Below are 144,179 nucleotides of genomic sequence, written 5' to 3'. Positions count from 1 at the left end.
TTAAAGTTTCAGTAGAAACTGTGGCCATTCATGCTGGTAAATTCTTACTTTTTTCTTATTTCCACCGTTGCAAATCCAAAACAAGGAAATTATCTCAATTATCTTACTGAAGAAGCTCAGTAGAGGGGGATTAAATAAAACACAAGCTCTTTTTTTTTTTTTTTTAAAAATCAGCATTTGTCCCAGCTGATACATAATGTAATGAGATTCCTACACTTGAAGTTTCATGGGTGTGTGTGTTTCTATTCAGTGTGTGTGTGAGTTGACCGTGAACATGAGCGGTCACTGCAACACAAAACTCCCCCCTGACCTTCAGTAAGTTTCTCACTGAGCCAACAAACTCCACGACTCAGAACAAAAACGTTCTCGTGTCAACACATTTTCTAAAATAAACCTTTTAAAAAAATGCTGAAAAATAAAGTTTTCAAAAAACAAAGAACAAATGAGCGTTTATTAATGAAAAGATTAATCAAGCAAACGTCTTCAACTTGTTGTTTGTTTATTTCGAACAGTAATTAGATTATAACTCAAACATGAATATAAAATGACAAAGCAAACAAAATTAAGAAGAAATTAAGATGCAAAACAAATATAATATACAACGTCTTCAACTGGATCAGTCCATGTTGGTTATTAATCGCTAAATAAAACATTTTTATAATATATTACAATATATTAATCAGAAGATAATTTTCTAATTTAAAGCTAACTAAAACATTTATTTGGTATTCTATTGAGGTTTTGTCACATCATGGATTAATCACATTTACAATGACAATCTGAGTTTGAGGCAATAATAAAATATGTATTTGTCCTTCCAAAATACAAATTCTAATAAATATTTCTATTTGTTTGATAAAAAAAATTAAATTATATAAAGTTGAGAGAGTAACTTTTTTTAAACATGTAAAAACACCAAGAGATCCAACAATTTAGGCTGAAAATGGAGTCTGATTCGGTGTGTTTTCCATTTTTTAAAAAATCAAGTTCAAGATAAAATATTTTTAAAATTCTATTTTACAAAAAGAAAAATTAACAATTTTTAAAAGAAATTAAATATTTAAACAGATGAGTTTTATATGTAACCTTTAGCTGCTCCGTTTAAATAAAATGAAATTTTAAAAAACATCTTTGTACTTTAAACACACTCTCCTGGAAGCAGACACGCACCTTTCAGACATCTTTCTGCACACCTGTGCGTGAATTGCCCTCAAACACACCAGCCTGAAAGCACCGCGACATGCTTCCACTAATTTACCATCGCACCTCCATCCATACAGGAATGTGACAGATGGGATACGGTATAATCCCTCCTCAGGAGGGGGAGAAAGTCAGGAAATTATCACCAAATAATTCTGTGAATTGAAACTACTCTATTGCGGTGTGTATCCGCTGTGAACGGCGTGTTGCAGCTGCGACAACTCCTCAGCGTGGAGATAGAGAGAGGAGGCTCTTTCTTCTCGCTCCCACTGAAGGATATTCAGATAAAAAGGTGGAGCAGATGAGAGGATGGTTGCTGAGAGGTGATACAGCCAACGGAGAAATTTCATTTCCTGCCTTGTGTGGAGAAAATAGCATCATCTGGGAAAACCTGGCCAAGAGATGGGACATTTCCCCTCCCAGCATTGATAACCATTTGTTCATTTCCTGACAACAACAGGCAAAAAAAAAAAGAAAAAAAGACGAGTCTGCTGAAATGAAATGGAGTGAATTTTCCTTCTTGTTTTGTTCTGCGGGAAGACGGGAGTCTAGTTCATCGGCAACATGTAGCACTGCCTCTAATCACAGGATCAGTTATTACTGGGGGGGGAGCGGGGGGGAGGTTGCTGCATCGGCAGCATAGCTGACAGACGAAAAAGAAGGTCTGCGGTCAAATTCTCCCACTTTTGTGTCGCTTAGCTTCTCTCCGCCAGGTCGGATTTGCATTTTAATGGAAAGCTTTTATAGACTTCTCGGTGGCGTTCGTGGCACCACAAGTGGCATCATTAAGTGAACTAAGCCGGATTAGAGGCGATGCTGAGGTCAGATATCCGTACGCCGAAACAGAACCAAGGTTTCTCCTCTGGGATTAGAAAGAGATGGAGAGAGGACAGTTGAAGGGAGGGGTTGGTGTTGAAGGGGGGGGGGGGTGCACAAGATTTTTTTATATATACATTTAAGTGGGAGTAGTGGAAAGGGAGTGGGAGAGAGAGACATGCCGGGGGAAAAGGAAGGACAAGCTGCAGTGAGGTGATGAATTGCTTGTAAAGTGGCTCCTCTTCAGCTCGAGGGCCTCTCGGATCTTTGCTTTGGTTCCAGCTCGCGTTTCTCACATTCTAATAGAAAAATACAAACCGAACCAGAAATAAGCAAACAGTTCTGGTCCTGCATGGCGGAGATAAGGCCAACGGTGGAACAAACAGTGCCTCTCATGTTAAAGTTTCAATCCTTTCTGAATCATCCTGCACATGGACAAACACACATTGTTTATATGCAACACATGCATGTTTATCTATAGTTTCCCTTCATTTCTATGCTTATTTTTCTTTTTATAAATGCTTGTTTTTTTTCTTCTGAAAAGCCTCGAATCATCCTGTAATCTCTTAAACTTCTTCATCTACCAAGAACAAAGGATAATAACCCATCCGAAGGCATAAACTACCAGTTTTCATCACCAGTGACTGGATTTACCTCCATTGTCATCGAACTCTTCCTCTGATTAATATTTTGCATCAGTTATGTTAAAGTTGATGTAGCATTTGCAGAAGTTATGCTTTCTATGCCAGAGAAAAGTGTTTTTTAACATAAATACATGTTTTTCTGAACCAAAACAAGTTCTTGTTGCCTGAAAACGATATTCAGGCATTGTTTGCCTCTTAAATCATTTAACGTGTCAGTGACAAAGAGATAAGACTTTATTAAACTCATTCTGCACAACCTGACAAGCAGTGAAGCTGGAAAATTTGCATTGCAGCTTACGTTTTGATCACAGCATTTATTCAAGATAATCCAACTGGTTCACCTTCATTGTCCAGCAGAGCGCCAGCAGGAAACCCACTTAATTTCCAAACTTTTCCTCCACTCAGCTGCTGTCTTGTTTTCCAATTAACCTTTCCAGCTTCCAACCTTTGCATGGAAAGACACGGATCAATGCTGTTAGCGATAAACATCTGCAGAGCACCTATAACTGACTGGAAAAGTGGCTTTGTAAATACTGTGCAAATATTAACTAATGGGTGTTTGCCGTCGGTCCACAGGTCTGATGCGTGCCAGGTGCAGATACGAAGGGGAAAGTTGCTGAACCGTTTAAAAGGTGAACTGCTGGAAACAGAGAGGGCTCCATAGATCCCAGTTTATGTCTATGTTGTGTCATTTTGCTTAAACGCCTCAGACTGACGTTCTGGACATTTCTCTTTGTCACTTCTGATTTCTAGAAGACCGGACCAATACTGCAAGAAGCTGACGAGGAAAATGCATTTCAAAACGTACAATAACCTTTACAGTTGAACTTTGACTTTCTCTTAAGTATTAAATGTAAGAGTACAGCTTGTATTCAGAATCAACATCATCAGGCAAAGACAACAAACACCACAAGTTATTAAAACATTGATATAACAAAATGTACAATGGGGAACAACAACTGCATTACTTCAAGTTACATGACTGTAGGACATTAAAGTGTTTGCATTTCATGTTCATCGTCCCTAAAAGTTGGACATTCTTAACTTTGTTCAGACACTTCTGAAAAGGGCTCATGTGGAAACATCTGCTTTTGTTTGCATGTTTACAGGTATTAGTTGTCTACTGAGGGGTTGTGGTTGGAATGAAGAAGTCAAGAATTGCATTTTGTTTAAGCTTTTGATATTTTTTGCCTTGTTTGGACCGGTTACAGGTAACAACCTCCATTATCTATGGATCTATGGGTGACAGAAATATAACTACACAGAGGTATATCATACATGGGAAGTTCATGTAATTGAAAAGTTTGCATTTGGAAGTTTAGAGGTCGGGGTCTGGGATGACAAATCTGCACTTTCTACTAAATCTAAGAGCATACATGCTTTTTTAATTTGGTTCTCGGAGACATTTTATCTTTCATCCAAAATGTTTCTTTAGGTCCAAAGTCCAGGTGTTCCTACTCAACCTCTTAGCATAACCCGGTGTTGTGCAGGAAAAGCATACCCAAGACAGAAAGAAATAAAAGTAATCATTCCATTTTCATATTAGTTTACATATTTTTTTTCTCTCTTTTTAATCTTAATCTTTCATATAATCTGATGATAATTTCCTGCCTGTAGTAGCAATCGATCTAAAACTGATGGCATTTAGTGATTTTCATGGCTCAATAAAATTACTCAACAGCACCTCCTCCTGGTCAGGCACAGAAGCTGCACAACTCAGATTTGCGCATGCGCAGTCCGTTCCCACATATAAAATCATTAACATAAAAAGGCAGATCGTTACGCTGGGTTTTTTTGGTTTTTTTTTAAATCATGCAGCAACCTCCGGCAGAAAAAGTGAAGCCTACGCAGAAGAACCAAATATTGTAGTTCCCTGCTCATCCACTAGGGGCTGCAAAACAGAGCGAATCCCCATAGACTCCTATGTTAAAAAGACCAACTCCACAGCAGAAATAAACATGTTTACAGCCTGGTACAAAAATCCATTTTAGGTTTAATAGGTCAGGTTTACCTTCATGACAACTGTGGGGGGGAGTGAATTTTTTCTAACTCGCCCGTTTAGATGTAATTTCATTTCATAGTCAGCATATTTAGGAACGTCCTTTTAATTGATAGATACCTGATCTCCCGCTTTAAGGAGGAGGAATGTAGAACAACCACAGTTTTTAGTCAGTTTCCAGCGTGACTTAGCTGATTAGCTCCTGTTTGCCCTGGATTAGCTTGGTTGGCTCTTAGCAACAGGCAGATCAGACATTGCTCGATGTCAATCATCCATCCCAATGCTCATAGCCCCCTCTCAGCTCCACCTCTTTGCCCACTTTTGTATTTTCCGGGAGTGATGACACGCATGACGCTGCAAAGATGGCAATGGTAGGAACCGCCCAATGAACATCAGTTCAGGTCTTCAGAAACCTACGGGTGACGTCACAGAGGCTCCGCCCATCTTTTACACACAGTCTATGGTTTTTACGCGACTTCACTATCCCAACGTTCTACGTAAGTTCAGAGCTTTAGTTAATCGATGCTTCGCTCTCAGAGCTGTTTGATGTTTTCACCAGAGGGATCACCCTGTTAAAGAGGCTTAAACAATTTTCACGTCTTGCATTTGAGGAAAAACGTCAACATACGCTATTGGTATCACGACAAAGTGAAATAGCCTGGGGATTGCTTTTGAATATTTTTGCTAGCTTTGCAAGTTTTTATTGGTGTCTTTTGATCTTGACTGTGTGAGATTAAGCAGGAATTTACCTGCTTGCACATTTAAATCATCATTTGTGTGTCTTGCGCAGTTTGCGACAGTCTGCTTACTGAACCCAAGAGCTCATGGCATGTGCCTGGCATCACCATGACCTGGATTACTGAAAACTGGCATCAATGTAATGCCTTCTTCCAGGGCTTTAAATTAACACCAAAAAAAAAGTTAGTGGCCATTGGCTACGGTTACACAACCTTTTTTATTTGGAAACAATCATTCAGAATTAAATTATTCTGATTTACAGTACTTTCCTTTGTGTTTACATTGAAAAAATTCTGAATTAAGGTCTATATGGTAACCACGTTTATTGGCCTTTACTTAATTCCGCTTCAGATCGGTGGGTTGGACAGGAGGCGAATGTGACGTACTTACTGGAAAAAAACAAAAACAAAAAAAACCTGCTTCCTTCTTCTCGTCTTTTTTAATATAACATGAATAACCACATAACAGGAACTTTTATTATAATTTTGATGTACCAGCTCAACATGAGCATACTGCTTCACTTGTTTCAGCATCTGAGGAGGATAAGGAAGATAAAGTACCAGAGACGGGAGGCAGAAGGCTGTACGTCATCAAGATGAGGTAAAGAGCATGCGCAGAATGATCAGGATGAATGTATACATGATAGAGGAATTAATCAGTTCGGACAATAATTGTCATTTCCATTCAGAATCAGGTGTTTCCATGGCCATTTGCAATCTGTTTAAATTGGATTTAACTTTTACTTGGAATTAAAACTCATGTAAACGTGGCCAATGTGGAACGTGTCAGAGATCAGTGATGCATCGCTGGTAATAAACCAGATTAACTGAGTCCCTTTCTCAACCACTCCTGGGTGGGGCTAAAGTTTGATAGGCAAACCATGCAGCCAATCACATGCAAAACTCAACTAGGATTAAACCATTTTGTGTAAAACAGGAGAAAGCATGGACAGCAAATGTGGTGGTACATACAAGAGATATCTCAGAGGTCAGAGTACAAAAATGTAGATTCAGACATAAAATATTGGTTAATGCATAGCAATATGTGCTATTTGGTTGAAGGTGATAAAGTACTTGGTAAGCAGTTCACTTACAAGATAATACTTTCTTCATCCCCGAGGGGAAATTCAAGGTTCAAATACTACCCGTCCAAGATTTTACAAATGAAAAAACTTCACCTATTACTTGTCCTAAGTTTATCATTACATTATTAAATGTAATAAAGCAGGAATTTAAAAAAAAAAAAAAAAAAAAAAACACTTTAAATTTAGGCATTACAAAAATACTTTGTTAAAGCATTATGTTGTTCTGATACAACAAATCTGGTTAGGTTTAGGCATAAACAACTGGTTAAGACAAAAACAATGTGCTAGTTTGTGTAATGATTTAAACTCAATATACCTGGTTAATCCAAGGCATTACAAGCTCAGTGCTGAAAGGTCCTGCATGTTTTCAGCGTACACCACACAAACACCTGGTGCAAATTAAATGGCATACAAAGTTCTGTAATTGAATCATTCATTAGGTGTGTTGGAGCAGGAAGACATGGAAATCCTCCAGGACCAGAGCTGGACACCGGTAGTTTGGACATTACAAAAAACACTGTCAGGGTTGGGCATTAAAAATATTTTGATCATGTTTAGGTATCAAACAGTACCTGGTTAGGTTTAGGCATAAACCTTTAGGGTTTGTAGAGATGAGCTGCTAAATTAAGATGAATACATGAACACATTGACTACAGTTACATGGTGTTTTTTTTTTATTCAAAATTAATAATTAACTTATTCTCTTACGAGTTTACATGAAGACAATAATTCCGAATAAACGATTACATGAAACACATCCTCACTTAATTCCTCTTTAGAGCGGCAGGTTGGGAAGGGTTCTGATTGGACAGAGTGTGTGTGTGACATATGACGTATACCGGAAATAAACAAAGCTGGCTCCCTGCTTCTCGTCTTTTCAGTCGTAACTTGTAAAAACTACATAATAAGAACCAGTTTTGCCGCTATTTTTATTATAAATATGAAGTAGTAGCTCAACACGAGCATACTACTTCACTTTTTACAGCAACTGAGAAGGAAAGATAGACCAACGAACACGGGAGGCTAAACAACACGCGTCATCGGGACAGGACAAGGTAACAAGCATGCTCAGAACGACTGGAATGAAGGTTTACATGACAGAGGAATTAAATAGTTCGGAATTAAAATGCGAATAAACCAGACACTTACATCGGAATTAAGTTTAATTCCGAATAGAAATTAGCATTAGGAATGAAGTGTTTACATGGTCGTTTTTCATTGGTTTAAAGCGGAATTACCTTTTATTCGGAATTAAACAGGAATTAAAACCCCATGTAAACACACAGATTGTGTCCTAACACTGGGTTAAGGTTACTATTGACCATAAGCACAGAGTCCTTTTACTAGAGTTAGCACATGTTTAGGTACAAAGTACATACATGTGGACGTGCAAACGGCTGCTTCATACAGCAATTAATCAAGTTATTTATCATTATACTTGAGGTGTCATTACTGAAGGGACTCCCATGACTTAAGATGTAAAACCAGGCAACGCCACGATGGGATATACTCAGTCTACCCTAGAATATAGACATAAAGTCTCTTTCCTGCAAGACAGATGGCGAGAACAGCATGAAAAAAAACAGTCTGTCTGAGGGTTGGTGAAACACAGCAGAGGCTCCAGCATGGTGAGAGGAAGGGTCACTTTAGATCACTAACCTGTGAAAAACAAATCTAACAGGCAAGTTCACAGAAGGAAAAAACGATCATGTCGAGCGTTTTTTGTTGTAGATCTAGAAAATAAATAAATCCACCAGCTCACAATGTAAGTAGATGTTCCTGATGCATGTGCAGAAGCAGGCTTGTGTGTTGTGCATGAGCCTAACACGGCGTGCTGTGCAGAGATGAGCGGCCCGTCACTCAGCAGGCATCAGGCCGTGGAGGTCACACCCCAACAGTTGCGAGAAGAAGAGATTATGTCCGTGTGTATTTGTGTGTGTGTGTGTGTGTGTTTTAAAAAGCAAAGATTATGCATTGTGATATCAAACTGGGTTAACGTAGCGGACTGTGTTTGCATACAGGCCCGCCGTGGACTCGCGGGTTTAAGCTTTAATCCTCACACACGCTGAATCTTCACCGGCTGATTTGGCACTTTTTCAGAGTATTAGGCCACCATGCGAGAAGCTTTGTTTACCTGACAGAAAAGTCATCATGTTTATTAAAATTCCTACTATGGCTCCATTTTTCCCAGGTTTTTCTAAAGCCGCCTGGATGGAAACTCCACCTTCGTTTGGACCCACCTCTGCGAAACATTTAGAAAGATCTCGGTGGCCTCAGATTGCAGCTACATCCAGACAAATAAGCATCGAGACACAACATTTGATTGTTTGTTGCTTAACAAGGTTTACAAACCAACTTTATTTTTAGACCCATTACATTTATTAGTAACATTTGAGATGCTCTGGGAATAATCATCGGGCCAATTTCTCACCAGAAATAAAACACAGTAGTTTGTGGGTAAATTAACTACAAGATTAAAATCAATGGGACAAACAACACTTCACAGTTGCTTTGATTAATAGTCCGTCTCTGAATGATAAATTAAAGTTGAAAACTTTCTGTACACATTATTAACCCCCCATTTTCTAACTCATTTAAAAAGCTGCAGGCTTAGTGCCCATTATGTTGATAATATGGGTACGGTTTGCCAAAACTCTTTGTGTTAATTGTGTGTTGGTCCAAAAAGCCATTTTCTGTTAGAGTGCACAAATCCATTACAGCCTCCTCCTTAGCCTGGATAATAGGGATTGAATTAATGCTGGAGCTAAAACATGCAGGCCCGGGACTCCTGGAGATATGATTGATCATCGTATTGTGGAGTATTCAGCCTGTTTAGCTGATTTAATCAATACCATTACCTCTGCTGGATTAAATAGCCAGACTTAAAAGATGCGAGGATGAGCTCAGGTAGGTGGTTGAGACACGTTTCGCTCTTTCTGGCTGTTTTATTACAACAGCGAAATGGAAAACGTGTATTGATAGATTCCCATAAGGAAGCAGGTGAGGAATTTCTGGAGACTGATCGTACATCACAGCTCATTAGCGCTTTTGCTTTTATCATGTCATCACATTTTCTTTATTTTTATATTTCAATGCCATTTGTTGGCTGGAATTTATTTATTCTACTCAACTATATGTTAAACATGTAATCTATAATTAATTTCTAAGTTCTTTACGTTGGACGTCCATGAAGACATCCCAGAAAACTCGTCCAGGAGACCACAGGAAAACAAACTGATTTTTGTTGGTCACAATAACTTCTTGTAGTCTAACAAAAGTTTGTAAAACTGTTGCAGAAGTTTTATGTTGATCTGGGTTTTAGGATTCTCTCATCTGTTTCCATCGCCTCAAGAAGTACGAAAAACCGAAATATTGCAATAAAATCTGATTATAGAAACACCTAAATATAGAACAGTAAAGTACAGAAAAATAAAGAAAAAATATTGCGTTTTTAAGCTCAGATGAGGTGGATTTTCAAAAAGCACCTCAGCAGATAATATATATCCATCTCACAGAAACACCAGCTGTAATGTAGGTCACATGACCAGCTAATGCAAAGTAAAGATGGCGCAGTATGGATGGATGGATGGAGACGGAAATCCTCTTACAGTTAGAAGAAACTAGAATCCTTAATAGCAAACAGCAAAATGCAGAGTTTTACAAGAAATTAGAGAAGTGAGGGAGAAGGAAATGCTTCCTATTAGCATTAATAATCAAGTTATTTATCACGCAATCATTACCGAGGGAACTCCCTTCACTGCTGAGATGTAAAACCAGGCGTGGAAATCCTCCACAGCAGGTGGAAAACGCCAAAACAACACTACCTTTTTACCTGTAATTCTTGAAAAATCTTATGCGATAAACACCTTTCAGTGCTAGCATCGACAAATCGCAACTGTACTTTATCAAAATAAGTATAAATAAATATATAAGTATAACTTATTTTGCTAAAACATCATGAAGGGCAGCGATAGAGGAGTAAAATTGTTATGAAAAGAACAGACAGACAAAGGGAAAACAATCATTTCTACTCTGCAAGGTTTCCTTTTGGTTGCCGGCGTCCCTATTTCAGGAACTCATGAATACTAAATGTGACACCAGCTGATAGAAGGTTAGTAACAAGCGCAGGGTTGACACTGATAAACATTAAGGCTGTGACGATATGCTTTTGTCCCAACTGGTTCGATTCCAGTTTTTTGGGTGCCGATTTGATTTAAATAGTCACGATTCCTAGATATTACTGATTTTTGTAGACTAAAAGCAGAAAAAAAAAAGGTAAACTTTTGCTAGTCATTTTTCTTGATTTAAATTAGGAAAAAACACAGCAAGTAAAAAGAACAATAAAAACAATTAAAAAAAATAAATAAAAAAAAAAGAAAATTTTCATTGGATTATTTTTTTAAAAAATGGATTTTTTAACCAAACATTCGATCATAAAATTGTGAAGCCAAAAATCCTTACTGATTTTCCCACCCCAGTCATGAACATGACTTCACTTGCATTGATGTATGGGCGGTAGCTTTCCAGCTGCTGATCAGGAGTTGTGTCTGCTTTGCAACACTCTGCATAAAGATGTAAAACATGGCGAGTGTTTGTGCTTTTAGGGTAATTTTTCTCTGTTTGACCAACAGAAATGTCTTTAAAAAGCAAACCTGCGTCTAATGAACAGTCTAGAACTACTTCAGGAAATGGTGAGAGCTAATTCTCACAGGTTGAATCGCTCAAATATCTGAGCTTTGCGTTTCAAATGTTGAGATATTTTTTTCTAAATGATAGAAATTACATTGTTTGCATTGAGATATTTGACAAATATTTACTAAAAACAATAAATTAAATGAACTTTCACAAGTTAGTTGTTGTTCAGGATACAAAAACATGCTTTAAAACTGATCTTAACATTTACGGCTTGTTACAAAGTCCTGCAAACATAAAATAAATCCTCATGCTGCAAAAAAACACTTTGAAAGATGTCCAGTAAGCATTTACATAATTTATATAAATAAAAATAAATTTAAAAAATGTTTTGTTTTGTTTTTTTAATCAGATGCACGTGTCTATTTTTCTTTGAGTCCAGGTTTGTATGTCTAAAACACTGGTGGTTTTAAAATTATCACCTTTGACACATAGGGACACGTCGGCGTTATCACTTGGAGGCTATAAATCACTTCCATAAGAAGAAAAACATTTGTTTTGACAAAGTATTAATGTTTTTATTTAGTTTCTCCAGACTTAGGTTGATGATTATCTGGTCTAATTTCACCACAATTACCAGTATTGTGGTTTAAATAAGGGGTTGTAAAGGTATTCTCAGCTCAGGGGGAGCCCTAAGCACTCCACTTTCAGGTAATATTTTATTTTCCACGAGGTTTTTGATTTTATAAATGGTTCATATTAATGTTTTACATGTTAATTCCAAGTGTAAAAATTGCTGTTTTCTTTGTTACAGTCGTAATTTAGACGATTGTATGATTAGTTCTGAAAAAAAGACAGCGCTCTTACTTTGAAACTTTTATTTTGAAGTGACAGGAAGTGCATGAGCGGAAGTAATGACACCAATGTACTGAGATGACAAGATGTCGGCCGAGAACGGCGCATTAACTCTTTGTATAGTTGCGATCTGTTAAACGTTAAAATTTGATATTGATTTGATTTGAAAAAGACATCTGTCTTCTTGGCTTCATTTATGAAGCTTGTTTTACATTTCTGATGCGTCTTGAATGAAGAATATCATTAATCTGTTAGCATTAAGTTGAAAACCCACCAGTACAACTTATTTTATCGATACGTTGCCATGGGAAACAAACTGGAAAGTGTTTTATGGCCCAGGCTGCTGTGGCCGCTACACAGTGGAGTCTCCAGCTAATCAGAACTGGCCTTACTGGAAAATTTCCTTAAGATGAAGGCAAGAGCAGGATAGTTTACGTTACCGCAGGACCGCCTGAGCTGCTTGCTTTGTGTTTTAAATTACAATTAATTTAAAACAACGGTACAGTTCCGTTATTTAACTTATTACCATCTGAGGATAAAAATTAAATGTCAGGAAAATAAAAAGATAAAGACATTAAACAGCATTTTGATACAATGGCCAGTTTAAATATCAAAGTTGATACTTGTGTTAATATCACAAAAAAAGCGCAAACTGCTATTTCTCCCACTTCTATGTTTTAAACAATAAAGTCCCTTTAACCCAGGGAATAAACATATGTTCTGTGTCACATGATTATGGTAGCCAATCAGATGTCATGCCAGTGTTAATGAGTGTCTTCAGCGTTTCACTGATTCAACGCTGGTTCTTAAGCATGTTAACGTTCAAGATATATCTATATGTAGTCTTATTTCATTTGAAAGATTTTCACCCCATTTTCATGTAACTTATAAACAAGTTTCTCAACAGGTTTTTTTAGACATTTTCATTCATAATTTTGCTTTTTTTTTTTTTTTTTTACAGGAAAAATATTAAAACTAAATTACAATTTCCCTTTAAGTTGGGGGCATCATATTGAAATGATAAATAATGATGATCGTCCATTCCTTCTGCAAACCACATCAGTTTTATATAATATATAAATGCATGTGATGTAACTTTAGAGTTTGTTGTGCACATACAAATCTAAGGTTCCCAGAAGGCCAATGTGACCAGAGTCGTGTCCACTACTAAAGCTCTCAACTTAACTTTCATCACACTGCATAAAAAAATAAAGTTTTTCCTTATAAAACTGCAGTTTTTCACCAAAAAAAAAAAAAAATCGTGCCCACTGGTTTTAAAAGCACAAATCTTTGTTGTTTATTGTTGTTCCAGCCTGGTATATTGTATATGATTATAAACATATTTTTTCATTCTTTATTTAGTGTCTTTTTCACCATCTTTTGCATATATTTCTTGAAAGAAAAAAAAAACCAAACAAATTTATTTCCAGTTTTTCTTTGGAACTTTTTACTGGTGAAGATCACGGCTGCATTTTACCAAAACGACTCGATTGTCCTGCTCTGTCCCCCTTTGCATCTTTTACTTGGTCCAATTAGTCTCACGGACAAACAGAGCGATGATCTCTTCGTTGAATAGCAGCTCAAACATTTCTTCTTCAGACACATTGTCCTCCAGATGTGGCCCTGCAGGTTCACCAACAGTGAACTGTGTTACTGTGTCTCGGGGAATTCATGCGCCAGCAGCTGTCAAACACTTGCAAAAATCGGGCACATGAATGCGCCGGTAGTGTGTTGGAGGTTAAAATCTACATTTTTAATACATTTAAGTTGCTCATTTAACTATGTTTTCAGAAGCTTCTAGTAATAAAAATTAAAAAAAAAAAAAAAAAAAGCTTTATTGCTGCACAGAAACAATCAAATTAAGATGCATTTCCAACATCTTAAAGAAAAACTAAATGGATGGTATGAAAGAATAAACTCCTTTGCACCAGTATGTAAACGCTGCAACCAAGCTGGACAGTTTAAACATTGTGTGCATTCAGCATGACTGGGTATTTTTGTCTTATTGCAGTTTGTGTTTATGAGTCCGATGGTCAACAGGAAGAATCCGTTTGCCATCCTGGCTTTGTCTGACCTGCATCTCCTGCCACAGTGGAGCAGGTCAGGAGGCTTATCTCCAAACATGGGTGTTTGTTTCTGTTGTAAACAGGTGGCTTTAGAAATGATCTTTTAACACGTACCTCAGCTATAATAACAGAAATCCAGCCTATCTGCATCTGATAAGTCCTGAATAAGCCGAGCATTCGTGTGTGCAGCAGATTACAGTGCAGGTGCCACCATCTCTGCTGCCAACGCGTCCAAATGAACAGCAGCCGCCTGAATGAGGCACTCTCTCGCAGTCTTGTTTATTCTTAAACACCGTGTTGAGGAATGAGGGATTGAAATGTTGGAGAATGTGTGTTGGGGTTTGACAGCAGGACAGGTCATGGCTGGAGGGGTGAGAGGTGTCTGTGATGATGCAGATTAGCAGAAATGCCTCCAACGGTTCGGTCGTCATACCCAGACGGCTGCAGGGCAGCAGGAGAGATTACAACGATAGCAAACGCTGCAAAAAATATCTTGTAATCTTCTTTTTCCACTTATTCTTTGCAATTAAAATGTCATTTTTCAGATTATTTAAAATCCTCTCTGTGAAGACGCGGCATCTTTAGAGAATAATAAGAGTTTTTGCAGTGAAGGGGATCAGATCGTCTGTCCCGGACTCCTCGGATGTGTCATCTCACACTAATAACCCTCGCCTGATCTGAATCCCACTCTTTTTTTTTTCCATCCCCCTCCTCTGCTGTCCCATCTGCTTCTCATTAGACCTTATCTCGCTTCCTACATTCAGCGTTGCTTTTTTATCTGTCTAATTATGTTGCTACTCACCTATGGAAGCAGTAAGAGGAGCCCTGTGGCATGTCGAGAGCCTGACTCCTCTCCAAAGCTCTCCGGCTGCCTAACCCCTTGACTTTGACACACACGTATAAAGACCTGCAGAATTTCCTTCTCCTCTTTACAATTCAGTCACCTTTTCAGCATCATGGGGGCCCTTTGAGCAGGGCTCCCGGCCCCCGAGCCCCACCAACATCCAGGCTTGGTGATAAAACTCCCCAGACACTCTTCCATTCTGAAGCAATGATAGGAAGTGCTGCTGGGAGCAATGCAGAGAAATACACCCCACCATCCTGCATGTGCATGCACATAAAGGAGTTTATCCTTATCAAGTCTCTTCAGTACCTGCAGCGTGAGCTGAATGTGCTTTTCGTAGACTTAATCCCTCTGAATTCAGCTGTTATTAACAGAATATTTCTAACACTGACTGACTAGCCTGTATCAGAAAATGGAAAAGCTAACAATCACGCTGGTTTTAGTGGTTTTTTTCCCTCTTAAAAACCATAAACAGACTAGATTTTATTTATTCTTACTTTTATGTAACCTTTAACATGGAACAAGTTGTTGGTTTTACTTTAAATTAAGCATCAAAGTTCATTAAAATTGTTTTAAATATATTAGAAAAGTGTATGTAATACAAATAAAAGTGTAAAAAGTATATTCTATGAATTAATCTCCATTATACTGTATGAAGAATAAAGGATGTGATGTCTCAGCAGGAGTACCATTGATCTTTAGTATTGATGACTAACATGGTTTTTACAGGTCTACCTAAAATAAATAAATCACACACCTGCAGCTCATTCAGAACTCTGCTGATCCAGTCCTGACTAAGACTGAGAAAATGGACCACATCAGTCCAGTTCTGGGTCTTTACACTGGTTGTGTTTCAGTCAGAGGACAGACTGAGTTCTGCTGCTGGTCTGTAGACCTCTGAAGGGTTCAGGACCCAGTATGAAGCTACCAGACCTCTCAGATCATCTGGTTCTGGTCTTATCAGTTCCGGAGTCCGAAGCAGACCTGGAAAAGCTGCGTTCAGCTTCTTCGTTCCACATGTCTGGAAGGAACGCCCAGAAAGCCTCAATCAGCTGAAACATCCAGTTAAAGACCCTCCTGTTCTCAACTTTTAAACTACTTGTATGCAGGTAAGTTTATTTTAAGTCCAGATCTGCATTTTTCTTTAAACTGGAATTGATAATTTTAATTATTTCCTTTGTTTTAGTTTTAAATGAAGCTTCTTAGCTTCTAATGTTTTGTTTCTGTAAATCTGAGTCACCCTGTTGTTGTTCTGTACAAACAAACCTGCTTTTAGATGTTTCCCGCTCCAACTTGCCCAGTTCAGATCTAAAGGATCCAACATCGGATGTCGTTCTGCTCAGTTCCTTCGTTTCAATCTGGTTTGAATCAACTTGGAGGGATCTGACTCTCGAGGCTCCAACTTGCCGACTGCTGATCTAGTTCATCAGGGTCAGAGTTTCCTGTGGATCACCCACCTGTGGTAAATCTCACTGGGAACCAGTTCAAACCAGCAAGCTTGCAAACATGTCAATATTTCAAACAATTACAATGTATAGATTGTTTTGTTTAGATCTCTGCTTGAGAGGCTTCATACAAAAACAGCCTGTTGACTTTTTTTTTTCTCTTAAATAAACCTTATCGTGAATCTAAAAAGGGAAAATAAGTGTATAAAATTTAAAAAGGGAGTAAAATAATGTTTAAAAGGAAAAATGTTTTCTAATTACGTCTAAAATGCCTCTGATTATCTTTTGGGGTCTGCATTATCTAAAGAAACGCAGAAGTTTAGTTACAGTAAAACTCGCATCAAACTGGCAGAAAAACTTTATATCTGAAGAAAATTTGCAGAAATTAATAATCAAGCCTCTTCAGTACCTGCAGCGTGAGCTGAATGTGCTTTTCGTAGACTTAATCCCTCTGAATTTAGCTGTTAGTAACAGAATATTTCTAACACTGACTGACTAGCCTGTATCAGAAAATGGAAAAGCTAACAATCACGCTGGTTTTAGTGGTTTTTTTCCCTCTTAAAAACCATAAACAGACTAGATTTTATTTATTCTTACTTTTATGTTACCTTTAACATGGAACAATTTGTTGGTTTTACTTTAAATTAAGCATCAAAATTCATTAAAATGGTTTAAATATATTAGAAAAGTATGTAAAACAAAGAACAGCGTGAGAAAGTATATTCTATAAATTAATCTCCATTAACTTTACATTATACTGTATGAAGAATAAAGGATCTGATGTCTCAGCAGGAGCATCTGCTCATCTGCTTTATCTTAAACAAGTTTAGTTACGGTAAAATCTCGCATCAAACTGGTCAGAAAACTTTCTGCAAATTTTCTTCAGATGTTTTTTGTTTCCTAGTGATTTTTAGAGATGAAACAATCCAGTTAAGACACTAAAACACCGATTACGGTATTCTGACCACAAATAAAAACTAGTTCCCGCCCATTATTTTCTGAATATTTTCAAGGCAGATTCTTTTTTATTTAGACTTTATATAAATGGTGTTGCTTTACATTCGTCAGATCATCAATCTTCTATACAGCTGGACGGGAAACTGAGAATCAGCCGTTTTACTGCGATGAACTTTTAATCCATCCATGAAGCCGTTTCCTTACAGCTCGTACGCAGAACAGAAACACACTCGTGTCGGTCAAACTTAAACCTTTTCTAAATTCTCTGCAGCAACCAGATCCGAGCAGGTCAGCATCAGGAAAACCTGAAGCCAGATGTAGATGGGAGGCGGGGAAAGGGGGGGGGTTATGGTCTTTGTATTCGTGTGTGGTGGGATCTACAAGGGCAATAACCCCGACAACAGCGGCCCTTTTCCTATCTACACACTTCATCTACACACATGCAACAGCACACACACACAGAAACACACAAAACCAGTGCGTACAATATGTGATTTTAATGAAGCTAATCTCCAGGATCACCAGGTCTCTGAGCCGGGAAATTAACGAGAGCAGGTTAAACACACACAGTAGGTTCAGTGAAACCCCTTTCAAACCACACACACGCATGTGTGCGTGTGTGTGTGTGTGTGTGTGTGTAGGGGTGAAATTGGTTTTCCTCAGGATTAAAGGATTAAAAAGGCCGTTAGTTCCTCAAAGTGCTCCAAATACACCCCCCTCAATATTCATTACGGCGCATACAAAAGGCAGAGAGGAGCTCATAATGGTCCTAACCTTCTAATCATTTCAAGCAGGGACGCTCATGATCAGGCACACTGCCACACACACACACACACACACACCCTTTTTATTACCATTATCCACACTATTAGCATGATATAAGAACTGTCTGGAAATCATAACGTGCTGAATCTGATGCAGGAGAGAGATTATTGAGGAAACGGCGGCTGAAATTCTTTTAATATTTGTACACACTGCAGAGCCGTCCAGCCGGGATAATGACTACCTGATGCCAACAGGTCGGGTGTGAGGTCCTCCAGCCATACATATATATCTATATATCTATATATATATATATATATATCTATATATCTATATATCTATATATCTATATATATATCTATATATCTATATATATATATCTATATATCTATATATATATATATATATATATATATATAGCTGAAGAGGATAATAAATCAATATCTCCACACACCTCATGGAAAAACTGTCCTTTTTAAGTCATTTCAGGAGGAGCGGGGGGGAATTAATTTGAGGAGATTGAGAGCGTTTCTCACCGTGCCCTTTTTTCCACCCAGCGGGTAGCCACTTGTTAGCTGACAGCAACAGAGGGATTGGTTTACATTGTGTGCTGCAGGCCCACCACTGTGTGTATGCATGTGAGCACATAAAAGCGTGGAGGCCTAACAAGGCTGAAATTGATGCCGTTTTGGGTGGGGAGTCACTTTTGATGGTTGCTGACATTCAAGCTCCTGAAAATATTGCAGTGGATGCAGAAAAGGTCAACAGAGAGCAGGAAAGGGAAGAAATGGAAAAAGAAAAAGAGGAAAAAATACAATAACAAATAAATGCACGTTCAAGATTTTAGAATGGAAGTCAAATGATGATATTTAATCTGCAAATTATTCATGCACACTGATCCTAAATAGTCATCCTTCAGTGATAACAGTTTGTACCACATAGAAAGTATTTTTAAGTGATTGAAACTAAGCTGCTTGCAAAACAATTCATTCTACTTGACATTTTTACTTTACAAATGTATGTTAAATATTGGCTTTTTCTTTTAAACCAAAATACAGATTGTTTTTTTACTCTTAATTTCCAATACCGATATCTACAAATACAAATATTTTTGGAGCGAGTTGTGCCAAACAAAAGTATCTATAAAACTATACATACCATCTCTTGTAGTTTGTTATATTGAGGTTGAGGAGACGTAGCTGAAGTGTTTGATACATAATATGTGAATACTGTCTAAAGTTTCTCATTAAAAAAGGAAAAATAAATGCCAGTATTTTCCAAAATTGTATTTTTAATGCAAATATCGCCAAATAATAGACTGCTGTAGTAATAAATGTAATCAAAATAGTCCCAAATGAATAAGTGAAATAAAAAGTATTTATATTGAGGCTGGAATATCTTACAGGATTCTTGATAACCACACACACACTTGATAAGAAACCACACAATCTGATTCTATACTGTGTGATGTGCACCATGAGCACACACAGGCTGGATATCAGATTCTTTACACGCAATATTCCAAAGCTCACAAAGTCAAACGTGATTTCAATGTAAACAAACATGGTGGACGAACAGGAAGAAGCAATGGTGGATTTTAGCTTCTTCCCATACAACAGGCAAAGTCATGGAGATGGCAGAAATGTGGACTATATGTATGACAATAAGTTAAAATTATGACAAAAGTTACAGATAGCTTAGAGAGCAGGACTACAGTACCACAATTGTAGCAAACTACCTGTTATTACTACATTACACACTGTACGTGCATGTGTGACGCTGCCAGGATGGCGCCAGTGGGAACCACCCACTAAACTTCAATTCAGCTCTTCAGAAACCTCCAGGGGGCCGAATTTTTTTTTTTTTTTTTTTTTTTTTTTTTTTACAGTCCTAACCTTCTGGAGTTGACTGATATATCAGATTTTAGATGACGCAGCAGAGTCTGTAGTTCTGCTTACATTAAGCAACAATGCAGCATTTTGATTTAAAATAGATGTTTATAAACAATTTCAACATGAGTTTAATAGACCATTTACATTTCATTATAAGTAAAAATGAAATGTTTAAATGTTTCCCCCAAAAATTTTACTTGCGTTTGTGTTGTTTTAGGTCTGCTACTTTATTACACATCAAAAAGCAAAAAGGAAAAACACAAATAAGGTTACAGAACTGCTGTGAAGATAAAAACAAAAGTCAAAAATGGTTAATTACACCCCAAAGGATCAAAGGAAATAAAATAGTACTTTTAAAAGGATTTTTAACCCACATTTAACTTTATTAAAGTGAGTTTCCGCCTCACTTTAAAGACAAAAAAGCAGAATAAATGTGTATGAACTTGAAATGACCTACTAACAGGTTACTGAAACACACATTTAACAACTCAGTGGTTTTACAGTCCAAAGGGAAATAAAAACCCTCCAAGCTACAGTTTGTGTTTTCAGTCCCTCCCCAGACATACAGCCCCCCCCCAAAACTATTATACACACCATTTTTCTCCACCGATGCTTCCCTTTCCCTCCCTTCGTCCTCTACAAGAATAATGTTCTAAAAGTACGGTGTGGTGGGAAAACTTCAACGCAGCTTTCCTTCATCTCCAAATCACCATTTGAGACAAATTCCAGCTATGCCTTTGGTCTGAGAGGGGGAGGCTCTTTGGTTTATACAGACAACTTTCACAAATGTTTCATGAAATTCAAGCAAGTGCTCAGGACAACAGCTGAGCCATGAAAACAGGTTTAGCTTCTTTCCCGTTCGCTTCATTAACTTCTACATATTGGGAATTTATTCAACATCGAAGGTGGTCAACTTACGGTGGATTCACATCAGGACAGTCCGCTAGACTCGGTCCGATTGGGGACTTGGCTCAGTTGTAGGGGGGTGCATCCGTGCCGACCGAGATTGCATTCACAGTGCACTTTGGTCAAACACGGCAAATCATTAGAATAGCATATCCCCATTCCCACCAAAGGGGGCGCTGCACTACTATCTAGCAAAAGAGGACAAGACCCGCATGAAGAAGAAAACTCGGCGTTGAGCAGTGCTTTAAGCTGGCCGGTATGCAGCGGTACGCAATACCGGCACTTTTAAATTCTATCTAGTTTTTGACAATTATTTCTAGATTAAAGATAATATTGCTGAGTGTTATGGACCAGGCCTAATGCTGTGAAAACATATTTTACAGAGGAAAAGTGTAAAAGTAATACACTGTTAAATCAGACTGGTAATAAGCTAAACAAGTCTAAATGTTGAAATTTTTATGTTTTTAACCCTTTCATGCTGAGTGTCCCTGTAGTGGGGACCTATTTACAAGCTTTTTCTTGCATATTCATGAATGAGGAGGGTATTTTTGTAAATTAACCACTTCGGTGGGTTTTTATTTTTTACAAAAACGTGACAAATGTTGCATTGTTTTATTAATTCATGCATAAAAGGGTTAATGAACTTTAAGTTTATGCATTTACTTTTCAGTGTTTTTATTTTTAATGTCCATGCAATGAGGTTTGAAGTTCATAAAAGTGTCTCCATGGCTCTTTGCATTCATCAAATGTGGATTTGATTTAGAACTTGCTGTGTTAATTTTTTGTCATTTCTGTGCTATAAAACTATTAACTATTAAACTATCTATAGATCAATTTATAGATCTACATACAAGTATCAGCCATGTTTTTGTCCCATATTTGCATGACAAACTGACAGCAAGTCATGAAGGGAGTACCAGCACTTATTTGGTTCCACTTAAAGCCCTGGCTGTGAGCTAAACATGACGAGACGAAACTATGGCTGTTTTGGGTTTTTATTGTGTCTTATGCAAGTATACAGCAGAAATACGCTGCAACAATGGACGCAGTATGAACACCAGACTAGCAGAGGAACCTTTACGCCATCGCTACGTATGTACCCACAATGCAATGCTACGCAAAATGCAGGTTCTGGCTTTTTTTTTTTTTTTTTTTTTTTTTTTTTAATAGTCCACTTGTTTGATCTGAACCAGATTCGTTTGGTGTGTTCACATTTCCCAAAATGAAGCGGACTTCCCGAGCAAACAGACTGGTTTAGATGAAAAAGGCTGATGTGAATGTGCCCTAAAAGTTTCAAAGATCTGGAAGATCATAATGTCCAACTATTTGATTTTAAACCATATAAGTAGCCTTACAGTTGAATCAATCTCTGCATGTATTCAGTATCTGACTCCCAAACCAGATTCCTTCAATAAAATTGACATTTCTTTGCGCAAAATACAAGTTGTATTTAGTTTAGTTTACATTTAGTTTACATATTAAAAATCTGGCAGTATTTTACATAAAATGTGAATATTGTGCTGTTCAAGTTAAACAAAAAAAAAAAACCCTCAAAATTCCTCTTTTCTGTTTCATATCTCGACTTCATCTCAATTTTACAGATAAATCTCAACAAAAGCTGTTTAAGCAGCTGATTTTCTTCCCCTCTTTCATAAATCCCCCTGATGAGTGAGAGAGCTGAGCTTCAGCTCATCCTTCCAGGACTGAAACCTGGACTTGAATGCGGCCAGTACCGTCCTCATATTGATTCTGATGTGTTGGCTCCTGCACTTTCACCAAAAATCTAAACATTTGACGATAACGTTGTTGGGTCGTCTTTGGATTAGGATCCTTGTGAACTGGTCAAATTGGGCTCAGATCGTTAGATTTTTGGGGGATGTTTTCAGATCAGTTTTGTCTAAATGCGTTTCACACGGTCACTTATTATAAGTTACTGAAATATTCAGCACACAATGCAGTTCTACATTTAAAGAAATGAGTCCATCCAGGGCTGCACGGTGGTGCAGTGGTTAGCACTGTGGCCTCGCAGCAAGAAGGTCGCTGGTTCGATCCTTGGCTGGTTTGGTCAGTGGCCTTTCTGTGTGGAGTTTGCATGTTCTCCCCGTGTATGCATGGGTTCTCTCCGGGTACTCCGGCTTCCTCCCACCATCCAAAGACATGCATGATAGGTTAATTGGTTACTCTAAATTGCCCCTAGGAGTGAGTGTGGGCATGAGTGTGGTTGTTCGTCTCTCTGTGTGGCCCTGCGATGGACTGGCAAGCTGTCCAGGGTGTACCCTGCCTGTCGCCCAAAGCCAGCTGGGATAGGCTCCAGCTTCCCCGCGACCCTGAATTGGAATAAGCGGTTCGGAAAATGAATGAATGAGTCCATCCAGATAAACGCAGAGTGCCGTTAAGTCCTCGTTTTTTCTTCCCTTTCTCCATCTCACCTGACTTTTTATTAACTTCTCTCTGGCAGGATCATACATTTCTTTCCGTAGATTTACTTTTAACTTTTTTGTGTGTAACTTGCCTCAAACTTTGGCATCAATCTGCACTGAGGGGTCACAGCGTTCACCAGCTGCAGTGTACAGTCCTGATTGGCTTATTGGTGTCACTTGGGATGGTTTATATCACATGCAACTGGTCGGTGTGTTTCCTCGTCCAAAAAGGCTGCAGCTGTGAGGCTATAAATGCTCCATCAGGATGTAAAACATAACCATCATTGCTGGAGGTCCAGCTTTGTATGGACACCTTCTGGGTCCAGATCCATGTCCAGACGGCACTCTGCCAATCAGCAATCCTTCCTCCCCACTGTCTGTAACTTAAGGCAAAATTACACATTTGTAAGGAGTCAGGTCCTGCCTTAAATGGAGGAGTTTAAATATCTCAGGGTTTTGTTCACAAGTGAGGGAAGGATGGAGCGTGAGATCGACAGATGGATCGGTGCGGCGTCTGCAGTAATGCGGACTCTGCGCTGGTCTGTCGTGGTGAAGAAGGAGCTGAGCCAGAAGGCGAAGCTCTCGATTTACCAGTCAATCTACGTTCCTACCCTCACCTATGGTCATGAGCTGTGGGTTGTGACCGAAAGAACGAGATCTCGTATACAGGCGGCTGAAATGAGTTTCCTCCGCAGGGTGGCCGGGCTCTCCCTTAGAGATAGGGTGAGGAGCTCGGTCATCCGGGAGGAGATCAGAGTAGAGCCGCTGCTCCTCCATATCAAGAGGAACCAGTTGAGGTGGCTCGGGCATCTGGTCAGGATGCCTCCTGGACCTCCCTGGTGAGGGGTTCTGAGTACGTCCCTCTGGGAGGAGACCCCGGACACGCTGGAGGGATTATATCTCTTGGCTGGCCTGGGAACACCTTGGGATTCCCCCGCCGAGTTGGCAAATGTGTCTGGGGAGAGGGAAGTCTGGGCTTCCCTGCTTAGGCTGCTGCCCCCACGATCCAACACCGGATAAGCGGCATAAAAATAAGAGGATGGATGGACATTTATCAAGAAAAAAAAAATAAAAACACGTCTCTGCTGCTTAAACAACTTTGAGCTAACAAGCTATATGCTAATTAACCAAAATGAAGGAAAAGGCTTTTTGACCATGATTTGAAGGTTTTCCATTTACATTTGCTGACTTCATTTGTAGCAGTTTCCCTCTGGAGTTTATTGTTTTGATTCATTAATTTGACAAAAAAAGAAAAAAAAAAAAAAAAAACCTAACTAAAGAGATTAACCAGAAGCTGTACTTGTTCATCCACTAGGGGGCAGTGCTGAGTTCAGAGTTCACCAGTTGGTAGCGATAATCCGCTGCTATAAAGCCATTTACAACCGTCCAAAAACACAAGAACAAGTTTAAGAATAAAAGTTGTTTTGCCTTTTAATTTCATCATCATCCTTGGGTGATTTTCTTTGGTGGTTTCTGCTTCGTTTTCTTCTCTGGCTAGTTCCTTTTACATGTTGTGTCAGGGATACAACTCAACACTGCCCCTTGTGATAAATACTGGTATTACACTATATTCCAGGTCAAATGACAGACAGCTGAGCTCCTTAAAAATGGACAAAATTGTGTGCATACCCTGACGCAGGAGACGGACGGAACTGGTCATTCGTCTGTATCTTCTTCTGCATCGAGCATAAACAGGCCTTTAGCAAGCAGATTCTCATGTATATCTTAACAATTTGTCATCTTCATAGTTAAAGTTAAACTAAATAAGCAAATATCTTTAAAATAAAACACTGAACAAAACCCATCACATCCATATTCTGATCAAATGACAAGTGGCTCAAAACTTTTGCCTTCCCAGAACTCATCTTTGAACATAAAACTAGATTTAATCATAAAGTTTGTCACTTTAAAACACTTGTTCTGTTCATAAACTTACTTGGTTATCAATCAGAGTGAATACTGTTTTTATCTCCAGTTCTCCAACCCCGTCCACCTTATTCCATCCAAACTCGGCTTCATTAAAACCTTAATGAGGCTCATTAATTGATCCGGAGATCAATTCTTCAGCCGCCATCTTCAGCTCCAGCTAATAAGGTGTGCTTAGTGTTGGTTCTACTCACTGAACCCGTATGTGTGTGTGTTTGTGTGTTTTTCCGTTAACTCTGACAGTTATGGATTTGCCGTTTGCCCGACAGACGACCAGGTGAGCCGACCAGGAGGATTTCTGCTTTCAGAGTCGCAGCAGGTCGAGCTGAAAGCAGCTAAACGGATAAACACGTTAACGTACAACTAAAAACAAATAAAACTAATATTTAACCCTCTTTATTTAATTTTGTCATAGTTTCCTTCCTGTTTTGCATTATCCCCACCAGCCCGTCTGCGGTTTTGAAGTGTCAGAGTCGTCATGGCAGCCTGGACCTCCATGCCTGAAGCATCCCAGAGGTTACGAGGATGTCGACACAGCAAATCAGAGTTTGATGGCATTCCCACATGCTCACAGCTGACTGGGACAGCTTATCCCAGACAAGAGATAGCTGTTCCCGAATAACTGTCGATTCGTCTTTAACCCCTCAAAGGACGCCCAGATGGAGCTCCACGCTGATGGCTCAGGAATTTTACAGCTAGCTGCTAAATTTAGCTTTTAATCTGCAATTTTATATAAATTTCTAAAATGATTTACAGTTTTGTGGGACGATAAACTTTATTTTTAATCTTAAACTGGATTAGTAAAAAAGTGTATCAAAGCTATTAAGAGTTTCTGGATTCGGAGCAGGAGTTCCTACTTTCTTTGTCTGATCTCATGCGCGCGTCTCCTCTGAGCATTCCCCTCTGAGGTTTGCGGATGATATTGTTCGCTGCAGTTTGCATCTGCTGGTTTGATAATCCAGTGATTTCGCTGTCAGAGGGGGATTCTGGGAGAGCAAGTGCGCAACTACACACAAACTCCTGGACTGTGACGGCAGCCATTGTTCCTCACAAACAATGTCTTCACTTTGATGTCTGTGATGCTTGGCCGGCGGAGGGAAGTTTCTCCAATCTGTCCGTTAGCATCAAGTCCCCCCCACTCTTTTTTTTTTCCAGTCCCTTTCTTTGCAGCCCGACTTCAGAAAATCCAGTAAACTACAGAAACCTGAAACATGATCTTTATTTCTACACAAATTGTGTTTAATATTGTATTTTTTACAGTATATTTCAAACATCAGCAGTCATGTTAAAGTTGTCTTAAATTTATCAGGCCTGTAAACTAACTTTTTTGTGCAATCCAAGTTGTTTATTTTGTAAACAAGTGTTTTTTTATTTGTAATATTTTGCTTCTCTATTTCAGATGGAAATTAGCTTTTTTGCAGTAATTTGTTTACATAATGCATTTTTACTAAACTACAAAAACATTTTACAAGCATGATTTCCTAAACTCCATAAATCTGGAGATTTTATAGTATTTTTTAAACATTTTAAACATGAATTGTTCACTTTTAAAGCTTTTTTCTGGAGGAAATGTTCAATTTGTCTGTTGCTCTCATTTTGCTCTTTAACATGACATGTCATGTGTTTTTCTTACATGGAGAGCCTCCTTTTTGTTTCACTAAAATGCCATTAAAAGCCTCTTCAAAGGGCTTCGTCCCAGCTCGTATTGTCTCGCAGCGGCAGCATCACGCTGGTTCGAGTCCTGACTGACGGGTTCAGTCCTCCAATGTTCTCCAGCACAAAAGGTGACAAGCAGAAAGGAAATTGGCTTTTTGTTCCCGCCTCTGAGCTGCTTAACCTGTGCCTGACTTGTCATTTATTAAAACCTGCTGTGTGTTTTATATCATGTCCAAGTAGCGATTATTTTAAAAATTGTACTTTACAAATAAGTTTTTTCTCCTGAAATTTATGCCAAAAAAATTTTTAAAATTACAATTAAAATACCAATTTTCTTCCATTTTGACTGAATAGTCCTGAAATTATTTTAATAATGGGAATATTATTAATTATTAGCATAATTATATATTTGTATAATTTTAAATCTTTTCTATGTATCTATTTTTTAATATAAAAAAATAAATAAGTAAAAAGAATTACACAAAATTTGCTGGTTTTTCCAGTTTGGCTCCATTTTAAACAAATTTTTATTTCTTTAAGAATAAATTATAGATTTTTTCCATTAAAAAAAAAAAACAAACAAAAAAAAAACAAACATGCATGCAACATCCAGCCAGGCAGAAGAGGAGGCCCGCCGCTGTTCTGTTTGGCCTGTAATGACTTCAGTCCAGGAGTTTTGTGCCCCCTTCTGGCAGCTCAGCACACACTGACCAACTGATGTAAAATAATAATAGACAGAAATGAAAAGCTTGAAAATATATTTTCTCCCACCCAAAACCCCAACAGCTCCATTTCCTCATTAGATTTGCTCGAACACGTCAGGATTGAGGCACAATAGTAGATCCATTGTTGGCTAAAACAGGAATTTTCTCTAAATACAATGGAGATACATGTAAAATAAAGCGGATTGTTTAATTGCCAAAGATAAAACAAACTTTACATAAATAAGTCCAACTTTAACCTGTAAAATCTAACTAAAATCTCAGATATGCATGTTGAGGAGGAAAAGAAAAAACATTGATAAAGCAACATAATCTGAATCAGCCGTTTCCCTCCTCGTGCACTCGGAGAACCAACAAGGCGGCACAGTTTCCATCTCGCATTCGCTGCCTCCCTCCTGCGCTTCTCATGACTCCATAACTTGTCACATTCGCCATTAATTTCCATGACAGATGCTGACTTCACCTCTCCACCTTTCCTTTCCCCTCACTCTTCATTTCCTCCACCCAACTTTCCCATTTCTGCCTCATCTTCCTCAGGTTCCCCCCCACATGCTCAGTGTCTTACCGTGCTCCACAGCTTCTCCTTTCCTTTCCTATTCTCACCGTTTCTATGTTCATTACCTCCATCTTGAATCCTGGTTATTTCCATGAGAGATGCTGACTTTGCAGCCGTTCTTTTATTGCCGAGGGCGGAGTGTGTTTTCAACATGTGTGTGTCTATTGTACATAAATTGTAGCTTTTAATCTCCAATTTTTCTGAGTGGAAAGAGCTAAATTATAACGAACCAGTTTATTTCTGTGACTGGCGGGTTTTTAAAAGAGGCTGCAGCAGTTTTCTGATGGAAAAGAAGGTCAAGAGGGAAGCAAAGCGCCCAAACAAAGAAATCAAAATGGAGAAAATAAAAAGAAATGGCTGAAAAAATTAGAGAAAATTATTGTCAACATAAAAAGGCAATTTGTGCCTTTTATTTACAAATTAATGCATTAAGAAATGAGCAAAAATACATTAATAAGAAAAATCTAAATATCACAAATCTGATCCCAGAAAGGAAAAACACAAAACACCAGTTAACTCATCTGAAGCTCAGAAACTATGACAGATAATATTATATAGTTTATCTCAGAAATATTTATGATTTTTGTTTAAATGGTTGACAAACACACCAACAGACGACATTTACCACCTTTAAGAACAACCTATATTAACCCATTAAAAAGTTAAATACAGCTTGCAAATTGACCAACATCTAAAACGTCACAATTTATCTGTTCAGGTTAATTTATATATATATATATATATATATATATATATATATATATACACACACACATACATACACATATTATATGATCTGTTAATTTATATACAGTAAACTGATGCATACAAGGGCTGAACGATGAAACAATGTTTCCATATTGATAAAACTCATGTTGATCTTGGTGACAGGATTTGTCCATTTTTTCCGTCTTTAGCCAACAGCTGTACAGATAAGCTACACCAATGATTGTTGAGTCATATCTAAGCCTTTTCTCAAGAAAGCACCTGGAAAAGTATAAAACTGGCTGATCTTGCTGCACTGGAGAGCCTGCACGCGTATCATTTTAACAGGGGCGTATCCAGGAAATTTTTAATGGGGTGCCCAAAATAATAACAGTATGGGGTGGGCAGTCTAAAGAATTACTTGCTGCAGTGTTCAGTGGGATCACTTTTAACTCTGGTTAGAATGAGTGTGTGAAATGCAGGGATTCACACATCATGCACAGCTGAGCGAGCTTAATCTGCTGCCGTAGTAATTTCTCAGTCGTATTACAGCTTCAAATATTACTTAGGTTTATTCTCACTTCTGAGAACTAAACTAACATTTACAGCAACTACCAAGTAATGTGATTTTATCTTAAACCTTAAAAAGTTAAACTTTGTTCAACTGAATGTGATTCTGAGCAAAAAAACTCAGCCATACACAAGGATATTTCAGAAGTGTCAGATCAGATTCTACAGTCATTTAGCAGAAGTTTTTATTCAAAGCGACTTGCATGCACACTTGTAGCCCGATAGGCAGGTCGGGGGCAACGTGGGGTTCAGTGTTCTGCACTTTGGCACATAGTCAGGGGAAGTCGGGAATTGATCTCCCAACTTTCCAGTTGCAAGCCGACTGCTCTTCCTCCTAAGCTACGGCCGCATAGATAAATTATAGTAATCTGATTACTCCAAGACATCTAAATACGATGGTCATGTAAGCTGCTTTAGTGTTTTATTAAAAAATTAACTTTAAAAATGTTTTTAATATTGAAGGAAAAAAATGGTGTTATGTAAATATCTGCCAATTACCTGATGTTGAATATAATTGAATCTAATTAGGATTTTTTAATCGTTTCAGGTAAATAATGGCAACATCCATACCCTTTACAAAACCGGCGATATCACATTCTGTTTCCTGGATTTACTCCTGTTGTCCCAAACACTTGTCAGCATGTCCTTCAGTTGTCTTGGTGTCAACCGGTGCGTTTTCATTACACCTAGAAATGTGCAAAAACTAAGTATTGCAAAAATGCTCATGGAAACGCCCACATTTTGAAAAAAGACAAATATCGCTAAAAAGGCTTTACTCTCATGATTTTTTTTTTTTCCAGAGAGAAATATATTGCTAAAGTGTCATGGAAACAATCGCATTTATGTGTCCCTGGACGTGACGTGGGAGTTCACGTGACTAGTTCATTTCTAGTAAAGATGGCACAATGTGGAACAAACAGCAAATTTCAGAGTTTTATGTGAGAACATGAGGGAGAAAAGCACAGAAAAGCCGTAAATTCTCTGCATCTAGTAGGAAACTCCAAAATAACGCCAAGTGGCTACTTTCAATAAGCCGCCATTCTCAAGAAACCTTGATTCTCTTCTAAATATACTAACATTTGTTATGATTATATATATTTTCTGGTTTAAATGAATGGAATTACTCCAACTAGAGAAACCAAGATGAAAGGATTGAAAATTTTAATCTAAATCCAAATTTTTCTGGTTAGAAAACACTATAAATGATAAAACAAGTTCAAATATTTGATCCCAAAATCTAATTTTGGGAAATTTAATCTAAATAAATGCTACCACTACTTCTACTGGTGGGTAATCGAACAATGAGCTGCAGTTCATCCTTGCAGCATGACGAAAGCTCCCTTTGACAGCAATCGCATCGAAGCGCCACATTGGTCACCATGATAAGAGAAATAAGTCATTTTTTACAGCTCTAAGTAGGGATGTGTGACACTGCAAGGCTTGGTATCAATACCAGACAGCTAATAAAAGGTACTAGTATCCTTGATACAGAAGCTTATCATTTTAACCACCATTTTTAAAAAAAAAAAAAAGTAAAGGGTTAATGCAAAGAGATTATTTATAAATGCATGGATTTAGATTAAACTATTAAAACCATAAAAATCTAAACTTGGCATTATGTTGGTCAGAGCTGATGATTTGTGCGCCATATCACAGCAGGATACCAGATCCAACTACATACCGCCTTAAACTATGAGGTCAGACAGATTTTAGATTCTCCCAGAAACAAAGATATTACTGTAGATGTTTTTAAAAACTCCAAATTTAACATCATCTTGATGGAGAAGATGACTTTCTCTGAAAGAACTCTGGTGATGGACTGGAAAATCTTCCTTTCTAAAGCGCATCAAATCACCACAATTATGTGTTTACTCCCAGTTATCAGATTTCGATGGTCATGTAAAGAGGCTCAAGGTATATTTTGATGTCTGAACTTCTTTCTTTACCATTTAAAGTCCTTCTGTTATTGCTTTGGGATCAATGTCATGTTGCATAGCCATCAGTCTGACTCATGTATGAATGAATATACAGGAGTTCACATCCTGTAGCTGCAACATAAGCCCATATCATCGGCCCTCCACTACCATGCTTCACTGTTTTTACAGGGTTTTTTGCACCAGTATGAGTTTCTTTTCCTCCAAACACGCTGCTTTGCATCATGATTAATTTCTCTACATAGGTATTGTCTGTCTGAAGTACACAACTCCATTTATTTTTGTTTGTTCAGATGTAGTTTTGCAAAGTTGAGCTCCTTTTAGCTTCTTTATGGTTTGGTTTTTAAATGAAGAGGCTTTTTCTGCAGCCCTTCCAAGCAAACCACACCTTTCCCAACTTGACTGTCGCTAACTTTAACAGGTCGAGATGAAGCCTCTGGCTTCGTTTAATTTCATAGTTTAAACGTGCAATGTGTCCCCTCCTGGGAAGATTATCACACGTAGAATGATGGACTTTAAAGAGTTTAGAGATGACCATATACTTCATCCCATATTCATTTTGTAGAAGCATCCAAGGTCATTAATGATGCCTTTCCTGGCTGCTACTTGCATCTTAATTCCCTTGAAATCAGAAAAGGTGGGCTTTCTGCACCCTTTTGGCTTTTTTTCTTCCTTATTTTCTGATAAACCAGTTTCTGCTCGTTCATCTGAGGTTGTATTAATGCTTCATGTCCTACAGTAACAATTAGATTAATCATCATGTACCAGAGCCTAAAAACTCAGAACCAAGAGGAGCTGCTTTCTTAGGACCTAATGATTTCCTTGAAAATAGAATAAAAATAAATAAATAAATAAAAATTTTAAAAAAAAAAGGATAAGAATCTCTTAAGACACTGAAAAGACGATGTTTAAGAAATGATAACAGCTGACACTAAGCTCCTCTAGAAAAAACAAAAAATGAAGGTTATGCCTGTTTTGGTTGCATTTTAACTAAAACAATACAGTTTGTGGCTCTGCGATGGACCGGCGAGCTGTCCAGGGTGTACCCTGCCTTTCACCCAAAGACTGCTGGGATAGGTTCCAGCTCCCCCGCAACCCTGAATTGGATTAAGCGGTTAGGAAAATGAATGAATGAATGAATGAATGAATGAATGCAGTTTGTTGTGCAGCAGAGCAGAGTGGGAAAAGTGTCCTAAATATTGATGTGAGAAACCGAAGCATATGGATAAAAAAAATGGGATATTAACGAAAGGAGAATGGATTTCATGAAGCTCTGCTTTGTTTTTCACCAATCTGTTTAAATAATAAACATGTTTAACATGTTAAAGTACTGATATAAAGGACGTTACTGAGAGAAACCAGTGCTTTTGACTGATTGGTCCCTGCAAAGTGTATATAAGATCAGATGGTTTCGGTTATTGGTGGGAATAAAATTGCATCAATTCATGCCTTGATTGGACATTTTTACATTAGAGATTTTAGAGAGTTCAGGACTTTTTTTTTTAATCACATAAAAACACTTCATTGCACTCAAACTAATGTTTAAATTTTTCTTAATGAATTTCCGTATTTGCGGAACACATTAGTGGATTTTCTTACGGACCTCAGCGAGATGGAACGGACGTAGCATCGCAGCAGCGTGAGGGTAAACAAATCCAGTTTTAATAAGAGCTTGTAGCTCCTAATCCTCACCCATCAGCAGGTGAGGACCAACATATGGGGCGAGACGACGACGGGGCAACATGAACACACACACACCGAGCAGCTGTCACTTGTTTTCCGAGGCAAAACCGATCCAACAAGAACACTGTTGGTGTTTGGGAGACGGGCCAAGCGAGCGGGGAATGGAAAAGGTGGGAGGTGGAGATACATTAAAGCAAAACGACAGAAGGTCTGGAAAAGACCACGTGTTTGCCTGTTTCTCCTCAGTTTAAGGCCTCTTGCTGCCTTCCTCCATCCCATTCCAAGTTGACGAACAGCCCAACGCTAAGCACTGCGTGGTTATTAGGCGACATGAAGCCACGTAATGGCAGAATACTTCACCCTGCTGAAGTGTTACAGCTCAACTAATTTCCCACTTTGCTGTTTTGTAAACATAATATGTTTGACTAGTGGGACTTGTTCATGGTTACTTTGCCCTTGTGTGCTTTATAGCGATAAAGTTCTTTCAGTGTGTGTTTGGAGAGGGGGTGAGGGTTTGGCGGGAATCAATTTCTCCCCTGACTGATTTACTTACACACAGTACAGACACTAATGCTCGCTGTTGTCTTCCTGGATGCTCTTTTTGTTGTGGTTTCAGCTTATTTCAGACACTTCAGAGGTTTTAATGAATTAGAAAGAACAATCTTTCAAGAGGAGTTAAAGTTGGGACATTTTCCCAGTTGATGCAATTGGTTCAGAGTTTTTCCATCAATAATGTTTGTCCCTTAAAGGGGAAATCAGATTATCGGTGTATCAATATTTTTCTTTCAAGGGCAAACTGATATTGATTATTTAAAAACTAGGTTGTGTGAAGGGTTGCTGCTGGGAGGGAATTTAGCCAGCAGTGATATTTGGTTTTTGAGAATTTTGAAATTGATTATATTACAATGCAAATAATGTCCAAAGCAAAATACAACCCTGACATGTCCAGAACCTGTTCAGAATGGAGTTTAGTTATAACAAAGGAGCAAAAACAAAAACTCAAATAGTAAAACATCACAAAACATCACAAACACCACGTTTACATGGGAGTTTTACTTCCTCTTTATTTCCAAATAAAAGTTAAATCTGCTGTAAACTGATGGAAACTGACCATAAACACCTAAATCTGAATGTAAAAGTCAATTTGGAATCAAACTACCAGCCGGCATCTGCGTCACTTAAGGATCCGCCGTTTTCATTTGTCGAGGGAGAAAGAGGGAGCGCTTGTTTTTATGTAGGCAACATCCCAGTTCAAAATGCGGTACATTCGTGGTCTTTTTGTGTTTTTTTAAAATCGTCAATATTTGATAATGAGATCGTAGACGAGTATGAAGCGAGATTGCGATTTTTTAACGATAAATTGTGCAGCTCTACTTGCAACTCTGTCCCGATTCAAGCTGCGCTACATCAATATGTCTGCAGACGGTCTGTAGCGCGTCTAATTCCAAAACACGCACCATTCCTCAGATTGTTCGACCAAAGAAAAAGCTCTTTGGATCGATACGGATCGTATGGATCCACGTTTAGATTCCAAATTACTGATTATCACTAAAAAACTAAAAGACAAGTTTGTAGGTATGTTTAAAGGGAAATCACAGGGTTGTACAATGTCCAATCGGCACTGCAATAGGAATATAAATATGAATAAAATATGAAGAAATGATCGTAAAATGATAAATATTAATGGGATTAAAGTGCTGAAGAACCTGCATCAAACCAGAAGAACATTATAACCATCATGGCATCTGATAGGCTACTTTAACCATGTGACATGGACACAGAACAAACAGCATTTTATGGATTTGTGTTTTGTTTTTTGCCTAAAACTCTCGAAGTAGAAAAAAATTGCACATTTTGCATCAACATAGTGGAATCGTGATATTTTGTCTGGCAGATATTAAAGTATTGAATCCTGAGTATCAACGAGTCCTTCCAGTTCAGATGTAAACATGAAACTTCAGCCTTGTCCACACGTAGCAGATGTCTCACAAAACAAAGATACTTTTCTCCGATTCGGCCCGTCATCCACATGAAAACGCAGATTTACGCATCAAAAACGATCCTCTAAAAAAAATAAATAAATACTCCGTCTGCATGTAGACATATATAGCTCGGTTTTAGGTTTTAAAACGTCACCGTCTGCTTAAAAAAATACCATGACGTCAGGTGTGCGACCTTCGTTTCCAACAGCGTGGACGACCTCTGAACTGTTTGCGTTATCCGACGTCCTGGCGCTTTGTGTTTGTGTTTACACTGCCGTCAGTATCGCTCCACGCAGACAATAAAAGGCAAAGGACGAGATTAAGGACAGTTATTATAGAGGCGTGTTTTGGGTTCGTTACATCAGACGGAAGGTTATCCTGATGGGATTAGGGACGCTACTGCCACCTAAAGGTTTGATATGCTAATTAATGTGCTTAACAATCATGTTATGTTATGTGGATTGGTGAGGATGGATTTGTTTTGACAACAAGGTTGTGTGGACTTTTTTTTTTTCTACTGCTAGATGGGGAAAGATTTGTTTTTACAAAAACCCGCCCTAAGCTTTGTTTGCACGTCTGCATGTTCCTTTTCCTGCCGTCTTACAGTCCGTCATTGCTCTAAATCCTCTCCGTCCTCCTCTCGGCTGCAGCTCCTCATTTCCTCCTCTTTTCCTCCGTCCCTCTCCTCCATCTCAACCCATTTCTGCCTCTTATGAAGTGTGAAAAATGATCATCTGCAGGATGAAGTGGACAGAATTCGCCAGCTTAATGGCCTGACAAAATGAATCGCGACCTTCCTCGCCATCCATCACCCCTCCGAGGCGACCGCGGTTAAGATCTGTGAAGGTGCAGGCTTATTGATTACTGGTTGTAACTACAAAGTGTCTGATTCACTGCTCGCGCTGTAGCACTTGCATGAAGGGGGGGCTGGGGTAGGTGGCCGGTGAAAGGGAATGCAGGCATTTCTAACACTCTGGAAAAAAAAAAAAAAATCTTTTGATAGATTTTAAATGGTGAAATATTGATTTGTGTCTGGTCCAAGGCCTGGCCGCGCAGGCCGCAGCTATTTGTCGAGGCTATAATGCCGGACACCCGTTTCCGCTGGCCACCATCAGTCATCCTGACACCAGGAAAAATGAGAGAGGAAGCAGGAAAGGGAGAAAAAGAGAGGAGTAACACAGTAAATCCCGCTTTTTACCTTCATTCAGTTTCAGCTGAATCTCCTACATACACATGAAACCGCCTCACACATTCAAACATCAGCTGAATGCACTAAATATTCTGCAAATTTACAGCACCGAGGATAAAAATAACACAACACCCCCACTAAAAAGCATTACATCCTCCAAACTTTCCTCATTATCGTCCATTAGGTAAAAGTAGTGGGACTGCGAGGTGGGGGTGCCACAAGGTGGAGGATAATGACCAACTAAGGGACCAAACCATGAAAAGGGGATTATTGCTCTTAATTGCCGTCCACAGAAGACGCCACAACGCAGGCAGGTAGCATTAATCTACATTAAAGTGCACACTCCGCTTTTTCTGCTGATTCACTCATTTAAGCTGCGTGCGACTGAGCTGATAAGCCGGAATTAATCGTATGTTTAATGCTGAGCTACAGGAAAGACTTCTGCAGTTAATTCAGTGCCGTCTGAGCCGCAAGCATGCAAAAAGATAAAGTCATTACCACCACAGAACCGGCAAAAATCTCGTAAATTTACATTTTAGCTGATTTTTTTTATGAAAACTGAGGTTACTTAATCTTAGATGCATCAGAATGCAGACAAGGAAAATGTAAAAGGATCAACTGTATTGAATGATTGTTGATTTAAGGCAGGGGTGTCGAACTCCGGTCCTCGACAGCCGGTATCCGGCAGGTTTTTATTGTTTCCCTCGACCAACGCAGCTGATCCGAATCAAATGCCTCCGGCAGCTTCTTGTCAGCCTGTTTTTAAGTTTTGGTCAGGTGTGTTGGAGCATGGTGACGACACAAACCTTCAAGTAGGGCTGGGCGATATATTGAATATACTCGAGATATTGTGGCTAGCCCCCTGTGCGATATAGAAAATGCCTATATTCGTCATATTTGAGTATCCTGTTGTCACGCAGGTGTTTTTAGCTGTGGGTGGGGTTTCCTCCCTCCTCCTCGACTCTGCACCGCTTTGCACAGAGAGTTAAAGCAAGCGCACCTCGTTACGTACATAACGTGAGCTGCGTGCTACGTCATGAGAGGCAGCGTGTAGCCACTGTTGCCAACTTGGCGACTTTCTCACTAAATCTGGCGACTTTTTTTTGTGAAAAGCGACTAGCGACAAATCTAGCAACTTTTACTGGAGTTATTGGAGACTTTCCTGGCGTTTTGGCGACTGACTTTAAAGCGCATATTGTAAAGTTATTGTCAGAACGAGAGTCTCTCCCCGTCCTAAAGCACTCAGTCGCTCCGGCTGCAGCCAGTCAGAGGAGCAGAGAGGACACCTGCACGACTCCACCTACAGTCACAATGAACAGCCAAATCCGCCACTGATCCCGCTCCGGATTACAGAGCGGGACGTAAATTACAAAGTTTTTCACGTCACGCAAAAATAATTCATTATATTTGATTACATTCACAGCCTCTGTCACTTACTCACCTCATCCACTGTGTGTGTGACACAAGCATATTTATCTAGCTCCTCATGTCTCTAGAAAGTACAGGAAGGAGTGGGAATCCAATCCTGAATTAAAAACTGGCAGAAGCCGTTTATTGGAGACGATACGAGGACATTCTGCCTGTATTATAAGACTGATTTCAATGCTAAATTCTGTGATTAAAAAAAAATACACGACAACTCAAAAACGTATCCATAAAACAAAGCCTTATAATAGTTCAACCCAAAGCAAGCTAAAACTAAAAAAAAAAATAAAAAAAAAAAATAAAAAAGTAAGAAAACTACACAAATAAAAAAACATGAAAGTATCTCTGTCAAAGTGTCTTGTTTTGGGTCACTGTGGCAGTCCCAAGTCCAGATAAAGGGTTGAACATGCAGCTAGCTATTCCACAAAACTTTACAATCCTTTGGTTAAATTTGATATTTGATAATCTAACGTTTAATAAAGCAGGACAAAGCGGATTTATACAATGTGGTTTTAATGGTATTCAAAATAATTTTTCAAAGGGATAGACTGTTTCAGTGGCAAAAAAAGAAAAGAAGAAAAATAGTACAGGATCCATCATCTGGCAGTGGTTTGGATACCGGAGAGAGGATGTTGACCAAACAACTGTCGTATGCAAAGTATGTCGCAAAAGTGTCGCCACAAAAGGTAGTAGTACCACAAATTTATTTCATCATTTGAAAACTCACCCCCTAGAGCACCTATTTTCATACGATGCATTTATTACATCATGCAAAGTCACTTTATTTTGTTTTAAAATTACATGTTTGTGCCACTGCTTTAACTGTTCAATAAATACGGTTTTGATCCATTTGCTTCGTTACAATTTCATCCTTTTGGCATAAATGTTTAAAATCAGCATATCTTAATGCAGTATGAACAATTATGTTTTAATATAAACACAAAATTATCTTACTGATGTGATTGTATGCACCAAAGCATTAATGCAAGGCTAAGGTAAATAGAGATATATATCGTATATCGTGACAGGCCATAAAAATATCGGGATATTACTAAAAGGTCATATCGCCCAGCCCTACCTTCAGGATACCGGCCCTCGAGGACTGGAGTTCGACACCTGTGATTTAAGGAATCATGCTGGTACTGGTGTCTTTTAGGAAACATCTCGTCCAAAGACAAAGTCACCACCAGGATTTAACAAAGCAAACAGGTACGAGCCTCTGATTGGATTATCCTGCATGGAGGATGATCATTTAACCTGAACTGATGCAATGAGCAGTTTTTCATTTCTGGGAAGAGATTTTAATCCGTTTCAGGAGGGTCAAACGATTGGCAGATGCAGACTGTCCAAGAGTTTGAGATGGAAGGATGGTCGTCTTCCAGGGAGAAACATCAGGAAAACATCCAGTCCATTTTATTTAGGCAAAACTAGAAACATCTGGTTGCAAATGGGCTGAAATTATAAAACACTGTAGAGATAATAAAGTACATGAGTAACGCAAAGGCAACTCAAGGGACTAACAGCTGTGGAGCCAGAACAAAACCAGTAATCGGCAAAGCTAGCCAGAGAAAAAGGTTCAGTTTCCTTTGGGAGGATAAATGCTGGACTCTGGAGCTGGAAGAAGGTCATGTGGTCCGGATGAGTCCAGACTGACCCTGTTCCAGTGTGATGGAGCGTCAGGGTGAGAATAAAGGACGCAGACATCATGCCTAGCGCCTACAGGTGAAGTCTGGGGCCGCTGCAGTTGGTCAGGTCTAGATTCAGCAACGTAATGTGTCCAAGAAAGGTCATGACGACATGAACAGACTGAATGAGCAGGTTATTCCATCTCCGATGGTACAGCCATGTTCCAACACGACAATGCAGATTTGTCAGGCTCAGATTGCCGCCTCAGAACCCAGACCTGAACCCCTCGGACAATCCTGAGGTGGGCTGGAAAAGCTTTGCACTCTTCCATCCTCAGTACAAGATCTTGGTGAAACATTAATGCAACTCTGGATGAAAAGTCTTGTGACGTTGCAGAAGCTTACTGAAATGACGACACAGCGAACGCTGCTGGAATCAACGCTAACAGCGGCATGAATTAAATGTTTGAGTGATGAGCAGACGTCAGATTGTTGGTGTCCATTTTCTTCTTTTTGTATTTGTAATATAAGATATATATCTCGATATTTACCTTAGCCTTGCATTAATGCTTTGGTGCATACAGTCACATCAGTAAGATGATTTTGTGTTTATATTAAAACATAATTGTTCATACTGCATTAAGATATGTTGATTTTAAACATTCATGCCAAAAGGAAGAAATTGTAATGAAGCAAATTTATCAAAACCGTATTTATTGAACAGTTAAAGCAGTGGCACAAACATGTCATTTTAAAACAAAATAAAGTGCCTTTGCATGAATACCAGAAGATTCTGCAGGTAAATTCAGCCTTTACTGTTCACACTTCATGGTTTTAAATCCAATTTCTAGTTTATCCACCTGCGAGGATGGTATTTAAAAATGATAAACTTCATTAGACGACAACTCATTGTTGAATTGTTTCTGTATTTATAATATTTTATATATGATATACAATATTATACTATATTATGTGATGTCAGCTAAACTTAATATTAGGGATACAGATATATAAATTTAAATAGATTATAAATGTAGAAATTTAAATCTTTGTACATGTCTGGAAAAAAATGTAGCAGTGCTTTAATAATTCATGCAAAACAAGAGTTTAAATATTGTTACATTTTTTCATTTAGATGCCCGATTAAAATTTTATGATTTTATATGAATAACTGACATTGTAAAAAAAATTCCCGATATTTTACACATTTAAATGTTTAATATATAAAAACTTCAGCTTTAAAAAGTGTTTGTTTGCTCCAATCAGTTTGCTCAGTAATAATTGAAATTCTATAAAAGCACCTGAGCGCAGACCTGCAGTTCGTTTCCACCAGACGATGTTCTAGTTCCACATTCCTCTTATATGGATCCACTATCAGATTTCAGATCCATTCACAATTAATTCAGTGTCTTGGTTGTATCGGTTGTATGTGTTTGTTGCATGTTTTTTGGATTGCAGGGGTGTTATGGTCCTGTTCTGGACGCTAGTATCCGGAACGTGGTTCCTGTTCTGGACGCTAGGATCCGGAGCGTGGTTCCTGTTCTGGACGCTAGGATCCGGAGCGTTGTTCCTGTTCTGGACGCTAGGATCCGGAGCGTTGTTCCTGTTCTGGACGCTAGGATCCGGAGCGTTGTTCCTGTTCTGGACGCTAGGATCCGGAGCGTTGTTCCTGTTCTGGACGCTAGGATCCGGAGCGTTGTTCCTGTTCTGGACGCTAGTATCCGGAGCGTTGTTCCTGTTCTGGACGCTAGTATCCGGAGCGTTGTTCCTGTTCTGGACGCTAGTATCCGGAGCGTTGTTCCTGTTCTGGACGCTAGTATCCGGAGCGTTGTTCCTGTTCTGGACGCTAGGATCCAGAACGTTGTTCCTGTTCTGGACGCTAGGATCCAGAACGTTGTTCCTGTTCTGGACGCTAGGATCCAGAACGTTGTTCCTGTTCTGGACGCTAGGATCCAGAACGTTGTTCCTGTTCTGGACGCTAGGATCCAGAACGTTGTTCCTGTTCTGGACGCTAGGATCCAGAACGTTGTTCCTGTTCTGGACGCTAGGATCCAGAACGTTGTTCCTGTTCTGGACGCTAGTATCTAGAACGTTGTTCCTGTTCTGGACGCTAGTATCTAGAACGTTGTTCCTGTTCTGGACGCTAGTATCTAGAACGTTGTTCCTGTTCTGGACGCTAGTATCTAGAACGTTGTTCCTGTTCTGGACGCTAGTATCTAGAACGTTGTTCCTGTTCTGGACGCTAGTATCTAAAACGTTGTTCCTGTTCTGGACGTTAACATCTAGAACGTTGTTCTCCTGTTCTGGACGCTAGTATCCGGAACGTGGTTCCTGTTCTGGACGCTAGTATCCGGAACGTGGTTCCTGTTCTGGAGGGTAGTATCTAGAACGTTGTTCCTGTTCTGGAGGGTAGTATCTAGAACGTTGTTCCTGTTCTGGAGGGTAGTATCTAGAACGTTGTTCCTGTTCTGGACGGTAGTATCCGGAACGTGGTTCCTGTTCTGGACGCTAGGATCCGGAGCGTTGTTCCTGTTCTGGACGCTAGGATGCGGAGCGTTGTTCCTGTTCTGGACGCTAGGATGCGGAGCGTTGTTCCTGTTCTGGACGCTAGGATGCGGAGCGTTGTTCCTGTTCTGGACGCTAGTATCCGGAGCGTTGTTCCTGTTCTGGACGCTAGTATCCGGAGCGTTGTTCCTGTTCTGGACGCTAGTATCCGGAACGTTGTTCCTGTTCTGGACGCTAGGATCCGGAACGTTGTTCCTGTTCTGGACGCTAGGATCCAGAACGTTGTTCCTGTTCTGGACGCTAGTATCTAGAACGTTGTTCCTGTTCTGGACGCTAGTATCTAGAACGTTGTTCCTGTTCTGGACGCTAGTATCTAGAACGTTGTTCCTGTTCTGGACGCTAGTATCAAGAACGCTGTTCCTGTTCTGGACGCTAGTATCAAGAACGCTGTTCCTGTTCTGGAGGGTAACATCTAGAACGTTGTTCCTGTTCTGGAGGGTAACATCTGGAACGTTGTTCCTGTTCTGGAGGGTAGTATCTAGAACGTTGTTCCTGTTCTGGAGGGTAGTATCTAGAACGTTGTTCCTGTTCTGGAGGGTAGTATCTAGAACGTTGTTCCTGTTCTGGAGGGTAGTATCTAGAACGTTGTTCCTGTTCTGGACGGTAGTATCCAGAACGTTGTTCCTGTTCTGGACGGTAGTATCCAGAACGTTGTTCCTGTTCTGGACGGTAGTATCCAGAACGTTGTTCCTGTTCTGGACGGTAGTATCCAGAACGTTGTTCCTGTTCTGGACGGTAGTATCCAGAACGTTGTTCCTGTTCTGGACGCTAGTATCTAGAACGCTGTTCCTGTTCTGGGCGGTAATATCTAGAACCTTGTTCCTGTTCTGGATGCTAGTATCTAGAGCGTTGTTCCTGTTCTGGATGCTAGTATCTAGTACGTTGTTCCTGTTCTGGATGCTAGTATCTAGGACGTTGTTCCTGTTCTGGATGCTAGTATCTAGGACGTTGTTCCTGTTCTGGAGGGTAGTATCTAGAACGTTGTTCCTGTTCTGGAGGGTAATATCTAGAACGTTGTTCCTGTTCTGGACGCTAGTATCCGGAGCGTTGTTCCTGTTCTGGACGCTAGTATCCGGAACGTTGTTCCTGTTCTGGACGCTAGGATCCGGAACGTTGTTCCTGTTCTGGACGCTAGTATCTAGAACGTTGTTCCTGTTCTGGACGCTAGTATCTAGAACGTTGTTCCTGTTCTGGACGCTAGTATCTAGAACGTTGTTCCTGTTCTGGACGCTAGTATCTAGAACGTTGTTCCTGTTCTGGACGCTAGTATCAAGAACGCTGTTCCTGTTCTGGAGGGTAACATCTAGAACGTTGTTCCTGTTCTGGAGGGTAACATCTGGAACGTTGTTCCTGTTCTGGAGGGTAGTATCTAGAACGTTGTTCCTGTTCTGGAGGGTAGTATCTAGAACGTTGTTCCTGTTCTGGAGGGTAGTATCTAGAACGTTGTTCCTGTTCTGGAGGGTAGTATCTAGAACGTTGTTCCTGTTCTGGACGGTAGTATCCAGAACGTTGTTCCTGTTCTGGACGGTAGTATCCAGAACGTTGTTCCTGTTCTGGACGGTAGTATCCAGAACGTTGTTCCTGTTCTGGACGGTAGTATCCAGAACGTTGTTCCTGTTCTGGACGGTAGTATCCAGAACGTTGTTCCTGTTCTGGACGGTAGTATCCAGAACGTTGTTCCTGTTCTGGACGCTAGTATCTAGAACGCTGTTCCTGTTCTGGGCGGTAATATCTAGAACCTTGTTCCTGTTCTGGATGCTAGTATCTAGAGCGTTGTTCCTGTTCTGGATGCTAGTATCTAGTACGTTGTTCCTGTTCTGGATGCTAGTATCTAGGACGTTGTTCCTGTTCTGGATGCTAGTATCTAGGACGTTGTTCCTGTTCTGGAGGGTAGTATCTAGAACGTTGTTCCTGTTCTGGAGGGTAATATCTAGAACGTTGTTCCTGTTATGGACGGTAGTATCCAGAACGTGGTTTCTGGTTCTGGATGCTAGTATCTAGAACATTGTTCATGTTCTGGACGGCAGTATCTAGAACATTGTTCCGATTCTGGACAGTAGTATCCAGAACGTTGTTCCTGTTATGGACGGTAGTATCTAGAACATTGTTCCGGTTCTGGACGGTAGTATCCAGTACGTGGTTTCTGGTTCTGGACAGTAGTATCCAGTACGTGGTTTCTGGTTCTGGACGGTAGTATCCAGTACGTGGTTTCTGGTTCTGGACGGTAGTATCCAGTACGTGGTTTCTGGTTCTGGACGGTAGTATCCAGTACGTGGTTTCTGGTTCTGGACGGTAGTATCCAGTACGTGGTTTCTGGTTCTGGACGGTAGTATCCAGTACGTGGTTTCTGGTTCTGGACGGTAGTATCCAGTACGTGGTTTCTGGTTCTGGACGGTAGTATCCAGTACGTGGTTTCTGGTTCTGGACGGTAGTATCCAGTACGTGGTTTCTGGTTCTGGACAGTAGTATCCAGTACGTGGTTCTGTTCAGGACATCTATCTTCGATACCTTCATTCCTGCATCCACTCGGTGATCCGGATCACTCCCAGCATTTACTGGACTCCATGTTAGAACAAGACCAGTTCTCAGAAAAGACATAAAAATCCCTCCTGTTGGTTTTGTATGAAGTTGCTGAGAGACAGAACGACATGCTGGAACAAACAACCTGCTTGGCGAGGTAATAAATTTCTGTTAAATATTTAATATGTCAGTAATATTAAATTATTATTCTATGCTGATAATATAAAGAGGTAGATGGATTAAAGTGGAAAATACTTTCTTCTTTCTGCTCCTTTTCATCATTATTTTACTTTTTGGTTTAATTTGCTTTAAATTTAGTCAATTTGCTGAAAAATAAAAACCTAAATTTCACATGAATTTCAGCTTTAAACACGTCACCATTTAGACAAAACTTCTGGCGATTGCTTTGTTATGTTTCAGTCCTGAGAAAAACAGAAACTTGGTTGCAAGCAGGTGGTGACTGCCACCCACACACCCTCCACCCTCCACACACTCCTGGTGGGAGGTCCGAGGTCTGGCCCTCCACATTCCACAGACAAGTGTCTAGCACCTGCTAGGCCTCAGTCAGTCTTTACTGGCCAACAGATTAGGATGAGCGGACACACTCCAAATCAGTTTACTTTACAGTCCGCCTGTGTGTGGAGGAGGAGGACATTAGAGAAAATAAAATCAATTACAGAATAGAATTACTTGCCAAGTGATGGCAAGTAATGAACTAAAACAATGAATCAGTAAAGCTGCAAAGACTCCAGATAGCGAAGCTCGCCCACAGAGAGGAGAAAGTATGTACATATTAATGCACACACACACCTTCAGCAGCCCATGTCTGACAGGTGCACATGTCAGTGGTTAGTTCAACCTGGATCAGAGCATTTGGTCTCACTCTGTGACTGCCGAGCCCTGAGGGGTGTGTGTTTGAGAGTGTGTGAGAGACGCTCAGCACCCAGACACTACCCACATTGTTCTTTTTTTTTTTTTTTAGTGGCGCTGCAAAAAGGAAGCTGATTTACAGAGCTGTCTAGCACTGCAGCACATGGATGCATGAGTGACTCGGCCTAATGGAGTTTTCAGCTTTGGATTTACACTTCTCCATCTCTGCAAGGAGATCATGGTGTGGCGCTCAATCTGCACGTCTCCATGGCAGCGCCACGATACTGAGCCGTTACCAAGCTTGTTTCACTGCCAGCGGATTTACCTGTCACCAAGATATTTACCTTTTTATGCAGTCGACACCTAATTAAATGCTTTCTAGTATTTGCAAATTATCTAATTTATTGGAAATTAGCGAGTCATCCAATACGGTGTCAGACTGTAAAAATAAAACTAATTTTAATCCTTTAATGGAAAATATATTATGTTTTTTGCAGTTTGAGACCTTTTGCATCACTTTATGGTAAAAACCTTGCTCAAAACTCTGGTAAACAATCTGATCCTCGTCTTTTGAACCCTGGTGGGCTCAATAATATGCCACAGTAAATGTACAAAAATTTGTTGGTTTTTCTTTTGTTTGTTTATTTTCTGTTAAAATGCCCAAATAAAGACTACATTTTAAAAAAGCCCCCCCAAAAAATGGACTTTTCTAGTAAGTTTTTTCCTTGAGGTTGAGCTTTAAAGGGTCATTTATCCAATTACCATGTTTGCCTAAGAAATAAACTGAACAGAAAATTAGAAAAGTATTTTTCTATAGAATATTTACATGACAATAAATTCCTACAAATAGGAATTTTATCGAAAATAAAATGATGCATCAGTGTTTAAAGGGGTGCTATGATGGTATTTGGAGTTTTCTGAGCTTTCTACAGTGTTACAGGGTTGAATCCACATCAGACATGTGAACGGCACTGTTTTTTTTGTTTATCACCTAAACGCATGTTTAAGTTTGAGTTTCAGCACGCTCTCCGTTCGGTTTCCATGGCAACGAAAAACGCGTCGTTTTAGAGAGTTTTTTCTACTTGGAAAGCCTTGTGACGTCCCGGGGGATAAGGTTCGGTGATTGGTTACCTTCTGCTGGTTAACAAGGGCATGTACAAATACATCAGGCGGGTGGAAAACGTGGGATAAAGTTATTTCCAACGATGGCTGGTGAGTTTACCAAAGAGAGACATCCTGCTGCATTCGTTGCTGTGGGTTGCTGTTTTCCACTTCGTTTTCAGGGTCTGATTCAGGTTCCAACATGTAGGGCTGTATGCTATGTGCTGACATTGTATTTTGTTTTTTGTTTTTTTTTGAGTTCATATTAGCCTAATCCTTCTGTTTATGAGATGTTACAATGACGGCGAAAGCAGGTGCGGTGCGCGCTCCTGATGTAGTGCAGTGGCGGGAGGCGGGGCTTAATGCGGAAGAGTCTCAATCCACTCGTTTTGCCCGCAGGCTGATCTGACAGCCTACGGAGAGGGTCGGTCTGAAGTAAATAAAGCGATTTGTGACAATCCCAGTCCTTCTGGGCTCAGAAATAAAAATATATTAGCCTGAAATGCAAAAAAAAAAAAAAAAAGTCTGAGCAAGATTACCTACCCCAGCTTTAAATCGCCTTAAAACTTAATTGAGAATTTTCATCTTTAAAAATAGAAAGGAAACAAATGTTTTGAAAACAATTCAAGCCTGCCATGTTTCCACGAAGAAAAAAAAGAAGTGTTTCCCTTTTTTTCTTTTCTTCATGTAGTCATAAATATTTTTATTATTAATAAGATGAACACTTTTCATTTACCCAAACCATGTGGTAGAGATGACTCAGGCAGGTTTATTTTCACTTTAAAATAAAAATCTGTATATATTTTCTGAACATATTGCTACACTTCGTGGCATAGTCTGTTGGTAAAGGGTTAAGAATTAACCATTATTATAGTAACAAGTCAGAAAACTGGGGCTGATAATGCTGGGAATCCAACATTAACGTGTTAACTGGATCTAAATCAGTTTCATCTGTGTCGGATTGCTGGATCGCCATCATGGCAGGACTGTGTAAATGTGTGCAGCTGCCCCCCAAATGCTGGCCTTAACAAATTACCCATTTCACAGCTCACAAAGCATTTAGCCTTCAGACTATGTGAACAAATCCATTCCTGGGCGTATGGAAGGACACCCACCTAATATTTCCATCTGCACCAATGTTCCTCAATCCAATTGTCCTTCAAATTCCAGCTACAGTCTGAATGGATACTTACTAATACGTCATTATGGTGTAAATCTGGTTAATTCCCACCTCTGTTTATCCTGATGCCACACACCCTGATGGACATGCCAACAACTCAACACTCAGTCTTTTACTTCGGATTTTTAACATTCAACCATTTTAATAGGCTGGTGATGGCGCTGTACTTTGTCTCCAAACCAAGCAGCATTCTCCCAGATGGGTAAAAGTGAAGCCTATGCGGAAGAGAAAAGACTTGCAGTCCCCCCTTCATCCACTAGGGGCTCCACATGGGAGTAAATCCCCCCATAGAGTTCCATGTTAAAACTTCACAGCAGGTATTAACATGCTTACAGCCTGCTACATAAAAACATATTTCAGTTTAAAGGCTTTTTACACACCTACTCCAAATATTTTGTCGTTATAACTTGCAAAGTTTTTTTTGTTTGTTTTTAAAGCATATCAGATGTAAATTCAATGGAAACTTTTACATTAGCCATTTTGAGTTATTTTTTCGAACTAAGGTTGTTTTAAAAATTTGCATTCAACAGATGTTTAATTAACTAATCAGAGACAGCATGTTGACTGATGGATCAGTTTTATTAAACCGTTATATCATCATGACGTAGCAACTTCATTATCTCTGTTCTGCTCCTTAAAGCAAGATGCTTAAATGGGAAATCTAAAGCCTAAAAAACACACACAAAAAAAAAAAAAAAAACAAAAAAAAAAACAGCATCAATGAGATCCCTATAAAAAATTAGAAAAAATTTGTTAATTATCTGGGTATTTATCAAAAAACACAAATGGACAACATAAATTTAAAATCCAAAATATTTAAAACAAAATATATTCAATATGTGGCTCCAAAGAGATCTCTCAACTATAAGAGTTTTGTTTAGCAAGGTTTGTCTACCTTGCATTGTCCAACAATCCTTGTGCGGTGATACCAATATAATGCTGATTAACTTTATATGGAAAAATAAAAGCCATCTTTTAAGAAAGGAAATTTTAGCGGACCCTAAAGGAATTGGTGGAATGGGCATTCAAGATTTATGGATGTAAACTATACTTTCAAAACAACGGTTATAAGAGCGTTTAGGGAGTCCAAACTCTCTACGGTACTTCATTCCAAAATCATTTATCTACAATATAATTTTAATGCCAACAAACTACCTCTAACTCTCTCCAAATTCCACCAACAGGCTCTTACAGCTGCCAAACTCTGTTTTGTCCACAATTTCCAACTTCCAAAGTCCGTCCTGAAGTAGTCATGGTCCAGTTTCAGCTCCTGTACTAAACTATGAAACTCCCAAAGTTCTCCTCTCTTTCTCATTCTCCAGCGCTTCCATTTGTCTTTTCTTTTGCAGCATCAGCACACTTGTCGTGGCTCGATGTGGAATCCAACTTGCTACTTTTAGAATTCATTCACAATTTTGCATCGCACTTGGTGTGCAAAAAAAACCCAACATCGATTTCATGTTTATTTGAATCTGTCCCAGTGTGTAAAAGGCCTTCATAGGTCAACTTTTGCTTTATAAAAACTGTGAGAGGGATGATTGTTTTGTATACAACTCATCCATTTAGATGTTAAAACTGCATAATTATGAGTGTGTTCTTTTGATTGACAGGTAACACATATCCACAAAGACACAGAGTGTAGTAAAACTGCAGATTTCAGCCAACACTTCAAGCCAAGGCTGGTTTATCCAATGGGCATTATGGGCATGGGCCCAGGGGCCCACATCCATTGTGGGCCCATGTGGGGCATACACCCGCAGTTTGGACATGAAATAAAATGTACATAAAAGCCAGATAGTTACACCACAGTGTCTAGTGTATTGCTATTGGTACAACTGGCTGAGAGATGTTAGTTATGTCATTTCACAGTGTATCATTCACAATTTTTACAAGTTTATGTTGTGGAACGTTTACCCTGGAACACTCTGGGCCCAGGGGCCTGTGTACTTTTAATCTGGCCCTGCTCCTAGCTTTAGCCGCCCTATCGCTGTTAGCTGGCTAGCTCCCATTAGCTCTTAGCTCTAAGGCGATTGAATCAAACTAGTCACTAGAAAGCGGAAGTGTGTATTGCCAAAAATATGGCAATATGATATCAATTGCACTTTGTGAAACAATTTTCACGTCTTTCTTTTGAGGGAAAACGTCAATATATGCTACTGGTTATCACAGTTATTTGGGAATCTGGGGACTGCTACTGAATCTTTAAGCTAGCTTTGCAAGCTGTTTTTTTTTTTTTAAAAAAAAAAAAAAAAAAAAAGGTGTCTTACGATCTTTATCACATCAGATAGTTTTCATCACCATGTTTATGGTGATATTTGGGTTTTGCACTATTCTAGAGGTATTGGAAACACAGCTGCTGACTGTCAAACACGGCAGTATAAACAAATACACTGATAACACATGACAACATTCAACACATGAAAACTATTAAAAACATTCAACAGATAAAACACAATTTGCAGGTGTTTCCATTTAACAGTGTTTAGCGCAATAGTTTCAGTTCTCATAAAATCTTATTCCACTCGTGAGATTTTATGAAAATTGTGGCTTATGCAAGCTAGCCAAGCAGCATTATTTTGTAGTTTTCTACTTGCTGTGAAGAATTTGCTATGGCTATTCGAAGCTTTTTCTTCCCCCCCCCCTCTCATTTTCTTTTCCAAAACTCTAAAATTGGAAATTTGTTCCACACAACGCCATCTTTACTGGAAATTAACTGGTCACAACCACCCACGTTACATTTGGGGACACGTAAATACAAAAAAAACAAAAAGGGTTTCATTTTACTTTGTCCGTGTATTTCTATATCAAAACATTTTGAAAACCCACCTCATGAGAGCATAAAAACTTTAGCAAAATTTGAGATTTTTTTTTTTTTTTTTTTTTTAAATGTTAGCATTTCCATTAGCGTTTTTCTATTGGGATATTTAGTTTTTGCGCAATCCTAGGTGTATTGGAAACGCACCTAGTGACAGTTATAAATCTAGGGGGACTAATTAGCATCTGATTTTTTTTTTTTTAAGATAAAGCCCATAAATGTCTTCTTCCTCAAAAGGCTTCTAGGCACTGAGGCAGAGAGACAGACAGTCTGCTGTCTGCTCCTCGACTGTTAGCTGAAAACGAATCATGAAGGTCCACATTGTTTATTTTAAGAAAACTTGTTTTAGAAAAGAGTCTGATGGTGAACTTGGGTGCTAGTTCTCGTTCCTCCCAACTATGGTTGATATATGTCAGTCAACAAAATCGACCAATGGTTGCCCAGTAGCTCTTAAAATTCTTGCTTTCATTGCTCTCTAACGTCGTCTGAACTCCAACTTAAGTTTCCAGTGAAACCCACTAGATAAAACGCGTGGGGAAAGCGAGAAGGACAGGAAATCTTTGCAGCTGGAGGCTCACAATGAATATCCAGTTACCTGTCAACCCAGCCTCTCTGCCAGAGGTCTCCAACTCCAGTCCTCATGAGCTATTGTCCTGCAGGTTTTACATGTTTCCCTGCTGCAACACTTGGTTTAAAGCAGCAGATCAACTTTTCATATCTGAGTTATTGCAACCAAAGCTTTCCACAATTCAGAGCTGAATATTTTTATTGAACCTATTAATTAAAACAGGTTAAAAAAAAACAAAAAAAAAAACTGTTGTAATAGATTATTTGTCCCGGAAAGACAACAAACATCGCTGCTGTTTGCATTTTCTCGCTTTTTTTTTTTTGTTTGTTTATTTATTATTGGTTTAATTTCACCTTTAGAGAGGCCTTCACCTATCTGAAATTTACAAGTCATTTATATTAAGAAGCACTTTTTTGCCCCCAAGCTGCATTTAAATGTTCCTGATAGAAAAAGGTTCAAGCTTTTCAACTAGATTTTAATGTCGGAAAAGTGAAACTTGGAAAATCTGATATTTTCTGAGGTGGTACGTGATGTGAAAAATAAAAGAAAATTTACATTTATTACATTAATAACCCCTTAAAATGGATCATCTGGTTGTAGGGCAAACCATTGCTCTGAACCAGCAGCGAACACATTCTTCTTAAGATACTTGTACACACATCAGCAGGTACATGAGAATATTAAAAAGATCTTTTATGTGTTAATAGTTGATCAGAGTCACTTCGGGTGGTCATGATTACAACACCAAGTAGAATTTTACATGTACATGTATTTAAAATAAAGTTCAATATCGTGAAAAGTTACTGTGATCATAATGTGAAATATTGTATTTAATTCCAGATATTTGAAATCAAATATTTTAGTAGATAAAATACATAAAATTATAATGCATGTGTTAAGAATTGTGCATATTATTTACATGATGTACGATAAGTTATTTTTATCTTTTAAATAACCACATCAAAATATCCAAATGGTCTATAATACTGATGCAAAAATTCAAACCAAACATCACGTTAAAAATGCAATATCTATTGAACATTTATTTTGAAAATAGATGCATTTTGAGTTCCCCTGGCACTTTTTCTGTTTATTACTAATTTTTTATTGTAATCAGGACAAAATTATTTATTTCAAATTAATACCGGAGCTCAGGAACAAAAATGTTTAATATTCCAGTTTATTTTTGTGATGTTAATATGAATGGAAATGCCAGAGTTCAATTTCCTGCGATATTTCATCTTCGTGGATATAAAAATTGAATCAAAGTGGGATTGTGACTGAAATGCAGACATCTGCAAACATCAAATCACTAGAAACTAAAATCAATAAATATATCGAACTGGGACTTACACCACCAATAAGTTAATCTTAACCTCCTGACTACCAGGAAAAAAACATGTGTAACTACAAATGTCCACTACGGAGGACATTGCTTAAACTTTTAAATATTGTGGTAAAATATAGTTATATTTATCTAAGAAACGATTTAGATCTAAGATATTCAATGAAAATATAACTACAAAATTTTAAGTAAAAATCAGCACAAAGAAAAGTATTATGCACTTTTGCTCTTCCCATAAAACATGCTTGTTGCAATGGAGGCCATTTTTCCCGAAGAGAGAAAGAAAGTTCACAAAGCCCCCCCCCCACAAATGAGGTACCATGTAAAAGCACTAAATGTCCTCTTTAAAGACCAAAAGGTGTTAGTTCAGTAGCATTCAGGGAGATGAAAATATTTAGGTTTACAAAAGGTCCTCCACAGAGGACAAATTGAACTACTGGTAGTCAGGAGGATATTTATACTAAAACATACTATAAGAACAAATTAATACATTTTGAATACATTTTTTTTTAAATATTTCATTTTACACAATTTTAATGTAAAAAAAATGTAAATAAATTTGATTTAATCAAAGCAAAATAGTTTTAAAAAAAATTCCCCCTTAGTTTCCAGTTTTGTAAGAGAACAGATAATTTACCGTGGACATTCTGATAATACACCCTTTATGCTTCAATGTTGCCACTTTTACAGGAGAATGGGGCCTCTGAAATAAAATGTTGATGTGCACCCCTGGTTTAGAGGGGGTACTAGTCTGAAAAATCATCTGCACAGGGGGCAATGTTGTAAAAAGCGCTCTTACTTCTGTAAACACACACACACACACACACACACACACACAACTGTCTGTGTTAAAAAAGTTAAAATTTTTGGCATTGTCTGCCGACCCATCAGAACCAGTGTTACTAGGAGGTTATGATAATTACAGGCACTTTTAAGTATCCGTACCTGCTGTTAGTTACGTTTCTCTGAACACTATTTGGTTCTAGATTTGGTTCGTCATCTGAGCTGGCCATCATCATCATCATCATCATCCCACAATACAACTCCTGTGCATCTACATTCAGATGCTGGAGGTCGAACCCTGAAAGAAAACCACGAGAGCTGCAAAATGACTGCGATGCACATGTGCCAGAAACTCATGGCGTTCCATAGTTAGGATCTGAAGTTGCATCGAAGCTCAAATGCAGCTAATTAAACTAAAAACTGATTTCCTTCATCTGTTTTTATTCCAGCAGTGCAGCTATCAGGTCATAGAGCTGTGTAGCGAGTCAAAGAAGACCTTCATTTGATCAAATTACAGCTAATATCTGCAACAAAGCAAAAAAAGTACAAGAACCAAGCTGATTTCTTCATCGCCGATTTCCTTGGGTTTGTCTCTTGGGCTACTTCTGCAACATTTATTGAAGAAAAAGAAAAAGACAGACCAAGGGAGACAAAGAGAGAGAGGAGGATCAAGGTCTCTCCCTATAATTACAAAGATAGCACAGTCTCACTCCCTCCCTAGCGGAGCCTCCGAGGCGTCACTCCTCGTCCTTTCATATTGTACAAAGACTGTTCTATCAGCCCAGGAACGGCATCATTGCTTGTAAATTAATTTGGGGTTCCCGTCAGCCGGGCCCTCTTCTTCTCTTATCTGGCAGTGTAATATGGGAGGCTGAGAGGGCTGGGAGATACTGCTGAGAGCACTGGAGGAGCGGAGGTGAGGGGAGGAGGGGGGAGGCAAGCATTAGATAGAAGAGAGAGAGAGAGAGAGAGAGATAGGAGAAAGGGACGGACTGAGAGAATCCAGTAAAAGAGGCGAAGAGGTCCCAGCTGGATGTCACCAGTGGATTGGAGGAAGGACCTGACTCAGTGATAAGTGAATATGGTCTGGCATCCCATTTCACACACACACATACAAGCCATTTGTCATCCGGACTGGACTGCTCTCCGAGAGGCCTTCACCTATCAGCACTATTTGTCGCTGTGTCACAAAGCGCGGATAAATCTTCTCCCAAGGATCCTTGTTTAAATCCGCCCCCTATTACCAAAAGGTCCGGCCCCGTCGCCATCACATGAGCTCAATACACACTCGCACCTCTGACCCCTTCAGTTGTTTGTAATTAACCCCTCACCCACTGTATGTAACCTCAATTCCCTAATGGCAATAAATGGGCGCGACTACAATCCCATTAGCGGACAGAGTCATGATGGGGAATTAGAAGGGACACTGACTAAACGCTGGGTGGAAATTTAAGCCGAGTTGAGACACAGACAACGTTAGTGTTGTTGTTCTGATGGAGTATCCTCATTTTTATTCATACTCTCATTAAGTGCAGCTCATTCTAAAAGGAAATTTATGAGGAGTTGGGTTTAGCTCCAGTCATGTTGGGAACATAAAATAAAGGAAAAGTTCATTTATTTAACTTCTGTCTAATTTATTTCACCTTATTTATACAAGTTTACCTCACTGAGACACACGGTTAATTTCTAAATGTGACCTGCCACAAATGCAAACAATAGACTGGAAATTACACTGAATAACTGGATTTATTTTCTCCCTAAAAACAGAAAAAATAATGATCCAAGCAAATACAACTGTGTACCATGTTCTCATGTAAGACTTCTCATTTCAGACCATAAGCACTACGTTTAAATAAGCGTGAATCATTTTAACATAAATTTGTGCTTTCTTATGTTGATAAATGCAAACAATCTACTCTCCAAGCCACTTAAATTTCCAAAAATAGTTGCATCTGCTTGGTATTTTAAAATTACATCAACAATGCAACATCATAATTTTTAAAAATGAGCTCACTTTTAATACACCTATTTATTGCATCTACATAAATAGAGTATTTTCAAGGTTTTGCAACCCTTTTCAGTAAACATATTTAATACAAATAAACCAGAGGGATTTAAGATTCAACTAAAACAATTTCACGGAGCCAAAAAGTTGCGTGTGCAAATATTTTAAGCAGAAATCGCTTCGTTTTAACGGCACTCGTGATGATAATGCACAATGTGATGGCCTGCAGTACTTTTTTTTCCTCCTTTCCTGTCTTGTTTAAATCCATCTGCACATAATCGTTTCCACTCTGTATTTTACTTAAAACAAAGAATATCTTCTTTTTAATGTGGGAAACCAAATTTCTCGCTGCCAAAAGAAGAAAAAAAAGCTTCTTTGTTTCCAGCTATTAAACAAAACAACAATGTGCAAAACAGGCCCGGAATATGGGAACGTATTCAGATATCTGGCAGGGCTCCAATGTGGCAAAAAGGAGGAAAAAAACAACAGAGGCTATTTAAGCAAATGAACAATAAGACATGAATCATCTATTGTGGTGTGTTCTGTGGGGCTGGAAATGAATCCACATGAAAAATTGGTTCATATGCAGACGTGCAGGGTGTGGAGGTAGACGGGCTGAAGTAACACTCCACATGCATAAATCCCTCCCCATTCATCCCAACAAAAGACACTATTTAAGGATGTTATGTACACTTTGTCAGAACTGAGCTTTGGTTTGGGAGGATGAAGAATATCCTGACATTTAAAACCTGGAAATGCAACAAATCCCTGGAAAAATCGACCATGTCTGCTTTGTTATCTGAATTAAAGTCTAAAAAATTATGGGAAAAATGCTCTTATGTATTATTTTTTATTGAAATGAAAATTATATTTTAAAAAAAAAAAAAAAAAAATAGGGCTGAAAGTCAAAAATCCTTGTTTTGGATTTGCAGAACCGGAGGCTGTAAGACGAAAAGAAGCGACTCAATGCGACATTTGCAGGCATCTACCGCCCTCTAGTGGCGGTTGAACAAACAACCCTTAATCCAATAGAAACTCTGCTTTTGTTTTAAATGTTCCACAAGATTAAACATCTAAATATAATATTACTGTATTTATCACTTTTAGTTCATTTTTTAAACCTGTAATATATTGAGGCTGGTCTGAGAAACATTTGCTGCTTTTTAACTCATTTTCAGAACCCCTCTAATACTTAACTCTAACTCCACCTATAAGTAGAAGACTTGTGTTATAGTCTATGGTAAAAGTAATGTAGTGACATATTTATACTTTTACCTTCCCTTCTTGGTAAGAAAAGGAAAATGTGAAGGTATAAATATTGTTCATGACAAAATGTTTAAATGATCTGATCAAGTATTTAAAAAGCACCAAAATCAATTAACTCGTCTTGTGTCAACAGAACTATACAAAGACATCTAGGAGCCTTTCTAGTTTCTTTTAGCAGCAACATAGTTTGAAATAAGACGTTAGTTTTATTCCTAAAGAACCCTCAGCTGACAGTTTAGCATCTCTCATCATAGTCTACAGCAAGTCTTTAAATGCTTCATTAGAATGATGTACAACAGTAGGTGAACAGAAAGTGATTTCCTAAAGAAAGAAATAAAAGATGAGAACTAAGAAGCATCTGGACCGTCTACTGTTGTCTAAAAACATCAGAAATGGTTTCCAGTGAGGGTGGGTGTCAGTGTGCCATTTTTACAGACAGGAATTAGTGAAACGCAGTTATTCCCTTTTACGTAGGCAACGTACACATGTCGCTGCCCGCATTCTTCATAGTTACTAAGGCAGTGATGATATGCTTTTGCCCCAATTCAATCCAATTCCGATTTTTTTGTGTGCCAATTCAATTTAATTTGCGATTGTCATGATTCTTCGATATTGCTGATTTTTGTGGACTAATAGCAAAATAATAAACTTTTGCTTGTCATTTTTCTTGATTTCAATTAGGAAGAAAACAAAGTAAGTAAAAAGATTAAAAAAGACATTTTATATTGTATTTATGTTTATTTTTAAAAAATGATAGATTTGTTTTGTTTAAACAAATCTATTTTAAAATTGTGAAGCAAAAAAATCCTGATATTCGATTTGATTTTCTCACCCTTATTAGTTACTAAGTAAATCCAATAGGGGGCAGTGCTGAGCCCAGTTCTGCGTTTTGACATCGGTTGGTGGTGGTGGTGATGCGCCGCTATAAAGCTGTTTACAACCATCTGAAAACACCAGAAGTAGAAAAATGAAACTACCTGGGACGTGTTGAAATGTCCACACCATGCCCTACATAATGCCCTGCAGGGGTCCCGCCATTTTCTAGATCTGTTTGAATGTCTAGAGAGGAAAACGCAGTGCACTCTAAATTACCCACAATGCATCTTGAAGAGTAGTGAACTGATAGTCACTAGATAGATCAGACCACAATGCACTGCAGGAAGCAGTGCAAGTGATACGAATATCAAAGAAGATTAAGGAAAAAACTACAGATTATTTTATATCCATTTCTTAAAACATACAAAAAAAAAAAAAAAAAAAAAAAAGAAAATATGAATTTTTTCACACAAATTTGGATTGTATTTGGAGCATCGACTAGTACAGGCCTCTTCAATGCAAAAAAAAAAAACCATGAATGCAACACTAGGTTACATTAACCCCTGCGCGTGTTGTTGTGTTTTAAAGTTGTAAGAGTAGAGCTAGCAAGCATGTCGCTCTCTGTCCCAAAACGCAAAAGTGACAACGAAAACCGCAGATTAAACCCCGTCTGGACCGATAAGTATTTGTTTATTTTGCCGTCACATTCGAGCGCCAAACCGATGAGTTTAATATGCAATGAGTTTGTGGCGGTGTTTAAAGATTATAATGTAAGGCGGAACCACATTGAGAAGTTTAGTTTGATGTGAACTTTTTTAGGAAAAAAACAGGCTCTGACTGCAATTTTCATTATTCTATTTTGTGTATTTGCCCTTGTCATATGGGACTAAATTTAAAATTGAAAAATTAATAAACTACTTACTTTTCAAAATGTATCTTTTTTTTTTTTTTTTTTTTTTTTAAATTCATTTTGACTGATTTATTTTACCTTATTTTATGTACTGGCTCTGATCATTTTTTTTTTATTTTAAAATCTGGCCCACCTGAACACCTAATTGAGTAGCCCTGGACTAGTGTATAAAGAGATGGGTGGCGCCTCCGTGATGTCACCCATAGCTTTCTGAAGAGCTGAACTGAAGCTCGGAGGGTGGTTCTTACCATCGCCATCTTGGCAGGGGCATGCGTGTCGTCTCGCCCGGAAAATACAAATAAGGGCAAAGAGGTGGAGCTGAGAGGGGGGCTGTGAGCGTCATGGTGGATGATTGACATCGAGCGAACTTCGAGCTTTCTGTAGCTAAGAGCTAACCCGGAGATAACAGGAGCTAACCAACTAACGGAGGTAAACGGGCTAAAGCTAAGTCACGTTGTTAACCGGCTAAAAACCGCGGTTGTTCTACGTTCTTCTTACATGAAGCTGGAGATTGGGTACCTGTCAATCAAAAGGACACGCCCCTAAATATGCAGAACTTCGAGATTAAATTACATTTAAAGGGGCGAGTTAGAAAAAAAATTCACTCCCTCCACAGTTGTCATGAAAGTAAACCTGACCTATTAAAGTGAAAATGAATTTTTGAACCAGGCTGTAAACATGTTTATTTCTGCTGTGAAGTTGGCCTTTTTAACATGGGAGTCTATGTGGATTCGCTCTGTTTTGCAGCCCCTAGTGGATGAAGCAGGAACTGCAGTTTTTATGCACTTCTGCATAGGCTTCACTTTTAACCGCCGGAGGTTGTCGCTTGATTTGGAATGACACGTGGTGGTTGCTATGGTGACAGTCACGTGATCGGCCACTAGGAGAAAATAGCCAGCTTCCTGATTGAATTGCCAACAAAAAGTGCATATAATAGTGTAGCCCTGTGCAGTAAATGAGGGGACGCAGCCCAAGTTTTTTTTGTTCTTAACTTCTCTGTTTTCTTTTGGCATTTTTTAATTGGCAGTTTCTGTTTATTACGATGCTGGTTGTGTGTCGGCTATACATCTCAATGCAGCATACTGGAGGAATGTGTTATTTTGGCTCTTACAGAATGACAAAATGTTTGATCATCCTAAAAGATTTATGATCAATCTTATTATGGCAAAATTCTATATTCATGAAAAGTAAATTTGCTGGTAGAAAACCTTTATTCAATGTGTTTTAAAGTGAACTGAGTCAACATATTTGCTCCATTAAACATTCTTTGAACAAAGAAGCTATTAAAACGAACTGCCTGGAACATATTTAACCTGTTTTTTTTTCGGTTTTTTTTGTTTTTCTTTTTTTTTTTATTTCTTCTATAAAATAAAGAGGAATTGCTATGTTGTGTTCATTAAACCTTGGATCATTTGTTCATTTTCACTCTAGCCGTGTTTGTTCAGCCACTTAAACATATATTTCACTCTGAAAACCATAAAAAGGCCCCTAGTAAGCTAAGAACCGTAGACCCTTCATGTTTTATAATAGTTGTAATGACGTGATTCTTTAAGAGTTGTTACCTGAAACTTGGCAAATCTCAGCATGATGTGTAGAATGAAACAGCTTTGAAGAGTCAACCAAGAAGCCTGAGAAGACAACTCCAATAAATTACATGAAAACTCACCTAAAAACGATTCATGTTAAACAATCAAAGCCAGGAATCCTCAATTCTGATCAAGGCAAGTGTCCTGCAGACTTTCCATGTGTCCATACTGGAATACACCTGACTCAGACAAGCTCTGCATACCTCTGCTAAATATACATTGATTATTTACCTCTCTCATTTAGATGCATCTAAAAAGGGGGGTTGGAGGTATCTTTTCATATCATGTGTTTGTTTCCTTTATGTCTGATTTTAAACTGTAAAGCACTTTGAGTCACATATTTTATGTTGGAAAAGCACTTCATAATTAAAGTTTGATTGATTGATTGATTGATTGATTGGAATCAAGTCTGGGGCTGCACAGTGGCACAGTGGTTAGCACTGTGGCCTCACAGCAAGAAGGTCACTGGTTAAATCCTTGGCTGGGGAGGGGTTTGGTCAGTGGCCTTTCTGTGTAGAGTTTGCATGTTCTCCCCGTGTATGCGTGGGTTCTCTCCGGGTACTCCGGGTTCCTCCTACTGTCCAAAGACATGCATGTTAGGTTAATTGGTTACTCTAAATTGCCCCTAGGAGTGAGTGTGAGCATGAATGGTTGTTTGTCTCTGTGTGGCCCTGCGATGGACTGGTGAGCTGTCCAGGGTGTACCCTGCCTCTCACCCAAAGCCATCTGGGATAGGCTCCAGCTTCCCCACAACCCTGAATTGGATTAAGCGGTTCAGAAAATGAATGAATGAATAAATCAAGTCCGTAGCAGCAGAGACACTTGGAAAACCTGCAAGACACCGATCTTGAGGACCTGGATTGAGGATCCCTGGTCTAAGCTGCTCAGACAAAATACGGAAAAAAAGAGGCAGCCAACTCCAGAGTTTCCCTGCTGCAACACACCTGACTCACATCAGACGTAATTAGCAGCCCCCGACTGCACAAGTCTGCTAATTACCCATTAAGTTGGAAAATCACTGCCACAATACACCTGCAGCCAGTTTATGCTTTATTATCAATACTCAAGAACTAAAATGGGGTTCAAACGGCTTCCTGTGTTGCATCTTTATCGTCTTTTTAAGAGAAAAATCTTAAATCTCAAGGTTAAAAAAGTTTAAATCTCCAGCTCAACAAATATGTACTTAATCAGGAAGTAGCCTGAACATAGGTTATGAACAAACCACATCACAAAGTCACCTTGGGGGGGGTTGTATCCATCAAGAATGAAATATTCTGTTCATTGCAGCTCAAGCACAGATGCATGTTTGCGTCTGTGTGTCAGTTGTCCACTGCTCACATTAGTGATGCAAGACACAGATTAATCTCCTAGCCTGCTACAGAGAATAAATCATTTGTGCATAATTAACAGAGGAGCTGATAACTGACATGAGGTTTCATCTTAATTACAGGAAGAAATTTGTTCCACTTATTTTTATTGGGTGTGCATGAACACATCTCGGCTTAATCACTCCTGTCAGTGTTCTGGTAAATGTTCACAACAACGTGACACATAATTTATTCTTATGGGCTATTTATGAATTTAACAACCATGCCCTGGCTTGTATGATATTTATATAGTGCAGAAGCATGGCAGTATGTCGTGGAATTGTGGGTCTTGTTCAGCTAATTTAACCCAATATGTCAGAACAACAAAGCCAGAAAAGTTAAGATTAAAAAAAAAAAAAAAAAAAGAAAGAAAAACATTGGAGCAAAAGTAAAATTAATTAAATACAGTGTGCAGCCTCAACAAAAACTGTAAAAGAGATTTAAAAGAAAAAGATAAACAGCTAGCATGTAATTCACAGCAGGTGCCTCAGACTTACCTTAGTATGTCGAAGTTTATCTTTTTTTTTTACGCCAAATTTAGTCAGTTTTTCTTTTATGTAACTATTTTTCCCGTGTAGAAACGCCAGGACACAAGTCTACACTTACATTCACGACTCTCTTCTCTTCAGAAACGTGTCAATCAAAGTTTGCAGCGAAAGTGACGCACCTGCTTTTAATTCATCTAAACCGAAGGAGTGCAATACCATCTTCCGCCACTCACACTGGATAACGTTCATTGTGAGTTAGAAGCCAGAGGGGCGCTGTTTCCCGCAGTTCCTACTGAAGACACCGAAAGGAGAATGGGAAGACAGCCGTATCGCATTCTGGTAGTTTTCATCCTGTAAAAAGACTCTTTCACTTAACATTTTCACTGTTTAAATTCTTTTTCCTTTCTAAAGATGTTCTTCTATATTTTTTATATGGCTAATTTCTTTAGTCATCTTAGTGGCTGTTGCCCATTTTCCTATGACATTCTAGTTACAGTTTTGCTCATATTTATTCATACCGTTTCATTAAAGAAAGAAAAAAAACAGCTGCCTGTAAAATAAGCTGAAATTGACTTAAGTAATAATAAAAAAAAAAAATTTATGAAAATCATGACATTATTTTCTAATTTTGGTTCATAATTACTCACTCATTCACTCATAAACTAATATTTTGTTGAACAATCCAATGTTTCAACTACAGTCAGGTGTTTTCTGTTCCTCTCAGTCAGACTTCTGCACCTGTTGACAGGTATTTTGTCCCACTGTTCAACATAAAAGTGCTCTAATTTGTCCAGAACCAATTTGTTTGTTTGTTTGTTTTTTCTTTCTTCAACTCAATTAAGTCAAAATAAAGTGTCTTATATTACGAAATTATATTTTTGCAAATTTGAAGTTATTGTTCCTTTTTTAAGCCTCCAGTTATTTGAGTGTGTGTTATAAATTCAGCCTTTTCTTGAATGAAAAGGGTATAGATACATATGATTTCTAGTTCTTGTTCTTTTCTTATCTTATTTTGATATTCTTGACCGGAAGTGGGTGGGCGGAGTCTCAGTTGTCCAGCCTACCGAGCTGTAAGCCAATCATGAGACTGTAAATTTCCCCCCACGCGACAACTTTAACTTTATACATAACGTCAAACCGTGGAGGAATTTCAAGCTTCCAGCCCACGTTGAACGTAAGATATAATGTGTTTATTACAGTTTATTAGACCACATTTCCAGCCTTTGTTCAGCCCGTTTGCTTTTCTTTTAGCTCGTGCGCATATAAAACATGATAAAGCTTTTATATCAGCCGGTTGAAACGTTTTCCAGGCGTTGCCATTATCTAACTTAGAGGACTGATAAACACACACACACACACACACACACACACACACACACACACACACACACCGCTTAAAACACACTGTTATTAACTGTTTATATGCTGCTACATTAACTATACATGAACTAAATCTACAGCAGTAGAAACAAGTTCCATTTTTATTCATAAAAAGATCATTTATACTCCACCTGAGTCATTAAGTATGTCATTTTTCCTATTTTTGAAAGGATTTAATAGGAAAACATGGTAATACACTTTTGAAGATGCAGGTTTACTGTAATTTACATGTTGCATGACTGCAGTATTTAGTAGTTAACAGGTCAAGGATTTGGCCACGTTAATCTTACTGCCCCTATAAGCTTAAAGGTGGTCTGTAATAAAGATCTATATTTAGACCAAGCTAGCAAGACGCTTTAAGAGGCTAATCTGAGATGAGTGTGGAGCTAGATTCAATAGACATGAAAATAAACAGCAATTACTCTGCTTTTACAGGAACTAATTGGGCTCATTTAACCCACATACAAGAGTGGAATATAAATGATTGAATACAGAGATGTTGATTGATTGTGACAGCATAGATATTTATTATCCTCGATGTATTTTGCTTCATAAGTGAGCTTATTTATAGTAATTTACTCCAGTCTAGCAGGTGTAAACCGGTTTTGATGCTGCTTACTTGTGCTTTTGTGTGCAGGAGGGTTTAAAATGCTGCTGGTGCAGTTAATGAGAGGGACAGCAGTGCATGCTGGGAGCCGGTGGTGTCGCAGCGTTGAGAGGTTGATCCCTGCAGGACGTGGCGTCAGCTCGTCTGCACACCGTTTCTCTGGTGTGGGAGAAACTTGTCCTTCATTGCGTGGTGATGGTGACCAACCCAAAGTCCTCATCACTGGTAGTTCTTGTTGTATTGTCAGTGTATATTTTATTTTTTCAGGTCTAATTTAAGACTTAATTTGTATTTTAACCAAACTTTTCTTTTGTTTTTGACGTAGGCGGACTCGGACAGCTGGGGCTTGAACTGGCAAAGTTGCTAAGGCAAGTCTTCTCCATCAACACAGTGTTAGAAGTATGAAGTGTACAGATATGTCACAGGATTATGAATACCTGATGACACAAGTGTTTCTTTTAAGGATTTATTCCACTGTTTTGGTCCTCATGCATATTAAATGATGCTTGGAAGTGATGGAGCTGATGTTTCCCTTCAGGAGGCGGTTTGGAAAAAACAACGTGATCCTGTCTGACATCCGAAAACCCTCCAACCAAGTATACAATAACGGTGCGTTTTAACTTGCACGTTTCCATGTCAACGGATGTTTTTCTTTCTTTTTTTTTTGTTTCAAATGGGCAAAATTTAGAAAAATGTACTGCGAAATATTGAATATATCTGGAGGAAGTTTAACTGTTGCCTCGAGCTTGTTACATTCTCCACGAGATGCAAAAACTTTTTTCTTGTTCTCGAGGCTCTGAGAACAAAATGACGTCATTTTGTTCTTGCGGACGCATTTGAAGACAGTTCTCGACACATCGGAGTGGCAGAACATTTTTCTTGCGGGGCTCCGAGAAGTATCGTGTGATTGGTCGGACATTTGAGGTGGGCGTGGTTAACAGAGAAACCATGAAGCGGAGTTGCTGCTTCTGCGTTTTTGCTGTTGCTGGTGAAACGGATTGTTTTCATAAAACAGCTGATCGAGGTGGTAAGAAAGTAAGAGCATGTTTACTAGGGCTGTGACAATCCGCTTTTGTCCTGATTTGATTCGAAAGCGATTCGATTTAAATTGCAATTCTCACAATTCTTCGATATTGCTGATTTTTGTCGATTAAAAACAAAATAAATGTGTAAAACTTATTTTTTTGCTCGTCATTTTTCTTGATTTCAGTTAGGAAAAATCAGCACAGTAGCCAGACCATCATTCTGCTGTTATAATGCCCAAGATGACAAGTAAAAAGATCAATGAAAACAGTAAAAATTACAAAAATTTAATAATGAATAATATTTATTTGTTTAAACAAAAATGTTTGTTTTTTGTTTTTTTTTAACAAAAAATCTATTTTAAAATTGTGAAGCAAAAAAATTCTGATTTTCGGTTTTTTGATTTGATTTTCTCACCCCGAATGTTTACCTGTGGCTTTGAAACACTTGGACCTGCCCTGCCGCGGACGAAGATGCTCGTTAAATATGAAACTAGAAAAGCACTCGGAGAGCAGAAACCTCCACCAAACACGATGTTAAAGAATCCTTTTAAAACATTCCTGGATCCAAACGGTGATCCGGATCACCACCAGAATTTAATTAGTTTTCCAACAACTCTTGAAATTTTTATGAAAATCTGTCTGTAACCTTTTGAGTTATCTTGAGCATAAAGACGCCGGGAAAAACATAAATCCTTGGTGGAGGTAACAACCGGGTTCATTGCACATAAAAGCAGACTTCACCCCCCTCAGTGACTCCTCCCCACTGCAGATGTGCTTCTCCTGGAGGATGTATGGACCTGACAAACAAGACGTTTTTTCTTGTTCTTGCAGCCTCGAGAACAAGAACTCAGTTCTTGCTTCTTGTGGAGGATGTAACAAGCTTTAGACAGCATTACATCAAGAACTGGCATTATCTGTAGTTGATTTACTTTATCAAATGGAAGCTAAACTTCACCTTTACCGAGGGTTGGCATGAACTTCTCAAGGCTTGGAGGGGCCTGCAAGGGACCATCACTAAAACTTAGCTCAAAAACGGAGGAAAAGAGTGTTAGTTTGATTATGTCGGCCCTTTAGCACGACTGGTTAGTGTTGTTTTATTCATTGTTGAAAAGCCTGATTAGTCACCTTTACACCAGGACAGAACTTGTAAGGATTGTCTTTCTTTCTGTGAAACGAGCATCACACTGTGTGGAAAGTCATCCAGAGTGTTTTCATCCTGAAGGATGGAGTTAGGTATCTCCTAAATGGAGATACAGGATCGCCACTGGCTCCAGAGTCTCATTCTGACATCTAAACATGAGATTACAGGGGGGGTTAGGGAACATTTCTGAGGACACTACCCGTTCATTTTGCTGTGTTGCTCATTCAACAGAAGTATGATCCTTACAGTTATACCTTGTTGTAAACGATTCCCTACGAGGTCCAGATTCATTCACATGGCATGTTTGTGGTTTAATCACCATCTGAGCCCTTCAGAAAGACAGACAACACCTTCTGATTACCGCGTTTTACTGTGTATTTTATTCAACTTTATTTGTATAGCGCCACTTCACAACAATGTTGTCACAGGGCACTTTACAGACACATCATTTCGAGCCAATAATAGAAACCAACTGATTGCATCGAGTCATGACTTCGATCCAATCCCCCATCCTGAGCTGCACGGGGCGACAGTGGGAAGGAAAAAACTCCCCTTTAACAGGAAGAAAACCTCCGGCAGAACCCGGCTCAGGGAGGGCAGCCATCTGCCTCGACTGGTTGGGGTGGAGAGGACAGGAAAGACTGATCAACATGTACAACTGCACTTATTCAGGTAGACCTGCAGAAAAAAGGAGAAATACTGAAATACTTATGCAGCCAATCCGTCTCTGGAATTAATAGAAGTTAAAAACAATTAAGTCTAAATTAAATTTAAGACTCTGGATGACAGTTTGGGCAGTTTTAGGACTTTTTAAGGTCTTAAATGTAAAGTTCTGAGTTTCAGACTTTATAAGACTCTGCACAAAATCTGTTTAAAGTTCAAAATCACTCCAAAAAGCTACTTTAGGAACTTTTAAGTCAGATTTTTAAGAGTCTTAAGAAAAAAAGTAAGTCGCAGAACAAGAGTCAAGACAAGGATCAGCATCAGTGACTTTTTACATGTTGGAGAGCTCAGAGAAGAGACAGGATGCAAGATGGATGGTGAATTAGCCATCCTTAGGGAGCCTTGCTGAGAAAATGAGTCAAACCTCAGCTGTGCTTCTTTAAGACATGTTAGCAGAAGACAAAACATTTTAAACACCTTTACAGTCCTCAGAGAGAGAATAAACTTGTTCCTCGCTCCTGGCATGCTGAAACTCCAGGAACCTCGTTGCAGTCCTGAAATACAAAAGCACATCATGTATCATTTCTTCCACAGGTCCATTCATCTTTTCAGACATCCTGGACTTTAAGAACCTCAGGGAGATCGTGGTCAACAACAACATCAGCTGGCTGATTCATTACTCCGCCATCCTGTCTGCCGTGGGGGAAAATAACGTCGCGTTGGCCAAAGAGGTCAACATCACAGGTCCACATCGCGTCAGTAGCCCGCAGCAGCGCGTAGAGTTCATCGCCGTGACAAACTTACCCACAGCTTCTCTCTGTTCGTAGGTTTCCACAACATATTAGACGTAGCAACCGAACATGGTCTCCGTGTGTTTGTCCCCAGCACCATCGGGGCCTTCGGGCCATCTTCTCCCAGAGACCCGACCCCCGAGCTGTGTGTGCAGAGACCACAAACCATCTACGGAGTGTCTAAAGTCCACGCAGAGCTGATGGGTGAGGTGAGGCACGTATAAAAAAACACACACGTCTTTTTGTTTTCTGTTTTTCTGAATCGTCTCCTCTCTCGTCTCAGTACTACCACCACAGGTATGGGCTGGATTTCCGCTGCCTCAGGTATCCAGGCATCATCTCCGCCGACTCCCAGCCTGGAGGAGGAACTACAGGTGGGGCCAGTCCTGGATGGAGATCCTGAAAGACACCAAACACAAATGTGATTGAACTACTTTTCCCAATAACTTCCCAGACTACGCCGTCCAGATCTTCCACGCCGCATTAAAGACGGGTCATTTTGAGTGCTACCTGCGCGGCGACACTCAGCTTCCTATGATGTACATCGGTACGACTGTATTTTATCGTAAAATCCCGCTTTTTTTAGTTTAACAAATGTGTCCGTTCTCACCCGATTCCCCCTCTGTGTAGACGACTGCGTTAGGGCTACGTTGGAGTTCCTGGAAGTTCCCGCAGACTCGCTCCCTGGCCGTACGTACAACATCAACGCCATGGCTTTCACGCCACAGAAGCTCACCCAGGAGATCCAGAAAGTTCTGCCTGACCTAAAGGTCACCTACAACGTTGATCCCGTGCGGCAGGCTATCGGTAAGCTTTCCGAGTTGCTTTCTCATCCCTCGGTTTCATACTTTAAACATCAACCGTTTGCATTTGCAGCGGATGGTTGGCCAAAGGCGCTTGAGGACAGCTCGGCGAGGCGGGACTGGGGCTGGAAGCACGAGTACAACCTTCCAGAGCTGGTCCAGACCATGCTGACGCTCATCAGAGGCGGCTGAGACCTGCTGAGCGGCGTTTTGTATAGCACCTTCACACAAATCTACATTTTCAGCCTTTGTTATGTCTTAATCAATATCACAGAATCTTATGTCGTCTGTCAGACGGCAAATATGAATGGAAATGTTCCTGTAAGTGGTTCAGGAAGAGTTCTCCAGGCTCTTTAAGGACTTTCTAAAGCTCTTCTTTGCTCCGTTCCATTTGCAAATCAGGAAGGGTGCAGATACCTTCTCACAGCAGGGTATCTCTGTGGAAGTCACAGCCACAGCGACATCGGCCGGAACAAAGTCATGTCTCCTTGGCTTTTTGCTAGTTAGGAGACGTAGCTTAACAACCAGCGGTCAGGTATGAAAACTGGACTTGAAATGAGCGACTTCAGGAAGTCTGGAGAACTTTTGTTTGGATACTTTCAGGCAAAATATCAGAAAACGTAGAGCTAGTCTTTTATAGTGTTATGTTACAGACCTCGGTATTACAGACGAGAAGACATTCCAAACTCCTCTCCATCTCAAATGGTTTTATTTCCGTCCTCTTCTCCTCATCCAGCCTCACTTCCTATTATCTCTTTCTTCCCTAATGTCTCCAATGTTGTGAGACTAACCCAGGTCGTATTACAGCAGCTTCGTTTGACGATCTGAGCTCTTTCTGTATGTACGTTTGTCAAGTTGTGTCTTCAATGATGCCATCGCCCTGCTGTGCTGTACATATGTGCCTTATGAGGCACTCGTTTTGTCCTCGGAGCCAGCTGGCCACTAATAGTCTGCAGTTATTCAAGACTTTACCTCTGGTAGTTACTGAAACTGGGAAATAGCAGCTATCCTGTCAGCTTTCAGGAGATAAAAACCATCAAGGCTTTAAATAGGAAGGCTGCTTGACTTTGCACTGGTGTTTTAAAATGTCACTTGTATTTAAAAGATATTTATTTCTCTGTGCAGAACAAATTCACTGAATTTTTTCTATTTATGGTGCTTTTTTTCAGCTTTTACTGGTGAATGGATGATTTTAGGTCAAATAAATCCTAAAATGCAAATTATTTTGACTTCTTTGTCTTTTTTTTTTTTTTTTTTTTTTTTTACTAAAGTGTGACACAAAACAATAACAAAGACATGCAAATGATCAATATGAACCCTAAAACAACGTGTAAAGATACAAAAAGGCTAAATGTGACAATAAAATAGTAGAAATGAAAGAGGAGGAAGCAAAAAATAACATTCAATGATAAGAAGTAAAACGAGAGACGACACAACCACAAGTCACATGAACGTTGTTTAGTTGCTTTTTTTAGCCCAGAAAAGAAACAGGTAAATAAAACCAAACCAAATGTGTCCTCACACAGGATTTTTAGACTCCTTCTGTCCTGTTTTAGTTTTAATTGGTGTAATTTTGCTCCTGCTGCTGCCTCTGACTCGGCTGATGTCGCCTGTGTTGGTGGGAGCTGTGCTGTGGCGCCCCCCGGTGGCCAAAGCCTCCTGCTGCAGTTTGAGCTGAAGGATCTCAGCGAGCAGGGAGGCTTCTTGGGTCAGACTTGCCACAATCTGGCTTTCTGAGGCCTGAACTGCAGCGTGGATCAGCTCCAAAGTGCCCTATGGGCAGAAGATACAGTACATTTTATTTATTTAGAGGCAATTAATTTGTTTTCAGTTAATCTGAATGCTTTAGTGGTCTACCTGTGTGTCCTGGTGCCCGTCCTCTGGGACACTGACGTCCCCCAGAGTGATACGTGGTCCATCTCGTAAATGTTTCAGCTCTTCTTCCTTCTGCTGCAGGGCGGAGTTGAGTCTCATTTCAAGCTGAGTTCGAGTCTCCCACTCCTGTAGATCAATACCCTGCAGCGACAGCACACCGATTAGCTGCAGCCTACCTGGACAGTTCAGATAGCATCTCTAAACTACACACACCACAATGTTTACATCCGAATCTGACATGATGATGACTACAAGACATCGCTCAGCCTTCCTTTGACTTTTCTGGGCCAATCAGGTGTTTCCTGTTCCTCCCAGTCAGACTTCTGCACCTGTTGACAGGTATTTTGTCTGATCATCAGAAGAGTCGTCTAACTCGTCCAGGACCGATTTGTTTGTTTGTTTTGTTTTTTGTTCAACGCATTAAATGAAAGATCAAGGCCTTATACTAAATTATAATTTAGCACATTTTTAATCATTGTTCCTTTCTTCAGTCTCCAGTTATTTGAGTGACTGTTTTAAATTCAGCTTTTTCTTTAATGAAAGGGGATGAAGATGACTATGTATACACATACATAGATAGATAGATAGATAGATAGATAATATGCAGATGGACAGTTTCATCCATCTCCTGTGTACGTATGTAATTTTGTCCACAAAACAGAGCAGTGTTGAGTTGTGTAGCTGACATACAACTAACTAAAGGAATAAAAGCAGACAAGAAGAGGAAGGGGAAGAAGAAAACGGAAATAACCAAATAAAAAGCACAAAAATGTGGAAGTGAACTCTGAACTCAGCACCTAGTGGATAAACTGACTTCACCATGACAACATAGAAGACACGCATGTAGGCGGCAACATTTGACAACTTCTGGAACGGACGTCCTCATTTAAGTATATAAAGGATCAGAAATGAGCCTTTCTCTGTTCCTAATATAAGTTTTTCTTGTTTTAAATGAATATTAACTTTAAAGCAGCACTGCTGAAAACAGGCAGATTGTCCCATCTGCTTGTGGAGATGCATTGTGGTCTGACAGTGACTGTCACATTGGGTTTTAATTTGTATTAACATCACCACATTCTAACTTAGCATTGAGTTAGAATGTGGTGATTAAACGGCTAATATGCAGAATCCCTTAATGATAGGAAAATATGAATTTTGATCGTGAAAGTCAAACATCCTGTCAGCCATTTAGAGTTTGAATGATGTTTCTATCGTGCAGCACGCCTGAGATACAAGCCTCCAAAGAAGGCTGTGTTTCTGTCACCTGTTTTTGCCAAATTCACTTCTTTTATGTATAAAAGAATTTTCTCATATCTATAAATATATAATAATAGTACCGGTAATAATATATATATATATATATATGTATATATATATATATATATATATATATATATATATATATATATATATATATATATATATATATATATATATATATATATAAATTCTCATATATGAGAATTTTTAAAAACAACATCCTTTTTTTATTTTTTTTATTTTTTATTTTTTTGTCTTGTCCAGCATTTAAGCAAGCAGACTGATGTTCTGGATGCTGTGTTCTGCTGAGCAAATTTAAAAACAACATCCTTTAAATCCCTACCAAACAACCCAGTTTTCCATTTTAGTTCAAGCTCTATAATTTACTTTCTTTCTTACATGGAAGTCATGAGCTGAAATTCTGCAGCTGAACGATAATATGTGCTCATGCAACAACTTCTACCAGCTATTTACAAGAGGCTCAGATGTGGCTGTGTAACCATAGTAACCAGCTCTTATCGTTGCCGAAATTTCATCATAGAAATGCTTAAAGGCGTTTCCTGACCTGTGTCAAAGGGCAAGGTGTTGGTGGTAACTGCACCTCCAGGTGTAGCTGAGCTACGAACGTGTCAGCCGCTCCTCGCACCACCGCCTGGAAAAGCTGCTTCCTCGTGACGCAGATACCTGCGAGGAACTGGGTGAATTCATGTTGGTGGACTGGAGTCAGGTTTGGTAAATGCTCACAGAGGACATCTCTCAGTAGAGTCAACAACTTGTCCACACTGAGATCTGATGGATAGAAGACAGAATCTTCGCATTCATGTGAGATGTGAACATATGTTGTAGCAAAAGGTCATAACATGACCTTCACGGTACACTGCTGTTCATTCTGACCATCCAGCTGTGGGAAGACGCCTTTGGCGAGCTCAGCAGACCGGATCACGTCGCTCCAGGAGAAGCCGCGGTTTTCTGCAAACAGAGCGACGTCATACACGAACTCTTGATGTAAGCGCCGCCTCTCATCGCAGAATTCAGACCACAGGAAGTGACGACTGAGCCTCTGAACACCTGCATCTCTCTGAAAACATAAACAAAGCAGAAGATTCACAAAAATGTAATAAAAACTTCAAATCTTGGACTGTACGAGTGGCACAGGAAGGTTTTTACTGTGGCCAGTCAATATGAAGGTTGAAAGTAAGTATGCTATTCACTATGATGTGAAGGTGCAAAATTAATTTTTTCTTTTCCATCATATATATACAAGTCTCATATAAAAGCTTTTCATAAATACTTGGTGAAAGTTGCTTTCATACCCAATCTTGACACCCTCACCTGAAACCAAATAATATACCTAACATGTAAATATACATTTATAGATTTTGTGTGAATTTGCCGTCATTGAAATTTATACTTGTTCCTATTGTGTATATACAATAAAAATTTATTCTAGTCTTCTACTTGAGTTATGTATTTATTTTTTATCATTGCATTTCAATTTCCAAAGCAAACAAATTATTTGGAAGTCATTTCATGAAATTAACAGTGAACAAGGAATTAATTCATACTTAACTAAATATATGTTTAAAAAGACAATTATTTACATAAACTTATTCAAATGTTGCTTAATTGTCAACATAAAACTAAGCAAATATAAGGAGCTTTTAATCATATAAAATGTATTTGTATTGCACATTTTTTTAAAAGAAAAAGAATTTTCAGAAGCAAAGGGTGAAATAACATATTTACATAACAATAAGAAGAAGAATTTTAAGGCTTTATAATAAGCCTCATAGATTTGATGAGATCATTAAAAACTTCCTACTTTTTGGGCTACTTTACTTTTATCATTTACAATGAGTTTCAGGAAGCATTTGAAGACACTATCAGTTCTGCATCAGGGCAAGTTTATCTGTGTATTTAAAGTGCTTTATATAAATATTAAAAGCACTTACAGATGTTGCAAAGAAAGCCTTAGAAAAAGTAGTACAAGGCAGCAACAATCACAATAAAATCCTAAATTAAAATAAAATGATTAAACTGATCCCAACAGCTTAGATCAAATTAAAGTCGCTGGTATCAGCTCAACGCCCACTAACCTGGAGCTTTACTATGTGTGTTATCTCCGTCTCTGTGAGGGAATTCATCCTACATAAACAAAACCAACTCGGTTGCCATTGGAGACAGACAACAGCGTCAACGTCGCTATGACGTAAATACGTAAGACGCGTTAGCAAATTAAAAGTGTAAAAATTTCAATTGAATATCTGAAACATTGAAAACTTTCCTTTCATAAAAATGTCATTTAATAGTTCTGTGCTTGTTAGTTTAATGTATTTAGTTTAGTAACTCTAGCTGTGTTCGAGGTTTAATGGCGACTGGTTTGACACTTATCAGTAAGTGTTTTGGAGTCGCATAGATGTTCACAAAGCTTATTGTGCAGATGGTTCAGGCCGCTAATCCTCTTTAGAAAGAATCCCACTCCTCTTCTATCCTTACCTCTTCTTATTCCTTTACCTTTTCATTCCTCCTCCTCCTCCCGCTTTGCAAAGCTGGAGAGGGAGCGAGAGGGATTAATATTGGGTCAAGGTCGCCATAATTACGTCAATCTTTGTGATTTCCGGTTAGATTAAACTTTAAATCAATGGATAAAAACCAAGAATCGGTATTTTGTTTCTCATATTTACAAATAAGTATGTGATTGATAAAATTTAAGGTGAATTAAAAAATAAAGGGAAAGGTTGAACCTGTTAGGAATTTGAAACTTAAATTGAATGAATGCACAGAGTTTTTGTTTCCTTAATGAACAAAATTTCTTATGCATTTCTCCATTTTTTTTTTCATATTTATGTTTTAGTTTTAAGACACCCTGGTGTGTTTACAATTTCTGCTTGTTAACATTTATTTTACGTAAACTATGACTCACCTCTAAAACAAACAAACTGTTGATTTCTTGGAAAAAATTACTTTTCCAGTGCTTTCTTTTACTTTTCCTATTAGTTTTTGTTGTTGTTGTTGTTGTTTTGGGTTTTTTGTTTGTTTGTTTGCTTGTTTTTAGCATAACTTTCCTGACAGTCCTGCGATGGTCTGGCGAGCTGTCCAGGGTGTACCCTGCCTTTCACCCAAAGCCAGCTGGGATAGGCTCCAGATAACCCACGACCTTGAATTGGATTAAGCGGTTTAGAAAATGAATGAATGAATGAAAAATGTACGTAATTTTCCTGACATATACAACTAAATCTGTCTCACAAGTTCCAACAGGTTAATTCTCTTTTTAATGATTTGAAACTAAATATTTATAGCCATATAAACAGTTTAGGGGCTTGTTTGCCAAAGTAAATATGGTTTGAAAAAAACGGAAGAAGATTTTACAGTCACATTAAGCAACCATTTGTAAATAAAGGAGGGACATTTTAACATAAAGGTAATTCTTTCCACCTCAAAAATTTAATATAAAATAGCATTTTTCTATATTCGAGGCTTCTGGTTTTTGAAATTTCTTTGTAATTGCTTTCCCAGCCGGGATGCTAAATAACCCAAACAATGTTTATCTTTCATTACTCTTCCACTTTCAAAATAGAAAACCTTTGATCATTCTACTCAATCATTCCACACCTAGTTCTGAATCATTCCACTTTTGTGTAAACCCCCCTCATTTCACCCTTGAGCACCTTTGGGATGTGGTGAAACTGGAGATTTTCATCATGGATGCAGCACAATGATATTCTGTCAATATAAAGCAACTTTTCTGAGGAACTTACTTTATTTTTTGTCAGTTTGTTTTCTTTTACTGTGATTAAAAACAGTTTTCCACTGAAAATGAAACTACTTTAGTTTTGCACAGTCATTTTTCAGAAATGTGTGCAGACAATTGTAGAAGGAGAACTTGTGGCACCCACATGGCACCCACATGGCATCCAGCGGCCTTACTTCTGAAGTAAAAACTGGGTCAAACTCGGCATTTGCAAGATGTTCCCAATAAAGTAGCCCGTGTATTCGGTGTAGTTCAGGCCAAAATCGACCTGCAAGCACTTTGCTTTTGGCCCTTAAGTCATTGTATATATTAATGCCCGACAGAGCTTGATGAAAAGATACTTTCAGTGTCATGAACCCCAATAAGACTAGACTAAGAGGGACCCTGACTGACTCACACCTCAATGACCTTGTCAATCAGCCAGGTGCAAACCACATGGAGACTGGTAATGTCCAAAGATCAGCTTCATGTTTTCCACTAAGTAACAACAACTTGTCTTGTTCCACGTGCACTGTTTCTGGTTGTTGACACGTTGCACTTGGTTGCAGTTTAGTGGCTGTAATTATTGTTTCTTGCCCCTCTAACTATGGCTATTATTATATGGCTATTATTATTATTGTTGTTGTTGTTGTTGTTGTTGTTGTTGTTGTTATATTAGTATATTGATTTTTATGTAACATTTTATTTGCCCAGAAAGGAAAAAAATACACTGTATTTGCTATTTAACAATCATTAAAATAACTTGTGTTTCATCCTTAAAGCTGTAGCGTTTGGTTCACTGGATCATTTTCAGTTTGGCCCTTGGAGGTAAAAAGTTTGGGCACCCCTGGTGTAGTCAATGTGGTTGCTATGGCGAACATTATACTGAAAGTCTTGACGACTGTGCTTCCGGTTACTTGCTGCGCGCTTTACCGCACGTCTCGCGACGGTGCGGGACAGCCTGGGTGCACATCGGCTCTCCAGTTGTCGGAGCTGTCTACGCCTCGGCTCGACTTGTCACCCCTCGTGGATTCAGACACGTTTAATATGTAAAACTAATATTGTTTTTTCTTTTTTATTTGGATTTATTATCAATTATTGATCCTCTGTCCTTCCGCTCATCATGATTGGGCCTTCATGCTGGTAAGATTAATCTTTTCTTTTCCTCCTTTTTGCTTCACCTGTTGCTTTGTAAGTAACCTCAACCTCCTTTAAAGCATTTAAAATAATTAGTTGTGCATCAGCTGTTTTAGAGGGATGTAAAGAGGAGTTTATTTCCATTTAGAGAGTCTTTCCTTATGTGATCCAGTTGTGGAGAGGAGGTGAGTCACACCTGCTTATAGGATAAGTGACACTAGAGATTCAGCAGGTATAAAGAGGAGTGAGTGGACCTGCAAATCTAGGTCATATATATCATATAATCTCTTTTCTTCTTCTCTTCTTGTACTGACTGGCCTGATTATGCATCAGCAATTTCAAACCTCTTCAGCTTCAGGAATAATACATTCAGTGTCTCCAAGACACTGATTTATTCCTGCATGATGAAGTGTCTCTGCCTGAACGCTCATGCGCAACATCAGCAGACAAAATGCACAAGTGATGAATTCCTTGATTTATCCACTGGGAATACCTGTTAGCAGCTTGGTGTACCCAGAGAGGAGCTGCCCGGCTCCTGTCAGCATCTCTGACTTCCAGTCTACCCCGAAGTCTCCAAAGCCCACCTCTTCTTCTTCTGCCTCTCATTAAAGCTGTGAAGCAGATACAGACTGATGAAAAAGAGTTACATAATTTGGAATTATGCAATAATTTGTTTGGCAGAATAACACCAAAAGGCCATTTAGAGATGGTGAATGGAATTAACTTTGTGTTTTCAGAAATGCAACACTTTCTATATTTTTTTTTTAAATCTTTTTTTCTGCAACTAAACTCAACACATATTCAGGAAATACATTTTGTTAATAAAAGCTAAATTAGATTTAATTGAATTAAAGATTTTAGGACATATCTTAGGCAATTTTCCTTTAATTTGTTGTTTTTCAGATCACACTGAAAGAAAATCAACTTCTAAAAACCACAAAATCAGAGTCTACAATCTTCTTTTACAGAAATCTTTTGAAATTGTGTAAATTCCAGTGTTAAACTAAATCTATAATTTGTTTATTCATTGAACCCTTTCATGCATAGTGGCCTTATAGTGGGCACCTATTTATAAGCTTTTTCCTTGCATATTCATAAATGAGGATGGTAAATAAACCACTTCAGTGGATGTGAGTCATCCAATATGTTTCCACTCACTGGAGAATAAATAAATATATGATATAATTGAACATAATACACAAGTTTGTCCATGCACTAAATAGGGAAAAAATTTATACATCTATATTTTATAGATTTCCTTAATGTAGATATGATTATATAATATTTTAAAAATATTTTTTAGAAGACATTCAAATAAATCATAAATAAAATAAAATATTACTAATAAACAAAAAAAAAGTACCGTTGCACATATCTGTACAGGTAAAATACTGAATTTAAAAAATGTTGCATTGTCTTTTTCATTAATTCATGCATGAAAGGGTTAAATAAGGACTGATTTTCAGTTGCTTTACTGTCCAACTAAACTTGGATTCTGAAAATACATACATGTGTATTTTCCATGTAACCAGTAGACTCTAAAAGGTACGGGTGTCAGGGTTAGGTATAACAGTGGCATCACTCATAGGTCATTCCAAGTGGGGATTTGTCTGTGTCTGTGTAATTAATTTATTTTGTAATTATTGCAATACATGTTTTGAAACCGAAGCTCTTAACAATCTTGCATATATAAATCTGAAAAATAAAAACTGAAATAAAGAGAGAGAAAGTTTTTATGGATTCGTGGTTTGAGCCACAACCAATCAACATCCAAAAAGGTAAGGGTGCCACAATTGGGTATAAAAAGACAATCTATCATGTGTTTAGTGTTTCCAAGGGAAAATGGGTTATGGCTCAGTCTTTCAAAAAGCCATCAATTTGTTGAATAAAAAAATAATATCAAACATTAAATACTACTCACAGAAATTTAGGGAAATTCAACTTATAGGTGGAATTTCCAGACCGTATAAGTTCACACTATGCTGATATTTTATTATGAATTAAGGGCTGTTAAGGAGAATTGTGCAGTAATAAATTCAAATCATGAAATAAATACTTCAGCATAGTAAAGTTCTAAATTTGCATTCAAATTGTTAATTTGAAACGGTTATATGGTGCATTTTATGTTCATTTAGACATTTTACAAAAAGCCAAATATTCTTACTTTCTGGGTGTTCTAAACTTTAAAGGCAAACTGCAAAGAACTTGGTTCTTTTAAAAGTTACAGTGCATGAGATTATTTATATAAATGAAAAACAAAATCTATCCACCATTTGAAAGACTGAACCTCTGGTATATGCTCCATTATACCTTTCTTTTCATTTCTTTTTTCGGAGAAAAAATACAAGCGAAGACGAAAAAACCATCCAAGCTGTCATAAGTGGAAATACATATGTGATGAGGGTGCATGAATACATACATACATATATATATATATATAAAATAGTGTGGCTTCAAACACTGACTGACTGCAGTTTAGATCTGTCTCTGCTGAACATGTGTGGAGCATGAAGAAAAGCCAAACAGCAATTATGGACTGCTGAGCAGCTAAAAACTGTTCAGCAGGACCGAGCTGATTCATCTGGAAAAAATGCAACACTTTAGTATCCTTGTCTCTAAATAAATAAAAAGGGAAATTTTAGTTTGTAAACAAAGTGAAAGCAAAGCGTTTTCTAATACAATAACCTTCAGCATTCAGTTATTCATGTGATCTGTTGGCTTGTTTTTACATGATTTACACACAGACATGCTGCAGCTACATTACAAAACAACCATCTACCCATTATCATCCAACAACATCACATAACACCAACATGTTTATGGTCAAAGAACTAAAGTAACTATCCAAAAGTAGTAAAAAAAAGAACTTTAAAAAGTCATCTGAAGATCAGCTAGCTCTTGTTGATTGCTTCTGTCACACAGTTCAGGCGGATCAGGTTGTGTTTGCTGTGATTTCCAGACAAGAGGCCCCCTGCAGTCCGACGGATTGTCTGTGCTTACAATCCTCTACTGACGAGAGATGTGTGTGTGTCTGTGAGGAAGATGAGGGGAGAGGAAGATGAGGGGAGAGGAAGACGAGGGGAGAGGAAGACATTGGCTGTGTCTGAATGTCCACATCAGTCCCAAACCCCTCATTTACTACACAGGATCACACTATGTACTACACTACATAGCACAATCATTCTGTTGGCGATTCTGACACAAAGTTGGCTATTTTACTCCTCGTTGCTGATCACATGACTACTGGCTGTCTCCACGGCAACTATGGTACATTGTTCTAATCCAATCCAGTCTCGTGAAAATGTTTTATTACCTTAAATGCATTAAATATGCTCAAGAAAACAGGCTTTATTAAAACGATATGGTACCTAATCTGTATTATGATAAAATGAGAATATAATTTAATATAAGTTAGCCGGGCAAACATAACCTGTTGTTTAAGCATTATAAAAAGCCCCAAAAATTTATTTCTTCAACTCCAGAATTCCCAGCATCAGAAATTTGCTTCTACATTCCCTCTACGGGATTACAACCACTAACAATGCAGCAAATATCACCACCCACTGGCGACACCACGTGGTTTTCAGTTCACTCGAAACCATTGAATCCTTTAATTTTCCAGTTGACTGACTCTAAGGCACCCTCTGCTGGCTATCAGGCAGAATACAACTTTAAAGCGCTTGAGCATTGGCTTCACTTTTGAGATAGGGGAGTACATTTATTTAGTAATATATGTTTAAGGCAAAAAAATGCAAATGATCAGATCCTTTCCCATGAATACTTTTTCTGCTCAGCGTAGGTTATGATTACCCCATAATGTTCTCTGGTGAACATTACCTGTCTCATTAGCAGCTTGCCTCGCCAACAGCAACCCCCTCCTCCTCTTGGCCATACACAGATTCTTAAGCAGGCTTTTCTTTCTATCCTTAGCCTCACCCCTCCTCCTGCCTTCTCTCCTTATTTCTCCTCTCTACATCCTCTCCCCCTGCCTTACACCTGATTACCGGCTGCCATTTTACCTTTAGAGCCGTGGAGCTTCAGCCTCTGCTGTCCATCCTGGCGTTTGATCGAGCTGTAAAGCTAGCCGCCACACTTACACAGACTTGGCTTGTAGTCACACATTTCTTCTCAGCTGTGTCGCATCTCTTTGGACCATGTTTCCTGAACATGTGAGTAGAGAACTTAACAGCTTGGTCTAAATGGTTGGAGTAGAAATTTTTTTAAATCTTCAAATATTTTGAATATTACAAATAAATTGCAAAATAAAATGTCCCAAATTTGTTGTTGTAATGTAAAAAAGCAAGTGCATGTTTTAATAAGAGAAGTCATAGTAAATAATTCTGTGTATTGTCAGTTTTCTTGTTTTCCAGAAGCAAAACTCCAGTTTTTATCTCATTAAATGTGAAACAGTTTGTCGTATATGATGCAAAGTGATCTCTGTGGGGTATACGGTTGCTCGGGAAATTCTCCACGTTTATTAAATCTCTGGAATGAAAAATCTGTATTCAGAAAAATGCTGATCAGATACACTTATAATGAGGTAAATCACAAGATGTGTCTCTGCTCTACATGTATAACTACTTCAGTTGGTTTTAAAGGGACAATAGGGATGCAAAAATGGCAAAATATTCCGTAATTGACATGATCAGAAGCTGCAGTTTTGCATGATGCTGGATTAAGCCATTCAGGCCTCAGTGAGAATAGCTTGAATTATTTGGCAGTCCGCCTCTATTTTTGCACCAGTTAAACCTGAACTTCTTTTAGTCTTACAGCAAAATTACATTTCTCTTTGTTTGTAAACTGCAATTATTTTAAAGTACACAGAAATCATATTTTACTATCAAGCCAAATAACTTAATCGCAGCCAAAAATTAACGAGAAAGAAGATTGTAGGATGTATCAAGCAGGTTTAACATAATAAAAAATAGATTTGCACTGGTTTATTTGAATATTTTATTCACATGTGGAGTTTTTCTCCTAAATTACACCAAAAACGAAACGTCAGACGTTAAATGTTGTTGAGAAAGATGGAGCTGAAGAGGGATTAAGAAGGGTAGTGTCACATTGGGACTGTCTGCAGCTAAGAGCAGCGATTTGGCCTCACATTCAGCCTTGTGGGACTTAAACGGTGTATAAGCTGCTGATAATGTTCACCTTTTCTCTCAGGTTACCGGAAGTCATCATGGTTAAACATCAGGTGTCAGATTATGCACATTATACTGGATATATATGGTGATATTTGAGTCAAATGGAGAAACTCCAGTTTATTTTATTTCTTTTTGCACTTTGAGTGTGCGTTTAATCTACACATGCATTATATATGCATTGTATGCATTATATAACTGCGTACACACTTAAGTAACCTATCTAACATCGAATATTCCTTTTATCTGTGCAACACAGGCCGGTAAAACTAATCAAAACTGGTTCATTTTGGCATTTATTTAACATTGGTTTATTAGTTTATTATGGTTTATTTACAATATCCTTAATTTTTTTTTTTAAAATTTTTTTTATTTAACATTAATCTCGCTCTGTTTTTGTTATTTTAAAATTGCAGAAAGGGGGTCATTAATTTCAGGGAGTCCAGAAACAAAACAAGAGCCTATAGGGTTAAATTACAAATGAAAGTGAATCCAAATCCAAATGATTTTGATGACAAAATGTTTCTTATTTAGGCGAGATGACACGTAACACCCTGTATGTGAGGTAGTCCTGTTAGTGGATGTCCTGAATCCTCAGTTAAAGATCCTGATTAAGATCTGTGACCTAGCAAGTCTGATTAGAAAGTATGTGAAGAGGAAAACAAAAAATAACGCAACGCATCAGAGAAAGTAATCTCCTTCTTTTCGACTGTTTTAGACTCAGTGCTGCATGTTTTGCATGTGTGTTTATGCAGGTGTGTGTGAGATCAGAGCATGCATTCAGTCCAAACGAGGTTGTGGGATCCCCGACCCCCATCTAAACATGCCTCGCGCTTCCCTGCACCACCTCCTTCCAATCTGAGGCACATCCATGTGACCTCAGCCACCCCAGCCAAGCGAATCACTTTCTACAAAAGCGGTGACAGCCAGTTTGGAGGCGTCAGAATGGCCATCCACAAGCGCAGCTTCAAATGCTTCGATACCCTGCTGGATGACCTTTCTCAAAAGGTTAGTAGGATGGGTATGATGCAGGATCTCTTTTGAAGTTGACTTCTAAGATCAGGAGTGTCAGTCCTCCGGGTACCGCTGTCCTGAAGGCTTTGGATGTTTACTCCTGCACCATACCTGAATCAGATTAATGGATAAATGCAGGATTGCGGACCTCGAGGACCACAGCTGGACACCGCTGTCTTAGATGCACGTGAAAGAGAATTAGCTGTACCTTCCTGTAGCTAAATCACAGATAAATATGACAAGTATGCACAGTGTACATGTATGCATGTATATGCAGGTTCCCCTGCCATTTGGAGTGCGGACCGTTACCACACCACGAGGCACCCATACCATCAAACACCTGGAGCAGCTCCAAGACGGCGGCTGCTACCTCTGCTCTGACCGGCGGCATGCTAAACCAATTAACATAGAGCTGGCCAGCAAACGACAAGGCATCTGGTACCATCATGGCAGGAGGCCCCAGCGGCCTGAATTCCCATCTGCAACACCGCCCGGCCATATGCACTTCCCTTACAGACAGCGACGGATCCTCCTGGTGAAGAACAGCGAGCCGGGAATGAGGAGAAGCATTGTGCTGAGCAGGAGGTCAACCAGAAGCCTGAGAGCTTTTCTAGAGGAGGTATCCGAGGTGATGCAGTTTCATGTTCGCAAGCTCTACACAGCAGAAGGACGCAGGGTAAAAAAACCATTTCTGCATAAATGTGTAAAGTTGAAGCATTTTGTTAACTAAAGGGGGAAAACTCTCAATTTGTTTGTAGATCGACAGCGTACAAAGCCTGATGACTTGTCCTGGTGTGTTGGTGTGCGTCGGACGGGAAGCCTTCAGTCCAATGCTTATAAACTTCATAAGGAAGACATCAGAAGATAAACTGCCAGGGTTGAGCAGCAAGTCTCCTGGTCTTGGACCTCGGACTCCAGGAAATGGGGCTCGATCTCCTGCAACCCAAGTTGTAAGGTCCCCTCCTCATGGAGCTCAGTCCAGAGCCAGCGAGTATGAAGAAGGACATGAAAGTAAGAAAAATGGTAGGTTGTTCAATGAAATAGAACAAAAGGTGCAAAAATAAGTTTAAAAAAGTGTTGTTTCATATGTACTTGTTCTTCTTTTCAGTTAACTTTGGACTTGAAACCAAGAAGAGCATTATCCATCCTCGCTCCGATTCCTCAAATCGCTCTGCCCGTTTCTCCTTGTCCTCTGAAAAGTCATGCGGCATCTTCTCCCAGGCAAAACCGGCCATCATGAATGACGACATTGAAAAGCGTGTTCTTGTAAATAAAGATGGCAGCCTCTCAGTGGAGATGAGGGTGCGTTTTCGCCTCCAGAGCGATGAGACTCTTCAGTGGTCGACACAAATTAAGAAATCCCCCTCTCTGACCAATGAATCTTGCCCCCTGAGCCAAACCCAGGCGGAGTACCTGCAGCATGGTCAATCAGAAAGCTGTTCGGACCCTGACTCTACAGGCTATGAATGTGTGGACTATAACGGACGACCTGTGCAGTGTTCATTGGAGGACAACCATTGCCCCTGTTGCTACCAGAGACAAGACCATCAGTTTGACCTGTGGGAAAACCCTGCTCACAGTCTCAAACATCCTCCCGTCCCACCTCCACATACATCCAACCACACCATGATGAGACATACACACTCCTCTAGCTCTTCCTCATCATGCAACTCTAGAAGGGTGATCCGCTGCAGAGCACGACTCTCTCAGACACCAGTGGGATCGGGTTCGGAGCAGAGCCAGCTGGTGCAAGAGGAGATGTGTGTGACGGAGCAGGTTGAGCGCAGAGTAGAGATGGTGGAGGACGGAGACACCCAGGTAGAGGTCTGCAAGGTTAGCCGATGCTGCAGTAGGACTGAGTTGGTTGCCATGGACGCCAACCTTCGACCACACAGCGGAAGGTCAGGCGAAGGTGAGCTGATGATGGGGGAAGACGAATATCGCCCATTTTCAGCCGTCAGCAGCTCCTCACATGTTCTTCAGTCACTGAAAGAGGACCAGGATGATGAGGATGATGATCTGCCGCCCAGCGCCTCTCAGTGCTCCCACAGAGATGAATCGTTATCGTCACCAACTCCTGACGCTCACCTGGATGAAAAGCCAACAAGCAGGGTCTCGGCCAACTCGATCCACTCTACTAAACTCAAGGAAAGGGAGGCGCCAGGAAGCAAGGCATTATCTGAAGCCTCTTCCTGTTGCTGTGGAGCAGCTACCCCACACTCAGCAGATCGAGTTCCTAGTTCTGCATCTAATATAAGTAAATCCAAGATCCCAAAATCAGAGGAAGACGGCGTAGCTGACGTTGAGGATGAAGAGATAAAGAGGGCTGTTAGTGGCTTATCTGGTCACACGGGACTTTCAGCTAGCTCTCAGAAGTCAGGAACATCCAGTGCGTGCCTTCACTGTGGCGGCTGCAAGCGTTCGGCCAGCTCTAACAGCAGAGAATCAAAGAGGTCAAATAATTCAAAGATAGCCTCTCCACACCCCGCCTCACCACTCTGCAACAAAGGGGACGGTGACAATGATGATGGTCATGATGACAAAGCCTCGGATGCTTCAGCTGTGTCAACGCAATCAAACAAGACCAACCTCACCAATCATGGACGCCTCTCTGCCATGTCAAACGTCTTAGAGGGCAGAGCAGCCAGTGCCATGTCCAGAACTTCCAATCCGGAGTCGACAGGAAGAGAAGAAGGTGAAAGGGCTACATCGGCCACAAGCCACACATCCAACAAGTCGCACAAGTCTGGGTGTAATGGTTTATCTGGTGTGACAGCAGACCAAGAGGAGGAGAGAAGCCCCAGCGCATTGTCAGCTCAGTCTAATCTGTCTGCTAAGTCTGGCAAGTCTCACAAGTCTCACAAGTCCAAATGCAGCGAAGTGATTGTCATCAATCCAAGAGAAGAAGCAGAGGGGAAAAATGCTGCAGAAAGAGATGCCAGTTCAATGTCGGACAAATCTGGTGCGTCAGTCAAGTCTCATAAGTCCAGCTGTAGCAAAACTGCATCTCCATTAGACCAAAATGCTGCAGAAGATGACGACGCAGGTAAGAGAGCTCCCAGTAGCCTCTCTGTTAAGTCCAATACTTCTGCTAAGTCCAGAAAGGCTGACAGCGTCCAATCATATAAGTCAACTAAATCAAATGTTTCTGCAAAGTCTGGCACATCTCACAGGTCCGCTTGCAGTCACTGCGCAAAAGCGATATCTCCAGTTGGGAAGGCGGAAGAGGAACCTGCCAACAACCTAACAGAAAGAGGAGAGGGAGCAGGCATAGAGGAAAGGGCAGAAAGTGCAGTGTCAGCGAAATCCAATCGGTCTGATAAATCTTCTAAGTCTGCCAAAGCTTCAGGAAGATCACCTTCACCTAGATCGGAAGCTAGAGGAGATGGAGAAGAAAGGGCTGCAACTCAAATGTCTGTCAAGTCTGCAAAGTCTTCTAAGAGGAATGAAAATGAGAAGGCAGTATCTCCAAGCTTACAAGTGGCAGAGGATGCTGAGGAAAGCAAGAGGCCAGACAGTAAGATGTCAGCTAAATCGGAAAATGAAAAGAGGCCAGCCAGTGCTCAGTCGGGTAAATCAGCTTCCTCTGTCAAGTCTTGCCATGGAAACACTGAGTTAAATGGCACGGTGGACAGATCCCCCAGCGTTACTTCAGGGCGATCGCACATTTCTGCCAAGTCCCAGAAGTCAAACCACTCTGCAGCATCTCCAAATCAAGATGATACCGATGCTCTGATTACTGAGACAAAGGAAGAAAAAATTGAAAATGAGGAGCGATCAGAGAGTATCATGTCTGCAAAGTCAAACTCTTCAGGGAGGGACAATGCTTCTTGCAAGTCAAATTCTAGCAGAAATCTTTCAAGTCCAAATGTTGTCACTATCAACACACCAGAAGGGGCGGATGAGGAGGAAAATGAGACACCACAGAGTACCTCAACAGGAATCGAAGTTGGTGAAAATGCCAGTAGTGCACGAAGGAGTAAATCCCCTGGAAGCTTTAATGGCCAAACACTGTCACCAAGAAGAACACCTTCACCCCAAACCCAATCACCTAAAACTCCTGTTGCATCCCTCAGAAGCTCACAACCACCTGCTCAACATCTGCAGCCTAGCTCCGGTGCTGGAGACACAAGAGGGCCCAGCGCCTTGTCAGTTCACTCCGTAAGTTCAGCTAAATCTGGCAGATCTAAATGTCGCTGTGGAGCAGCATCAACACTTGAAAATGGGGAGAAAGAAAAGGAAAAGGAGGATAAGGATGATGGGAAAAGTGAGGGAGGAGCCAGCTTCCTGTCATCCTCATCAAAGAAGCAGAGGAAAGAATCGGACGGCGCAGAGAAACCTTTGAGTCGTGCCTCATCTGGATCAGTGTCACTCGGACTGCCAGAGGACCAAGATACAGCTGATTCAGACAGTGGCAAGTCTAATGTTTCCAAAAACCCAGAAAGTTCTGCAAAAAACAATATAGAGATGACAGGATCTGCTGCGTCCAACAGAAACAGCAGTAAAAGTACATCTTACAATCCTATCCCTACGATTGAAATGCCCAGAGGAGGTGAAGATGAAGATGAAGAAAGTGGAGAACAAAACACAGAAAGAGCCACCAGTGCAGTTACAGTCAAAAGCAGCAGGTCTCGCAAGTCTTGCTGTAACTGTAGTGTCAAATCAGCAGCTCAGATAGCTGAGTCTAAAGAAACGTGTTGTAGTCCTAGCCCTTCTGAAACAGGCAGTGTGAAGTCTGTGTCAACAAATGCGGGCAAATTGGATACCACTAACGTCAGGGCCTCATCTGCAAAGTCAGGAAGTGCTAAACTTCGGAGCAAATCCCCAACAAGTGCCAGCGTTAAAGATGCCAGTTCAGCAAAAAGTTGTGTTTCAACAAATAGTATCACTGAAGACCAGGATGTCAGTAGATCAGCTAGTGAGACCAAAGATACGCAAGACATAGCACAAAATAAAGCAGCCAGTTTCCACTCCCAAAGTCCCTGTAGTCTCAGGCCTGACTCAGCTGCTTCAAATCAGTCAAAGTCTAAAAAAGATTCACAAAAGTCTAACCCGGATTTGGTCAAATCAGGTTTGAGTCCAGTCAGCTCTTTAAAATCCAGCTCAGAAAGGTCCAGCTCACAGAGGAAAGAACGTCCTGGTAAACCTTCCAGCCCTTGCCCCTTACACAACTCCAGACCAGAGAGCAAGGTGGAGGCATGTAGTGAAAGCACGCTGTCTCACTCTCTGTCAGCTGCTGATCTGCTGAAGGAAGCCATGGCTGCAGCGCGCCAAAACAGTCAGCAGTCAAAAGCCAGCAAAACCAACGACAAAGCCAGAAGTGAGAAAAGCGATCGGTCTAAGCGAAGCAGAGATGTAAAAAATCATGAGGGTGAAATAGAACTGACACCAGCCTGTCTGCCTAATGCCTCCCCCAATGAGGTTGTCAGCGACTGGCTTCAGAGAATCCCCGCGAATGCCAGCCTGCTTGCACCTGGCAATGAGTTAAATGGGGAACTGGAAGAGCACGGAGAAATGGAAACAGAAGGCGCAATTGGAGAGGAGGCGACAAAGAAGGAAAGTCCTGGAGATGAGACAGCGGATAAGGATGAGAAAGTTGGGTCAGGAGAGGAAGCAGAAAAAGAGAATGAAGGCAAATGTGATGCAGCAGAAGAGGAGAAAAGTTCAGGTCCGGGCCTTGGGGATGCAGCAGAGATTCATCTCTCTAAGAACTGGCATTGTTCTGCAGCCGTGATGAAGGTTCTTTTGAGCTCCTCTTCGGGTCGATGCCGAAGCATGCCTGAGGTAAGGCGCTTACCAAACCAATCTTGTCCTCATATGGACCAATTAATCACACAGCAAAGTTAAATCATAGTGTAAACATTTAAAAGTAGTTTTTTTTTTTTTGTTTTTTTTTATGTCATGTAAGTCAATTAAATAAAATCTCATGAAAGCATCTATTTTGTATTTGCCATGTTTTCTAGGTGTCTCCTGTTTATGGTCGTAGACTAAGTGCATCAGCCAAGGGGCTTTTGGACTGTTTGGCCCAGCTTCAGCTCATTGAGCCTCCATCAAGCACCGGCAGTCAGGAACAGAAGGACCGCAAGCAGCAGTATGATGAGATCATGGCTATTCTTCAGTCTCTCTGGCTCACCGAACCAAGAGACGTTGAAGTAAAGGAGGCCAAAGACGGTGGTTTGGAGCAGGTGACACCACCTAGGTCATCATCCGGAGTGGGCATGAGCAGTGGCTCAGGCGGATCAGGGAAGGACAACGGAAATCAAGGAGGAGATGAAACACTTGCAAAAGAAACTGAATTGCAACCCGAAGAAGTTGTAACAAAGGTTGCAGTAGAGGACGAGGAGGGTGTACAGGACAAAGACAAGGAAAATGGGATAGAAACCGAGGGGACATCTAAAGCAGAGGAACCGATGAAGAATGAGGATCAAAATGAAAGCCCGAAAGCCACTGAGAACCTATCATCATCGGACAAGACCTCGACCAACAACAGCACAAAATCTGCTACAGACAATGAAAGAGAGACCCTCGAAGGCTCCCCCTCTGACACACCCCCGAATGTACCGCGAGCACCCTTGTCCAAAAGGTTATCCCAAGACCCTGATCCAGTGTGGGTACTCAATCTGCTGAAGAAGCTGGAGAAGCAATTCATGAGCCACTACATTGACGCCATGGTAGAGTTCAAAGTTCGCTGGGACCTGGACGACAGCCTTATCTTGGACACAATGATCTCTGAGCTGAGGGACGAGGTGAGCCGGCGCATTCAGAACAGCATCCAACGGGAGATGAGGAAGATTCAAAGTCGTGCTGGCAAACCGGGGAAGTCGCCCCGGCCGCCACCGTTGGCGAACATCTCTCAGGAGTCAACTATGACGGAGAAGAGGCGCCGAATGTTGAAGGTAGAAGTGCACCGCAAATCCTATTACAATCCTACCACACCTGACACAAACTAACACTTCAGTGGTATAATGGCCGATTTATGTTGCAGGTGATGAAGAACCAGTCCGTAAAAACTGCTGATTCTGTCAGCGATGAAGAAACAGCCGGTGAGTTCAGCGATCAGCGAAGCGAAGATGAGTACTGCCCCTGTGATGCTTGTATGCGCAAGAAAATGGCTGCTCGGCCTTTCAAAACAAATCCTCTAGCAGCTGAAGCTCCCGTGATGATGGAATTTGACCTTCTGAAGATACTTCAGCTCAAGAAAAGCCCATCACCTGCACCTGTGACGGTGCATCAACCTCCAGAGGTGACAAGTGAACGGATGGTTGTCGATGAGGAAGGGAGGAATTTAGAGGTAGTTAGGGAGGAAGAGGAGGAAGATGAAACCAAAGATGATATCAAACCTCATCTTATTCTAGAGGAGACGATTGCTGAAGAGGACGAGGAAGCAGAACAGGACAAAGATGAAGACGATGCACAAGAAGAAGTGGAGGAAGGGGAAGATAGTGACGAGCAGGAAGAGGGTGCAACAACTGGTGAGGAAGCTGAGCCAGATGAGACAACTGAAAATGGGGAGGATGACGAAGGAGAGTGTACATGTCCGTCTGCCAGGGAGGAAGATGAGAATGAAGAGGTGGAGGAAACAAGTAGCAATACCGAGAATAATGAGACAGGGGAAAACGAGAAGGAGACAGGCACAAGGGAAGAGGAAGAGGAGAGTGACAAGGAGACAGTAAAAGAGGCATCATCTGGGGAGGTAGAGGAAGAATCCGGCGAAGATGGCGCTGCAGAGAATGTTGCAAATGAAGATTCAATGCTGGTGGAGGAGGAAAACATCAGTGCATCGGCAGAGGATGAAGCTGATGGAACAGGAGAAGGGGAGTCGCATGAAGATGAGAAGGAGGAAGAGAGTGAGGAGCAGGAGAGAGAAGCATCTGAGGAGGAGAGAGTCTCCTGTCAGGTAAAGATTGTACATTTCTACTTTATTCTGGGATTAGTTGAAAAAGGAAAAAAACTTTTCAGCAGACAGGCTTTCTGACCTGATGTACTTGCTATAGTAAACGAAACGCTACATTTTAATCCTGCTTACAGGTCTGTACAAATGTAAAAATGTCAGACAAAATGGATGATCAAAGTCAATCGAGGTCTTAACTGGCAGACTGGACCGGCATTCTGTGTTCCCATGTATCAAGCCAGAATGGTAGCATGATTGTGTAAAGTTGTGATGATATGGGGCGATCATTAATAGCAAGTAAAAATATTTTATAGGTAAGACAACTTTGCTAAATTATGGGCTTAACACATGGGGGGTGACTAAGTGGCAATGTCCAGCGGGTAAAAGTGAGGCCTATGAGGAAAGTGCCAAAAAATGCAGTTCTCCCTCATCCACTAGAGGCTCCAAAAGAGAGTCAATCCCCATAAACTATTATGTTAAGATAATGCCCACCAAAGTGGGTATAATGGGTGAAGTATGTGCCGTTACATCTAAAATTAAGTTTAATGTTGACCCGGTTAATGTTTGAAGTGATGTTCACAATGGGCGTGGTTAATGTTTAGAGGGGTGCTTTGATGGTATTTGTTTTCTACAGTGTTACAGTGTTGAATCCTCATCAGACATGTGAACGGCACTGTTTTTCATCACCTAAAACTCAAAACTCAAACTCACCTATGTTTGAGTTTGAGTTTGAGTTCCAGCACTCTCTCCGTTCGGTTTCCATGGCGACGAAAAACGCGTCATTTTAGAGAGTTTTTTTCTACTTGGAAATCCTTGTGACGTCCCGGGGGATAAGGTTCGGTGATTGGTTACCTTCTACTGGTTAACAAGGGCATGTACAAATACATCAGGCGGGTGGAAAACGTGAGATAAAGTTATTTCCAACGATGGCTGGTGAGTTTACCAAAGAGAGACATCCTGCTGCATTCGTTGCTGTGGGTTGCTGTTTTCCACTTCGTTTTCAGGGTCTGATTCAGGTTCCAACATGTAGGGCTGTATGGCTATGTGTTGACAGTGTTTTTTTTTTTTTTTTTTATTGGGTTCATATTAGCCTAATCCTTCTGTTTATGAGATGTTACAATGACGGCGGAAGCAGTTGCAGTGCGGGCTCCCGATGTAGTGCAGTGGCGGGAGGCGGGGCTTAATGCGGAAGAGTCTCAATCCACTCATTTTGCCCACAGGCTGATCTGACAGCCTACGGAGACGGTCGGTCTGAAGTAAATAAAGCCATTTGTGACAATAACTCCATCAATCCCAGCCCTTCTGGGCTCAGAAATAAAAAAAAAATTAGCCTGAAATGCACATAATATTTCCACTTTAAAAGTAAAGCGCAGAGTTGGCATGGTTAAGGTCTGAAGTCAAATCCTAATTTAAACTTCATGTTAAATATTTATTAAAGTGGTCAAAGTTCATATTTGAATTGAAATTCAAACTGGGAATGGTTAACGCTTGAAGTTAAATAGAAACGGGTGTGGTTAACGCTTTAAGAGAAGTTCAAAGTGGGCGTGGTTACTGTTTGAATGAGCAATTATAACTTATACTTTATTAATTGAAAAGATTTTTTTTTTTAAATGGCACAGAAGTGTGAAGTGGATGGGATATATCTGCTCTTAAGGCCCATTACTTCTTTAGGCCATGTACGCATGGAGAGTTTAGGTGTATCTGAGAAAGGTTTTTTTTTTTCTAAAGCATTTTCTCGACAAAACTGGCACTTTAGAAGCCCCTAAATACTAAATAGTCCAATATTATATAATTACTTCTAAAAAAAAAAAGTTTTTCTGAACCAATGTCTCCATTCCCAGAAATGATCTGTCCTGGTCCTCTTGCGCCAGTGTCCTGCGGGCTTTCCATGTCCCCCCTCGTCTTGCAATACACCTGATTCAGATCAATGTGTATATAGCAGACGTGCAGTCTGAGTCATGTGTGTTCAAGCAGGAACCCTTTGAAAACCTGCAGGACCCTTGAGGACCAGGATTGAGGATCCCTGCCATGGCCTCACCTTTCCCTTAAGCCACAGGCTTAACCCCTGCCAACAGCTACAGAAATGGTGGATTACTGCGTTTTGTTGTGCTGTAGAAGCTACTGAGCATTGTTTTCAACACGTCTCCTTTTTAACTCAGTTCTCCACAACCTTTTTCTTAGTATGTTTGTTTGCATTGCACAAGTTTAGACACATTCTCCATTCTTTCCTGTTATGTATTTTGTTGCAGAATTACAGCACCACCTACAGGCCTGGGGTCCGTTTAGTTTCCATGTGTATGTAGCTTTAAAGACACACTACAGAACTTTTGCCATTTTCCCCATCACGCACCCCCTATCAACGGCTAATTCAGCGTGTTTAAATCAGGCCGTTCCTTCTTATACCGTGAAGCGAAACATCACATCACGTCCTGGATGTAAAAGTTGTATATTTCGGTTTCTTCATCCTGGTATGCTGCTGGGTTGCAGCGGCTTTAGATATACACATGATAGATGTCACTGTGTCATTGAACAAGCCCCGGACGTGGAAATTTAAGATAAAAAACTCACTTAATGTGTCTTTAAGACTCTTTATACCCTATGTAGCAAACTGACATGCAGACAAATTCGACCATCTCCTGCATCGTTTACATATATGTAATTTGTTCCATTTTTGAGGATCTTGTGGATTGGTTACTTGACTAAGTAAATGGAACAATAGTGGTAACCATAGAGGCAGCGCTGAGCAGTGGAGCTGACGCGCGACCAGAGAAAGGAACAAACCAAAGAAGACTATAGGAATAGTTGTGGAGATGGCAGGAGCTTTGAAAGGCTGTGTGAGAGTGCCAGGCATATTGGGCAGTTGCATATAACTTCATAGTAGTGTGTTACCACCATCAACTGGTGTCTGAAACGAATATCAGAATATAGAAGTAAACTTTGAATTCAAAATGGATAAAATGAACAACTAAGGCAACATAAAAGACGCATGGAAGTATGAGAGTGGCTCATTTTTTGAAGAGGCTAATTGTGCATATTAACAGAGCCTCTTAGTTTTTTATGTACTCATTTTGGTCCATTTTCAGAGGGCTTGCAGATGTCTAAACCCGATTTAGCAGAGGAGCACCAGTGAACTCTGCACTGCCCTCTAGTGGATGTTTAGCTAACAACCATGCCAACGTAAAAGACACATGGTAGTATGGGTTGACAAAGTCTGGATGGATATACATATTTACATAAGTAGAGATCATAAATGAGCCTTTCGATATGGTTTCGACAACAAGCCGCCATTTCTGACCTTGAGTGAACAACTAATAAAAATTTCCTTCGCGGCTGTTGGCAGTAGATCCATAGATGGAAGTAGAATTGTTACAATATTACTCAAATTTGCTGTTAATGATGTTGTATTTAATTGCCAAAGCCATAGTTTCCCATGATGACACACACATCCAGGCATTCCTCACTGTCAGGAACATATAATATAATATAATCATGTAGACCAGTGATCCTCATTGTTAATTCAACAAGAGCTGCACTCAGTATACTAAAACCAGAGAAGAGCAGCCATCCCCCCAAAAAAGCGTTCCCATGCTACCTATTCTGCTACAGTTTTTTAGCAAGGAATCGTTATCCTAAATATTGCACGGAGTAGTGGCATTCTTAGGCAACAGTATATGGTGAAAATACAATAATGCCTCTGGAATGGGGGTGTTTCTTTTTCTATACATTTATACGGAGATACCAATGGAGCAGCTCTTTGGTGGAGTTCAGCGCAGCTGAAATTAGCCATACTGGCAACTCTGAAAGGGTCAGTTAGGGCCGTTAGGACAGCAAAGTTTCTGCAAGCAGCCTGCAGCTCTTGTTTGTGGAGAGAACTGCACCATTGAGGATCATTATGACTTGTTTAGATAGCATTTTCAAAAAGCCAGTGGCTGCTTCACAAGCTGCAAGTCAAGAGTCAGTGAAACGCATGCGACTCGCGAGTTGCGCAATGAGGAACACTGTTGTAGACACATCAGTAACAGTTGCTGAATAAGAAGTTTCTAGCGCTCTATTTTAAAACAGCGCCAAGTCTCTGAATATGACCCTGGAGTTACAGTCTGCTGTACCTTAAAGAGGAATCTGACCTACTGCAGCTACATTGCTAATTCTAAGCCAGGGGGGAAAAGATAATCTGATCATCCAATTAGCCAGCCTGAACAAATCTGTTTTGTTTGGCCGCAAGACAGAACTTCCCCTGATGGGTGTCTGCTGTAACTGTTAGCCATTCACTGCTTCCACCATTTAAATCAATGTTTTTAGCACTACTTTCCATTTTCTGCTGCACTGTTATGATACAACTTGGTTTAGTATGACTGTTAAGCTATAAATCTGATTTTTTTTTTTTTAACCTCTCAGAGTCAAAATGCAACTCCAACTATCTGTGTGACCGAGGGAGAGGAAGCTGACGCCGAAGACTCGGACGACAGTAAACGTCAGAGTGAAACTGGTGCCGAAGAATCAGGACGGGAGGAGACTGGCTGTACAGGAGATGAGGAGGAGAAAGAGAGCGGTGAAGATGGCAAGGCAGATCAAGATACAGTAGAGGAGTTCAAGCCAGAGGAAGATGACAAGACCCACAGAAACAAAAAGGAAGAGGGTGCCCTCCTCCATCAGTTCACAAAGACCTCAGTAGAGTCCCAGTCCGGCTCCATGGAGGAAGTTGACATGGATCTATCTTCGAACCTTGTGGACTCCATAGGGGTACCCAAAACGGCCGATGACGTATCTGCTGGTGGTGGCGTGGGCCACAGGAGGAGCCGGTCACCAGCCAGGGTGAAACGGCGCAAACCCAAGGAGATTGACAACGAAGTGGATGACTTTTGATTCACAACATAGGACAACATCACAGGTGGATCCAGCACTTAGTAACCAACTGGAATAAAAGAAACTTGCTCTTGCAAGAACTGCAAGTCTCATTTCTTTAGGTTTTAAGACTTGTTTGAACACTCAAAGCACTTTATCCATCCAAATCCAGCAGGAGTAGTCCTGGCGACTCACATAACCGATATCTCCCATGATTGTAGAAACCTGAAACTTGAAACAAGCAGGTTGAATATTTGATCAAATGATATAGCCAATTATATAACCAGTACCTCACGGATGTATTTTATGTCAACCCACTGTTTAAGTAGTGTTTAAAAGAACCAGTTTCTTATCTGTGCGTGTCTTTTGGACTTGTGTCATGAGGTAAGTGCTGTATTCTCAGGGGTTTAAACAGCCATCTTACTCTGGACAGGTCATCTCTTAGCCAGTACTTAACTACCTGCTTAGATCTGTAGCCCGCTAAGCAGTTCTCGGTTTCAATCTATATAAACTCTGTGATGTAATCTGATTACCTAAAAGTAAAAAAAGACATTTTTGGGGACAGACTTCTTTTGCTTCTTCGCATTATGAATATATAGTCTTGTTACTCATATGTATGCATTTTATTCAACCCAGGAGCCTAGAAATTTGCAGAACATAGCATGACACAGAGCATATCTGTGTATATCTATTGAAAATCTAAATTTAAAGTTAAAGACAAAGTTTTTCTGCTGTTTTAAAGACTTTCTTAGTTGGGTTTATTATATACTGTAGATCCAGGTGGGGTTTGCGTAACCAGCCGTGTGGAACAACAGCCTGAAGCATGTTATTGATGCCTTACTGAATCCAGTACACCTACAGAGACAAAGGGAAGCTAGTTGTTGTTTTTTCTTTCCTCTGTTTGTGGCTCTCCTAGAGAATCTTGTTCAAGAGGCTGAACTTGAAAAAGCTGCTCTTATAAATGCTGGGAATTCTACTTTTTAAGTAGCCTATCGTTTGAAGACATTTTCTTTTTGTTCAAGCTGAGCGACCTGGGCTCCAGGCTTACTCCTCATATGTAGTTTTTTAAAGAGAGGCACTAATGTTCAGCGTGCTCTGTGAACAGTGGAAGCGAGGCATAAACGTTCTCTTACTGCTTGGTTTGATTAAAGCCTCGTATTTTATGGTGCAAAGAAAGCGAGGGTGTGTGCCTATGCTTGCCGTACTATAATTCAAGTCATCAAGTGTACATTATATAAGCAAACTGATATATGACTGTAATGACTCTGACATCAATAAACTAAATGTACAGATGGTGATTTTTCATACTTCTTTAAAAAATGAGCATTTTCAGTTTACATTAATGAGGGAGTCTGAATGAATACTTTTGGTTGTTTAATTAAAATTTAAAGTGGTTTCATAGGACAATAATTTGGTTGAGTCACACATACACTTTATCAAATCCTAATATATTAAACTCACATTTTTTTGTATCACCTTCAGTTAGCGATTAGTAAAAGATATAGTTAGGAGATGACATATTGTCCACTGGGATACAAATACAAATAAATACATTCTAACATCTTCATTTTAACATGTGATGTTTTCTTTTTCACTCAGTCTTGAGGGAGTTTGCTAGTTTTAAGACTCTTTATGAGCACAACGCCCCTCAAAAGTCATAAAACACACATGAAAGTATTTCCTTTTTAAAGGAAAACCGTCATTTTTCAAAATGTATTTAGTCTAGTCTTCCACTAATTAAACAATAAAATGCCTTTGCTAAAATCTATGCAGCTAGTTGGCTTAGCTGTAGCTTGGGAAAGCAGCTACCTTCTAAAAAAAAACCAAAAAAAAAACCCATCAAAATAGTTTTATCCCATAATTTAAAATAAAATTAGTCATTTTTCAAGACTTGTCTTGTATTTGACTTGGGTTTTGTTTACAGTAATTATATGATTAATCTGATTAAAATCTTTTTCCGTTAGCATAACAGTAGCTTGAGGTAACTGATAGCTTAAAGAAAAATAAACATTGTCTTTTTTTTTTTTACCTAAACAATACCCTAACTGTTATTCTTCAAAAAGTAATTGTTTTTCTATATTTTTTTAATATATTATTATATTATTATTAATATTTTTTCCTAATGTAATTTCTGCTAACTATAGACTAGCTATCTTAAACAGAAAATAAAAATACTTTTAAACTGTTTTTCTCTTGAACAAGAAATTAATCATTTGTTTAGATGTTTTTGATCTTTTCCCCACAATTATATGATATTTTTGCATTAAAATTTATGTATGTAAAATTTATCCTACTGAAGGAGGGAAATTAGCTTAAAAAGTAAAATTGATCAATAAATGAAAAAGCTATTTATTTCTACTTTAAAGAAAATCAAGCATTTTAGAAAATCTATATTTTGTACCTTTTTTCAATAATATCATCATTAAAAAATTGTTTGAGCCAACTGTAAAATCTACACAATTAGCTTTAGCATTTCCCTTAGCACCACCAATGTTAGACCAATCTCTACTACACTATAAGTCTTTCATTTACTAAAAAATGCCAAGTTTTACTAGTAGTTCTTTTAATCTATAACACAACATGCAAAGAATCACTTCTTCTACCATCGTGTACACAAAAACAGCAATTGGCTTTACTTGTAATACTCGTGTGAATGTTTGATGCAGCAGTCTCTCTCTCTCTCTCTCTCTCTCTCTCTCTTTTAAACAATACAAACAACTGCTGAGGATGTGCAAGTGACCTGACCAGACCTGGGGTGTATTGACCTTCTGGAAGCAGCTTTTGCTCTGTGCATCCTGCTGTGTTTGGCTCTGCACTAAAGGTGTTTCAAAAGCTGCTCAAGCATTCTCAAGATATGCTCGCACGTCACACTAATCCATTACCTGTGATTGTGTCTTTGTGTATGTTGAGCCACCGAGGGACAGATAAAGATTGAGGTTGACTTACATCATGGAACATGGCTTCCTTCCAAATGGGCTGTTTTAGTGACTGTAGCTTTAAAACCTACTACTCAAACTGCTTTTTAACAAAGGCTAAAAAAGGACATAGAAGACCAGTTAATACTGGTGGCGTGGAAGTTGAAGTAATTATAATAATGAAACGCTTTTCACCCTTTTTTTAAGTGAACATTATCATTAGTATACATTTTCCATTCAACAAAGCTGCTGGTTGTTTAAGCAATGTTTGCAAATAAAAAGGGCACCTTGGAGAGGAAAAGTCTCTCAGAAATAAGACTGGGCAGTTAAACAATCTGCAAGAAACTAAGAAGCAATTTCATGCCTTGTCCACACGTAGCAGGATTTCTCACGAAACAGTTATTTTTCTCCGATATGGCCTGTCATCCACACAAAAATGTAGATTTATGCAATCAAAAACAATTCTTTAAAAAGCCTCCGACTAAAATGAAGATTTGTGAATACCCCATTTGCATATCAGCATATGGGCATATATAGCTGGAGTTTTAGATGATGAAAGGTCGCCGTACGCAACAAAGAATACCATGACGTCTTCAAAACTGTCATTGTTATCCATTGTCCAAGCACTTTGTTTGTTTTTACGCTGCAGACAGTACCGCTCCACACAGGCGAAGGACGAGATTAAGGACAGCTATTTTCCACCACCACCTATCACTTTAGAGGCATGTTTTGTGTTTTGTGGAAGTAATTGGATTGGATTAAGGACGCTACTGCAGCCTGAAGGCTTGATGTGCTCATGAATGTGTTTAACAACGCGGTTATGCGGATAGGTGTGGATGGATTTGTTTTTGAAAAACAAAGTCGTGTGGGGGGGAAGATATTTGGTTTTTACAAAAACCCTCCTATGTGTGTACATGGTCTCAGAATGTTTCTCAACATAAACCTGCAAGGACTTTCCAGATTCCTTTTCCTGCAGTAATCAATATCAAAAGACCTTCAATCATGTCCATATTGTATCTAACATAAGCAAGGCAATAACACTCAATCACAAAAATGATAGCAAAACGAGGGATGTTTGCGGCTGGATGTGTTCATTCTTCCTCTCAATACCTGGGTTGCCTTTTAAAAGGCTGTAAGAACAAATATGTTGGTGATAAAGAAAGTGTTGCTCTCTAACAGCTACAATAAACTCCACTTCTCTTACAACCTTGAACAGGATGAAGTCGGTACAGTGAATGAGTGAAGGCGGTGAACATGACAGCTTTTTCTAAATTTTAAAGGAATAAATTTTATTTTGAACACATTTTGGCTGTGTTCATACAGGCTGCAAACATTCAGAGAAACAGGTTTCATAATTAGCAGAGGAAAAAATTATTTTCATATGTTTCAGGATTCAGGACTTATCAGGATTTTCCATTTTTTTCTGTTTTATCAAAACAAATCTTGTCATTTCCAGTTCATGAAACCACATACATCTTCATTATGAAAATAACACTTTTTATTGTAATAATAATATAGACTGACACAATATTTCAAATTCACAGCATGATAGCAAATTTATGGTCCCATTCAATAAAGGCACGGTTAATATTTAATTGAATCGTAAAAATTATGCCCTTAAAATTCAATTAAAATCTGTCATTTTTGTGTCAAAGAAGTTTGTCATTTTTCTAGATATGTTCAGTCATTATTTTGCCAATAATCGACAAGTTGGCATATTTAAACAAATCAGTGCTATATATTAGCTTAGCTACATCTTGGGGAAACAGCTAGTACAAAAAGAAAGAATAAACACCAAAAAACAAACTATTTTCTCGTTAAAGGAAGTTTGGATCATTTCTATTTATGTTTTGTGTATTTTCTTTTTCTAATACTTGGATTAGAAGTTGATATTGCTGGAAAATCTTTGCACTATATTAGCTTAGCTATAGCTGCAGTGAAGCAGCTAGCCTGCACTGCACAGAAAAGAAAACAAAAAACAGTCTTTTTCAGGAAATTTGATATTTTTCAAGATATATTTAGTCTATTTTATTTTCCATTATATGCCAAATGTATACTACTATAAAATCTATCCAGCTTATTAGCCTAGCTTTAGCTGGAGGAAACTGCTTACCCTCCAAAAAGAAAAGGACAATAGAAAAGACAGTTTTTCTAAATATCTAATTTTTATAACATCTAATTAATCTAAATATAATTTGTCACATTTTTGCTGACAAATAATGAGAAAATGTCATTATTGTAAAATTTCTGTTGCCTATTAGCTTAGCCATATTTTGAGGAAACAGATACCCTGTAATTTAAAGATAAAAAGGAAAATTTAACAAACAATTTAAACTTTAAAGGAAGATTGTCACTTTTCTAAACATACTTTGTCTCCTTTGGTGATCATTAGATGACAAAAATAGTTTAACAGCTAAATTTATGCTGTCTTTTTAAAAAAAGGGGAAAAAAATCATTTCCTCTTTAAAGGTGGAGTATGTAAGATTTTCAATATTTAAAAAATAAATTAACTAATAAAATAACTACAATCATAATTAGATAGTTTTTTGAACATGTAGGTTCCAGTCTGTCCATATTTGATGCGTTATTAAATTACAAGTTTAATTAATGACAAATGACAAAAAGCACTTTTTTTTTTTTTTTACTGGCAGGCAAACATTTACGAAGGGTCTTTGTCATTAATTAAACTTGTAATTTAATAACACATCAAATATGGACAGACTGGAACCAACATGTTTTAAAAAACTATCGAATTATGATTGTAGTTTTTTTTTTTAGTTAATTTTTTTTTTCTAAATATTGAAAATCTTACATACGCCACCTTTAAAGAAAGACTCACTTTCCTAAATATGTTCCATCACTTTTTTGCTCATAATTACATGACATTGGTATTATTCCAAAATCTATACTATCTGTTAGCTTATTTAGTTTCCTTGCAGTTTGCCAAGCCAGATGTTATCTCTTTTATGTTTATTCTTTTACTACTATTATTACTACTATTATTATGGACGGTTAAAAAGACAGAAGACTATTTTAGAAGCTTTATGTGTGTGAGAATGATGATGTGTCTATTTGTTTTACTGTTGTTTTAGTATATGTAAAGTAAATGGTAAATGGACTTGTACTTATATAGCGCTTTTCTAGTCATGCAGACCACTCAAAGCGTTTTACGCTATTTGTCACATTCACCCATTCACACACACACTCATACAACACACTCATACCCCGATAGGCACATTGGAGGGCACCTTGGGGTTCAGTGCCTTGCCCCAAGGCCAGTCAGGTGGAAGCCTGGAATCGAGCTTCCAACTTTCCAGTTGAAGGAATTTGATTTATAGCTTCGGGAAACAGCTAGCTTAAAGAGAAACGGCAGAAATATCAACATGAACAAGTATTTCCTCTTTAAAGGAGGTTTGTGATTTAAAAAAAAAAAATTTTTTCTTTATTTTTCCAAGAATTATAAGACAAGTTTTAGAAAGAGTATTTTTTTCTTTCATTCATTATCTGAACCGCTTAATCTGATCAAGGGTCGCAGGGAGCTGGAGCCTATCCCAGCAGCTTTCCATCGCAGGACAAATTGGTATGTTGCTATAAAATCAATGCAGCCCATTGTCTTAGCTATAGTTTGACGAAACAGCTAGTCTGTCCTTCAGCACCGTCACAGATTAACATCTCCTACCCTGAGTATAAGCCCTCATTCACTCATAAACTTTAGGTTTTGTTTTAATTAATTTAAAAAAAAAAAAAAAAAAGTACAAATAATTTCCACAGCTGTCAATTATGTGTGCCAGCCATCTTATTTACACTAAACACTGTACCGGAATCTGTTTGTCAGTAGTCACAGCTGAGCAACCAATCACCTGCTTTCTGTTGAGATCAACAATAACATCCCTGATCTATGGGAATGATCAGTAGGGTGATTGATTGATTTCACACGAGTGAGTCTGATAATGACATCAGTTATGACAACCACACCTCCACCGCCTCTCTAACAATTGGCCTCTGCTCCAGGTGAGACTCCGCCTCCTTTATAGAGCAACCAGTCAGCAAACAGACCAAAGCCAACGGGACGACCTAAACAGAGACACATGATACAAACATGTTTTATCCATCCAATCATCCATCAATCACTCATACTTTAGATTCTCTCTCCATCTCTGTGCTTCTTTACCTTCCTCCCATTTCTGGCAGCACGAGTATGAATGGTGATGTCACCGGAAGTGATGTCATCTGTGAGGTCGTCCACTCGATAGACGGCCTTCAGAAGGGCCTCTTCACACTGCAACTCTGGCTGACCACACAGCTTCTGAAATGAGACCTCAACTTAATATGCATTTAATATTTATTGTCATCACAAGCTGATGAAGATGATGGAGGATTCTTCACACCCTCTCCACAACACAGTGAAGAAACAACAAAGTGTGTTCAGTGAGAGGCTTCTTCAGGTCCGACGCAAGACTGAAAGATACAGAAGATCATTCCTGCCAGCAGCCATCAGCCTCTGGAACAAGACCTCCTCAAATTAATGATTATTATCTACTACAATATTGAATTTCCCCTCGAGGATTAATAAAGTATTTTTCATTTAATTTCATCTTCCTCCAACTGTTGTTGATTTGTACCTCCTACTTTAGCTTCTTTTCCAACTATTTACACATGTGCTGCTGGCATTAATTTGAAAATTAGCTCATATTTTCCATTAAATGGTAAAATGTCTCAACTTTTTATTACAAATATTTTGTAAACAAATAAGTTTTTGTGATTTTTTTCAATCATTGCATCTGTTTTTATTAGTGTATTGCACAGTGTCCCAACTTATTGCCTCCTCTATGGTGGAGGTCATGTGAAGCGCTGGTTTTCCATCTGTCTGTTAACAACGTAACTCAAAACATTACTGAACAATTTCTATTAAATTCTCAGCCAATCTCATAAATATAAAAAACTGAATGTGTGATTACACTTTGGGGTTTATCAGATCCCCACCTTGTTTTTTTTTTAAATGATTCTTTACAAGAGAGAAACACGGAAAATTTAGCTATTAAAGCTTCTAACTCATATTACAGAAGTACAGAGTTGTCACTCAAGTGTAAAATTTATTACAACATAATGTGATAGTTTTACTGTAAAAATGGGAACACATCACATTATGACGTGAGTTAGGATGTGAAACGTATCATATTATGATTAAAAAAACCTAAAATAATAAAAAATATTCAGAATATCAAGGGCAGCCACATATATGACATGTCTCCCTTGACAGAGCAAATCTGTTTAGCAAAAATATAGATTGCAGTACTGTATGCTGTGATGCTGGACAGGTAAAATAAAAACTAAATAATTAAAACTAAAGGTGACGAAGCCTTTAGCGTGTTCATCTGAACGGGAAGGAGCTCACACATCAGCTCACAGAGAGTAAACAATGCATGTTTTCATGTTACTCACCAAAAGTCTCAAATATCTCCAGAAAAAGTTGCAAAACTTATTGATAGTCACTTTTTCTTTATACAGACTGACTAGAGTGGTCTAAAAAACTGCTAAATATGGTGCTAAGACAACCAGACAATTGTGCACTGATAAAAGTTCCACAAATAAATACAGTAAATTTTTTTACTTTAAATTTTCTGTTATTAATTAATTAAAATGAATGTGTTAAAGTCCCATCAGGTATAATATTATAGTTTTATTGTGAAAATGTATCACGGTAAAATGTATCACAGTAGAGTGTGAAAATGTTTTACGGTAAAAACATGAAATTTTAGTGAAGTGATGCTTTTTTTGTAAAAATGTGAAACATGTTATAATAGTTTTACTGTAAAAAAATGAATCAAGTTAAAACGTGACAGTTTTATTGTCAACTAGAGAAGCACTCGGAGAGCGCAAACCTCCGCCAAGCACAACGTGAAAGAATCCTTTAAAAAAAAAACGCCTGGACCCAAACGGTGATCCGGATCACCATCAAAATTAAATCAGCTCTTCCTTTTTACGTTTCCAACAACTCTTGAAAATTTAATTAAAATCCGTCTGTAAGGTTTTGAGTTATCCTGAACACAAACAAACAGATAAACGCTAGTAAAAACACAAACTTCTTTCTTTTTTTCTTTTTTTAACCTGTCCTGTCCAGCATCTCAGCATACAGAACAGCAATCTGCGCGCCGTATTTTTCCCATACAGATTTGCTCTGTCAAGGGAGACATCTCATGTATATAGTTGCCCTAGATAATCTAAATATTTTTATGATTTTTTTTTTTTTTTTGTAATCATCATCAGTCTTGATATGGCCGTGCTGGACCTGGCAGGGGAAGAGGGAAAAAAGAAGTTGAAGGAAAAGAAAGAGAGAGAGAGAAAAGAAAGGCGTGTTTAATAGGGCTGTGACGATACGCTTTTGTCCCGATTCGATTCGATTCTGATTTTTTGGGTGCCGATTCAATTTAAATTGCGATTCTCACAATTCTTTGAAATTGCTGATTTTTGTAGATTAAAAACAAAATAAATGTATAAAACTTATGTCATTTTTCTTGATTTCAATTTGAAAAAAACAACACAGTAGCCAGACCATCATTCTGCTGCTATAATGCCCAAGATGACAAGTAAAAATGATCAATAAAAACAATAAAAATGACAAAAATTTTATAATGAATTATTTTTATTTATTTGAAAAAATATATATTTTTTTCAACAAAAAATTTATTTTAAAATTGTGAAGCAAAATAATCCCAATTTTCGATTTTTCGATTCAATTTTCCCATCGGGGAGAAACCCAAGGCCCCCAGGGCCCAGCAAGCCCACCGAACACAGAGCCCAGGCAGCCAAAGCAGAGAGATCCGCCGTCCCCCGAGCCCAGAGCAGTGGAAGCCCCCCGGCGCGACAAGGCAGGGGCACCGAGTAGCACACGGTGACGTCAAGACAAAAACATAACCTTCTTGGCGGTGGTAACGAGTATCATGCCATAACGTGATGGTTTTATTGTTAAAAACACAAAACATATCAAGTTATAACGTGGCGATTTCATTGTAAAAACATGGAAAGTATCACACTGAAAAATGCTTTAATGGACGTTTGCTTAGTTTGGATCAACAGTATGTTGTTTAAAAATCATCCTGAAAGCCATTTTTTATTCTTCAGCTTTTAGCTTCAGCAAGACTTAGTTTATTTATGAGATCTTTTTTTTTTTTTTTTTTTTGCTTTAATTGATCTTAATTTGTTGGATTTAAAGTTTTTCCATGTTAAATATGTATTTCTTACATTGAATGTTTTTATAGTTACCTGCATCACCTTGTTTCTGCTGTGTTTGTATTTTAAGTAGAGGACAGTGATGTGTAGGACAGACCGTATATAAAAAGATGGACCGAGCCTCCGTGACGTCACCCATAGTTTTCTGAAGAGCTGAATTGACGCTCGGTGGGCTGTGAGCGTCATGCTGGATGATTGACATCAAGCGAACTCCGAGCTTTCTGTAGCTAAGAGCTAACCCGGAGATAACAGGAGATAACCAGCTAACAGAGGTAAGCGGGCTAAAGCTAAGTCACGTTGTTAACCGGCTAAAAACCGCGGTTCTACGTTCTTCTTATCTGAAGCGGGAGATTGGGTACCTGTCAATCAAAAGGACACGCCCCTAAATATGCAGAACTTCAAGATTAAATTACTTTTAAACGAGCGAGTTAAAAAAGAAATCACTCCCCCCACAGTTGTCATGAAGGTAAACCTGACCTATTAAACCTAAAATGGATTTTTGAACCAGGCTGTAAACATGTTTATTTCTGCTGTGAAGTTGGTCTTTTTAACATGGGAGTCTATGGGGATTTTCTCTGTTTTGCAGCCCCTAGTGGATGAAGGGGAAAATGTAGTTTTATGCACTTCCACCTAGGTTTCACTTTTAACCACCGAAGGCTCTGTCCATCTTTCTTATACGGTCTGTGATGTGAAGAGAACTCAGGAAAAAGGGCATTATGTTGCTGCCTGTTCAGGCTGCTCTCACAAATCATTCGTATAATCTCATACAAAAAGTAACACACAGACATTTGTACGTTTCCAACGTAATCCTGAGCAGGCGCTTTCATCACGTGACATTTCAGTCTATAGTTCTGTCCCCACGAGGAGCATTAAACACGTTGAAGTCTGAGTAAAATGCATCGTGTCTCGCTGATTATGACTGTAAAGCTTTTAAGCTCTTCGGTATCGGCTGCATTGCTAGATGTTTAAAATAAAACAAACTGTAAAGTATTGTTCAACAGCACAACTTGATATGAACATATAAAGTACACTAATGTCCGCACCACATGACCACTGCAGTCCAATCACAGCTGTCTTATGGGGCCAGTTTTCCAAATCTGGGAGAAAATAAGACCTTTTTCTCTCTCTTTATCTTAATTACATTTAATCCGTCATATGGGATAATGATACATGAATATTTGTCTTTAAAAATAAATGGATGCTGTCTGTGTTGAGTGATATTATCCATATAGTATATGATCAATATTGGAATTCAGAACCTGAATCCAAGCTGAACGCATACACATTTGTCTTTTACTTGGGCAAAATTAGCAGATCCAAAATAATATCACAGTTTGGTTTCAAGCATTGAACTACAGCCATTCTGATGATGAGTTGTGGATGTGGATGTACATCACACTTCCTTTATTTTTAGTGGAAATATTTGAAACTGCCCACAAGCAGTAAATTTTAATTAATAATTTAATAATTTTTAGATGTATTAATTAATTTGCATTTTCTTTGAATGTCGAGATTTTTTTTCTAAAAACAATACCGTTCACCCAGACATACTGTCGACACCCTGGATTTTCCTCTGTCGTCTTCCAACGTAAGTAGATATTTACGATAATTTTTATGAAAAAAAATACATGATGCAGAAGTTGTTAAAGTACTAACCAGCACTTTTAAAATTGGTCTCATCTTCAAATTCACAAACAAGTCTGGTAACATCCAGGTAGGTAATGAGCAAATTTGTCAACCTCAGAACTGACTGATTTATTGATTGATTTGTTTGTATTGTACATGGGACTAGTGTAACACTGACAAATAAGGCCAATTGAATTTTTCTATACTATGGCCTGTATTCATTATAAAGCTAAAACTTGTTTTGTTTTTGCTGTTTGTTTTGTTTGTAAAAGTAAAGATAGTGTCCTCTTTCTTCTAGCCACATGAAATGGAATGATTTGTGGGTGTCCTCTGATGACCTGAAGTAGACCGAAGTAACAGTTCACTGTCTACTGTTGCTGTTTTTGCATATGCAGGGGTTGTTTTTGTTCTTTAATGTTTTACTTTGTGTAACATAGACACTTTTTTTAAAATTGTTATAACAAAAAAAGTCAATCTGTTGCTACTGCCATATGGTCCCTGATTTTCTCTAAAGAAACTATACATTTAATTTTAACAGAGAGCTGTCCTGGTTCCTGTACTATTTGTATTCAGAGCATATTGTATTTAGTACTGTTTGTTTTCAAGAATGTGTTAAATAAAGATAAATGTGGCAATTAGTCATGAATATTCTACTCACAGGCATCTAACACTGCTTTTGTTAAAAAAAAAAAAACATAAATCCAAGTATTCTTTTGTGATGTACATCCACATCCACAACTCATCATCAGAATGGCTGTAGTTCAATGCTTGAAACCAAACTGTGATATTATTTTGGATCTGCTAATTTTGCCCAAGTAAAAGACAAATGTGTATGCGTTCAGCTTGGATTCAGGTTCTGAATTCCAATATTGATCATATACTATATGGATAATGTCACTCAACACAGACAGCATCCATTTATTTTTAAAGACAAATATTCATGTATCATTATCCCATATGACGGATTAAATGTAATTAAGATAAAGAGAGAGAAAAAGATCTTATTTTCTCCGAGATGTAGAAAACTGGCCATATAAGACAGCTGTGATTGGACTGCAGTGGTCATGTGGTGCGGACAGTAGTGTACTTTATACGTTCATATCAAGTTGTGCTGTTAAACAATACTTTACAGTGTGTTTTATTTTAAACATCTAGCAATGCAGCCGATACCAAAGAGTTTAAAAGTTTTACAGTCATAATCAACGAGACGCGATGCATTTTACTCAGACTTCAACGTGTTTAATGCTCCTCGTGGGGGTTTTTTGTTCTTACTTTCTCCCCTTCCTATTGGCTGCACTGGGTGTCAATCATTTACTTCCCGCTAAAGCTGTATTTTTATGGATGTTTAGGCTACAGTATCTTTATTTCAGGCACATATTTTCTGTTTCACATCACACATCATTTCGTTACTTAATAAATACTAGTTCGGCTGTCACTTATATTTGAAATATGAAGAAAAAGTGTCATATTACGAACCTATTGCCAATGAAATTGTGGAAGATTGACCAGGCCACATCCACTTAATGTTATAATTGTTTATATATCTCAAATAAGCCATCATATTTGCCTTTATCAACACATATCATTTATACGTTGGATACCCACTAGTTCGGCTTTATTAGGTATTTGATTCATGAAGCATATACGTGTTTTCCAAACCCTAGCTTAAGAGTGGGTGTGAAACTAGAAAAACTACATGGCGTTTATTTGCTGTGCGCAGGCGCACTGGTAGCTAGAAATACGTAGCAAAGCCTACGTAACTTTGAGCAGTTTTTCGTAGATATTATACGAAGCAGTAATGAGAATACGTTGGCCTGTTACATACCTGCAGTAACCGTGTTGCTCTGCGGTACAGTTTGCTGTTGGTAACCTGCACGTCGATCATGTAGTTCTGGTATATCTTCCCCTTTAAGATGTGAGCTCCTGTACTCACAGCGTTCAGCAGCAGCTTAGTGGACAGCTCCCACTGCTGACAGAAGAACGCCACTGATTTTATTTTATTTATGTTATACAAGCTTAACTAAAAGGAGACATCATTACCAATCTGATCTCTAACATCAAACCTACAGGCACTAAAAAAGGAAAAAATGAAGATCAGTAGAAAAATCTATCCAAACGGAGATGCAACACGTCTTTCTTTCTCCAAGCTTTGTTACATGAATGTAGCAGAACAAGAATAAAGGAGTTTTTATGAGGCAAACTCCAGTGACTTCTTGTACTGTTGTGTTTGTGTCCACGTGTTTTCCGTACCATGTGCAGCCTCGCAGCAGGAATTCCCTGAAACCAGGTGAAGCTGACTGTGGATGAACACAGCGTATTGATTTCATCCTGTGAAAAAGAGACAGATTGCTCGATAGACATCTGGATAAGTAGACGTCTGAGACGACTGAGCAGATAAACGAATACTTGTCGTGCAGAGGCTGCAGTGTCTCTGTCAGGCTGATGGTGAACAGCGTGCAGGTTCAGCGTCTTTTCTCTCACTTTTTGTGCCAACTTCAACACTTCGTTGACGTCGTCTGTGAAGATAAACAGTTAAAACACACCTGATTGGGCAGATTAAAACATGCTTGTCTCACCAGAGTGTGTGTAGATCAGGAGGACGGTGTCTCTGTCAGTAAGGCGGGGCAGGACATGATGCAGAAAATCCTCATGTGAAATGCAGAACTTTGGACCCTGAAGGAGCAACACAGACACGCTCATAGAAAACCATTTTACACTGTAGCATTTACACTGGAGATATTATGTGTTGTTGTAAATTAGCCTCCTGGAAATGGAGCTTAAAGAAGGAAATAGTACAGTATTTTATTGTTTTAAAAAAAAAAAAGAAAAAAGAAAAAAAAGAAACACAGTTATGTGATTGATAAAAAGTGTCAGCAGCAACATTACAGGATGGAAGGCAGGACTAGGCTGGAGGTAGACAATGAAGCAGAAAAATAAATAACAATAAACAATAATAATAAAAAATAAAAGCAAAGTTTAATTATAAAAACTTATTACAAATTATATTATTGGTGTGGAAAATTTATACTTTGTGAAAAACTTTCATTGAAATTTATTGATTTAGCTCTAAATTTGACATATTATCCATTCATAAGATATTTAATATTTATATTAATAAAATTAAATAAAAGTTATATTATTATTAGCAAAATATTCATCATTATAAATAATAAAAAACAAGTATACTTGTGCAAATAATTTATTAATATAAATAATTAGATATGAATTATTATTATTTAAAATAAACAATGATTTGAAAATGATTTCATTTAATTTATTACTTTTTATTTTTCAAATAAACATTATGAATATCACATATATAATAAATGCATATATTTAAATATATAGATAAAATTATAAATATGAATTCCATCATTTTATTTGAAATTTGATTTGTAAATTAGACTTTATTATAAAGATAAAAAAAATACTATATATTGAATATTTGTCTTAGAAATAGAGCATATATTGATGAACATTGATATGAAATTTAAAAACACTAATTTGGCCCTGCATTTGACATATTATACATATAATCTCATTGAATAATAAATAAATATATATATATATATATATATATATATATATATATATATATATATATATATATATATATATATATATATATATATATACATATATATATATACATATATACATATATATATATATATACATATATATATATATATATATATATACATATATATATATACATATATATATATATATATATACATATATATATATATATATATATATATATATACATATATATATATATATATATATATATATATACATATATATATATATATATATATATATATATACATATATATATATATATATATATATATATATAAATTATTCACTCTTTGTTATAAATAAATCATAAATTTTCAAATAATTTATTACTGTAAATAATCATAGATTTCTTACTGTTTAAAATAAATGGTAAACAAATAAATCTATTTTGATTATTTGTTATTGTTTGAATATACATACATATTTATAAAAAATAAATATATCTAATAAAACATTAATATAAATGACCTTTGTGTACATTTCATGAATATATCTATATTAGATAATAAATACATCATATTATAAATCATTATAATATATTGTAAACATCCTTTTACCAGCCTGTTTTATGGATTTATCAGTGAACATCGACTGTGATCCATAGTTAAAGGTGGATTTAGGATCCAAGTGCAGGACAGAGCAGACTGAAGACAACCTGGCGAAGGGACTCAGTAGCAAACTCAAAAATCTTTCCTTTTCTTTGTTTTTTTTTAAACAATAAAGAATCAGATCACCTTTTATTTCTTTAGTGGTTCGTAACAAAAGAAATTTAACAAGAAGGTTCCCAAACATTTGTGAAAAATGGCGGTGTTGTAGTTGATACTGAAGTTTCTGTGAAATCCTAATAAAGCAGAAACTTGAGTCCCACGAAGCTCCATAATTCAGGCACAGAAAGTGTAGTTCATTGTAATCCTCCTGTTTTACCAAAGCAGATGTGATTTTTACATACCAGAGGAGTTAAAGGACCTTCATTGTTGTTCAGCTCTTTGTATCCACCGCTGACGAAGCCTCGAACATCCTCGTAGTCTAAAACAAAGACAGGCATTTGGAGGACAAAATGATCACTTACAGTACTTTTCCAGGTGGAATTGTAGCGCTGCTGGTGTGCTGGACTCGTCTCACCTGCTCCAAAGGTGGGATTACACTCACTGGCGTCAATAAGGCCCAGTAAAGCAAGGGATCCCCATCCCAGGTAGCACACCCGCCCACCAGACAGCAAACTGAAACCCACACAGCAGAGCTGCAGGTGACTCAGCTGTTAACGGGTTGAAGATGTTGCTGGAAAAATGTCTATTTTCCAGGGAAAGTTTTACTTTTACGTCACTAGGGCCTGAACAAACTGCTAGCATGATGCCATGAGGCAAAACTTCGCTGCAACGCGACGCTCCAGGCTGGAACACAAAGTTGTGAACTTTGATTTTTCAGCCTCAGCATCCTGCAGGGCAACAACAGCCCCAGGGATATACATAATAAATATCATTAAGGCATCAAAACAAGCCAGAAAGACACATTTTTAATGTCAGAAAGTCCTATAGTGCTACTTTAATCATTTATATAAGCAGATAATCAGTGGGAGCCTGAAAAAGCCTCTTAATTCACATCATTTTCACTGTTTACAGTCGAGCACTTTTAATATTCTCATTGGTTTTGTTTATATTTCACCTTTAATTCCCCACAGTCACTTATTTCCCTGCTAATTCTAAATCTGTGGATTTAAACTGTTCAAAGTCCATTAAGTAAAGAACTAATAAACACACACGCACGACCGCTGCTGTTTTGTCCAGTCCAACACACCCAAATCTGAGCTGCATTAAGGGATTTGGCTCCACTGTCGCAGCGTAAACTTAATATTTAAGCAATCATGAAGATTTAAGGACAATTATTTACATTGAGCTGCAGTGGTTTTTAGTAAGTAAACTTAATAAACAAGCAAAGTTTAAAGTTTTTGAGGGCTGACAGCTTTGAACTAAAACACTTCTGTAGTCAGATTTTCATGTTAGATAATATTCAAGGCTTTAATGTTTTTAAAAGAAAATGCTCCACCTCTGTCCAGCAGCCTCCACCAGAGTATTTATCCCCTCTCTCTGCAAGTAAGTGATGTCCACAGTTTTCTCATATTCTCTCAAGTGCTGCAGAATACCACTGTTAGAAGAAAGAAAAGAGATAAATCACATGAAACGCATTTTAACCTCTAAATGCAGCGTCATTATCAGGTTTGTCCTCTAGGGGTCAGCAGCACACTATTAAAAAGCAGTGGAAACGCTTAGTAAATGCTTTTTCAACTCTTTCCAGCTTCATTTTAAAGTTTAACATTGGCTTCTTTGGAGCATAAATGTTAATTAAATAAATAAATTAATGTCAAATGCTTTGTGTGTGTCACACATTAGTAAATCAACATGTTTTGACATCATATGTAATATGTGGCTTCATGTGATCGAACACCACTGACTCCCACAAGCACGGCAGAGCAACAGTAATGTGTAAAACGTGTCCAGGTTTTAAGGTTTCTCTTTAAGAGAGCTGAAGGCTGCGAACATAAAGAATCACTTAGAAAACAGCGGGCAGGTCCTCTGGGTGCAAAAGGAGGAGACTCGAGGTGCTGTGAGGATAAATCGGGTCCACTAATGGAGTCTGATTTTCTTCTAATCTTAAGAATTCATCCAAAGACTAAGCACTTTAAACCCATTTAAACTTTAAAATTAAGAGAGATGAGCGGAAAGAGGGAGGCCGAGGATGAGTGAGCATTAGAGCCACTATGCAAGAGGAAACATCCAAGCTCCATGAATACGTCAAGAGGATGGTCCTAAGGGAGTGTCTCAGGCAGTGGAAACTGGAGGGGAATGAGTTGGAGGAACCATTATGGAGGACAAGCATGGAATGTACCAACCGGACACAGTGGTGATGGAAAGGCAGCAGAGGAAAGCCGCAGTGACCGATGTAGCCATACCGGAAGATGGAAATACAGGCAGTCCTCAGTTTACAAATGAGTTTCGTTCTTGTTCAGCCCGAAATTTAGTGTAAATCTGAGTTTTACCCTTAAATACCCTTTTAGCCACCAAATAACTATCTAAATACACATATTATATATCATAATAATGGAAAAACAGGAACTCCGGGTCGGGAGTGAAGTCCTGCCTCAAGTGGAGGAGTTCAAATATCTCGAGTTCTTGTTCACGAGTGAGGGAAGGATGGAGCGTGAGACTGACAGACGGATCGGTGCGGCGTCTGCAGTAAAGCGGACTCTGCGCCGGTCTGTCGTGGTGAAGAAGGAGCTGAGTCAGAAGACGAAGCTCTCGATTTACCAGTCGATCTATGTTCCTACCCTCACCTATGGTCATGAGCTGTGGGTCGTGACCGAAAGAACGAGATCTCGTATACAGGCGGCTGAAATGAGTGTCCTCCGCAGGGTGGCCGGGCTCTCCCTTAGAGATAGGGTGAGGAGCTCGGTCATCTGGGAGGAGATCAGAGTAGAGCCGCTGCTTCTCCGCATCGAGAGGAACCAGTTGAGGTGGCTCGGGGCATCTGGTTAGGATGCCTCCTGGACCTCCCTGGTGAGGTGTTCCAGGCACGTCCCTCTGGGAGGAGACCCCGGGGAAGATCCAGAATATGCTGGAGGCATTATATCTCTCAGCTGGGCTGGGAACACCTTGGGAACCCCCCCCGCAGAGTTGGTAAATGTGACTGGGGAGAGGAAAGTCTGGGCTTCCCTGATTAGGCTGCTGCTGGATGGATGGATGGATGGATGGATGGATGGAAATACAAGCACTGAGGTGTTGTCTAAGCCTCAATGTCGTAAGTGCTTATGCGGAACCTCTTAACTTCGAATCTTGCTCTATTTTGTTTTATTTACATTTATTTAATGAGCGTCGTAAAATCAAAATGACGTAGTCAAGGACCGCCTGTCTAAGGAACACAAGAAACTGCAGAAATACTAAGGACTCAAGGAAAAGCTGGAGAAGGCCTGGAAGGTGGAAACAACAGAGGTACCCATAGTCTTCGGAGGGCTGGACGTGTCCCCCACACTGGAGAAAGGTCTCCAACAGATACCTGAAGAAACATCAGACAACTCCATCCAGGAGAGATCAGTCCTAGAATCAAATCCTAAACAGGATCCTCAAGCTTCCGGGATTTCTGTACAATAACCCCCGGCTGCAGCCTGGAGAATGGGGCAGGGCTGGATATTGGGCGGGGTTGGACATCCAATGGGCATGGTTGGATGTTAAATGGGCGTGGTTAGGGTTAATCCAATCAAAACGCTGAGGGGACGGGGTTGGATAGCCAAAGGGTGTGGTTCGATGTGAAATGGCGTGGTTGGATGGCAAATGGGCGTGGTTAGGGTAAGGGTTAGGGTTAGAGTTAATCCAATCAAAACATTGAGGGGACGGGATTGGACGTCCAATCCCGCCCAATATCCAGCCCAACCCCATTCTCCAGGCTGCAGCCAAGACCCTCTCCTTCTGTAGACGACCAGCAACCTGCCCCATCCAAGCAAGAAGGCGGTAGAGTTTGTATACATTCACATGTAAGCAGGGTGTCCCATAAGTTTCCATACTGATGGTTTCAATATTGTACCCTAGAAGATGCAACAAAGTGAAATCATTCTGAGAACTGGTTCGGGAAACAGTCCAACCAAGGTGCGATCAAAGGCCAACAGCCAGTCATGTAGAGCGGCAGATCCCAACCAGTTTTCCCTGATGACCCCTTTCACCCATCTATTTAGAAACCATGGACCCCTTGCCCCACCCTGTGATGAAACCATGCTCGCTTTGGTGCTTTGAAAAGTGACACTCTCAGCTTAAATACAATATTCTGCATAAATCCTGTCCTTCGACAAACCCAAAATTAAAATAACAACATATAGCTTCACTTTTATTTCCAAAGTGGGGGCATACATAAGCAATTCCCCCTCCCTTTGGTTGTGACCTAAGTTTTGCATACTTTGGTGGTAACCAATAATCTTTTTGTTCATAAAATAAGGACAAAATGTTGACACTGATCACAATGGACAGAGTGGAATGTCTTCTTGGCATGTTTAATCTGTTTTATGGGGAGTTTTGGAGCCCATGCTGTGATGAAGTTGAAGGTCACACATGTTAAATTTCACTTAAGTTTCCACTTTTTATTCTGACAAAAAAAAAATTATTTTCCTAAAACTCCTTCCAGAGTGAAAATTTTCACCTGCTACAAGATAAAACTGAAAAATTTAAGCTAAAACTTTCACAATCACTCTAACTGGGTAGTTGTTGATCAACAATACGTCTTTTTTATTTAATTATCAGAGACTGGAATAGGTTTGTACACATCCACAGTGCAAATAAAAACAATTCAACAAGACGTCAGCCGTGAATCTCACATATAACAGTTGTTTTTTAACTGAAACAATAAGGGCAACACTGCTCAGCGTGAAGGTGGATTAGATGCATTTATGGTTAAATGAGGGCTGAAATCATGTCTGGCTCTAACTGGGAAACTGAGAAAGAAACATCCAGGAGTACATGTAACTGAAAAAAACTCATGTAGACAAGTTCTTACTTGTGTGACATGGGTGTGCTGGAGAAAGTGGCAGCGTGAGCAGCAGACAGGATGACCTCCAGGAGAATCTTAGTGGCGCTGCCTCCCTTCATCCTGGAAGAGCCGCTGATGGCTTCCGGCTGAGCGGACACACACACACACGCATAAATATATGCGTACTTGCTGAGTCACGGCACGTTTAGAGACTTGACACAAATGCAACCTGAACAGGCGGCGAAAGAACATGAGAACATGTACCCCAACTGCTGGGCTGATGAGGAAAGCCTGTCGCCTTTGGGCGAGCTCCTGCATCCTCTGCACAACGCTGTGAAATGTGAACGTGCAGCCTTGTATGGGCTCGTCTCTGCACATCGTGTCAGAAAGTAAAAGGTAAGTTCACTGAATTATTTAATAGTCTTTAAAGGAACGTGTATTAAACAGATGTATACACACTAGGGGTGGGAAAATCGAATAAAAAAATTGAATATTAGGATTTTTTGCTTCACAATTTTAAAATCGATTTTATTTTTTGTTTAAAAAATCCATGTTTTTAAATAAATAAAAATAATCCATGATAAAATTTTTGTCATTTTTATTGTTTTTATTGATCTTTCTACTTTTCTGCATTGTAGCAGCAGAATAATGGTCTGGCTTGCTGGGCTGTTTTTTTTTCCTTTTTGAAATTGAGAAAAATGAAAAGAAAAACAAAGTATTGTACATTTTTTTTGTTTGTTTTTAATTTACAAAAATCAGCAAATCATCAAAGAATTGTGAGAATCGCAATTTAAATTGAATCAGCATACATACAGACAAAAGCATATCGTCACAGCCTTAATACACACTCACACACCTGGCCTGATGTGCAGGATTAAAGCCGAGCAGTACAGGAGTGTAAACCTCAGGATGCTGCATGCAGAAGTCCAGCTGACCTGCCACAAACGGAGCCTGCAGGGCCAGAGGTTTGCATGCATTAACACAGATAAATTAGTACATTTATCTGATCTGTTACTGTAGGAGAACATACCACCAACTCACAGATAAACCACAGGAAATACCGATAAACAGGACTCTCTTCTTTCCCTCACACACCTGCAGACAAACCAGAAACACTCAGTTTACCAGCAAAGCTGCAGGACTTTTACCACTAACATGTTCATGCTATTTTCAGTCCAACACTGACCTTCTTTAGACTGAGCATGCCCAGTGTGGGGTCGTCCTCAGGAGCCTCTTGAGAGGAAAACAGAGCTCTGGGGAAAATGGACAGAAAGATAATTGAAAGTGTCTGTTGCCATAGCACCTGGAAAAAGTATTCATTTCCTTTGGATTTTAGAGGCACCAATTGGATTAAAACACATGTTAACTCAAAACACGAGATGTCAGGGCAGATCCCGAACACTGACATGTTGCAGCTGCTCCAACTTGCCACATTTCAGGACCATATTATTGAAGGGTGAAAAAAATAAAAGGCTGGTGAGGTTTTCTTGCAATAATTAGATTTTTACGAAGCAGCAACCTCTGGTTTTTAAAAGTGAAGCCTATGTGGAAGTGCATAAAACTGCAGTTCCCCCTTCATCCGCTAGGGGCTCCAAAACAGAGCCAATCCCCATAGACTCCCATGTTAAAAAGACCAACTTCACAGCAGAAATAAACATGTTTACAACTCAGTACAAATAAAATTATTTTAGGTTTTATGGGTAAAGTTTACCTTCATGACAACATCCGTTTAAGTGTCTAGTCTTGAAATTCAGCATAATTAGGTGTATGTCCTTTTGATTGACAGGTATCTGAAATCTGGCAGCAAGAAGGCAGAGTGTAGCCAAACCACGGATTACAGTTGACTAACCGTGCACATTAGCATTAGCCCGCTTACCTACGTTAGCTGGTTAGCTTCCAACAGCTTCGAGTTAGCTCAGTTAGCTCTTAGCTACAAGCAGCTCGGAGTTTGATGTGTGTCAAATCACCCACCAACACCCTCACAGCTACCCTTTCAGCTCCACCTGTGTTTTTGTATTATTCCTGAGTAACGGCATGTGTGACGCCATCAAAATGGCAATTGTGGGTACTAAACAATGAGCTTCAGTTCAGCTTTTCAGAAACCTACAAGTGACGTCACGTCCGTCTAGGGCTGGGCAATCAACCAACAATTAATCGAAACAGACATAAAAAAATAACAAAAAACAAAACACTAATTGATGTAATGTTGCTTATGTCAATTATTTTAAATGCTTTGAAATGTCCATTTCTCTGACACTAATAGAAAATTATTAATTTAATTCATTCATTCATTTTCCTAACCGTTTAATCCAATCCAGGGTTGCGGGTAAGCTGGAGCCTATCCCAACAGTCTTTGGGCGAAAGGCAGGGTACACCCTGGACAGCTCGCCAGTCTATCGCACGGCCACACAGAGACAAACAACCACCCACGCTCACACTAGGGCCAATTTAGAGTACCCAATTAACCTCTTAATTAATTTATCAATTTAATGACCATATAAAATTAAATTGTCCTTAATTTCATTGATTTCAAAATATCAGCCGTTATTTAATGAAAATGTCCGCAACAAAAAATTTTAGAGTGGTAAAATAAAATGATACTGAAATAACCGCAAATAAATTGTAATTAAGGCAACATGTTCAATAAATCGCGATATTGATTTGAGGTCCATCTTTCTATATGCAGTCTCTGGCTCATACATAAGCATTACAGCAGGGGTGCCCAAGTCCGGTTCTCGAGATATACCATCCTGCTGTTTTTAGGTGCAACCCTTCTCCAACACACCTGAATCAAATAAATGGCTTGTTAGCAGGGATCTGCAGATGTTAATGACTTGCAGAAGAGGAATTCAGCTATTTGACTCAGCTGTGCTGGACAGGGGTTGCATCTAAAGGTTGCAGGATGGTAGATCTCAAGGACTGGACTTGGGCACCCCTGGTTTACAGCATCTAATGATTACCTGGCTAGCCAAGATATGCTTAAAAAATGGACTGATTTGAAATGAAAACATGAAACCTTAAAGTTAAAAGGATATTTGGATTTTGTGTTTAATATTTTGGTTGTTTTGTGGTAGACATTTATTGTAAATATGTTCCATCATCATTTATTTTTAACTAGTCACACATATACTGATATTTACACATCTTAAGAAATTCTGCAAGTGTTCCCTTTTCGATGACTCCCAAACTAATCAAATAGACTTTGCAGTTGTTGCGCTATATACTCATTACTCAAGCAAAGATCATAGACTGTATGTAAAAGTTGGACGGAGTCTCCATGACGTCACCTGTTGGTTTCTGAAGAGCTGAATGGAAGCTCATTAGACGTTCCCACCGCCGCCATCTTGGCCACGTCACGTGTGCTGTCTCTCTCAAAAAATACAAAAGTGGGCAAATAGGTGAAGCTTAAGGAGGGCTGTGGATGATCGACGTCTATCAATCTCTAACCCATTTGTAGCTAAAAGCTAACTGAGCTAACAGGAGCTAACCTGCTAACAAAGGTGAGTCGGCTAAATTTAAATCACGCCATTAACCGGCTGATAAACGTGGTTCTGCTACATTCTGATTTCTTGCAGCGAGATATTAGGTACCTGCCAATCAATAGGACACGCCCCTAGTTATGCCAAATTTCGAGATGAAATTACTTCTAAGCGGAGGAGTTAGAAAAAAATTCATTCCCCCCACAGTTGTCATGAAGGTAAACCTGACCTATTAACCCTAAAATGGATTTTTGAACCAGGCTGTAAACATGTTTATTTCTGCTGTGAAGTTGGTCTTTTTAACATGGGAGTCTATGGGGATTTTCTCTGTTTTGCAGCCAGCCCCTAGTGGATGAGGGGGGAACTACAGTTTTTGTCACTTTTACATAGGCTTCACTTTTTACTTTTTACCATAGGCAGGTTGCTGATTGGCAAAGCCCTAAAAATAGGCACAGGATACAAAAGGGTAAAAAATTTATACTTTTGTTCCTCATTTAATTTAATCTACGAGGAATATTTTGTGCTAACACAGTGCACAACATAATAGTAATTTTTCAAGAAAATGCAGTAACATCGGAAACAAGCTTATGCTGTGATGAAACCAGCAAACAATCCCAACCCAAACCCACCTGTCCCCTCCTGCAATGATGTACGAATAGACCAAACTGTGATTCAGCTGCCTCAGCGCTCTGTTGAAGCCGGACTAACAACACACAGTATACAAAAAGAACACAAACAAAATGTTAGAAGATTTTACCAAGAGATAACAAGCACTGCTCCAGTTTTTCCATTACTATTGTGAAACATTTAAGCAAGTACTGTGGAGCAGCTTCCTTCATCCTGGTATCCAGAAGACTGAAAAAAAAACACGGTGAGGATTTCTGGACAATTTTTACCGTGATGAAGAAAGCTAGTCGACCAGAAGTACCACAGCCGCTTAATACAACAAGGCTGTCCTGAGGATCCTGTTAAAAGAATAAACCAGTTTAACTTACGCCAGAGTGACCAGCAGAAACATACCAAAATATACAGCGACGGAAAGGTTACCTTCAGTATGACCTCCACCTTCTTAGCTACATCCATTAACACTTTCACCACCTGGTCGCTCATAAGTCTCTATGAATGACATTTAATGTAATCTCATGGCAGGTTATTTTACTTATTCAGGACGCACAATGCTAACAAAATGCCTTTACCTGATAGTTTGATGCTGATTCTTTTTTAAACATCTCTGCATCGCAGACCTGTAACATCCTCACAATGCTATTGGCTGAAGCTCTGTCGATGTCACACGTTAGAGGGTTTGACTTTTCTGTAACAGAAAGTGAAGGCTCGTAATCTGCGGACTGTGGGAAAAAAAACAGTTTAAATAATAGCGTTAAAATCACAGTATTTACCTAAAATTGGTCAATAACAATATCTCAGACAATCATGATGTCTTCGGCTAAACAATAAGTCATAGCCCCAGTGAAAGCCCTCCACTGTTCGCACAACTTGGCATAAAACATAGAGCAAAATTAAGCTTCTACAACTCGACAAGCAACCAGATGATTAAAAGTTATCCTAATCCCTTTTTAATCAGTTTGCGCACGCTAACCAGCTAGCTTGCCAATGGAAGTTTCTATAGACGTTAGCCTTAAGCTAACAACTGTTTTCATACATTCTTATGTGCAATTTTACAAAATTTCACTGAGACAATGGATGCTTTTCCAGTGGGATACAGATGTATTTTCTGTATTTCTGCTTAATTTTATAGTTTTCCTTTGTAAAAGTTTCAAAATGAATTCAGCCTTGGATCTTTAATAGGGAATTGTTATCTGCATGCCAAGCTAATCCAGCAGGCTAGATCACGCCAAACACACACAAGCAGGAGGAGAACACATGCATTACTTAGTGGGACCAGTCTGTGGCAGTGCTGGGTTGATAGATTTGATGCTGTGTTGATAGATCTGATGCTACTGATGCTACTGATGCTATTCTTTTTTAAAGAGTCACTATAAGTGCTGGGGACCAATGGTGGCAGATTTTCTTCCAGTATTTGCCCTGATTCACCTTTGTATGCTGCCTGATTGAGCCGTCTTTCGCAACACTTGATTCACTACTTTTTTAATCCAAAAATCAACATTTTGCACATTATATACTCTGCTTTGATCGTCCATGTTTCATTGTTCACTTGTTCAGCTAAGCTCAACTGTTAAAAACAAATTGAGGTGCAGTTAAAATCCATAATCGGACTGGATCATGTAATATTATGATATTACATTTTCTACCGTGATGAAAAGATTTACCAGCGAACTATATGATATTGCGCACCCCAACTCTGTAACTGAAAAGGCCATAGTCTGAAGCGCCATCGTATTCTTTTTTCTATTCTTTCTAATCCATATAAAAGACTATCCTTTCAATGATACAGAGGGGGGAAAAGAGAATGCATAAAACATACTCTAAATTATTATTTCTAAATAATTCCTTAATTATTTTACCTTTTTATGTTTACTTGATTACATCTCCCAAATATGATACACATCTGTATTTTGAATTACTTCTGATGTTACCTCTTAAAGACACCATGCCCTCTTAAACAATCATTTAATTTTTTTTAAAGGTGTTAAATACAGCAAGGAAGAATTGTATTTGTTATTTTTTCTTATTACAGTTCATTTTCATCTAAATGTTTGAATTTATTGTTGTATGACATTTGGTTAGTGACGAATTAAATACCTAAACAGCAATAAAGAAGAGATTGGTCTCACTGCTAATTTGTCTTAGCGATTTAATCCCATTGCAACCAATATAAACATAGAAAATAATTAATGTTATTTAATGAGACATCATCTTGTGCTTTTTGTTTATAAAAGACTGTTTAGCACATCCTAAATTATTTTTTATAACATAACTTGAAATAATGGACTTTTGTATAAAAACCAAATCACTTCTGGGCTGAGCCCCCTCATGTTTCAAAACCTTAAAAACGCCCATGTCTGTCCCTGTACTTCCTTTTCCGCACGAGGAAAGTCTCTGCTTTTCCTCCGCTAAACACACACTAAACTTGCTTTTAAAAAAAGACTCCCAAAAAAGTCAATATGTTTAAAAATCTACTTGCTTTCCCCGACTTAAGTTTTTAAAGCTATGTGGAAAAAATACGCTTTAGTTTCACTTTCAGTTTTAGCGCGTTTTCCTTTGTTTTGTTCGGACTTGCAACAGATCAATAAAAGTCTAATGTCGTAAATCCTCTTTAAAGATGACGGTATTTATTGTCATAGTAAGTCACAGCGTTTAAGCTTGCTTAGCACCTGTTTACTCGTCTGAATGTTGGCTAAGATAACCAAGTTCCTGTTATAGCTAACAGCTTTCAGGCCAAACATTTCCTACAAGTTTCCCCACATTCCTTTGACTTACTTCCCACTTCGTGGATTGACTTTCAGGTCCTTCCATTGTGCGCAAGTCTCTCCTCTTCTGCAGAAAGATGCTCGTGGGAAATATTCCTCTGGTGAACCTGGTTTGAAATTAAAGCTACAAGCACACTGCTATCTGTCTATCTGCAACAGCAAAGTCCACTTGTGGACCTTTGAGACAAAGGACTGAAGAGACAAATAAACTAACAAAGGACTCCAGACATCCTGAGAAGTTTCCATTAAAATAAATTAAAACACTTTATTATATGATAGAGGGAAACTGGAATTATATGTTGACATAAACACTTCTCCTTTTAATAGATGTGAATTATCTAATATTGATCTATAGTTTAATTATTTTATCATTTTAGATTTATTTTTATCTTTAGTTAACTAAAGATATTTAGCTAACTAGCTAGCTAACTAGTTATTTACACTTAGCTCTTGCAATAAAAATATTAATGCACACTATAAAATCTTGACTGTCCCTTAAAAGGCATAAAACATCAATATTATTAACAAACTATCACAGACTAATGTTCGAATCGACAGGAAAAAGTTAGGTATCGCTAATACCTATATGATGTAGGTATACCTATATATGTACCTATATATGTATATACTTATATAGCCTATATGTTCGCCCTGAATGGGTGAACCTATGAGTTTCCTCCATGGAGATGAATAAAGTATCTATGTATGTATGGATGGATGGATCTAACTCACTGTCTATCTATCTATCTATCTATCTATCTATCTATCTATCTATCTATCTATCTATCCATCTATCTATCTATCTATCTATCTATCCATCTATCTATCTATCTATCTATCAGACAGAACGATACAGGAAGTCAGATTGCTTACAGCCATCACTCTCCAGAATAACATAATTGACAAATAATTATTTCTAAAAATAAAGATATAAAATAATTACAATAGCTTTTTTTCTTTCTTTCAGGGGATTAGTAAAGAATGTCTTGTTTAAATTCATTTCATTTCAATTCCAACATGCTTTCCAAGGGATTCTGGGCAGTGTGGTAATATTTACACCACACCAGATTGTGGAGTCTGATACATTTCATCACTCCTCCAAACTCCCACCACAGTCTCTCATAACTGCCGGCTAACTGCTGTCAGTGACACAACGGCAGGGATATTTTTCACATCGTGTTTCATCAAGAAAGAAAAGGCTAATATTATTCGTCACTCCAAAACTCCTGTTCGATTTTTCTTCCGTAGAATTATTTTCTGAGTGCTGATGACCGTCTGTAGTGATGCATTTTGTATTACTCATAACCAACTAACACTGATTATTAATGATATCTGACATCTGAAGTACAGTTTGGTGTCAACCTTTCTGAGTCAGTGCGACACTAAAGCTGCATGTGGGTTGTGTGATAAGTCAAAAATCAGGATGTAGCTTCTTTACAAGTCGTTGCCTCCATCAGCCAGTATGCTCTGTATCAAACATACAGTTTTAATATGAAAGTAAATCTCATTTTAGTTTTCGCTCCATACATTTCTGTATGGGATGTATGGGGAGTGAGGGGAGTTAGGGGTGTGTGTATAGGGGAGTGTGATGGTGCATGAGTGAGTGGCAGGGTAGGAGTGTGTTTATGGGGGAGTGTGGTGGTGCATGTATGGTGGGGGGGTGGTATTGGGGAATGTGTAAACATGTGGGAGATTGGGGTGTGTGTATGAGGGAGTATTTGAGTGGTTGTAGTGGGCAGTGTGTATGAGTGTGGAGGCTGGCCGGTGGCGGCTCTCTGGTTTGAGCTCCTGGCATCATCACTCTTCTCTGAACACGTTCCACTCTATTTTCTGCATGTGACACAGTCACTGAGTCGTCTGCAGGTTTATTTACTAACAGCAGCTGGTTTTCTTTCTATTTGTTTGATTTAGCTTGTGAGTTCTAGGTTCTCCTGACAGTTGATAGCTTCATCCTCCCGCAGGGGGGACGTGACTTTAATGTGTATAAGTGTATGTATATGTGTATAAATAAGCAGGTGTGTTTGTGTGCTTTTGTATATGCAAATGTATGTTGATTGTTCTACTCTCTCCTTTTTTCTTTTTCTCTCTTTTTCTCTCCATGAGGTGTTTTTCTGTTTTCTCTTCTTCTCAATTCTCTTTCTATCCTTCCTTTATCCACTCCGATCAAACTTTGTAATACAAACGATTATTTTAAAATAAATGGAAAAAAAAAGAATCCAGAATATCAAGGGGAGCATTATATCTATAATGCTATATATATATATGCTATAATTTGCCCAGCAGAACACACCATCCAGATAATTATTCTGTTTACTCATATGCTGGACAAGCAAAGAAAATCATTCCTGTATCAATACTGCTGTATGTTAGCATCCGGTTCATAGGAATACAGCTACAGCTATATACTAGCATCCTTTGTATATGACGCAGATACAGCTATATGTTAGCATCGTTTGTGTATAAATACAACACCAGCTTTACATTTTTATAATTTGTTTAAGAATACAGCTATATATGCTAGCATCCATTTTGTAGGAATACAACTACAGCAATATACTAGCATTCTTTCTATTGGAATACAGCTATAGCTATATGTTAACATCGTTTGTATATAAATACAGCAACGGCTGTACATCTGTAATAATTGTATATAATTACAGCAATAGCTATATGCTAGCATCCTTTCTATAGGAATGCAACTAAAGCTATATGTTAGCATCGTTTGTGTAGAAATGCAGCAACAGCTATATATTTGTATCAATTGTTTAAGACTACAGCTACAGCTATATGCTAGCATCATTTCTATAGGACTACAGCTATAGACAAATGTCAGCATCCTTTGTGTAAATACAGCAACAGCTATACATATCTATTAGTTGTATATAATTACAGCAACACTGATATGCTAGCATCCTTTCTATAGGAATACAACTACCGCTATATGTTAGCATCATTTGTGTATAAATACAGTGACAGCTATACATTTGTATTGTTTAAGAATACAGCTAGAGTTATATGCTAGCATCCTTTCTGTAGCAATACAGCTACAGCTATATACTAGCATCCTTTCTATAGGAATACAGCTATAGATATATGTTAGCATCCTTTGTGTAAATACAGCAATGGCTATACATATCTATTAATTGTATATGAATACAGCAAAAGCGATATGCTAGCATCCTTTCTATAGGAATACAACTACAGCTATATGTTAGCATTGTTTGTATATAAATACAGCGACAGCTATACATTTATAGGAGAAATTATAGAGTACAAACACATGTAACAAAGCATCAAACTTCTGGCTACAGCTGTATTAATGTATGAGCTTCAGATTTAAGCCACTGGTGTATGCTGTATGTAAGCAACATTGTAAGTTAAGTTACTGGAAATACATTAATTGTGCAGCCTTATGATGCCCTTTAATATAAAATTACATTTTCTTTACTTCATAATCTTCTTTGCCATGAAATGAGGACTCATACGAACCAAAATAAAAACTAGAGATGCATTTCTCAGATTTCAATTGCATTTTAAATATATAATGGCTCTAAACAATAATGTTACTAACCCATACCCCAACTGCGTTCACATCTCAGTTCAGCTGACCGACTGATGAACAGTCGTTCTGTACTCTCAAATATTTTGTACACTTAGTTATTTCTGCAGATACTGATTTTAAGCTGTCAGCTAATGCTATGCTAGGTTAGCATAGCTACAGCAATGTTATTGCTGGCAAACAGTGTTAAAGTTTCTTTGCTAACTGAGAGGACAAGGAAGGTGCCCTCCACTCAATGGTACAACCTGATCTTTTATTATGACTAGAGATGTGACATTCATAAACGAATCAATTCTTTTGAACAGTTCTGTTAAATGACTGATGAGTCACAGTAGCAAACTATTTGTTTGAGATCCGTTTATTTTTACACACAAACTGCCCATGTTGTCTTTATGCAACATGGAAGTCTGATGTTCCCCATGCTCCAGTCACCTAAATGCATCGCAAAGCAGCTCTGGAGATAAAGGTAATGCAGCATTTAGCACCATGTTTGCAGCAACTACAATACCTCGAGGTAATTGTGTGATTCCAGAGAAACTGGACCTCATTTTGGTTTGGTCACATTATATTTAAAAAAGCAATATTACACATGAGCTTCATTTGGACACGCCCACTTTGCAGCTTCTGTATTTGAAGTAACCATGACTCAGCACTTCTGTGAACCTCTTCAGTTCTTTACAGCTTTATTTGTATGGAACTTACTTACAACAGCACCATCTCAAATCATTCCAGTAAATGTCATCAGTATTCATTCAAGTCAATTCATGTTGAATTATAGCCCGGCTAAGGAAAAGATTGCACTAAATCTTGACTTCAATTCAGTTCCCCATCCCGAGCAAGCTTAGGGTGACAGTGGAGAGGAAAGAGATGGGACAAACCTGCAGCAGGGAAGGTCGCCATCTGCCGTATTGGTGGAAAAGACAGAAAACATTGCTGGAAAACCCTTCAAGTGACTTTTTCATGACTGAGACAATGCAAGAGTGTCATCTAAACTAAATGTTGCTAATTTGAAGAATGTAAATTTAACACACTTGTTTTAACACATTGTTTCATAATTACCTCCACCAAGAAGGTGGCAAAATGAATCTTTATCAGCTTTTGTCTGTCTGTCTGTTAGCAACTTCATGCACAGAACCACACCGTTCCTTCTGAATGATGCAGCTGCAGACTTGTTGGCCAGGGAATTACAATGTCTGAATTCATACATAATGCAGGAAGAGGAGCTCGAGCTGAAAGTCTCTTGTTTGCTTCAAAACTCAGCTGTTGGAAACCGCTGGTAATTTCATTTCTAGTTTTCTACCTTCTCTTCCATCTCAATGCATTTAATCACTGTATTTGTTACGGTTTAAGAAGCCAGAACCCAAAACTCTGCCCAACAAGGGTGGTTAAACAAGTTTACTGAAATAAAGATGGTGTTGAAGGTGATCTTGCCTGGTCGTCAGGGGGTCTGGAACTCAAAAGAGAGAAGTGAGACCAGGGTTGAGATCATGATGGAGAGACCAAAAAATGAAAGTTTACCAAGAGATGGGGGAATAGGCAGTCTCAAATTGGTCCTCCAGAGCAGGAAAATCCACAATCTAGAATCACAAGGTTCAATGTTGGTCTCCTTTCTCAACAGGTCTCCCTGGCCAGGAGTAGCAGTTCCTTTTGTCTGTTGTCTTTCTGTCCTCTTCCCCCCACACAGCAGAGGCAGATGGCTGCCTGTCCTTGATCCGGGTTCTGCCGGCGGTTTCCTCCCTGTTAAAAGGGAGGTTTTCCTTATATAGGCTATTATGAATTGGCTTTCATTATGTTTCTTTTTCCTGTCTGTAAAGCATCTTGAGATGGCATTGCCGTGATTTGACGCTATATAATTAAAGTTGAATTAAATTGAAAGAGGCAGGGTCAGGATCTGGCAAGGTTCAACAAAAGGTGGTCAATTCTACCAACAAGGATACAGCAAAGACAGTGGTAGGGGACAGGCAGGGTCAAGACCAGGTTTTCTCTCAGTCAGGCACATGAACAACGCTGGAAGGCTGTGGAAAAGACAAACAATCTCACACTGGCCATATCTAGGGCAGTTTAAATAGAGGGCAGCATAGGCGAGGGTAATCAGCAAACAGGCAGGGTAAGAGTGCAGCTCAAATCATGACAGTATTACTCACAGAAAGTCTTCATTCATCGCCTGAAACCCGCGCTGACCCATGGCAGCGCATCATGAAAGACGCTGAGATGGCGGAGAGGCCGTAAACCTTCATACACCACTTGTTTTCAGTGTTGTTTATAATTCTCAACAAACATGAAAGTCGTTAATATTTCAGGGTCTTGGTAAGAAAAACCTGGAGGAGAAAGAAAGCGGCTCAGTACTGCTGCAGAAATACAGCTCTGCTGTTATTTACTGTTAAAACATGTTTGATGTTGCAGAAATCTTCACCACAGGTGATTTATAAAGATTCGCTCTTTTTGGGGGTCTTTGTGTAAAATTAACGTCACACAACGCATTACGACTGAAATGGGTATCAAACAGCGTCTGAATGGTGAACAAAATAAACATTAAACAACACCGCATGCCTTAAAAAGTACTTTTTATAGCCTTGGTTTATTCCCTTTCCAACACATAAAAGGTTACTTATAAAGGTCCTTAAATTCCTGAAGCGGTCAGGCTGGCATTTAAGAAGCAGTGTATTTTCTGCATTCAGCAACCAGTGATGCTGAATGACTGTATCTTTTCAAGACTTATAAAGGAACAGTTTTTTGTGTTTTATCACCTTTAATGGGAAATGATGTTATTAGCCTGAGTTACACTGGCTTGATGGCTCGACTCGAGGGCTCATCCATGAGACAAGAAGATGAAGGAATGATTAAACTTACCAAATAAAACCAAATACGTGGCTGTTACCAGAGAGTCCAAAGTCCGTCCTTGAAGGCCGCAGTCCTGCTGGTTTAGGATGTTTACTGGGTCAAAATGTGGTCAAAACGGGTAAAAATGCTTGAGAAAAAGCTGCCAAGGGGATCCATTTGATCTGAATCAGACATGTTGTAGCAGGGAAACATCTAAAGCCTGCAGGACTGTGGTCTTTGAAGACTGATTCTGGACACCCCAGGGTTACACTTTGCTTCGACTGAATACAGTTTACATCACGGTGAATCACAAAAGGGCATGCCTTGAAGCGTTCTGAATGTCAAAAGTGTTGTTTCTTCTCAGTAAATAAGACAAAGGTAGCATGGCAATACTAATGATGTTTGTTTAAGGTCACGTTAGAAATAAAGTTCGCAACAGATTCATATTCACCACCGTAGCTTGGTAAAAAAATGAAAAAATAAGTTTCACTTTTGCTCTTTCGTGCCTGACTTCATGCATCACATTTCTTTATCCCAGCTTAAACCCATCAAGTCATGTCTTCTAACCGCACATTTAAACAGTTTGAGATGTATTTTGCTCAGTTATCAGTGAGGACCTGACGTGTCCATGGTGTATGCATCTCACCCAATGATTACTGGGATAGGCTCCAGCTTCCCACAACCCTGAATTGGAGCAGCTGGTTAAGAAAATGGATGGACGTCTCAGTGAAGACCACCGTTTTCGCCTCCAGCTGACCAAAAATGCTCATCCCTGCAGGAAATGCTTGATTCCACATTAGTTTCCTGCTAGATTTCCTGTTGATCTTAGAATATTTGAAGTTTATTTTATGGAATGCCCCTTGAGACGTACCCTCTCGTTTTCGAGGGGTCCAAAAATATAAAACAGTACATTATAATCAACTATTACACAAATTATACGCAAAACAATATTTAAGATACAGACAAAACAAGACAAGACAAACTTGCTCACTGCTACACCTCTCCACACTCCTCAGACACTCAGACAGATGTAAGACACAAAAATTACACAGCTAGGGATGTCAGAATCAGGGATTATTGAACGTGTCACAGAATTGCATAAAAAAGTCAATAATGTAAAGAGAAATATGAGAATAAATTATGTTTACTCATTTTTTTTTCTTGTTTACTTACATTGGTTTCCCCACGACACAGTCGTGACATACCTAGGGATTACAGTTGAACAGCATTACAACAATGATAACAAAAATAAACACAATAATAAATAAATAAATACCTGAAAAAGGAGTATTTCAATAGTTTTTCAATCTCGAACAGAATAATGTATTAGAACTAGAAACATTGATAAGAAGTTTTAAGATGAACAGATAAAGATGACTTATTAAATAAACGATGTTAAGGATCTTAAGTATGTATGTAAAATCTTAATATTTAAAGCATTAAATGTCTTTTTGCTCTCTTAAACACTGTTTAAGTCCTTTAATATGAACACTTACCGGCAGCTGTATAACAGTTGTAGCTGGAAGAGCCGTCTTCTTCTAATCAGAAGGTTGTGGATCAATTCTAGGCTTCATTGACCACATGCCAAAGTGTCCTTGAGCACAACACTGAATCCCTCCCTGCACTACGATTGTGAATGGCTGAATGTGACATGCAGTGTAAAGTGCTTCGAGTGGTCCCTGGGAAAGCGCTGTATAAAGCCATTAACAGTAAGTTACTGTAAAAATGTTATATCTTATTATTATAACCATAATTCTATTTGCAGTGTCATTCCTGTAATCTGTGTTACAGTTTTGTTACCGGATTTAATTTGCATTATCATTATTGTATTTCCCTTTATAGTATCATCACCACAATAAATTTTACAGCATCTTTACTGTTTCATTTTTTTACAGTATCAGTATTGTATTTTCCTTCTCAGTATCATTACAAGAATTAATCATGGGGTGTATTACAGCCCGGCTCGGAGACAGGGAGGCAGGCACAAAGTGGTTTTACTACAAAAATTAACTTTATGAAAGAAACGTAAGTAAAACATGTGAATGGAGGCGGTGCATGGATGCATAGGATGTATCTGTAAACCAAACCAAACCAAAAGGTGCTGCGCCTGCATCGAACCAGGTGATCTCCCACTGAGCTCAGACTGGTGGAACCATTAAGGAGTGGGACAACACATCAGACCCAGGTGTGACTCATGCCGCTGACTGGACAGCACATGCAAAGATTTAAGCAGAAAGTTGTGGCAGAGGCGTCACAGGTATCATTGACATAATCCTACAGTAATAACCATATTATTACTAAAATTTGTTACCTGATAACATTTATGAATAGTCATTACTGTACATTAGTTTATAGTTTACAAAAGCTATTTTGAAAGTATCAGAGGCATCATTTAATTTACCGTATCATTTCTGTCATATATTTTACAGTTTTGTTGTCGGATTGCATTTACATCATTATTGTATTTCCCTCCATAGTATGGTCACATAAATTTAGTTTAATGTATAATTTTCATCATTTTATTCACAGTATAATTATCATTTTTCCTCTTAATTATTATTATTTTTTTTTTTTTTTGTATTTTCTTGCACTGCATCATCACCAGAATTAAATTTACAGTATCAATGCTATATTTAATTTGGGGTATCATTACACTATTTTCTGCATGAATTTTATTTTATTTTATTTTATTTTATTTTATTTTATTTTATTTTGTTTTGTTGGTGGTCTGACTGCTGTGTTGTGCCAAACAAATTTGCTTTGCCAAGTGGAGCTTTATGTGTATAAGGTCTGTATTATTTATTTAAGTATTATTCTTTCATTTGACTATCGTTGAATTTACATATTAATGCTGGACAAGTGGTTTAGGAGGGAAAGAAAGGAGAAAGTAAATGTGGAATAAATAGAAAATGAGTGAAGAGAGAAAAAAGGGACGAGAATAAACCAGATAGACTGAGAAATCAACATGATGTCCAGTCAGACAACCAGCTGGTACACCTGCAAGGAAGCTGCAACATTGATAAAGACAGGAAAACCAATAAGTGTCAGAAGAACTTAAAGCAAAGACAAGCTGAGGAAGAAAGAAAGAGTGAAAATGTTGATGATCTGAGCACTTTCAGGCTTTATTCACAGGCTTCAAGTTCCCAGTTGTTCTTCCTGCTGTGGTCACATCATCTTTAGCTGTATGGAGCGACTCATTTTGGCGTTATTTCTGTCGGTGTATTTCCAGCAGGCTGTGTAACGTTAGCGCATCTGATACTCCTCAGTCAAATGCACAGTGGTTGCTTAACCCATAAAGACCCATCAAAATATATTAACGATAAACAAGGTTTGTATTTATCCTTTAACTAAATGTAAAAATCTTTAAAAAGTACCAAATTTATTGAGGCATATTTACCATTTATCATGTGACATGTCAAATTTTTTTACAGTGTAATCTTCTGTTTTCTGGTGTCCTTTAAGCAGAAGACAAAAATCAGATTGTATTTTATAGGATTTTGAGTTAAGTTTGTACCATAAAGTGATGCCACGTGTCTCAGAAACTGCATGTATGATATATGTCACGCTGGGTTCTCATGAGTTAAACATCCTCTTTCCAACTGCGAGCAAATAATCACATTTCAGCTCATTTAGGAAGCAAATCTTAACTGGAACTTCTCTCTTTTGTCTTTAGTCACATCTGCATCCCATCAGGCTTCGTCTTCGTCGCAGCCTGATTAAAACTCATTTTGTGTCTTTGTTGTTTCCGTTAACTCAGATCAAGGTCATCGTTTTGATCAAACCAAGTTCAGTGCTGATGTAGCTGCAGCCTTGTTTGCCTTCCTGAACAGCAGAAGCAAATAATCAGCATCGTAGATCTGAAGCCCTCAGGCATTTTTACTAATTCATTTGGATAAATACTGTGCAGTGGAGGGTGGGACTGCAGCTGCAACTTATCCTGTACCCTACATATGTGTCCTGCATTTGCATTTTTTCATGAATTTTCTGGAAACAGAGCCCAGTGTTTCCTGAAAACAGAACCAATATTGAACAATTTAATGTAGAAAATCAGGAAGAAACATTCATAGCTCTGCTGACACATGCAGACACGTGCATCTGCAGGCTGTGGACGATTGAACGGGGATTGTGACGCTTGGGGAAATATCCCGTGCTGGACATACATTTCTCAGACTTCGACGGCTCCACGACCATCGACTCCTTTTCTCCTGTCCTTCGGCAGCACAGCCAGGGTCGTCATGACAACAGAGGCTAATCTCCAGTGGACAGAGAGAGAGAAAGTGCAAGAGCTTGCACAGAAACGTGCCTCTGAGAATGAGGAAAGATGGTGTGTGTTTGTGTGTGATAAATAAATGCAGATACACTGTTAAAAAAATCTTTATTATTGCAAGTTTCTGTATTTAACATTTTTCTCCCTGGGTGATTGAAACATGATAGTCAGATTGCAATTTTTCATTTTCAATATAACATTAACAATAAGTAGATGAAAATACATAAACTATCAATTTAAAGAAGGAAAATTTACTACTGTGTATTGTCAATTTGATCATAACTTCCCTAAAATCTAAATTTACGTTTATTACCATTAATACCCTGCTGTTGGTTATACCTGTACTGTGGATTTATTAATACCTTCACAGTTTTTTCAGGTTTTATTTTACAGACTTTGTCCTGTATCATTGAAATATAGAGAAGTACCAGCAAAAGGCTGCAAATTTATATGTCTAATCTCAAATAACAATTTTTTAAAAAATGCCACTAAAAATTGATGATTTTAATTCACTAAAAAATACGACCATAATATGTTTTTGAACTGACAATAATTTTCCAAAAAATGTAATAAAAAAAATCAATAGACATATATAACAGTTTTCCATCATGATACAGTAAAAAAAAAAAAGGAAAAGGTAACTATATTTCTATACATTTAGTTAAAGGACACAATAAAGGGTTCAAATTTAAAACAATGTAAATTTCTTCTTGTTATTTTTTTGGTTAAACTTCAAACAGTTAATACTATTGACAGCATGTTGGTTAAAGCCATTAATGTGGATTTAAAATACATCTTCTGGCTTTATTCCTGCCATAAAGGACCATTATTTTAGATCATTTCTGCCTACTAGTGGCTCTTTGGCTGCTCCTGATCGGACATTACTGTGAAGAAACGGTCTGAATAAATCAGCCATCGTGTAAAACCTCACATAAGAGCAGAGATGCAATGACAGCAGCCCTTCAGGACCTGATCTACACCTCCTGAATGAACTTTCACAACAAATGAAGCCACCAAGAGAAGCAGAAGTACTTCCACATGCTATCTTGTAAAGTTGAGGTTGCTGGAGGACTTCTGCAATTTCAGCTCTGAATGTTATATTTCTCAGCATTGCATTGATTAGAAGTTAAGGAATAATTTTTTATAACGTTTGTACATCTATTCACATCTTTTGCAAAATTACTATCTATGTTGTTATTTATTTACTTTTCATTTTTGAAAGATTTTAATTGAACTGTAAACAGTGTAGATAAATAAATACCAGTTCATCTAAAGAAAGAGTTTTTTCTCCACCCCTAGTTACCCCCACCAAGAACGGGGTGGCAGAAAGTTGTTGCCAGCATTTATCTGTCGAATTGTGTAGTAGTTTACGCTAAAACTCCAGGAGGGATATTTATTTAGGTTTTCTGAGAACTGGTGTTGGTCCAAAACCAGTTAGACCTTGTGTTGGCTTTGACCAGGATTAGCCGAATTTTGCCTCATTGTGAGATAAAAAAATTAAAAAAAACATTTTCTGTATAACTGCATGTAACTCCACAATAAATGGTGAGAAAATCCAAGTTCCCAACAGGTTTTCCAAGATATCAAGGATTGATGTGGATCCCGGGAACATTGTGGATACCACCATCCAGAACAGGACAACATTCTAGATTCCACCATCCGGAACAGAAATAACGTTCAATAGTTCAATATAAATAGGAACAACATTCTGGATGCTACCATCCCGAATACGAATAATGTTCTGGGTACTACCATCCAGAACAGGAACAACATTCTGGATACTACCATCCAGAACAGGAACAACATTCTGGATACTACCATCCATAACAGGACAACATTCTGGATACCACCATCCAGAATAGGAACAACTTTCTGGATGCTACCATCCCGAATGCGAATAATGTTCTGGATACTACCGTTCAGAACAGGTACAACATTCTAGATTCCACCATCCGGAACAGAAATAACGTTCAATAGTTCAATATAAATAGGAACAACATTCTGGATGCTACCATCCCGAATACGAATAATGTTCTGGATACTACCGTTCAGAACAGGTACAACATTCTGGATACTACCATCCAGAACAGGTACAACATTCTGGATACTACCATCCCGGACACGAATAACATTCTGGATACTACCATCCAGAACAGATACAACATTCTGGATACTACCATCCAGAACAGGTACAACATTCTGGATACTACCATCCCGAATACGAATAACGTTCTGGATACTACCGTTCAGAACAGGAACAACATTCTGGATACTACCATCCAGAACAGGTACAACATTCTGGATACTACCATCCAGAACAGGTACAACATTCTGGATACTACCATCCAGAATAGGAACAACATTCTGGATACTACCATCCCGAACAAGAATAACGTTCTGGGTACTACCAGAATCTGACAGTGGATCCGTTTAAGATGAATTTAGGACTACAACATCGACTGGAAACCACTGTATAGTAGAAATAAGCTGCTTGGTGGAGGTCTGTGTGCTCACTGTGCTTTTCTAGTTAAAATCTGGTGATCTAGCAGAGTTTAGGCGTTAAATAATAAAGATATCATGTAAAAGTGAAGTAACAAGATGTTTACTTGAGTATTTTTTTGACATCCCAGCTGAAATGTACTGTTTGTCTTTTTGTTTTGTTTGCTTTTTACAGTGTACAGTGTGTATGTAAGAATATTTTTGTGCATGTAGGAAAAAAAAGTATGTGCTTGTTTGACGGCTGTCTCTTGCACATCTGAGCACCTTTTTCAGCTTTAGAAAGGAATCATAAAAGCCATACTTTCATCCTGTGTCTTCACTTTGCTTCTGGGACTACAGTCCACATTTTCCTTCTTCTGACCTTCAAAAGTGTGGATTTGCACCCTAATAATGCTGCTTGGTTTCTCAAATTATACTCCTTATTTATTTGCCTTTTTTTCCCCTGTGACAGTAAGTCACATGTTCCTGTCTGAGAGAGATTCCATTTTTCCTCCTCTGTGTCCGACACATCCTTTCCATCCCTCCAACAATTCCTTAATTTCCCTCTTTCTTGTTCTCTTCCAGTCAAACAGCTCCATTCCTGCCCGTACCCTCCTTTCATCGCCCATCCCTCTTTCCCTGTCCATCCCAAATCCATGCCTGTGTTGCCCAGCAGGAATCAAACACACAGTGTCATGGCTGATTAGATTGGCACACATGAGGCTGTCAGCCCACTGAAGGGAATGATGGAGGGATGCGAGGGCAGCGTGATGGAGGGGTGGTGAGGTGGGGAGCGCATATGGAGGGAAAAAATGAGATGATAATTGATGGAGCAATGACGGGCAGATTTAATCTGTTTTTTCTCTTTCTGTCCGGCTGTAGAATGAAGGAACACAATGTTTTAACTGGAAGCCAATCGCTGTGTTCCTTTCCAGCACAAGCTTGCGAAGCGCACGTGCAGATGTGTGTTCTGGTTTGAAGTTATCTGAAAGAGAGCGGACTGACAGTGTGTGTGAGAGAAAGTGGTCAGTGATGGGAAATCCAGCTCTTTTCAAAGAGCCGGTTCTTTCGACTCCCACGCGGTTCTTATGCAGAATCAGTCATATTTTCTGTTTTAGTTTTAGTTTAGTTTTAGTATGTTCTAGTTTAGTTTAGCATTTTATGAATGGTTGAGCAAATTTTTATTTAGTGTTTAGAAAATATGGGTAATTTTTTACATCAGTGTCTGAACAACATGAAGCTCAAGACTTATTCCCTGGTTAAAGATACACTACTTAACTTTTTACTACTTAACTGGATTTTTGTACCAGGCTGTAAACATGTTTATTTCTGCTGTGAAGTTGGTCTTTTTAACATGGGAGTCTATCAGGATTTGCTCTGTTTTGGAGCCCCTGGTGGATGAAGGGGGAACTGCAGTTTTATGCACTTCCACATTGGCATCACTTTTGCTTGGTTTTTCCTCTACAGCAACTGTGCGGCTGAGACAGCGGCAAATCTACCAGGTTTCACTTCCCCCCCTCTTCGGCAGCAGATTCCTAGTCTTAGTGTGGGACCATTGATGAAGGATAGTTTTGGGAGAAAAGGGCATTTTGTGTAATTTCTTTTCATCTGTGGATACTTTTTCCCAGCGGTCTCCAAAGACATCCTTCTGATTACTGATTCCTTCAACCTGTGCCCCTCTGTATTTTAGCAACAAGCCCAGGACTACTTATTGCCAGATTGTCAGAATTCTCTGCTTGTCTCCAGCCTTGTTAAATCAAAATTGACATCTATCAAACTCCAACCCACTTGTAGCTCTGGGTTAGCTCCACCCTAGCTGAGCTCACCCAGAGCTAATGGGAGGTAACTGGCTAACAGAAATAGTCAAGCTAATGCTAAATCATACTGACTAAAAATTGTGGTTGTGTGACACTCCGCCTTCTTGCAACGGGATATTGTGTACCTGTCAATCAAAAGCTAAATCAATTAGAGCTAAAATGATTTTTTGAACCAGGCTGTAAACATCTTTATTTCTGCTGTAAAGTTGGTCTTTTAAACATGGGAGTCTATAGAACTTTTTGGAACTCTGCATTGTAGCAACTTCCACAGTAGCTACTGAGGCAACGGCTAGGTATATTTGCTTGACGCACTGTTGGCTTCTCCCAATGATGCACATAGGCCACATATTTGGTAGGCTCATTTATTCATGAACCGGGTTGCATCCACAGCCTGACGTTCTGTGTGATATGTAATTTACACAGTATGATGAGAGGCTGATGTGCTGACGTGCTGACGTTGCGGTAACGTATTGTGTCATTTCCTGTTTCCCTAGCATGGGTCACTGCGGATTGCTATGAGCCATTGGCTCCTTTAACTTCTTTCTAACTTCTATGTATTGTTAACCAACCACTCACTTCAGCGCACAATATCTTCCCAAAACACTATTCTATATATTGCATTTATTTTTCTTTGGCTTTCTGTTTACTTGACTTAAACAGCTCAAGCACTCCGTTTTAGCATGGCTCCTAGCTCTCTTCCCACACCCCGGTCCCCTGCCTTTTCTTGCTCGGTGTGTCTGATGTTTAGCTACTCCTCCACCTCCTTTAGTGATAACGGTAGGTGTATTAAGTGTAGATGCTTAGCAGCTTTGGAGGCGAGGCTCTGTGAGTTAGAAGCCCAGCTCCGCACTCAGTTAGGGAAGGGTTAGTTAGCAAGCCCCCATTAGCCAGTGCGGAGCTACCAGCCAGGGCAGCCAGGGCAGCTAGCCCACCTAGCGGTCCCTCAGCAGTTCCCGCGCAGCCGGGAGCCGAGGCGGGCTGGACGACGGTCAGACGGAAGCGTAGCCCCAAACCAAAACCCACTGGCCACCACCGATCTGTTAACATTTCTAACAGATTTTCCCCACTTGGCGACACACCCGCTGAGGCAGAAACCCTGATTATAGGTAGTTCCATAGTCAGAAACGTGGCACTAGAGACACCGGGGACCATAGTCAAATGCATTCCTGGGGCCTCAGCGGGCGACGTCGAATTGTATTTGAAACTGCTGGCTAAGGCTAAACGTAAATACCGTAAGATTGTAATTCACGTCGGCGGTAACGACACCCGGTTACGCCAATCGGAGGTCACTAAAATTAATGTTGCTTCGGTGTGTAACTTTGCCAAGAGCATGTCGGACTCCGTAGTTTTATCTGGTTCCTTGCCAAATTTAATCAGCGATGACATGTTTAGCCGCATGTCATCCTTCAACCGCTGGTTGTCTAGGTGGTGTCCCGATAACAACGTGGGTTTTATAGATAATTGGAGCGCTTTTTGGGGAAAGCCTAGTCTTATTAGGAGAGATGGCATCCATCCCACGTTGGATGGAGCCGCTCTCTTATCTAGCAATATGGACTCTTTTATTAGTCAGCTAAATTGACAACTCAGGGTTGGGACCAGGAGGCAGAATTGTAGTCCTACACACTTTTCTGCAGCTTCCCACCTGCCGCCGCCCACCCAAAACCCCATTCTGACCTTATACAACTCCCCAGCAGTAAGAATTAAACAACACAAAAACACTTTTGGGGTTAATTGTGAAAACCTCATAAAAATAAAAACAATGGATCTAATAAAATCTGAAAATAAGACAATAAAGTGTGGCCTACTGAATATCAGATCCCTCCCAAATAAGTCTTTATTAGTCAATGACTTGATAGGTGATCACCACATTGATTTATTCTGTCTTACGGAAACCTGGTTACAGCAAGAGGATTATGTTAGTATTAATGAAGCTACGCCAGCTAACTATTTAAACTTTCACATTCCTAGAACTACAGGCAGAGGAGGAGGTGTTGCAGCTATTTTTCAGTCAGAATTTTTAATTAATCCTAAGCACAAAACTAACTATAAATCCTTTGAATTCCTGACATTAAATTTATCTCATCCAAAATGGAATTCAGAGAAACCGCTCCTTTTAGCATTAGTGTATCGCCCACCTGGACCTTACTCCGAGTTTCTGACCGAATTCTCTGATCTCTTGTCTGAGTTAGTGCTGACTACTGATAAAGTCATTGTACTAGGTGATTTTAATATTCATGTTGACGATGAAAATGATAGTTTAAACATTTCCTTTAGTGCTATTCTAAACTCAATTGGGTTTTCACAAAGTGTTAATGGTGCCTCTCACTCTCATGGTCATACCCTTGATCTTGTTCTAACATATGGTATTGAGACTGATAAGCTCAAAGTATTTCCTCAAAACCCTGTCTTGTCCGATCACTTCTCATCAACCTTTGAATTCACTTTATTTGATTACTCACTGACCAAAAATAAATTCTACTATAGTAGATGTTTATCAGACAATAATATTACAAAATTTAAACAATCAATTGAATCAATTTTTTCACCTCTACCATGTGTTAATATGACTGAGAGTCCCCCTTTAAGCCTTACTCTTGCTCAGATTGATCAACATGCTGATACTATAATAGCTTCAATGCGTACAACCTTGGATAATGTTGCTCCCCTAAAGAAGAAGAAATTAGGTAAGATTATGAAGGCTCCCTGGTTTAATTCCCAGCTTCGAGCTCTAAAACAGGCATCAAGGCGTTTGGAAAACAAATGGCGATCATCAGGAGTCTCGCTTAACCTGGAAAGAAAGTTTAATTGTATACAAAAAAGCCTTACGTAAGGCAAGAACAGCTTATTATTCATGATTGATAGAGGAAAACAAAAACAACCCTCGGTTTCTTTTCAGCACCGTAGCTAGGCTTACTAGGAGCCGGAGCGCTGTGGAGCCATGTATTCCTTTCTCACTTAGCTGTGATGATTTCATGTATTTTTTCAGGAATAAAATTGATACTATTAGAGATCAAATCCACAATATTCTTCCTTCTACCTATAATGTTGAGCCTGTTGTGGTCTCTGAAGCATCCTTAGAACCAGGATCTGACTTGTGTCTAAATAGTTTCTGTCCTGTCCAACCCTCTGAATTAACTAAAATAATAGCTTCATCTAAACCATCCACCTGTATCTTAGACCCTCTCCCAACGAGCCTCTTTAAGGACATTTTCCCTTTAATTAATACATCACTACTAAATCTTATCAATATGTCTTTAGTGACAGGATATGTACCACAATCATTTAAAACTGCTGTAATCAAGGCTTTACTTAAAAAGCAATCTCTGGATCCAGAGGTGATAGCAAATTATAGACCTATATCTAATCTCCCGTTTATGTCCAAAATTCTGGAGAAAATAGTTTCAGCTCAGCTACATGCCCACCTGAGCAGAAATAATTTATGCGAAGAGTTTCAGTCAGGATTTAGAGCTCATCATAGCACTGAGAAGGCATTGGTGAAAGTTACTAATGACCTTCTTATGGCCTCAGACAAAGGACTTGTGTCCGTACTTATCTTGCTTGATCTTAGTGCTGCATTTGATACAGTCGATCACAAAATTCTGTTACAAAGACTAGAACAGGTGATTGGAATTACAGGTATAGCGTTAAGCTGGTTTAAATAATATTTATCTGATAGACTTCAGTTTGTTCATGTAAATGACAAGTCCTCCTCCCAAACTACAGTAAGTCATGGAGTTCCTCAAGGTTCTGTACTTGGACCAATACTCTTCACGCTATATATGCTCCCTTTAGGCAAAATTATTAGACAGCATGGAATAAACTTTCATTGTTATGCAGATGATACTCAAATATACTTATCCTTTAAACCGGATGAAACAAATCAGCCCAATAGGCTACAAAATTGTCTCATAGACATAAAGACTTGGATGTCTAGAAATGTTCTCCTCTTAAACTCAGATAAGACTGAAGTAATTCTCGTTGGATGTGAAAAATTCAGAGCTAAATTTTCCAGTTTTGTAATGAACCTGGATGGCATTACTTTAGCTTCCAGTGCTACAGTGAGAAACCTTGGAGTAATATTTGACCCTGACCTGTCCTTTGGTCCACATATTAAGCAGGTTACTAAAACAGCCTTCTTTCATTTACATAATATAGCCAAAATTAGGGACATTCTGTCTCAGAGTGATGCAGAAAAACTGGTTCATGCTTTTGTTACTTCGAGACTAGATTACTGTAACTCTCTATTACTGGGCTGTCCTAAATATGCCCTGAAAAGCCTTCAGCTGATCCAGAATTCTGCAGCCAGAGTCCTGACCAGAACCAGCAGGAGAGATCATATTTCTCCAGTTTTAGCCTCTCTTCATTGGCTGCCTGTTGAATCTAGAATAGAATTTAAAATCCTTCTCCTTACATATAAAGCCCTCCACAACCAGGCACCACTATATATCAAAGACCTCATTGTTCCTTATATACCAAGCAGAGTACTTCGTTCGCAGACTGCAGGCTTACTTGTGGTTCCTAGAGTCTCAAAGAGCCGAGCAGGAGGCAGAGACCTTGGTTATCAGGTCCCTCTCTTATGGAATAAGCTCCCAGTTAGTGTTAGGGAAGCAGACACCCTCCCCACCTTTAAGACTAGGCTGAAGACTTATCTTTTTTATAAGTCCTATAGCTAGGGATGGTTAGCATCCCTTAGTTATGCTGCTATAGGTTTAGACTACTGAGGGACATTTCCTGATACACTGAGCTTCTTTCTTTTTCTCTTTATCTCTCTCTTTTATCCCTCCCCCCAATAACAGTGTTGCATTATTAACATGTATGTCTCCTGTCTCAGCAGGTCTCCCTGGCCGGGAGTAGCAGTTTCTGTTGTCTGTTGTCTTTCTGTCCTCTTCCCCCCACACAGCAGAGGCAGATGGCTGCCTGTCCTGAGCCGGGTTCTGCCGGAGGTTTCCTTCCTGTTAAAAGGGAGTTTTTTCCTTCCCACTGTTGCCAGTGTGCTTGCTCAGGATGGGAGATTGAGTTGGACCGCCAACTCAATCTGTTGGTTTCCTTCTATAGGCTATTATGAATTGGCTTTCATTATGTTTTCTTCTCTGTCTGTAAAGCGTCTTGAGATGGCATTGCCGTGATTTGACGCTACATAAATAAAGTTGAATTGAATTTGAATTGAATATGATATCTAACCTTATGTAAAGTAGGATACTCATGCACAACAAAAACTACAGCGACGAAGTATCCTCTACAGCAAAATCCGAGTGACTGGCTGACAAAGCCTTTTTAACTATTAAGGCTTGTGCCGATTCACATCCACATGACCAAGGCCGCCTTAATGCACTGGCTTACCTCAGCTGAAGCCCAGGGGGCCACGGAGATTAGAGGCCTATCATTTTTGGGACAAAATTACCAAAGAAGTCTAATTGTTATGTAACTGGGAAGTTCTGTTGACTATCAGCATCTTATGCACATTTGACAGTACTGATTGATCCTAATGAACCCGTTGCCACCATGCCAAATCCCGCCCCGTGTTCAATTATTATGCACACGTTTTAGTTTGTGCAAACCTTTAGCAGATCCAGGCACAGGAGTTCTACTGCATGCATAAGCCTACTGTGTTTTTATCAAGTAGAAAAATCCGCTGAATGACTTTGTGATATTAAAAAGAAAGGTTGGATCTGTGATTGGTGTTACAAGTCAGCTCTATTTTGCCATGTTGACACAACATGCAGTTTATGATACTTTTCAATCACATGTTTGTATTCATTAGAACGGACCTCTGGGAGAGACTGGTCCAGTATGGACTTACTGGGCAGAAATGGGCCTGATGGGTTCTCAGAAATAAAAATATTTCTCTGCATCAGAGCACATAAACAGCAGAAACCGTCTTAGATCATAATTTAGCCTTAAACTGGGAAACATTGTCAGTAATCCTTACACTTCTGTTCACTGACATTCTTTATAATCTGGATTTTAAGGACATAATGAAGCTTTCTGTGCATATCGTCTTCCTAAAAGGACAGTGTTTAGTGAAAGCATCTGCAGGATTTTACATGTTGTGGCTGAAGTGTCTGAAAAGTGATGTTGATAAGCTGTTTCTTTTTAGGAGGCTCTACAGGGTTGTTTGATCTGTTTCTGCTGTTATTTATTCATTCAATATTGTTCATTAATATTATACTAATATTGTAATACAACTAAATAAAGAAAACCTCGGTGTAAATCTGTATCTTATTTTCCATAATGAGACTTGGTACATTTGGAGAACAGGACAGGAACTACAAATATCTCAGCCCAGGGGCCCGACAGCAGGTAAAGGCGGCCCCCCATGTGACTGCATTCCACATCACAATGACAACCATGTAACGCTAACCATTAGTGACCATTTCCTGTCTAAAATATATTTATGACATTGCATGTAAAAGATTTTACAAAAGATTTTTAATATCTTTGCTGCCTGTGAATCATTCAATAGAAATACTTTTTAATTTGAAAATGACTTTGAGTACATTTCAGAGCCTGTACTTTTCTTTTTTTAAACTTTTTCTCAAGTTGTTTATTTTACATTATACTTCTACTCAAGTCAGAAATCTGGGTATTTTTTTTACCATCTCTGGCCTTAACACTAAATACTATGACTTTATTTCTGTGGTTAAAAAAAGTGAGGTATATCTTTTGAGGCAGGTGTTCGAGCCATCTAGTTAATATTGTTAGTAAAACATTCATTCATTCATTTTCCTAACCACTCAATCCAATACAGAGGAAGCTGGAGCCTATCCGAGCAATCTTTGGACCAA

General features: G+C 38.9%; 4 protein-coding genes across 4 annotated transcripts; 2 read left to right on the top strand and 2 right to left on the bottom strand.

Annotated features, from left to right (window-relative positions):
- Positions 1–62,568: 62,568 nt before the first annotated feature.
- On the top strand, positions 62,569–68,902 carry LOC306774050 (L-threonine 3-dehydrogenase, mitochondrial-like). Its single transcript, XM_079264031.1, has 10 exons — positions 62,569–62,592; positions 63,436–63,630; positions 63,731–63,773; positions 63,944–64,014; positions 66,829–66,978; positions 67,062–67,234; positions 67,309–67,399; positions 67,480–67,572; positions 67,656–67,832; positions 67,902–68,902. The coding sequence occupies exons 2-10, from the start codon at positions 63,447–63,449 to the stop codon at positions 68,018–68,020; spliced, it is 1,101 nt and encodes a 366-aa protein (XP_079120157.1). The 5' UTR covers positions 62,569–62,592; positions 63,436–63,446; the 3' UTR covers positions 68,021–68,902.
- Positions 68,903–69,346: 444 nt separating this feature from the next.
- On the bottom strand, positions 69,347–73,107 carry cUnh8orf74 (chromosome Un C8orf74 homolog; the record flags this gene model as incomplete). The annotated part of the gene is made up of 5 exons (XM_079264140.1): positions 69,347–69,601; positions 69,686–69,844; positions 71,529–71,752; positions 71,858–72,041; positions 73,060–73,107. 5 exons carry the CDS (start codon positions 73,105–73,107, stop codon positions 69,347–69,349), a joined length of 870 nt encoding a protein of 289 aa, XP_079120266.1.
- Positions 73,108–81,748: 8,641 nt separating this feature from the next.
- On the top strand, positions 81,749–94,742 carry rp1l1a (rp1 like 1a; the record flags this gene model as incomplete). Its single annotated transcript, XM_079264139.1, has 7 exons — positions 81,749–81,982; positions 82,266–82,664; positions 82,747–83,011; positions 83,097–87,772; positions 87,952–88,884; positions 88,974–89,885; positions 94,275–94,742. The coding sequence occupies 7 exons, from the start codon at positions 81,749–81,751 to the stop codon at positions 94,740–94,742; spliced, it is 7,887 nt and encodes a 2,628-aa protein (XP_079120265.1).
- Positions 94,743–101,596: 6,854 nt separating this feature from the next.
- On the bottom strand, positions 101,597–133,069 carry gckr (glucokinase (hexokinase 4) regulator; the record flags this gene model as incomplete). The annotated part of the gene is made up of 19 exons (XM_079264137.1): positions 101,597–101,710; positions 101,808–101,942; positions 108,318–108,458; positions 108,743–108,820; positions 108,899–109,008; positions 109,069–109,165; positions 111,030–111,106; positions 111,203–111,300; positions 112,124–112,222; positions 115,613–115,731; positions 115,850–115,955; positions 116,442–116,536; positions 116,627–116,680; positions 116,772–116,838; positions 119,694–119,767; positions 119,961–120,029; positions 120,112–120,180; positions 120,261–120,410; positions 133,004–133,069. The coding sequence occupies 19 exons, from the start codon at positions 133,067–133,069 to the stop codon at positions 101,597–101,599; spliced, it is 1,818 nt and encodes a 605-aa protein (XP_079120263.1).
- Between the last annotated feature and the right edge of the window lie 11,110 nt (positions 133,070–144,179).

Source organism: Telmatherina bonti (assembly GCF_933228915.1).
Source record: "Telmatherina bonti genome assembly, chromosome: 24".
Taxonomy (NCBI): Eukaryota; Metazoa; Chordata; class Actinopteri; order Atheriniformes; family Telmatherinidae; genus Telmatherina; species Telmatherina bonti.
Note: the sequence above shows the minus strand (reverse complement) of the source record. Positions and strands in the feature narration are given on the sequence as shown.

What these genes read in the sequence shown, in the direction of transcription:
- LOC306774050 (XM_079264031.1), top strand. Translation starts at nt 63,447, where the DNA reads ATGCTGCTGGTGCAGTTAATGAGAGGGACAGCAGTGCATGCTGGGAGC. An exon ending in ACCCAAAGTCCTCATCACTG is followed by an intron (nt 63,631 to 63,730) that starts GTAGTTCTTGTT and finishes TTTTTGACGTAG; the next exon opens with GCGGACTCGGACAGCTGGGG. An exon ending in CAACCAAGTATACAATAACG is followed by an intron (nt 64,015 to 66,828) that starts GTGCGTTTTAAC and finishes TTTCTTCCACAG; the next exon opens with GTCCATTCATCTTTTCAGAC.